Here is a 124,324-nt window from a genome sequence, read left to right on the forward strand (position 1 = left end):
AGAAAAGAAGAAGACGATTTTTTGTATAAGGGTTTTGTAGGGTTAATGGGGATTTATCAAGGCGCCCCCCTTTAGGGTAAAGGGCACCTCCTTAACTCACAAGGGAGGAACTTTTAACACTTACAGGGTGCGCCCTTAACCCTCATTTGGGATGTCTCCCTTAATTTCTAATATTTACCCCCTACCATAATAGCTTCAAGTTATCTTTTTTAAGTTAGCCCCCCAGTGTTACTGTTTTATTATAGATTAACCCTCAAGTTAACGAATTTTATCACAAACCCGGCAACGTTTTTGCAAGTTTACCCCTTACTTCATGTTAGAGTCAAGACTACATGTTTTTTATGCTTAGTTAGTTATGGTTGAAAGTCTTGTTATGCACAACTACATCACATTTATATAATTTCCGTAGATTTGTTAAATTTCCACACTGACCGAAACGTTTCCACGAAACGTTTCCACTTTTGGGCCGACCGAAATTTCCACCGAAACCGAAGTTTCATTCCTTGGTTTTAATCGACAAAAAGCTTATGGTATACAAAATATTTTTGTAGTAGGGCCAAGAAATTTAACAAGAGTCTATCGAAGAAAAAGGCAAAAAGAGTAGCTTATTGATAGGGATGAATGTTCAAACTCGGACTATGATGCACATAATGAAGAACTAGACTTGGATGTTCCTGATCTTAATAATGACAAAGATGAATGACAGATTGACAGGAAATGCTTAACATTTTGTTTCTTTTAATGAATTTTATATACAATTAAATTTTTAGACTAGATATCATATTATCGATTCTCCAGGAAGAAGTTTATGTTTACTTTTAGTATATTTTGAGTCTCAACTATTATATTATAAATTTATAATAACTGAACATTTATATAATACATATATAACTATACTGATGCACATATAGTAAAAAAAATATATATATATACACATATTACATATATATATATATATATATATATATATATATATATATATGTAAAAAGAATTAAATCTTAAGATTTTTTATTTGAATCTACGATACGGTTCATAAAATTGAAAATGGTCAGACCTACGATTTACGATTTGAATTTGAAGCGGCCATAAAAAGGGAGATCGAGAGAGGCTGCATGGAATTTAACTTATAGTATTAGGATCAAGGGCTAACAAACAAATAACCACATTTATGACAAACTAGCAATGATATCAACGCAGGTCGACATCTTCGAGTTCAAAGCTTGATGAGCAAAAAAACTACGCGATAATTTAAAAAATTTAACCATTAAGCTTTCGGGAGAAAGACTCACTTTTCAGAAGGTGCTCCGACAACAATGTGTGTGAGCTTTTCATTGAATGACATATACCGAGAACCACCTCCTTTTCGCACCATACTAACTAATTTACGCATTTCAGCAGCAGGAAACCCAACAAGTATAATTCTGCAATCTGACAAGTACAAACCATCATCTTCAGTTTCGGAGTCCTCAGCAACACGTTTATCGGACTCCATATCTCCAGGCTTCAAATTAGGTGGTTCAGCCCCCTCATCATCTTTAGTCAAGATGGACTCAGATATAGTGGAAGACATGTTCTGTGACAGATTTGTTTCTAAGTCTGAGTAGAAGGAGGCTCGCGTGCCACTCTTATCTTGTGAATCTTTTTCCTTCAGACCATCCTTTAAAATGCCACTTGAACATGCATAAGCCGCCAGAACAGGATATGACTCTTCGTCTAAACAAACTATTAGCCAAAAGATTTCTGTTAGTCAAATAATTAAATGTCAAATCTAGGAGTTCCTCGCGTATGAAAAAGCAACCAAATAACTAATAATTCAAAAAGCTTTTACAAAATCCATGTAAACCAATAATGAACTTAAAGCACATTGAGGGATCCGTTTATCACCTTTTCTGATAATTGATTGATCCAACCATCTTTTAGTCACAATACTGATGTGACCCCATTTCCGAGCAACTTTGTATTTATCGCCCTCAGGAGCGTATGCGATGTTAAGGATGCAATAACTTGTAAATCATCAGATCACCAAGAACACGTACGAAAATCATCTCCCAAACAAGTTGCTCTGTGTACTATGATTCAGAGAAAAGAGAATGAAAAAAAATAAAGAAATAAAAAAAAGGATATGTCTGAAATCAGATGTGTGCACTTCTTTGTCAGATCAGCAGAATATTGGCCACCATACTGCACAATAACCTTTTGCATCTCCTTCCGCAAATCTGAGTCATATTAACCCTTCAGACCCCTTTAGGAAACAGTTCAATTAAAGCAGCAACCGGAATGGCTAATATCTTTGAATACATATAGAAATTATTTGACTTAATATAATCAACCTGCTGGAATTCTTGTAGCGCAAATGGTTAGTCCAGAAAGAGGAAGAACCCTGTATGGCTCCTGGGGAACAAGCCTATGCTCACTCCAACACTGATATAACCAGCTAATGGTGACAATTGGTTTCTTTAGAGTGTTCAAAGCCCACTGTCACAAAAGAGTAAGTGGGTTAATTATGCATGTCATGAAACTGACCAATGCTTGACAACAAGGATTCTAACAGAATGAAGTATATAAAAGCTAAACAATAAATAAAGAGCAACAGCTTCTGACAACAAAGATTCTGCACAATGAAGAGAACAAGAATATGAAAACCAAACTGATAATTAAAAGTAGAGTACTAATTCAGTACACAGTATTTTAGACCAAAATTTGAAGAAAAACAGTATAAAAAAGTTGGATATCAGAAAGACCAAGTTAGTTTCCATTTTAATTAAACCTATCGGGAAATAACAAGACAGAAGATTAAATACTACTAAGTAGTCAGAAACTAAATCGATACAGGGAGGAAGACGAATAATAATCACAATCTAAAATAGATCTAGAGAGAGAAAAACACTCTTACCTTCCAATTTCATTCTTGAAATTTTAAACCAAGCAAACAAAACTAGGTCTTATCATCATCTTCTTCCTCGTCTTTAGTAGCGCAATGTTTCTAATGAAATCTACTACAAAACATATAACTTTAACTCCTTTTATTGAGAGCAGCACATCAACAATTAATTTATGTTAATCTTTTATAAATCAGCACAGAGTTTTTAAGCATATAAATGATAACACTGTAGTTACAGTTCTGATTGCAACACCTTCTTAGCCTCTAGGTAATTTTCTCTCATGAGAAGAGATGTAGCATGATGAAGCGGAAAAACTAAAATTACTCGTACACCCCACAAGCTTCAAATAATTGTGCACCTTGTACTTTGGAGACAAAACATTCTTCGCAACGACAAAGTTGAGATCCATCGATGCCCTAGTTTGAAACACTCCTCCCATTGCAGTGACTAGCTTTTCAATCTTTACCTACAAAATGTTGGGCATAGACTGAATCAACTGTATAAAGAGGTATCAATAAACTCCCACCATATGATATGTTTTGTCCTGTGTGCTCTGCTTAACAACCACGACTTTAATAAAATCACTGGAATATTACAGATAAAATTAGTATTTCCAGTAGAACAGTTTCAAAAAATTAACCTACAAACATTGATCAAGAAGCAGCAGAAGTAATTAATTTAAAGGAAAACAAATGAAAAACTTATTGACTGTAAAAAAAATATTCATTTAACCATCTACTAGGTGAAACAAATAAATTTAATGTAAATCAAATAATCTGTAAGAAGGGAGGAAGTTGAGCACGATCCTTTTCTACATTGGACTTTTATACATTTTAAATAAATCTATGAACACGATAGATTGGTGTACACATTTGGAATGATGGAATCTTTCACTTAATCAAAAGGTAAATTCAGAGTGTCACGAGTTCTCCATCTACATAAAGAAATCACAGTCGTTAATACCTTTTCATCCTTCTCGAAACCTGATGCAAGTACTTTAACCCCATCCATTGCAAGGCAACAAGTGAAACCTCGTTGTTTAGGAAATTCTCGATTTTCTTTTGCACACAATAGAACACATTGAGGACCTGCAGATCATTTATTAAGAAAATGAAATGATTCATTTACAAAATATATCAATATTAGCATATTGAACTATTTCCATGAAGAGTTTACAGAGACGCAACGTCTTTTCTAATGTTAACAATACCCATCCATTGTATTGTGTATTGCACAACACTACAATGATTATTTTACTCACTATATCAATAGTTGTTTCTTGTGTAAGGGTTATTGCAGTTCTACGGTTGTTCCAACACAGTTGACATTGCCTTCGTACAGTAAATATTAGAATTACCCCACCATTATGACTAAAGACAATGGATCCCCCACTAGTCCTTTTCAAAGTTCCAGAGGCCTGAGGCAGGGGGACCCGATCTCTCCCTTGTTGTTCTTATTGGTTGCTGAAGCTTTAAGCCATTGTCTTCGTGAGGCAGAGAGGAGGGAATGGATTCGGGGATTCAAGGTGGAAGAGAATGGGACAGCGGTTAATCACCTTCAATTCGCGGACGATACTCTCTTTTTCATGGGTGACTCTACGAGCCAGGTCGTGAAATTAAAGGACATATTGATCTGGTTTGAAATCGCCTCGGGGTTGAAGGTGAATTATTCTAAGTCAGTAATCATGCCGGCCATTCCTAATGTTCCTATGTCGGCTCAAGTAGGCGTTTTTGGATGTGTGGTAGGGTCCCTTCCCGCTAATTATCTGGGACTGCCTTTAGGTCAGGCTTACAAATGCAAAGGAATATGGGACCCAGTGATAGAAAGAATTAATCGAAGGCTCTCATCATGGAAGGCTAAATTACTTTCGAAAGGCGGTAAGCTCACCCTCATCAAGTCAGTCCTCTCAGCTATGCCCTTATATTATCTATCTTTGTTCAGTATGCCTATCTCTGTGTTGAAAGTGATTGATAGAAAAATGTGCGAATTCCTTTGGCATGATAAGGAGAACACGAAGAGGATTCATTGGGTAGCCTGGGAAACCATTTGCAAGGAATTAGAGAATGGAGGTTTGGGCATCAAAAATTTAAAGGTCATGAATGATGCGCTGCTTTCAAAATGGTTGTGGAGGTTTGCACAGGAGAAAACATCCCTCTGGAGGGCCATTATAGATGAAAAGTATGGCAGCTCCAATGGCGGGTGGAGTCAGGGTAACATTAAGGCTTCTTTTGGCTGCGGTGTTTGGAAAGGCATAGCCGCTCGCGAGAAGGAGTTCAAGAAGATTACCAAGTGGCAGCTGGGCGATGGAAATTCTATTAGATTCTGGGAGGATGCCTGGTGCCTCAATATTTCTCTTAAGGAGAGATACCCATCTATATATTCTATTTCGGTCTCGAAAGGGCAATCAGTCGAAAGCCATTTTAACCGGGCTTTGAGTTCGTGGGAGATTGGGACTAGAAGGAGGCTAAATGATTGGGAAATTTCAGTTTATGCCGATCTTCTGAGGGTTATTGATCAGTTTGTTCCAAGAGTTGGCAAGGAGGATAATAGGGTGTGGGTTAGTGAGGAAGATGAAGTATTCTCAGTCAAGAATTGTTATCTTAGGCTTAGATCTAATCCACCTCCTCAGACGCTCGAGTTCAACTATCGCCTGTTATGGTCGAGTTCTATACCCCCTAGGGTGAGTTTTATGGTTTGGGCGGCTGTTCTGAATAAACTCCCAACGGTGGACAATCTAAAGAAGCGAGGTTGGATATTACCCAACAGATGTGGTCGGTGCAGAGAGAGCGAGGAAACTGTTTCTCACCTGTTGATTCATTGTCCGGAGGCAGTGAAGTTGTGGAACTTCTTTATTGGGTCTATAGGGATCTTATGGGCCTTGCCAGCTTCGGCAGATCAGTTATTAGGCCAATGGAGGAAGATGCCAGTCAAGAAATTAAAAAGAGGTCTATGGGACTTGGTTCCTTTTGCTATCTGGTGGTGTATTTGGAAGGCGAGGAATGAGGGTACTTTTAGGAATTCTATCTCGGCTTTTAAGGTAGCGGAGGAAGATGTGGTGGGAGTCCTTTTTCATTGGAGTAGGTCTCTACCGTGGGCTAGGGGTTACTCATTTTTTGACTTTTTGTCGAACTGGGGGGGCATAATGAGTGACATGTAATTAGTATATCCTCCCTTTTTTTCGTTTTTGTACAGTCTATTATTCTTTTTCCTCAATATTAATTCAAAGTTTTCAAAAAAAAATTATGACTAATGACAGTAACACAATCATTTTTGCTGAATAAAGATAATCAGAAGCTTGGAAACACTAACGGTAAAGTAGATCGCATAGAAGGCGCTCAATTGAATCTTCAAATGCAAAAGGTGAGATAATAAGAAATTACCTACCAAGCAAGTTGCAGCCCTTTTGCTTGAGATCCTCAAATTTTTCCTAACATTTGTAACTAGATTAGGAATAAGAAATGACAGTACTGAAAAAGAAAGGCAATTTCATCTAGCTAGAGAACTTACATGATCAGGGGAGGAGATGACATGGTAATCGTCAGTACCCGACCGAGAAGGATCACAACATAGAAAGACCTCCGCACCGTTCCTTTTCAAAGCATCATGAACAGCGTCATAGATTTCAGGCGGGATGAGGTTTCGAGACAAGAAAACATTTGCCCCCTTAAAAGACTTGGTTACCATTTTTCAGTCTGTAATAACAAATCGTAGTGAGTGACTGAGTGTGACTGTGAGAATGGAAATTGTTTGGACTACTTTTCTGAAACGGGACACTAATTGGTGTAGGAGTGATCTCAACAGTCTAATTCTACAAATATGGTATGTGGCTGAACAACCGATGTTCTTCTTCAAGAAACGACTTCTAGTCCATGAACGGCCCTGATATCTTCTTCATAGCTCATATTCGGGACTTCCATCACACAAAATAATACTTGCACTAGGGCAGAACCATAAATTCACATTCTGGGGATTGGAACTACTACAAGTAATGAACACTAAGCAGCTAAAGTAATCAAAAGAAGGTCAGACCAGAAGAGATAGCACAGTTTATTAACGTTTTTAGTAATTCGTCTTTCCCTAATTTCCTCATCATGCAATGAAGTAGGTTTTACAAATAATTATCAGGATTCAATTGGTACCCAAACTCAGAAGAAAACCTGAATAATCTAAATCCCCAAATATTTACAAAAACCAATTCATTTACTGCTACTATTGAGTCATAGAATAGTTCACTAATCAAGTGAAAATCATTTATTTAAGCAAAAACAGAAAATGATGAAGAATTTGAAATAGTATATACACGGGATTGCCGAACCTTTCTATCTCGATCCCTCCCTCTTCATCCAGCAAGCTCCTGCGAATCTAACGAGGCTTGTGAAACCCTATTTGGATCCTTAACTCTTCCACTTTCAGAAAACTCAACCCAAAACTCCCAAACCAGGAAAACCCCCCTCGGCTCCGACTCTATCTCACTTGGAAATCAAGTGGGAAGTCGATTTTCAAAAGGAAATTGACTTTCGGCTGTTTGGTTAGACCACTTTCAAGGTGAAAGTGCTTTTAAAGGCAATTGGCCAAACAGCTGTTAGCATCCAGAAATATTGTTGACTCAAGTCGATGGTTTTTGACCCGAGGTCTCTATAAGTACCGGTTTTTAATGTGAGTGACGTTCACCTTCGATTACTTCTTCCATCTTCTTTTTCCAACAAAAAAGGAATCCTAATCAATTCTTCTTCCAAAACAAAACCCTAGAAAAGAGTGCAACATTCTCCGGCGGCGGCAACGTCTCCTACACCTACCGGCGACTATTCTTTTATTCGAAACAATCAATCCGGGTGATTTGTTCATCATTAAAGTGTGTTATCTAATTTATAGCTTCTTTATATCATCTTTTGAAAAGAAATTAGGAAGTTAACCATTGAAGAAGAGAGTTCTGAAAATTTAACAACTACATCGATTCCAACTCTTTCACCTATTTCCGGGCAAGGAGAAGTTTCTCATGAGGTATACAACCATTCCCCGACCCTTTTTTATATGTTTCAATACGTGTTGTGTGAGTTTTTGAAAAAACAAAAGTGAAACTTCGGTGACGTGAACGGACTGAACCAGTCCGGTACTTTTTAGTCCTTAACGGATCAGACTATCCGTTTAGAAATGACATGTCACGGACTAGACAGTCCGTGCTCTTGTAGATTGGGACGGACAGACTGATCCGTCCTTATCTGATAAATCACGGACTCTTTCAGTCCGTTCCATCCTGAAGATATTTTTTTCTTTAAGTGATTTTTATGTTTTTTTCACCTTTTGACAGATTCCAGACCTTAATATTGTTCCTATTGAAGAGGAGTACCATGCCGAAGAAGAAAATTGACCTTCAAATGATGGGTGTCAATTTATTAGTATTGATGTTGGTCAGTATTTTGTGACTGAAGATGTTTTTCAAACTAAAGAGGAGTTAATCGGTTGGGCTAAAGAAATTGGGAGAAAACATAAGTTTGTAGTATTGACCTCCAGGTCAGGTAATAGAAGAGGTGGACAGAAACCCCGGTTAGAATTATGTTGCGAAAGAAGTGGAGTATTTCGTTCACATGAGAAGAAGGATTTAGTTCCAAAATCCCATCAACCACCTATAAAGAAAAGGAAATCGAGCACCAAAAAATGTCAATGTCCGTTCAAGCTCAAAAGAATACCGGGGGTTAATGACACGCGGAAAGTGTCAGTTGTGTCTGGAATTCATAACCACGAGTTAGCTGAAAGTCTTCTAGGTCACGCATATGTGAATAGGTTGAAATCCGATGAAAAAGCTGTTGTGAAACATCTATTAAAAATTGGTTCGAAGCCAGCTCAAATTCTTTCTCAAATTCATGAACAATTAAGTTGTTGGTGGAACACCATTACGTCTACCATTTTGGGCACATCCTGATTGTATTCGATTATTACAGAGTTTCCATACCGTGTTATTGTTCGATTGTACGTATAAAACCAACCGATTTAACAAGCCATTGCTTGAGATTGTCGGGGTAACTTCTACGTTGAAATCCTTCACTGCGGCATTTACATTTATGGATGGAGAGACAACTAATCAGTACACATGGGCCCTTAATCGTTTGCGGACGTTGTTTCCTCCCAACTCAATGCCAATAGTGTTTATTATCGATCGTGAACTTGCACTGATTAACGCCATTGGTGAAGTCTTTCCAAATGCTCAAAGGTTGCTATGTACTTTCCACATCGACAAGTGTGTGGTAGCCAAAGTCAAAGGTCATTTCAAACAAGAACAATTCAATGTGTTTATGACAATGTTTCGAGCAATCATGTATGCTGAGATTGAAAGTGGTTATAATGAGGCGGTGGAAACTTTTGTGAAGTTTTGGTCAAACACATATCATAAAGATGTTAGTTATGTTCAAGATACCTGGTTGGGATTGAAAGAGAGATTTGTGACTGCATGGAATAACGAGGTTATTCACATGGGAAATACTACAACAAATCGTGTGGAAGGTGCTCATTCCAAATTGAAGAGATATCTATGTAGCTCCGAATGTAACTATGTTACGTGATGGGAATTTATGCATATCATGACGGAAACCGAGACATGTGAAATTATAACATCTTTTGAGCACAGTCGTATTAAGCTGAAGGAAGGGCATCAAACCAAGTTTTTTAAAGAGCTACGTGGTTATGTCTCGCACGCGGCATTAGAACTTGTGGTAGATGAGATCGACCGTGCAAATGGGATTGATATTAACGTTCAAAATTGCGGATGTGTTCTAAGGTATGTCTATGGTCTCCCTTGTGCTCATGAAATGGTATCTTTGATGAATCAAGATAAGTTATGTCCAAAGGACATCATTCACCCTCAGTGGAGCAAGCTATCCATTAACCCGACTCCGCCGATTCATAATGATCGTGACGCATCACATGAGATGGAGCACCTTTATTTAATGTGGGATAAATCCAGTGATGCTGAGAGGACCGCAATACTTGAGAAGTTGAGGGAAATTTCTTTTCCGGTCATCACAAACTTGTGTGAGCCATTGCAACAAACAAAGACAAAAGGGGCTCCGAAACAAAGAAGAATGAGCAAAAAAGAAAAAGAAGCTGCAAAATCTACTAAGAGGAACCCATCTGCTTTCGAATATGCAAAGTGTGTTGATGAATGTGTTCCCTCCACTCAGACAGTACGTAAAGTTAACAAAGTAACCAAAGCAACCATACCCAATTTTATAAGATACAAAGGACAGATTCCGTCAGTTATGGATCCATTCTTGGATGACATTATAAATGTGCCAGGCGATGGTCATTGTGGGTTTCATGCCGTTGGTAAAGGACTTGGGTTTTCACTAGAAGATGGTTGGAAACAAGTTCGCGAAAATGTCATAAAAGAACTTGAGGTACGTAACACACTCTACAAAGAGATGTCTGGAACAAGAGAATACACTCAAACATTAAGTGCCGCGAACAACTTCAATTTTACATGTCCGAAAGATTGGTTCTACATTCACCCGTACACTAGTATAGTTGTGGCGAGTAGCTTCAATTGCATATTAGTTCATTTGTCTTACGGTTGTTCGACAACTTTCTTACCCTTACTTAGTGGTCCACCTTCTGAGGGTTATAAAATTGCATGCATTACATATAGTGGTGGTCACTTTATGAACGTTAAACTCAAAAAAGATTTTATACTCCCTCCCATTGCACCGCAATGGTCTAGGTATGCATCGCTAGAGGCAACGGGTTGACTTGAACTTGTTAGAGATAGAATCGAGGATGGAAAGAAATTTTATTCTCATGATAATTCGAATGAGCCAAGTAGTAGTGTGATAAATTTAAGTGATGATTAAGGTGTACTGAAATACCGAGTTACAAACTTTTTGATTTAATATTTGAATAAATTTAGATGATTAATTGTCTTCGTTATTTAACTTTTTTTCTTTGGGTTTATGATCGAAGAGAAACAGAAAAACGGGAATTTCATACAGGTCACGGATCCTTGAATCCGTGTTTGTTCACAAAGTTACGGATCCAGAGATCCGTCAATTTCTAACAGGAACCCCTGTTAGAAAGATAACAATGTCACGGATCCAGAGATCCATTACTTTCTAACAGGGGTTACTGTTTTCCAAAGATCCGTCACTTTGTTGCAGAGAATAGATCCATGGATCCGGGACCTGAGAAGGGAAGGCACGGATCCAGAGATCCGGGACCTGAGAAGGAAAGGCACGGATCCGATTGTTATACTGAGAAGGAAAGGCACGGATACCGAACCTAAGTACTGTTCTGGTCTATTGGATCTGTACAAAGCTGGGTTTTGTACAAACGGGTGAGATACTCTCTTGAACCAATTGTTATACTGAGCGCTTGCCTCCCACGGAGCCAAAGATGCCTCCTTCGGTCTATCACTCATGTGTTTAGTAGGTGATCTTCCCAACGCCCCCAATAAGAATCCACATTACTAAAGTTTTTAGAATCTCCATCCTTCGACACCTTTTTTGGTCGAATCGATTCTTTAGGGATGACTTGAACCAACCCAAGTTGCCTTAACACCCTATCAGGGTGATAGGGCTCAGCAATATCGTTAACCGCGATGCAACCAGTGTAAAAAGAGTATTCAGGAAGTGGTATTGCAACACCAGACAATAAGAGACGATATGGGTCCCAAATGACCTACATGATACAGACGTTTAACGAGTGATTCCTATAGCATACATCAGATATTATAGAACACAGGAAAAAATTAATAAATAAAATACATACATCTCTCTCGGTCAGACCATCCAATTGCTCACGAGTGCTTCCTAGAGCACATGCCTTGTTGCCTTTCAAAACGTGTTCCTCCCATCTATACATCCGGGGCACGTTAGATGTAGGATCATATTTTGGGTTGGGAACAGACACCCCAAGGTTGAAGTGTTCATCGATCCACGCCTACAAATGTAATGTTAAATACACATTTATTATTCGCTACTCTAACATAATAAAGAAATAATTGAGAGACAAAAATAAATATGAAATTACCTGAAATAAAGTAAGATAACCAGCCAATTGATTTCCTCCCCTCGAAGGAAAACCAATCTGCCGATAAAGATAGGCAAGCACCGCTGTTCCCCACGAGTAACTCGAAATATCATCTAAGTTCTTCAGATAACGTAGATAGACAATATGAACCTTAGTTGCACTCTTATCAGCAAAAAGAGTACAACCAAAAAGATGCAAAAAGTATGCCCGTGCAACAACATCTTTGACAAGGTCGGCGTCATCCTCTTTCGACCCACTGCATTGCTTCCTCAGCCACTTAAGCTCCACAGACTTAGATTTACCTAAGTGCAGTTTTACACCTTCGTAATCTAATTGTAAATAACGAGAGACTAGTAATGCATCTGGATCTTTTGTATCATCGTCATCGTCATCGTTCACATCTTCATCATCCGTCTTGGACAGAACAACGGATTTACCTTCAATTGGAAGACCACATATGCGATGCACATCCTCTAACGTGATCGTCATCTCCTCGAACGGCATGTGGAAAGTATTTGTGTCCTCGTACCACCGCTCTGTAAATGCCGAGAGTAGAACACGATCTAGCTTGATGTATGAATATTTGGCGATGTGGGCCAATCCCGTGTTCCGGACTCTCTCTCGAACACTTTGACACTCAGTTTCCAGGTCCCACCCATTCGTCTTCTTCAAAACAGTACCCACAACTACGGCAGACGCATGGTTGTGTAACTTCAGCACCGGCCTCTCCTGAAAATAAAAAAGATATTGTTTTAGATTGATGATTAACAAAATTTTATCATAACTACTAAAATTAGAAAACAATATTTGCTTACCGGTTTGTTCCAAATCGTATAAGCAACATGATTCTTGAAACAAGGTAGAAGCGCACGATCTATCCGACCTCCAGAGTACGGGTCTGAAAATGAAGATGACCCCCTACTTCTGTTTCTGCTGTCGAAATAGGAGGCTCTGTTTCGTTCTCATCTCCTTGCGTTCGTCGTTGCTTACGTGATGCCATAATAACTTTTGAATAATACGCGGATACGTGATGTACAAACAATAAATAATCAAAATATGTTTTCCTACTCTAAATTAATGAAGGAAAAATTAGACGTATCGCTACAAAAAAGGTCATTCAAATAATAACTTTTTATAGGCACGTATCGCTACAAAAAAGGTCATTCAAATAATGAAGGAAAAATGATGAGAAAAATAAAGAAAGAAAAATATGGAAGATTAAAAAAAAATAACCCCAGGTCCCGGATCAGGTAATCCGGGCCCTTTCAGTCTGAAACGGATTACCCAGTCCGTCACGGACTAGAAGCTGAGTCCGTTTCTTTGTACTAACCCACAGATTAGCTGATCCGTGACTAGGAAGACACGGACGGACTGGACCAGTCCGTCCGAGTCGTTCCAGCAACTTAGGTATAGATCTAGGGCAGTTTGTTTGGACATCAAACACTCACATAAATGGCTCTAAATATGTTCGAAATGATATAATACAAAAATCTAAACATGTTACAACACACTATTAACATCCCCAATCAATCAAACAACAAATTTATTCAAAAAAATTAAAAAAGTTAGGGTTTTTTTAACCAACCTTGAAGGAGCAATTGTAGCTTGATTTCAACTTTGTCTCCACCAAATGATGCTTGATTCTAAGACTTAGAGAGTCGAATGACTTATTCTCAGCAAAATTTGAGGGAGATTCGTGAGATTATGAGCGATTTGATGAGGATAAAATTCGGTTTTTTAAGAGCTTAGAGAGAGAAAGTTTCAAATTCCCAATTTTGGATGGATTTTGTGAGAGATGGATGGAGGGCTTAGGTTCAATAGATAAAGGACCGGTGCCTACATAGTTGATTGGTGCTAACAGAGAATAGAGCGGTTGGGCCTGGTGCTAACAGAGATGGATGCTAACAGCTGTTTGGCCAGGTGCCTTTAGAAGCACCCAAATCGATTTCTTACGGAAGAAAGGGGGTCAAAATTGACTCAAACATTTTACCATCTTTTAACAAAACTCATTTCTCACTCACCATTCCAACACACGCTATTTCTCCTCTCTTATCCCATAACTTTCTCTCTTTAGACTCTCGCATACTCTTTTATCAAACTGGCTCACCCCCTTGATTTATCTCCATCTCTAAATCGGTTATCTCTCTCTCTAAAATTCAAGAAATTCATTTTTTTTCAAAAAGAGAAATTATCTTTTTGTCCTTTTAGGCCCCATATGTAGTTTGAAAATGGTCTTGAAGGACAATTCTAAAAGCACTCCCATTTCCAATGTCGAAATTGCCTTTAAAATCTTAACTTGCGAAGCTTTGCAAACTGGTTTGCACTGCTTTGCAATCTGGTTTATAAAGCTTTACAATCTGGTTTGCAGAGCTTTGCATTTCCGTTCGCATTGCTTTGCAATTTGGTTTGCCTTGCAATGATTTTGCACGCACTTTATAGAGCTTTGCAAACTGGTTTGCATTACTTTGCAATTTGATTTGTCTTGCAAAGCTTTGCAATCTGGTTTGCAGAGCTTTGCAATCTGGTTTGCACTAGTTTGCAATTTGGTTTGTCTTGCAAAGCTTTGCAATAAGGTCAGTTTCGTCTTTTTCCAATATTAGATAATTTACAAAAATGCCTTAGGGAGTTAAAGCCTATGAAAAGTTGATAAATTCTTCTTAACCAAAACTCAAATTTTTTAGAGAGTTTTGGCCAAATTTCCCAACTTTTATTTTTGTTGAAAACCTTTTTCTTCACAACAAACAGAACGCGAGAGAGAAAGAGATTATAGAGAGATATCATGAGAGAAATGAGTGAGAGAAAGTGAGAAAGAGATAGCAGCATGAGGGAGAGAGATGGAGTGAGAAATAGGTGAAGATTAAAGGTAAGAAATAACGAAGTCAATTTTTGAACCCAGATAAAGGTGCTCCTAAGATAATCATTGGCGTTCCCTTCATGTGTAAGAAAATGTCAAAAACAATAATTTTCTCATGGCGTGTTAAAAAAAAAAAAAACTTTTGATAAGAGAATTTTGGTTTTCTCCCCTAACAAAATAAAATGATTTTCACAACCAAATGTTTTCACACGTGTCAAACGGTCCCTAGCCACTTCTTAGTGTGGGGCCGCAAGTTTTTGCATGTCTATATTTGGTCACGGCCAGGGCCGTGCCTGAGAATTTGAGGGCTCAGTGCCAAATTTCTTTCAGGACCATTGTATAAGTAAATGTAAGAAGATACACGACAAAAAAATAATTACCAATACCAAATGATCTTGATGTAGCTGTTTTTAAACTAGATAAGTCTTCTTTTGTTTTTCTTCTCCTTGTAAAAAAAAGCTACGAATTGTAATAAATTAAATTAAGTAAACAACATTCTTTTATTAATGTCTGTTAATTAATTTATAAATAAAAACTCAAAATAGTTGATAATAGGCATTGATTAATATATTGTGAATTGACTAACTAATTAAATATAAAACTTATCTAAAATTTGATGTTTTTTTTCTTTGGGAGATTTGCTGTTTGGACCCCCTTTCGTATAATTGACTTGCTGTTTGGACTCCCTTTTTCCAGAGTTGCATTTTGGACTCCCTTTTGACGGAATCAACTGAGAATATTCCGTGTCTAAAGTTATTCTTTAAAAAATTCCCTCTTTACTCTTATGTAATCAATATTTCACTTTGGACTCTCTAATTTACTTAACTCATCCCATCTTCTATCTTTAACTTATCATTTTCCTCACAAACCCTAAACTGTTTGGAACATGAAGGAACCCATTTCCCTACTTAAAATAGCAAACGAAAACGAAGGAACTCCAAATCTCGCATTCATAGTTCATAAGTTTCTCCAGTAGAGTAGACAAGACATTAGACGGTTTAAATTGGAAATCAGTGTACTATTTTTGTTATTAATCTAAGTATCTAACTTGAGTTAAAAATGGTAGAGGAACATTTAACCTACCCAGTGTACAGCTTTTTATAACTAAGCAACTAAATAAATCAAATAACCTAAACATGAAATTCACCATTTTATATAGACATGAAATTCACCATTTAGGTTCATCTTTGTTAAGATAATAAATTTCTAATTTGGGAGTTTTGCTGATGTGATGATGATGATGATGATGTGATGATGAAAGAGCATAGGAGTACTCCCAACGAAGAAGAAAGAAGAGGAAGATGAAGCTCTCTCTTTCATTCTACAGGTAAGGAAGAGGATGCTCTGTTTGTTTTTCCAAAATTGATGATGAAGACCCTGGTTCTTATTCTTCCCTATTTCTCAATGAAAAATCACTACCACCACTCTCTTGAACTCTCTGTTTTCCCTCTCAATCTCCTAGAATTATTCTCTGGAAACTAATAATGAAAAGTAAGAATAAGATAGGATGAAGACCTCCCTGTTCTCTATTCTTCTAACTCTTTCTCTAAGACTTTGTTCTATTTCTATTGAGAAGATGAAGAACAAAAGGATGATCATCTGTTTCAGCCCCAAAGAAAAGACGTTTCCAGTGCAGTTGAGCCCCCCCTTCTTCTCCTTGTGCTTATCCTCTGTTTTTTTATAAAGATTGGGAGATGAGAAAAAGTCAGTAGGTGAGAGCTCCTTTCTCTCTCTAAAATTCTTCCTTCAATCTCTCCATTCAATCCTGGTAATCACTTTGTTTTCTTAGACATCTTATCCCCTCTCCCTCTCTCTTCAACGCCCCTTTTAATTTCCCTGTAAACATCTCCAGCTAAAGCCCTTTTCTCTCTCTACTGTTCACCGCCATTAACGCACCCTTTGTGTTCACCTTCTTAAAATGTCTGTTTTCTTTTTGAAAGTAGGGACAGGTGACGGAAATGAAAATAAACAATGGGGCGAATGCTTCTATATATCATATGTTGATGCACAATCTTGAGTTTTTGTTTCATCATCTTGATGCACAATTGATGAAGAAGATGAGCTCGGTAGAAGAAGAAGAAGATGGGGCGAGTTAAATAAATTATGGAGTCGAAAGTCAAATATTGATTATGTAAGGATAAAGAGGGAATTTTTTTAAGAATAACTTTAGACACGGAATATTCTTAGTTGATTCTGTCAAAAGGGAGTCCAAAATGCAACTCTGGAAAAAGGGAGTCCAAACAACAAGTCAATTATACGAAAGGGGGTCCAAACGGCAAATCTCCCTTTTTCTTTTTTACACTAATCTTGTAGTGAAGATTAGAGAAGACTATCGGAAATTGACTGGAAGAAAATCCCTTTTATGGAGTATAACCCTTTTGTACCTTTTCTAATTTAGAGTAAATTCCAAAAAGGGTCCTAAAGACCAACAAAACAGACCCTAAAGATCAACAAAGAAGCATAACCTTTATTGTATAAAGTATATAGAAAAACTAAAAACACTCTCTCCTGGCATGACATTGTTCATCATAGATAACATCTCTTGCATGAACTCAGCAAGTCCCTCTTCTTCTTATTCTTCAAACGGATAGTATAATCCAACATTCTCCTTTGTGCGTGAAAAATATAAGATTGATCCAGGTATTTAATATAAGATTAAGCGAAAAATATAAAAAGTGTTTACTACAAGTTTCAATATCTCCTCCCATGAAATATGTCTCTCCATATATGATTGGTCAAAAATGAAAACATTCTCCTTTGTCCGTTGGATTATAATGGCAATTGCTGTAATAAAATAAGTAGAGAATGACTTGTTGTGTTAAGATGGCAGTTATGTAAATAAATTGATTATAAAGGTTAAATGGACATTGAGTTTAACTGCCCATAATTTAAGGAGAATTTATAGGAAATCTTCTCATACGTTGGAGGAGATCTTGAGATCTAACGGTCTCAAGAGTTCAACCTCATACCCGTGGATGTGAGGTCGAGCTTATTGAATCGGCACTCAATTCCAAATTAGGAAGAACAAATAATTTTAAAGATTTAGAATAAGTGGGAGGTGAATAGAGAATTAAGCTAAAAAAGATGCGGAAATATTGAAAAACACCATAGAGAGAGGGAGAAAAGTTTTAGATGTTTATAGAGAGAAATTACTCAATTAGAATAGTATTTTTATAGAAAGTTGAGAGAGAATGGAAAGTTACTCTACGCATACGTGGTGAGTGGAAAATGGAGAGTAAATTTTGACAATTGTCTAATTGGTTATTTGACTTTTCAAAGCCTACAGCCTACTAAACTTCTCCAGTAATCTGCTCTTGGCAGAAAAGAAAGCAATTACTCTATTAATTAATAGAGAATTATGGGCCCGTGTACTTGGGGGCCCAGTGCGGGCGCCCTGCCCGCACTGCCCCATGCACGGGCCTGGTCACGGCTGGTCGTAGGCATAGACTTTGGTCAACAAGATTTGACCTAGGAGAATCTTCATTTTAGGTCTAAAAATTATTATATTTTGGTTTTTGTCCCTAGTTTTCATCTCCTCATGTTAATCTCTCTCCTTTCTCTTTCTTTGTCCTGCTGATATGTATCTCTTTCTCACTGTCTTTATCTCTCTCTTTCTCACTGTCTTTATCTCTCTCTTTCTCGTATTGTTTTCCTCTCTCTCACTCTCTAACTATTTCTTTCTCACTATTTATTTTATCGATCCTCTCTCACCGTCTCTCTCTGTATCTCTCTGTATCTTTCTCTCAATTTCGGCGAGGGAAATGTTTCTTTCACCGGAATCACACCTCTATGAGGATTTCGTTGTCGACCAACCACGGATATTTCATGGTCGACCAACCACGAAGTCTGAGATAACTAGAGAGAAAGATTTACTATAGAGAGAGTTAGAGTGACTGAAAGAGATAGAAACAGAGACACAGAGAGGGGTCAACTAAGAGAGCGGCAAAAAGAGGAGGAAATAATGAGAGAAATAGACACAATGAGAGAGATGAAGATAGAGAGAGGGGGGGAGAGTGTGTGTGTGTGTGTGGTGGTTGAAAGTTGGGGTGGTGGAAGAGAGGTGAAGATGAAGATTAAGGGGTAAAACACAATCAAGCGAACTTTTGCACTAAAATAAGCTAAAAGTGATTTTTAGCTTATTTTAAGTGCTTTTTGAAAATTGTATGGGCTTGGATGTTGTTTGGCAACACAAAAATAAGTAATTTTTTACTGTTAAGTAGACAAGTTAGAAAGTTAATTTGCACAAAAACTTCTGACTTCATGCAAGTAAAAAATTTGACTTTCTTTTAAAGTTTAAAATATTTTGCTTTTGACTTCAAAGTTAAGTCACTTAAGTTCTTCGTATAACACGAGTATTCTTTGACTAATTTTTTCTCGTCTTCCTTTGTTGCACCACCATACGTCCACCTGCGTCGCACCTCCGCCAACATTGTCGTCGCACCTCCGCCAACATTGTCGTCGCACCTCCCTCAACAACATCGTGACTCCACCACACATCCACTATTACCACTACTGCACCTCCACTCCTCCTCTACCACCACCACCGCACCTATATCACCACACCTCAACCACCACTACTTCGCCTCCTCAACTACCACAATCACCAAACCTCTACCACCACCGTCACCAAGCCTCCACCACTACCACCATCGTCATGTCTCCACCACCATTACCACTATCACCACGTCTACACCACCACCACTACCATACCTCCACCACCACACCTTCACCACCATAACCACCGCAATTCCACTAACACAACACCTCGACCACTACCACTGTACCTCTGCCACCACCATACTTTCATCTTTACCACCACACCTCAACCATCACCACCATACTTCCATCTCCATCACCATCATCACACTTCCACCAGCATCGCACTTCCACCATCATATCTCTGTATTTCCACCAACATCACCATCAAACATCCACCATAGGTCACCACCATTACTGGTGATGCATAAATTGTCCAGATGTTGACTGACGTCAGGGAGTCGAGAATAGACCAGAAGTCCAACGGGTCAACCTAGCTTAAGCCAACAGGACAACTGAACCCGCAACACTCCGCTCCTACGCCTTAAACCGGGAGGTTGACCAGAATCAGCTAACGGAAATCAACCCTGTTTTGCCTACAACACGATCAGATCAGCCCTGGAATCTCTAAAGGAATGAGGAGGGTCCACGTAAGTTAGGCCGATGCCTCGCGCCCTAAACTGGGGAGGCAGAAGTGCACCACAAGCTCACCGACTCAATCCCGAAATCTCCCTAAAAGATCCCAGTCGGTTAAAGATCTTAAGTGTTTAAAGCAAGTTTAGACTTCAAGAGTCTCAAGGAGGAAACATATCCTAGAAGATCTATCACCTCGGCAGAATATCTACGAAAGATCCTTGAACTTGGGAACTTCTATTTATCCTAGATAAGAGATAACTACAAGGGAAACCCTACCCACAAATAGTGGGAAACTTCCCCAAATGGTGGATCACAACCGCCTCATCTATACCGTCTAATCACAGTCATTCTAGGTTAGCTTATAAAAGGACCCCCCATCGTCTTCCACATGACAAGCTTTTCACATCTTTGAATACACTGAGTTCTCATAACTCGCTCCCAAAAGGTTCGGTCAATATTCAATCTTTTACTGCAAAGAGCAACTTGACTATCTTGAGCGTCAGAGCGATTTTCGAACCCTTTGCAGGTTTTCCCCCGGGTTTATAAGGAGTTAGGAGCAAGAGCTAGGAGCAAGGAACAGAAGTTAGGAGCAGGAGCAAGGAACAAGAGCGAGGAACAGGAGCAAGGAGCAGGAGCAGGACGAAGGCATCTATCAACTAAACAAAATATTTGATCATAACGGACGATGTCACGCATCAAGTCCCGGTTTCATGTTGATTTAACAGAAAGTCATTTTCTGGCATCAACAATTACCACCTTGCTGTAACCACCACCACCATATCTCCATCAATACCACCATATCAACACCACCACCGCTAACACCACAATTGTATCTCCATCCCCACCACAAACACTACCCAACCATATCTCAACCACCACCGCCATCACCTCCATCACAATTTCTCCAAAGGTCCAACACCATTATGAAGGAATTGAAGGAGATGTCCTTCGACCAAGGTGACAATGCGAACAATTTGTCGGATAGGACAATTGATGTGAAAGATCATCAAGTCCGATTGATTTAGGGATCGTAGAGTTGTAGCTAGAGACCAACTACGATCGTCGAATTACGAAGTAATTCGCGGCTAACTTCGATCGGATCCTACAACGGGTTACACATAAGAGTGTCAAATTGATCTAGGATATGACTAGTGGGAGTGAGATAAAACAATGGGAATCTCCCATAAACATATCTCATAGGCCTAAAAAGGAATTAGGCAAAGATAGTACGAAAAAGCAAAAAACAGGGTATTTAGGCCTTAGCCGATTCGGGCACTTCTAGGGCTCGGATTGGGCTGAAATTTTGAGGAGAGATTTATGACATATCCAGTAGTATTCATGAAAATTTTCGTGGTGTTTGGACATCTCCTCATTAGGGAATTGAGAAAATATCAATAGTTGCTATTTTCGACTATTTCCCTAAATCTTATTCTAAAGGGTATTTTAGGAAACCTTTGAGGAGGTGTATTCTCATTAGGGTTCTATATAAACACTTTTAGGGCAGAGAATAAGGTGTGGAATTTCTCTCTAAGCTTTCTTACTCTACCATATCAAGTAGAGAGGAGAAAGTGAGCTAATTGCCATTAACTATCTATCTAGTCAAGAAGAAATGAGTTCTTCTTCCAACCAGCATTGGTGTGCTAGCTAAACAACAAGGTGGGAGATCAAGTTGATTGCTCGTGTCCCAAGTAGAGGAGCTACGCTTGAAGCTCTTGGTCTTCTCATAAGCAATTGGAAAGGTTCGAGGGAAAACTAGCGAATAAGGTATTTATCTTTCTAGTTTTACTTAGTATTATTATGGGTTTATGCATGTGATCCTGGGAATACTAGTGTAGACATTAGATGTCTTATTTCCGCTATAAACACTAGTAGAAGGGTGTAAAACCCTACACATTACCACCTATCATTATGGCCACCGCAACCAACATCATCGTCGCTAACACTTTTGCCACAAATAATGATCATGATATCGTATGAGCAAACTTAAAATGAATTATTTCTATGATAAATGAAAAATAGAAAAGTAAATTATGTTGTCAAACTAATTTTTTGACCTTTTTTTATTTGTAAGCAATTATTTTGTCAAATATTCTTTTGATATCTTTTTACTTTATTAAAGTAAAAGTAATTCTAGTAGAAGTGAACGCCTATCTACTTTCGGAAAAGGTATCACTTATTTTAAACTATAAAAGTCTATCTTCTAAAAAAACAGAAGCCACAATTTCGTGGCTTTTTTATAATTGTTTTTAAAAAAGCTAGATCGTGGAAAAAGAATGTCTCTTTCTTTAGCATCAATAAGCATTCACCACTGTCATAAGCACTCCACCACCTGCATCACAACCACTCCACCAACATCATCACCTCCCCGGAACTCCACCACCTTTGTCGCAACTTCACCACAACCACTCCACAACTTCCACCACCACCACCACCAGTTCACCACCTTCACCACAACTTCAACACCACCACTCCTTCACCTCCATCGCAACTCCACCACCTATGGTGCAATTCCACCACCACCACCATCACTTCACCATATCACCACCTCTCTACGCAGGGTCGTGGGTGAGGGGGTGCATTCGGTGCGGTCGCACCGAGCCTCACTTTACGCAGGGCCCCTTTTTACCTAGCTGTTAATGCAAGTATTCAGAAAAAATTATTACCCTAATTGGAAATTGATGAGTCATGAAAATGCCTCATTTGAATCTCTTAATTTGGGTTAGTTAGTCTATTTCGAGCAGTTACTCTGATTAATTGTGTATTTCTCTTTCCCAGGTGTCTTTTAGGGAGTTCAGTGTGAAAAACGGATAAAATCGAGAGAAAGCCGTGTTGGGGGTATTTTTGTCATTTCTTGGTATTGGTTCTCTGGAAATTTTGGCAAACGTTGACACTCGGATGAAACTAGGGTTCAAGACGAACTCGTGGGCGAAAACGGAAGTGAAATTGGAGTCCGGGTGAGTAAACTAGGGCAGGTCAAGTCATGGTCAAAACAAGTTGACTAGAAGGCGACACATGGCGCGCGAGGAAACCAAATCAGACGGCTGTATGTTATTTGGGCTATATTCGGTAATACACGTGTGTATTTTGGGATTTTCCAAGAGTGCACGATCCCTTGCAACCCAGCGTAAGAGCCATCGTACTTCTCTTACAGGTGCATTTATATCCAGCAGCCTACTTCGTTTCAGAGAAATATGGACTGATCTAAAGGATGAGTGGTAACATCATGGACTCTCCCGAGAAGCACCTTATCAGCCCCATTTTCAAACTCACGTTGGTAATCAATTGTTTCCCATATTAATGGGAATTTGTTATGCTATTTCCATTCCTCTCATCTTTATTACCAGTAGGGAGAGAGAAACAAATTATTTGTTTCTCTTAAAAACAGAGGAGATGAGATTTTAGAAATGGAAAGTGTGAGCTGGGATAACCTTCCTTGCTTCTCTTACTTTCTTAGTTTCAAATCAAACAGGAAACTAAAGAGAGAGAGAAAGGGAAAGAATCCTTAAGCGTAATATTTAGAGAAGAGATTTGGAAAGAGAAAGATATGGTTACTTGATTTGAAGATCATGGGATTTCGATTCTTCAACTTGAGATGGAAAGAAACACTGATTTGGGAAGAATCGAAAAGTGTATTTTATTCTAGAGAGAGAGAGGACCGAATCATTCTTCTCTGATTTGTTCTCATCATCTCTGATATATAGAAAACAGGGAAGACAGATTCGGTGGATATTCAGAGAGAAAGAGATACCGACTGGTTTTGATTTTCTTTCTCTCTGATTGACAAAAGATATAGCTGGAGATAAAAAAGAGATAAGAAGGAAAGTGGAAGGATATTTTCGAATTTACAGTGGAGCATTGGCTGGAGAGGGAATCAGACCATCAGGGTATAAAAGCAGAGCTTCGTCAACTGATTGGATATCTCGGTTTGGGGGTCAAGAACATCACCATCTCTAAGCTCAACCTATAGAGAAAATCAGAGAGAGAGAGAGAGAGAGAGAGAGAGAAACACCATTATCATCTACTTTTCTTTGTATTTATTGTTCTTGTTTTAGTGAGAGAAAGTGAGAAACAAAAAAAGTGGCTTGTAGTGAGAGAAAGAGAGAAATCAGAGAGTTTTGAGAAATTTATTTTGGTTTATTATCAATATCAAGATTGGTTTATATTCATTCTCTTTGTTATCTCATTAGTATTAAAACAAAAGTGAATCAATTGTTATTTGTTCATTTGGTGAGAAAAGAAAAAAAAGAAAAGAGAAACAGTAGAAAGAGGAGAATTTAGTTGGAGAAGAAGACCGCGTTTGGTTCGTAGTTGCTACTGGAAAATAATTTTCCATTGACGCTGGAAAATAATTTTCTCCAGAGGAGCGTTTGGCTACCGTGGGAAAATCAGTGAGAAAAGTTCTGTTTTCCTTCCATTTTCTCTTATTCTTCATATTGATTTTAATCTTTGATCATGATTAGCTAAGACTCTTAATCTAGGATTGAGGATGAAACCATATTCGAGCTTTTAGAAACACAAATTATTTGGTTAATTCTTTGAATGTGTTTTAATATTTAAATTGTTTTAATTTGTCAAGTCGATTATCTTTTCACTATCTATGCTTTTAGGTTTGATGTATCGTGCTTAGGTTAAGTCCTTTGACGGTACATACTTATTGATTGATAGATAGTAGTTTAGAAATTCATTTTTTAAATAAGACAATTACAATTTCATGAGTTAAAAACCAATTTTATCGAAAACATCTTCCGGAATTAGGATAGTTCATTATCCGAAGTTCTGAGTTATAAAACGAGAGAGTTAGCCAGTTGATTTCGTGTGTTTAAAAGTGAGTTATTCGGTGGATTCCAAAAACCCTAGGTCATCTCCCCCCATTTGAGTTCCTTGTATCATTATTTATTTTATTATTTTGTTCTTTATTATTTTATCACCAAAATCAAAACCATTTTCAAAACCGTCTTACTTCCAAGTCTTAGAATATGTTTTACTTAGTCTCTGAGGAACGAATCGAACTTACCGGAATTATCACTTGACGCCCGTATACTTGCGGGTGGTGACCTATTTAGGGTAACCTTTCTAGGCCCATCAGAAATCTACAACTAGTAGCTATTGTACTAGCTAACACTTTAATTTGTACCTCTCTCTAATTTTATTTTATCTCATTATTTAATGTTTCGCTCTCTCTAACTTTTGTCCTCTCTCTTTATCTAATGACTGTTTTTGTTTTTGAGAATAGTCTAGTGAGTAGTGACCATTGTACATTCTTTTTCTTTAACTTTTTCTCTCTTTCTAACGTACTTCTCTCTTAATTCTCTCAAAGTAGTTACATCAAATTAACTGTTGTGTACTATTTATACAGATTTCTCTATTGTATAATATCTTCCATATTTGTTTTCTCATTATCTCCTTTTTGGTATCTCATCTCTTACTGAGAAGTGAAGTCAAATCTCATCTCATACCCATATTTTATTGATTTTCTCCTTTCTAAATTTCAATTTCAAGAGTTCAAGTCAAGACAACTTTCTTATTTCTTCAGAATTGACAAATTAGTGAATTACAAGTCTTCCATCACAAAGGTACCCCCTCACTTATTTTTTTATCTTGTATCTTTTTTTTGATGAAAAATTATCTTGTATCTACGATTCTATGTTTTATCGTCTTAAAAGTTACTTTTTCATATGATAATTTTGCAGTAAAATACTTATTTTATATTATTCTTTGTATAACTAAAGTCAATGACACCAAGAAAATACAAGTCCGGGAGTTCGAAGAGACGGGAGAAAATAAAAGAAAACCAATTTATCCAAACACAAAAAGGCGCTCTTGACAAGTTCATTTTTAGAGAACAACCAACTTCAAATGAAGATTTAGTAAATAAAGACGAAAAATTGATTCAAACTCATATACAAGATGAAAATAATATTGATGATCATCAACATGATGAATTTCATTATAGTAGTAATTCTAGTAATAGTTCCGCGAGTGAAGACCTTGATAATGATATTCCCGATGATGTTTTTATGACTTTGAAGAAGAACATTGTGATCCAATTCCGGATAATATATATGATCCTAAAAGTTGGGATACTCTTGAGGGGAAATGGAAATATTTAGTAATTGAAAAAGGTCATATAAGAGATCTATCAATGAAAATTGGGCCCAATGATCGGAATAATTGACTTCTTTATTCTGAATTCTACACTCGGTATTTATCAACCAAGAAAAGCATGATAGAACTTGGCTTGTGTATTCAAACAATGCTGATAAAGTATTTTGTTTTTGTTGGAAACTATTTAAAAGAGGTTTTCGAAAACTCAATTAGCAAATGACGGTACGGAGATTGGCAACATCTTGGTGTGAGACTTACAGAGCATGAGGTTACCACTGAGCATATTGCTAACAATGGCTACATGAATTGAGACGCAGATTAGATTGGAAAAAGTCAGACAATTGATAAAATTGCGCAAAAATGTATTAGAAAGGATAAAGAACGTTGGAGATTATTGTTACAAAGATTAATTTCAATAGTAAAATATCTTTCCAAGTACACTTTGGCTTTCCGTGGAAAAAACACAAGATTGGGCAGGAAACTAATAAAAACTTCGTTGGGCTCGTTGAGATGTTAGCAGAACATGACCCAATTATGGAGGAACACCTCCGTCAGATTCAAAATAATGAGATTCGATGTCATTACTTAAGTAATATAATTCAAAATGAGTTGATACAATTGTTATCAGCTGAAGTCAGAGGTGCAATACTTAAAAATGTTAGAGAAGCTAAATATTTTTCAATTATACTTGATTGTACACCTGATGTGTATAGCCAAGAACATATGACATTGATTTTAAGATGTGTAGATATATCTGCTACTCTTGTGAAAGTGGAAGAATATTTCGTAGAATTTGTTAATGTGAATGACACCACTGGACTTGGATTTTTTCGAACAACTACAAACAACCTTAAAGAATTTAGGTCTTGAGATTGATGACGTGAGAAGACAAGGATATGATAATGGTTCGAATATGAAATGGTGCAAACAAGGAGTACAAAAAAGACTTTTAGATATAAATCCAAGAGCATTTTACACCCCTTGTGGTAGTCATAGTCTTAATTTGACTATTTGTGATATAGCAAACTGTCATGGTAAGGCTAAGGACTTCTTTGGAGTAGTACATCGACTTTATTCTTTATTCGCAAATTCTACAAAGCAGTGCCAGATTTTAAAAGAGAATCTGAAAGGAATTACTCTGAAACCACTATCAACCACGCGTTGAGAAAGTCGTGTTGAAAGTGTCAAAGCGATTATATCACAATCTCTACAACTTAGAGAAGCTTTACTTCAATTATAAGAAAGTGACACCGAGGCAACAACAAGAAGTGAAACACAATCTATAGCAAGACACGAGCTTGGTGATTTCAAGTTTTTATTAGGCATATGTATTTGGTATAGGGTATTGGTGATGGTTAATAAGGTCAGCAAATGTTTGCAATCAAAGGATATTCACATAGATGTTGTTATTACACTTGTAAAAGGTTTAATTACTTCGTTCAAAAAGTATAGAGAAACTAGATTTGAAGAGGCTATGATCGATGCTACGAGAATGGTTGATGAGTTGGATGTTGATCCAGTGTTTCCCGAGAGGCGTGTAATTCGTCGAAGAAGACATTTTAATGAGACCGGTGAGAGATCGTCGCAAATGATTCCGCAATTTGGTAAGGAATATTTCAAAGTTCATTATTTCATTTTATTAGTTTATAAAGTTATTGGTACATTGGAAAGAAAGTTCGAACAATATCAAGAACATGAGAAAATATTTGGTTTTTTGTTGAGACTGGAAAAGTTAAATGGATATGATGTGAAAGTTTCTTGTGAGGATCTTGCAAAGAGTGTAAGAAAAGATGACCATTTTGACGTTGAAGGGGACAAATTATTTGTCGAGTTAAAACTCTTGCAAGATGTTTTCCCAACTGACATTACAAAAGCCGATGAGTATTGAATTTCTTGAAGAAAATGAATTGTTTTCCAGCTGCTAGTATTGATGATAAGATTTTGTTAACTATACCAGTGATTGTTTCATCAACACAAAGAAGCTTCTCAAAATTAAAAAAATCGAAATCATACTTGAGATCGACTATGTTACAAGACAGACTAAATGGGTTAGCTTTGCTCACTATGTGGATTTTTGGACAATATCAATTATGAAGATTTGATATATGATTTTGTTTCACAAAATGCAAGAAGAAAATTTTTTAAGTAAAAATTGTTGCATAGAGTCAAGGGATTACATAATTGAATAGATGATGAAGATACGAAGTTGTTAATTTTCTTTTTCTATCAATTTTTTGCTATGTTTGCTTTGTAGTTTGAATTTATCTAAAATAAGATATTTCGTTTAAATAAAATGTCTAAAAATTTCTTTTCATTTTTTACTTGTGGATTTATTCAATTTATCGATTATAGTACGGAGGCCCCCTACTAAAGTTTCGCATCGGGACCCCAAATTTTCGACCACGCCACTGTCTCCAAGACCATACTATCCCACCTCCACTAATCGACCACTATTCTCGCAACTTTACCAAAGACACCCTCATTTAATTTCACCGCAATCATCATTGCTACAATTATCATAGTTTATTTCATTTTTTTTTTCTATGTGTCATACATAACACATTATGTATAAAAAATGTTTCTTCGACCACCACCGCCTCCACCACCATCATACCTCCACCACTACCACCACCGCCATTACTATCAATAAATTATGAAATTTTAACAATAAATAACACGTTATTTATAAAACAAAACAAGAATCAATAAACAGAAAACATTGTAACTTTGACATCTAGACATACTTTAACTATACTAAATGTGTTTTGTTGTAGAAATATACGTAATTGATACTAAACGTGTATATTGCGAAACAGATAGTAAATTTAAAATCAATCAAAAAAATCTTAGAAAAAACAGAAAAAGAATGTTGGTGATTGGTTTTCAAAAGTGGGTTTTTTCTTACATAAAAGATTATAATGGGTATTATAATTAAATAGAAATGATAGAGATCTGTTTTTTCTATAGAGATGGGTCAATTTGAACTAAATATCCATTATAATTATTATTCTGGGTTAAAATCCTATATTAATATTAGGGTGGACTAAATGTGTGTTTAGGTGTAGATTTTTGGACTAAGAACCCAAAAATTATTAGTTTAAGTTTCATGGAAAGTGGGATACGGTGGTGTATTATTGTGGCCATGAGTTGGGTCAATGACATTAGTGGTAAATAAGTGGATTAAGAAGACTTATTTCATTGGTTATAGTATTACCCTAACAAGAGTGTGAATGCAAGCTGTATTCTTTCCCAATCTAATTCACACATACCAAATCTGATTCTCCCGCTCTTTCATATCCACCGTCAACAGCTCGAGCTCATACCTCACGGTCATCGTTAAAATGTTGCTTATATCCTAGTTCTTATTTCCCTCCAAAATTTCCGCCACTTTAAAAAAAATTATGAATGTATTTCGCTTTTCTCTAAAGCACTTTTTGTCCTTTTTACCATTATTTTTGTTTTTTTTTAGTGTTTTTTCCTAATCTTTTGCCGTTATGTTTTCTGTTTTTATGTTTCTGGAGCATTTTTTTTATACTATCTTGTTATTTTGTTATTTTTTTTGTTTCTCATAGTTTTTTACTAAAGTATTGTAAAAATCAATTTTCAAACAAACTCAAACACCCATTCGAATCAATTGTTTGTTCTTTATTTTTTAAAAATATTTATTGACTTATTTTTATGTTGTTTTGGTTTTTCTCAAAAAAAAAAATGCAAATAGTTGCTTGTAGAAAACAAATAGTTGATTGGGTTCCTACCTATTTGACCCCTAAACACTCTTCTTTATCTATCAAATAATAGTTTATATTAGACAAACTGCTGTTTTCTTAATCATATTTTCCATTTTTGTTGTGTTACATGTTTGTTCCATTGACCCAACTATTTGTCTATCATACTATAGCTTGTCTAAAACAAGCACTAGTTTGTTTCAAATAAAAATTTGTTTGTTCGAGACAAACAATTGTTTGGAAAGCAAATCTGATTTCCAAAACATAAAAAACATTACCATAGATCAAAACATATAAAAAGAGTACATTGAAACTGATAAAAATATATATATATAAAACATCAAAGTAGATCGATCATCATATTGATGAACCAAAACAAACCAGAAACTTGATCATACATTAATCAATCATCAAAATCTGATCGGAAGCAATTTGAAAAACCAAAAAATCCTAAATCAAAGCAAACTAGATCAATAACCACAACCACAGATAAGGAATAAAAAAATAGAGAAAAAGAAGTTATAATATTTTAAACTGATCTATTGTTTTGAACTGATAAAAAATTGTTGTATAAAACTAAAAGCAAATTGAAAAACACAAAACACAAACCAATAGAAGAAACCAGATAAAAAACAAACAAAAAATCGATCTAATGTTTTCAATCAATTTATCCCACGAAATTTAAAAGTTGTGGATAAGCAGCTTTTCACTTATTTTTTAAGTGCTTTTAAAAGCTGTCGTTTGGTTTTCTACAAACAACTATTTGGTTTGGTTTAGGTTAAGATGACGTTAAAGAATAGATGAACTTAGGCCCCTAAGATGACGTTAAGGCCATGTTTGGCGCGCGGGAATGGCGTGGGAATGGAATGTGATTCTCGGGAATCATATTCCAGATCATTGTTTGGCTTGCGGGAATGGTGTGGACCCGGGAATGTGATTCCCTCAAAAAGCGGTAATAGCAAACCCAAGGGGGGAGGTGGATTTGTGATTCCCATTCCCTCGGAATCACATATATTAATATTTATTGACAAATATATCCGTAACAAAATATTGAATTACCAATTTTATTTTTTTCTAGGATCTGGTATTAATAAGTACTATTTATGTTTATGGACAAAATTTTATTTTAGATAAATTTTTATGAAGACATTTATTTCTTATCTTTAATTCTAACCCTTTGATGTATCGTGTTATTATTTCATATCAACGAATTTGAAAAAATAATACTGATATTAATCTATATAACAAAGTTGATGTGTATATTTTATGCAAAAAAAAAAAGTTGATATGTATTTTATGTAGTTTAAGTAAGGGTAAAAGTCTTTCACCAAAAAAAAAAAGTAAGGGTAAAAGTGAACTTGTACAAATATTTACATTCATATTCATCTACGAACCAAACACCTAATTAAGAATATGCCAGGGATCAAATTCTCATTCCTGGTCAAACCAAACATCAAACTACAGTAATCTGATTCTCCTTAATCACATTCCATCCCCGCGCGCCAAGCATGGCCTAAAGGTCTCTAATATGGCCTCTTAGAGCATTTCCAATGCAAAACTAAAAAAAAAAAACTCTAATTGACTTATGTGTTGAGTCTCAATTGAGATTCTCTTTCCTATGTGGCTAACTCAAGTGTCTCTAATTCAAGTCCCTCTCCAATGCAACACTCTAAAAAACTCTAATAGAGACACATGTCACACATACATTTAATAGGAAAAAGTGGTTGAGAAAGAAAGACTTTTTATTGATCCAAAAATTAAATTTGATGACTATGACACTTAAGACTCTCAAAAGAGATCTCAAAAATAGAGTTTATAGTTGAGACATCTTAAAACTTAGGGGGGGATGGGGAGGGGGTAGTGGTTGGGGACATTGGTGGACATGGCCATGTCCACCAATGTTTGTGTTATTGAATAGGGACATTTGAAATGTCCTTAAATGTCTGTGTTATTCGTTTGGGACATTTCAAATGTCCTGAAACGTCCGTGTTATTCTTTTAAGACATTTCAAATGTTCCTCAAAGTCTATGTTATTGATTTGGGACATAATTTTTCCAGACATTTGAAAACATTTTGTCTCACAGACATTTTAGGGAGTTTGTGAAGGATTTGTGGTGACTTTTGGCCCAAAAAAGTAAAAACTCAACTCTCTGGTTCAGTTCGTCTAGGGCAAAATGGGGTCGAGCTTCTCCATTGTTAGGGTTCTTCAGTTCATCTAACAGGTAAGTAACACAAAAATCTTCCTTTTCTTGTTTGAAATCCTCCATATGTTTGATTGTGATGAAAATTTTAGATTTTTTGGCTTAGATTTATGTAGTTGAAGAACAAAAGAATATGGGTTTGAAGTTTTATAGTTCATATTTCTGGTTTTGGTTATGACTCAACAACTAAGAGGTTCACCGCCGATGAAGAAATATGGGATAATTATTTGAAGGTCTGAATATGTTTATTTACTTGAGAATTCACATTCTTTATATTTGGTATCCACACTAATAAAATATTTTTTGGTGATTTTCTAGTCTCATCCAAAGCATATATGGATGAAAGAGGCATGTGATGACTATGAAGATATATGCATCGTGGTTGGAAATAAAAATTGCTAGTGGAAAAGGAGCAATAGGTCTACACTTTGAAGAAAACGATGCAAGAACCTATCAAGATAGTCAAAGTACTCATGGAGGTTCAACACCGGTTGATTGTGAATTTGATGATGATGGTAATCTTTTCATATATGATAATGTTTCTTCATTCCAGGGAGAGCATGAAGCTCCACAAGGACCAACAAGTTCCAATGTTGCATGTGAGGCTACCATTTCAAACGCTCCTACTACACGGACTAGAAAAAGGTCAAGGAAAGATATCGAACAAAGTAGTCTTATGGACAAAGATGTCATTGAAAATTTATCAAGTGGAGTGGTATCGGTTGCAACTAATCTAGAGGCAATACGTGTTCTCATGGAAGAAAGGGTTGAAAGGGTTGAAAGGGTTAGGAAAGAAAAGGAGAAGAAAACTACTTTCTTGGATACTATATTGAAAATATCTGACTTATCTACTGACGATAAGTTTAAGTTAGTACAGTTGCTTGACACTAAAGGGAAACAAGAGATGTTTAAACTCTTAGCACCGGAGGAAAGGAAGAATTGGATTTCTACAAAGCTCCATTAGTAAAAAGTGTGCTTAAATACTTTGGTTTTTTGTCGTAGTGACGTCTTTTGGAATGATCTTGTCACTTGAACTTGTTAACTTGTTATATATGACTTATGTTTGAGTCTTTTGGTTAGAAACATTTACATGATCTTTTTTGTGAAGTAACTTTTATGTGTATTTTTGTAAGTTGTTGAAAGAAATGTAGTCGAGAGGATATTTGGTGTGTTTAAATCTCGATTTACAATATTCAAGTCCGCACCTCCATTTCTGTTTAAGACCCAAACAGAGATAGTGCTAGCATGTGCATGATTGCACAATTTTCTTCGCAAATAATTTCGTACTGATGAATTTCCTCCAGAAGATGAAGAAATCAACCGTATTCAGTTCCCTTGCCAGTTTCAAATGATGGAATTGATACTGGCTTGGTTTATCAATCTCAACAACGACAACGTGAAGTAGCTAATGAATGGCGAGATAGTTTGTGTAATCATATGTGGGCAGATGTTGAACGAGAAAACTAACTTAACGTGTATGAATTATTTTTATTTTGTTTGAACAATGTATTCTTATTTTGTCAAAACTATTTTATCATAACACTAGCTTAACGTGTATGAACTATGTTTATTTTGTTTGAACTATGTTTATTTTGTTTGAACTATGTTTATTTTAAGACTAGTGAGTAATATATGCTTAATTTTTTTTTTTATGAGAATAGGCTATTGCCAAACTTTATTAGCTACTAGAGCAAATATTCATATTGACTAAATCTGTCGCCAATTGACTTACAATGGATTTGGGAGTATCATAAATCTCCACAGTCTGATTTAGATCAACATTAAAGTAATCTTTTGCTAACAAGTGTGCTACCATATTTGCTTCACGAGGACAATATTGGAAGGTACTACTCCAGAGATTACATACTTCACTTTGAATTTCCATAATGATCGCTCTAATTTTCCATGAAGACTCCTCCAAATTTTTTGAACAAGCATGGATCACATTTATCGCATCACCTTCCATTACACATTCATACTCCGGGAGCTCCATTGCCAAAGAGACCGCCAACCTAGCAGCTCTAGCTTCGGCTTCCATAGCTGATGTTGCTCGCCAACTTTGAACCATTGCCATAACAAATACTCCCCCACTGTTTCGACAGACTGCTACCCCTACCGCTCGACCACAAAAAAATGATGCATCAAAGTTAATCTTCAACTTGTCTAGTTGTGGTGGATCCCAAAAGCGATGAACCAATTGAGGAATTGGGCCTGACCTGTTATCTGAGTTGAATTCAGTACCTGAGAACTCTTGCAACATGATTTGTGCCTCTTGAATGATTCGGTAAATGTGTGTTTTAATGTCCTCAAATGTGCATTTATTTCTGGCTTTCCACAAGCACCATGCCACATATATTCTTAAATCAATGATATCACTTTCTTCATCTTCCACCAACCATTTACATACCAGTGATTTGAAATTTTCATCTCCATCTACCCTTAAATGTAAAGGGTAACTCATCCATAACTCCCTCGATACTTTACATTTTCGGAACAAATGATCTATATCTTCCTCTGTTTCTTTGCACATTGCACACACTTTTGAGACTTCTGGGTTAAATTTCAAAGCTCTCGATTTTGTAGGTAGAGCATTATGCAATACTCTCCATACAAATGTTTGGACTCTCGGCATCCAATGGTTTTTATCCCATAATTTCTTCCATGTCAAACCATGTGGTAATTCATTGGTTGATGAGGAACTCGGTGCTGCTCTAGATATTGAAGTATATAATGATTTCGTAGTAAAATTCCCCTTTTCCGTGTGTACCCATATCAATTTATCTTCCATACCCATGTTATTCAAAGGAATCTGAAGTATTGCTTTAGTCGATAGATCATCAAAAATATTATTTATGAGTCTCGCATTCCATTGCCCTTCTGCGTTTAATAGATCCTTCACATAGAAAATGTTCGACATATCCACCTCCTCTGACTTCTTGTTTGGCTTGAATCCCCTTAGGTGTGGTACCCATGGGTCATCCCAAACTCTTGATGAACTTCCATTACCAATCATAAAACAAACTCCTTCTTTTAAATATTGTCGCATCTCCATTAGACCCTTCCAAGTAGGTGTAGTAGCCGATTTTATCTCATAATTCCAGAAAGATTGTGATTTTAGGTATTTTGCTTGTAAAAGTTTTACCCACAATGAATTTGGTTCTGTTAAAAATCTCCAAGTAAGTTTACCTATCATCGATTTATTAACCATACCCATATCACGAATGCCCAATCCTCCATTTTTCTTACTTGCTTGCATTTTTTTCCAATTAACATAGTGCATTTTTGTCTTCTCAATACTATGTCCCCACCAAAAATTTCTTTGATATTTCTCAATACTTTCAACCATTCCCTTTGGCACAATATTTGTAGTAAGGAAATATATCGGAATAGAAGCTAATTCGCTCTTTAGTAATACTGTTCTTCCTGCATGAGATAGTGAACTTCTTTTCCATCCTGATAATTTTTTCTCAATTTTATTGAGAATAAAATCATAAGATGTAATTTTATGCTTCGGCTTTAGTAGATAATTACCCAAATATAAATCATCCTTCTTCATCTCTTTCACACCTAGTAAGTCCAAGATCTTTTTCTTTTTCTCGACATCACAATTAGGGCTAAATTGAATTGAGGACTTTTTGATAATTTATCAATTGTCCCGAACATCTTGCATAAGAATTTAAGATACTTTTCAATTGTTCCACATTGAACTCTGATGCTTTCCCGAAGAAGAACAAATCATCGGCAAACATGAGATGACTCACACTTAGTGCATATCTATTAACCCGAAATCCATCATAAAGACCATTGTTCTTATCTTGACTTACTAATTTAGTAAGCATTTCTGAGCAAAGTATGAATAAATACGGGCTCAAAGGGCATCCTTGTCGAAGACCTCTTTTACTATAAAGATTTCATTTCGGACGCCCATTTAGTAATAGGGAAAAAGAAGCTGTAGAGACACAATTCATTATTAGTAAGTGAGAGTTTTCTATAATCCCATACCTCTTTAGGACTTCGCTCAAAAAATTCCAATCCACCCTATCATACGCTTTCGCCATGTCAACTTTGAGTGCAAATGCTCCTTCTTTAGCTGTAGTGTTAGCAATAGAGTGAAAAATTTCTTGTGCCACAATTATATTATCCGAGATTTGGCGGCCTGGTACAAATGCATTTTGAATCGGAGAAATCAATTTGTCCATAATTGGTCGAAGCCGATTTGTCAAAATCTTTGTTACTATGCGATACAACACATTACATAAGGAGATAGGCCGATAGTCTATTGGAGATTCTGGAGCCTGCTTTTTGGGAATCAATGCTATAAACGTATGATTTTGTTTACCTGGAAGTATTCCCGTTTCAAAAATATTTTTAATCTGGTCAGTAACTTCATCTCCAATAACTGTCCTACATCGTTTATAAAAAATGGTAAAAAATCCATCAGGTCCAGGCGCCTTACAGGATTTCATCCCCTTTATTATTTGCCATATTTCTTCCTTTGTTGGTATAACACTTAGCATCTGATTTTCTATTGTCGAGAGAGGCCGATCTGATAATTCTATAACTTCTGGAAATTCCGTTGTATATTCCGCTCTTGATGCCCTGTAAAATGAGTCAAAAAAGTATTAGTAATTATAGTTGGGTCCGAAGACCAACTATGATCTGCCAGTTTTACCGCATTTATATTATTTTTCCTTCTTCTGTTCAAAACCGATAAATGGAAAAATCCGGTGTTTCTATCATTCTCCTCCACCCAATGTTTTTTCGCTCTCTGTCTCCAAAAGATCTCTTCTTACTTTCTCAACTCCTCCAGTTTATGGGTAGCTTGTTTTTCTAGTTCAATCATCTCCTCTGAAGGAGACTGATTTTGCACTTCCAACAACTCCTCTTCGGCAATCTTAATTCGCTCAAACAGCTGGCCTACCCTTTCCTTGCTCCAAATTGATAATTTACTAGCTAATTGTAACAGTTTATCAATAAAATTACCGCTAGATTGTTCCCAACCTGTTTGCATAATCTCATCAAACTCCTCATGCACAGTCCAGTGTGCCTCGAATCGGAATGGTAAAGTACCTTTTATTCTTGCTTGTACTGTATTTAATATAATCGGAGCATGATCACTATTGAACCTAGGTAGATGTTTGACTAACGCACCCGGAAAGCGAAGTCTCCATTCCGGACTGACTAGTACGCGATCCAATCTTTCTCGAATATGGTGTTCTAGACCTCTTCCATTCACCCAAGTATAAGCCGGACCTGAATACCCAACATCGATCAAATTACAATCTTCAATCATGCTTCTAAATTTTTCGGCACCTCTTTTATTAAAACCTTTTCCACCCCATTTTTCTTCCTCCATTGCTATAGCATTAAAATCTCCCATTACACACCACGGTTCACTCACCTTCGTCCCAAAATCTCGTAGGAAGTCCCAAAATTGATTTCTATCAATTGGGTTTGGAGGTCCATAAACACATACTAAATTCCACTTTCCTGCTTAATATGAACTAGTTTATTGTTGAACTAAATAAATTTTCAATTACCTATCAATATCCACGGACATCCAAATGTCCACGGAATTCTAAATTTTTTTTTTGAAATATTATTAAAAATATGTTATTTTAATATGATAAAACAATAATAATATTATTAAAATAATAAATATCTATGAATGTCCACAAATATTCAGATGTCTACGAAAGAAAAAATATTTTTAAAACATTATTAAAAATATGTTATTTCGTATGGAAAGACAAAAATAGAAGTATTAAAATAAGAAATATCTACCCTTCAAAAAAAAATAAGAAATATCTACTTATTTTTCATCAATGTCTACAGATATCTAGATTTACATGGAACTCCAAAAATATATTTTTGAAAAATTAGTAAAAAATATGATTTCTAACAATAATAATGATAAAATATTCACTACACATTTTGTTTATCTTTGAAATGTCTACAAGACTTTTTTATTATGGATTAAATGTCTTAAAATATCTATAGAATCTATGCTTTGAAATGTTTATATAGACATTTTGTCTATGGACTTTCTTCAAATGTCTTGACATGTCTGAAAATGTCTTGAAATGTCTACGAGACATTAAGTCTATGAGTCTCCTTCTAAATCCCTATTCACTACTCCCTTAATGCTTCCACATCATTTTTTTAAGATCTCAATTAAGTTTTGCACTGGAGATGTTTTTTCTCAAAAAAAAAATCTAAAATCCTAGGTCGCACTTAACATTTTAAGATTGAGTCTTGCATTAGAGATGGTCTTAAGACTCAAGATGCTTTAGGACGGGGCGGCCTAAAAATAGCAATACAACAATTCGAAAGGAGAGTTGAAGTACGAAAACGAAATTGGTTGAAGATTAAGGAGAGAAAGTTAAAGGTTGTTGTTACTCGAAGATGACGAGTACTTCGACTAAAATGTGACATAAAATTGAGAAGCTCAAAAGATTGCTAAACCTAACAGTTTGGATGCGTTAGTTCCTCGTGATTTTCAGGTAAAGTTTTTCTCTGATGAAAGATTTCCAATTAAATTGCTTCCTCCTTCAGTCCTTTCCCTCTGCTATAATTCTTCTCATCAATTATTTTTCAGAAAAAAAAATGATAATGAATGAAACCCGGACTTGTATTCTGTCTGAAGGGTAATCTCAATTGAATACTTTCTGTATTGGGTTTAGAATACTACTGATGAATTCGTTCTAATTAGGGCACTGGGTGGGTTAAAATTTGCTCAATTATGAGGTTTCCTATATAGTCCTACTTGTGACTTTCAAAAATTTGCTTAGAGATACTTGTTTAATTGTCAAGTATTCTCTGGTTTGATTTGGAGACGTTAAACCATCAGTCTAACTTGCTTATATTATTGACTTTCATGATTTTTCAGTTTGCCATTCATGTTAATTTAAGATTCTATAAAACCTGACTATCACTTGTATTTGGTGTTTGATTTGAAGTACGTGCATCCAACTGCTGTTTCATGGGTAAGAAGAAACAAGCCCGTCCTCGTAGGTCGGGTAAGATTTCAAAAAACTTTGATAGTTCCGAGCTAAATTTGGGGAATATTGCTAATTCGGAAACTTCAGAAACAAACAACAATGAAGAGAAAGTTGGCGGTTCAAATACGAAACCCTTTTTTGTCGATATTGATAAGACTTCTTGGACTACAAATGATGATCATCTTGATATTGCTGAAGTTGTTGTCAATGATTCGATGTCGAAACGGGGGTGTTTTACCCACATGTTTACTGAGGAATGCTGTAGAGACCCAAAGTTTTTTATTCGGTTCCGGTTGTCTAACATAGATAAATGTGAAAGTCGTGTTAGATTAGGTCATTTCCCCATTACATCTGCTGAAAATATCTTTCTGGAGATATGTAAGTCGGAGGACACTAATGACACAGAAATTGTAGTCTTCTCAGGAATCTTTGATGGTCCAAATGAAGGCGTCTCCGGTCTTGTTCATTTGGTTAGTCAAAAGATTTTGATGGTCAGGCCAGTTAAGGAACTTAGAGTGTCAGAGGATTTTATCTCTCTTGCGGTAAGGGTAGAGATACTTAAGAATGGCTTTAATGCATGTGAGTCACTTCTGGAGACCATTAGGAAACCGTGGAAAAGGAGTATGCTAAGTGTTATGGCTTGGTTACGACCTGAAGTTACAAAGACGGAGGAAATATATGGAATTGATAAGCCATTCGAGCTCGAAGCTCATATAGAGGCAGGAGGAGTTAGTAATGATTTAAGACAAAATACTGAATTCAATGCTTCTAGTTTCTATGCTGCCATTAAACCATCCAAGTGAGTTACACTGCTAATAGTATTTATCAATATTGAATTTTCAGTCAGTGTGTAATTTTTTGCTTTATGGCTGTGATGACTCATTATTTCCACTACTACTGTTTCATGCTCTCAGGAGAGAGCTATTGTTGGCTGATGAACTCCCTGACTTGCTTCCGGAATTAAGACCTTACCAACGTCGTGCTGTTTATTGGATGGTTCAAAGAGAGAAAGCAGCACCAGAGAATTTGGATTTAAGGAATGAAAGCCAGTTTGCTAGGCCTCTATGTGTACCTGTTCAATTTCTTGAAACACAAACAAGAATGTTCTACAATCCATTCAGGTACTCTTTTAATCAGTCACGGACTCACGGATGCAATCCTAGGTCATTGTAATGGGTGGAGAAAGATGTGGAGAAAAATAATTATCGACTATTTGAATAGTTCTATTTGAAATTCAGTAGTAATGAACAAATGGATATAACAATCTCACCCGGTCCCTTTTGCTAGGGAACACTGCAAACCATGAAATTCTTCTAATAAGAAAAGATAACGAACTCCACCGCTCTATGCAATTTCTGTTCTGAACAACAATGTCTTAACGTAATTCATTTTTATTATTGCAAAAAATTAATCAAGAAGAGATATCATCTTTCCCCGTAATAGTTTGTTAGCTTTTTGATGTTTTCTGTTTCCAATCTCACTGGTTGTGTTTAATTATTAGTGGAAGTATCTCGTTACATCCAGAATCATCCTCACCTTATGTATCTGGTGGGATCCTTGCCGGTAAGCCCGATTCTTTACTATGTCACCTTTAGAACTAATAGAAGTTTACTTTTTGACCTTATTATAAAATGTCCAGTGCTTTACTTTTTGTTGTAAAATAGATAGATCCGATCATCAGAATAGAGTAACATACCCTCTACAGCTCTATTACTCTTTTACTTTCATTCTTTATTACCGTAGGTTATATAAGGATATAGAAGTAAGAAATGGTTTTCGACTTTCATGGAACGGCAGTTTATCTATCGAATCGTACTTCACAGTTTACGGTTACTTATTTTATAACCTTGTCCTCCTTTCTCTGTTATAGCACTTGTGTCCTCTAAATAACAACTTTCAATATCTATCACATGTATCCCGCATACTGCCTCTATTCATAACTAATGAAAGCTTTCAGTTTCTTTTCGTTACTAGTCCTTTTGCCGTTGATAATCATACCATAAAGTATTGAGATATATCCAAGTTTTCTCTTTGTAAGTATGTGTGGTTTAGTCGCGGAGAGCAATAAATCTTAAGTGCTTGTTATCATACTTTTGTGGTATTATAAACATAAAATGCAACTATTAAGATATGCCAGTATCGATTCAACAAAATATTCTTGTTCCTTTAAAAGAAAGATATGCAAGTATTCTTTTTCCTGTAGGTGTGTAATCTATGCCAATGTTTATTGGTGAGATTTCACGTCATACAAAACACTGTAAAACTGAAATGCTTAGATTTCTTGCGGACTTGTTAACTTCTGCTGTTTAACTTCCGTTTCATCTGACACATACTCTTGTAAACAACGTTTTTTTGATACATAAAGTTTCTTGATAAAATATCACGTAGTGTCCACCGGGTGGTGTAGTGGTAGGACATCCCTCTTAAGCCCATGAGGTCTTGGGACCGAGTCTCCGTGGAAGCAGTTTATCACCAAGATTTATCCCATGTAATTTAGGCACTAAATAAAGTAGATGTTGTTGGGCTTTAGGCCTCTATAATTCTTGGTTAAACTTAGGCGATTATCGTGCTTATCACATCTTAATGATGTATCAAGGCCTTGTAACAATTAACGTAGATAGTAGTCGATATCTCGGGAAAAAAAATCATGTAGTCTTCAAAAAAAAAAAGGCTTCCGTTTCATTCGACACCTACTTATTTGCTTAACGTTGTTTTTATTGATTTTAATCACAGACGAGATGGGTCTAGGAAAAACTGTTGAACTGCTTGCTTGTATCCTCGCTCACCAAAACCCAATATTTGAAGGCAGCACAACGTTGGACGATGAAATCCAAGTTGGCACAGTTCGGAGGAGTAGTCTTAAGAGATTACGAGTAGAACGTATTGAGTGTTCATGTGGGGCTGTGAGCGAAAGCCCTGACTATAGAGGATTATGGGTACAGTGTGATATTTGTGATGCTTGGCAACATGCAGATTGTGCTCGTTACTCACCAGAAGGGAAGACTTCAGGTTTTCAAGCAGCTCCCAAGGGAAGACGCCATCTCAAGGTTGCATCTACAAAGACACAGAATCCTTCTAGAAATAAAATCTCTAGCAGTGTAGATGAAATGAATGGAAATTTTATTTGTCATCTGTGCAAGGAGTTGATTCAATCTTCGCAATCTCCTGTTATTACTGGAGCAACTCTTATTGTCTGTCCAACTCCAATAGTACAACAGTGGCATGCAGAAATCACCCGGTATGTTTCTCTTGTTCTTCTGTTTGTATATTATTCACACCGGTTTTGTTATTTAGCAATTTTACGCATCTCTTTTGTGTGTCCGTTGTATGTTATCCTTTTGTATTTGAAGAATGTCAATGTCACTAACTTTTTTATTGAGTACAAGGAATTTTACTGGTGTAAAAGGGCAGTAGTTTGTGGGACAGTAGGAGAGTGAGGTGAGGGTTGTTATGGTTATGGATAAGGTTGGGGCTAGAATTCCCAAGATTATTTGTTTCATCATCAACCTTAGACCTTCGAAATGTTTGGACAAACTGAGACACATCATATATGGGTCTATGGCATAGAATTCCCAAGATCATTTGTTGCGTCATCAACAAGAATTAGCCGAAAACTCGTGCCTTTACCACCTTCCATCTAATCAGCTATAAAACTGTAACTTGGCAATGTTGCTCAGTTGGTGCACAGAGCTTCTGTTTAAGATAAGTCATTGTTTCACAATCAAATGTAAAAGGTATTACTTTTTTTTTTTTAAGAATTGAAAACATAATTAGGGCATCTTTCTTCTCACAGTTTAAGTGTATAGCATGGAGTCCCAAGTCACCGAGTTTGGAAGAGGCACTCATTTCATTCTCTCACACCAACTCTTCAGCTCAGTTTTCGAGAGATGAACAGGATTTTGTAACTTAGTTTTTGGCACCCCGGTGCATAGAGCCATAGACTTGTTGCATAAATCCCTTTTTACCTTTCTTTATCTTTCCCCACCGTTTTGAGTCTTTTGACCAATTGCCTGACAAAAAGTGATTCAGTTATGAATTGGTAGAACTCGTCCGGGAGGAACTGGTAATAGAACCTGACGTTGTTTTGGACAGTACGAAATATACAAAGTTACTAACAAGGAAAAGATTTTCTTTTATCCAAAAATCTTGGAACATGCTGACTGTAGACTAAAGAAGCTGTTGAAGTTGGAAACAGAATGACCTGTCTGCTATTTGTCATTTCGGGGCCCTGTTAGTATTCTTATCGTTCCAAGTGCCTATTTAGCATTTTAGGGTTTTCATTTGTGAGACCGTGTACTCAAAATATGGGATGTTCGTATTAGTTTGCTCAGCTGCTTGTTGTTCCTTCTTCATTGTTGCATACATGTTAGATAATTGTTTCTTTAAGAGGGAAAAAATCGTTTCAAATAGTTGCAACTTGGAATTATTTATCAAATGAAGCTAACATATTGGTGTTTGCTCTTTTATCGTAGTCATATAAAACCAGGCTCTCTCAAAATTTGTGTTTATGAAGGTGTAAGGAATGCTACTCTTTCAGCTACACCTATTATGGATATCAGCGAACTTGTTAATGCTGATATTGTCTTGACAACATATGATGTCCTGAAAGAAGATCTCTCACATGACTCTGATAGGCATGAAGGAGATTGTCATCGCATGAGATTCAAGAAGAGGTTGGTTACATCATGCCATCTTCTTTTGTCATCAAGAGCTGAGTTTCTCTTTTACTATGTGCAATTTGCCCCACTTGTTCAAATATTTTTTCTGATATTTCTATAGATGTCATCAATAATATGAGATATTTTCTCAAAACACAAAATTAGTTATTGCAGTATTAGCATGCAAGCACGTCGCTGTAAACGAGTAACCAGTGTTTACATGTATGTATTCTTAACTAACTAGATGATTGCTCTAAAGAAATGTGGTTGAATTGTCTGAAGTAGTTTAAAATCTGTGCCACCATTTATAAGATTTTACCTATACGTCCTACTTTCCTGAACCTTTCGACGATTAAGTTTGTATGGTAGAGTGACACTATAACCGCAGTACTAGGCGGTAATGTTTCTCAGATTCAAGAAGTGCAGCTAGATGTTTACATAATATATGTAAATGAAAAAACTGGGGTGTTTTAAATGGACCTCGAGGCATCACATGAAAAGTGACATTGATACTTCCTTTTTAGAATCACATATTTCTTTTTCAAAAAATCGCCCTTAAAAATAGGCAATCTCTTTGTAGGTATCCAGTCATACCAACACTCCTCACAAAAATATTTTGGTGGAGAATTTGTTTGGATGAGGCACAAATGGTAGAGAGTAGTGTAGCTGCTGCTACAGAAATGGCATTACGGCTACATGGGAAGTATCATTGGTGTATTACTGGGACTCCTATACAACGTAGGCTTGATGACTTGTATGGACTCTTGAGATTCCTAAACGCTAGTCCCTTTGACGTTCACAAGTGGTGGAGTGCAGTTATAAAGGATCCATATGAGGTACAAAGATTTCTGATATTGTTAATTTCGTCTCTTGGAATCATGTTCTAAGGTGATTCCAACATATTAAGTGCTTTAATATCATGGAATCATGATCTAGATTCACTTGAGCTGCATAGAAGTCACTTGCAGTTTCCGGTTGTATATGTTTCCAATAGAATAACGGAATGTCCAAATAAACATTATGTGTAGACCGTAGTTTGAAGAAAAAAGAGTAATGAAGTTCAGTATTTTAGAGATTATGTCAATGCCTCCCAAAATGTGTTTTAACCATGCGACTCAGTAATATTCCAAGTAGATATAAAAGCAACAAACATATTATAAATATTATTAAGGTCAAAATATTTATAAATACTAAATTACGACTTTGTGTAACTAATTCCTTAATTTTCTCTTTCAACTTCAAATAAGGCGTTTTTTCCCACTACTTTTTTACAAACAATGCTTGCAAATCTTGCAAACTCGGTTTGCGGATGCGAAGCAAATTGAGTTCGCAAATCTCACGAACTCGGTTTGCAAATGCGAACTGGGCTTGCAAATCTTGCAAACTCTGTTTTCAGAATGCAAACTCAATTTACAGTTTTTGCAAGCTCGGTTTGCTGATCTTGCAACTCAGTTTGCAGATCTTGCAAACTCTGTTTGTAGAATGGAAACTCAATTTGCTGAGTGTCTGTTTTCAAATCTCAATGAAAAAGAAATAACAATTGAAAGTTTCTACTTCTTCAAATGTAACAAAGCGTCTTCTTCTTCATGACATGATGTCAGTGGACAATGAAAACAAATCAAAGTCTTCACCATGATTGAACACACCAAGTCTTCGTCCATAATCGATCAAAAGAAACAATAATGAAAACAAATCGAAGTAGAAAGCTCGAAACCTACTAACTTTTCACCCATAATCAAAACAACGAACTATGGAAACTAATTGAAACAAACCAGCTCCTTCATCTATAATCGAACATAAAGAACAATCAAAACTAATTGAAAGAAACCAGCTCCTTCAGGCTTCATCTGTAATCTTTGTCCAAAAACCTAATCGATTGTTTGTTGAGTTGAAGATATAAAGAGAGAGAAGAAGAGGAGAGGAAGATGATGAGTCGGTGATAAAGAGAGAAGAAGATGAGAGGAAGATGATGAGAGAAAAAATGAAAGTGAAGAAGACGGAAGTATTTCTGGTCCTATATTCAAACATGACTGACAATTACATATATTATTATATTATTACACATTTTAGTTACTCCCTCCGTCCTAAATTCTATTTTGGTCCGTCCAAATTAAGAGTCCTATTTTTTGTCATATTAAATCCCTACCTTTTCCAATTGTACCCTTGTATCGGTGTTTCCAGTATGTAATGTATGTATTAGTTAAAATGTAGGATATTTATGTCCCTCTATATTGTTTTTGTCTATACAAGATTTCTAATTTTTTGTATTGGCCATATAAACTATAAGATTTTTGTTTGCACATATATTGGCCACCATGTATATACCCATTTCCTGTGAGCTGCATATCCTGCTAATTACAGGCTAATGGGGGATAGATGCGAGGATAAGGATGTCAATCAAATTGCAAATTTCTGCTATCCCACTGCCACACATTGTCTTAAGTTAGTCCATCTCTTTGTTCAATTTCTTACGATTGACTTCCGTTTCTAAAATTCCGTATTAGAGGAAGGATGCTGGTGCTATGCAATTTGCACACAAGTACTTCAAGCAAATAATGTGGCGTTCATCCAAAGCAGATGTGGCTGATGAATTGCAGCTTCCGCCACAGAAGGAATGTGTCTCCTGGCTTTCCTTTTCCCCGATTGAGTTACATTTTTACCAGAGGCAACACGAGACTTGTGTTACTTATGCTCATGAAGTTATTCAATGCTTTAAAGACAACATCCAAATCAAAATCCAAGGTAACTTTTGATGCTTGTCATAATTATATCAATAAAAAACCATACTTAAACCATTTCCTTGCATTGACTCTTCTTTATTCAGATTCTGAATCATGTAAGCTATCCGAAGATCTATTTCTCACCCATACTGAGGCTTCAAAACTGTTGAACTCTTTATTGAAGCTACGGCAAGCCTGCTGCCATCCTCAAGTGGGCAGTTCTGGGTTGCGTCCTATGCAACAAGCACCTATGACTATGGAAGAAATATTAGAGGTGAGTCGTAGAAGAATTTTTTGTTTTTCTTTTTTAGGTTTTAGGGTTCTAAAACTTCTAATGGATCCTTTATATATAGGTTCTGGTGGGAAAATCTAAGATTGAAGGGGAAGAAGCTTTGAGGAAACTAGTTGTTGCTTTGAATGGGCTGGCTGGAATAGCTGTGATTGAGCAAGACCCATCCAGAGCAGTATCAATGTACAGAGAGGCACTAAGTTTAGCTGAAGAGTACTCTGATGACTTTCGCTTGGACCCTTTGTTGAATCTTCACATTCATCATAACCTAGTTGACTTACTCCCTCTCGGCTCCAATTATTCAAAAGAATGCCACACAATTGGTGGAGAGTTATTTGAGCAGGCCAAAATGATACAATTCGGACTTCATGCAGTTGACGAGTTTGAGCAGTATCCCTTGAAGAGACAAAAAGTAATCAAGGACTGCCCGTCTGATCTAACCACTGATGACGGAAAATCAACTGAGGACCGAAAACAAGTTATGGAAAATGATGCTGAGCCCGGAGTGTCGTCAAAAACCTGTAGTGTGGATTCGTTGAGAATTACCTGCAAAAATATTCAAGAGAAGTACTTGTCTGTTTTCATTTCAAAGTTATCCCTGGCTCAGCAAGAGTTCAGAAATTTACATATGCAGGTATTCAGATGTTTCTTTTAATCGTTTAGATTACATGTTTGCATTACACAATTTAGATATTGCATTTATGTCCATTGTCATTGCCTTTGGGATGGCTTTCACTAAGTAATTCCTAACCCATGCCGTCTGGCAGACTGAGTTTCATTATAATGGTTCAAATGATGCAATTTCTTTGGTTCGTGATTTGGTGATTGATACATATATCTCCTGGAGTCAGGAACTTAAAATTTTCTTAGATTTGCACATATTGCTTTCCCAATTCCAATCAGTTGCACAAATTGGCTAGAATGTTCGTTAGATTACCACTGATTCACTGAAAGAAAACGAAAATGTTGGTAGCCTAGTGGTGGTATCTTATACCTGAGGGCTAGAATAATTTTGATATTGCTCTACTATCTTTTGTGTTCGGTAGTAGGTTCTGACTTCTGCAGAAACTTCCAGCCTATCTCATTGATTTAGTCTTTAGACATGATTAGTAGTTGATTGTGGGCTTTAATGTCTGTAAAGGTATGTAACACATTTAGCAACCAACAAGATCAGCATATATGTTGGTGGCTGGAAGTTCTTCACCAAGTAGAGCAGAGCAAGGACTCCTCAGATGAATTAGTGAGAAGAGTTTGTGAAGCTGTCACTGGAACATTAAGCAGTTCTAAGTCGTCAAGAATTGCTTCAAGGTAATTTTTTATTCTGATATTTTTCTGGGTGATAATTTACCCCTAATGTGTTTGGACTTCGGATAAAAGATATAAACAAAATTTAGGAACGAGGATTTTAAAGTATAAGTGGTAATGTTTGGTTGTATATTTTGTTCCAATCATTTCTTAATTTTTCTTGATCAGATTCATTTTTCCAATTTGCTTTTAATCCAGGTTTCAAAGTGTAAGTGGTCTTAAGTATTTACTTCAAACTGGTATTGATTCAGTAGAAAATTCTAGACAAGCTCTTCTTGGACGGCTTTTGGAGATTAATCAAACAATGGATAACCCTAGGAATGAGGATATTTTACGTATGAGATTCTGTCGAAATTGTCAAAATAATGGTGATGGTCCTATATGTGTGCTTTGTGAATTGGACGAGTTATTTCAGGTTGATACTTACTTTTCAGCCCTCCTCGTCTTAACATTTATTTTGTAAGGGCAGTTTAAATCCTTAATATTTCCATATGTACTTTATCTCGTTGTAGGAATATGAGGCTAGGCTCTTTCGTCTTACAAAAGGTAGTGACGGGGGAATGATTGCATCAGCTGAGGAGGCTGTTGACTTGCAAAAGAAGAAATCCCAACGAAATCGTTTCTATTGGGGTTTATCACAGCCTAAGGATGCTTCACTCTCATCCTCTGTCAGCGAGAAGAATAAGAAACAGAGGGATGTGGGGACAAATGTGGTGGTTAGTTCCTTACTGAATCTAATTTTCTGTAGGGTTGAACTCTAATATTTCCTGCTAATCTGGTCAATTTCTAACCGAGATACTTGCTTAAAAGGCCAATTTGTCTTACCTGGTGAATAAACATTTACGTAATGGCTGGTTTGCCTTCGAATCAACAGATGGCTCTGGACTTGTTTAGCTTCTTTCTGTACCACTGAACTTGACCCTACATAATGATTTCCCTAATGAAGATATAAAACTGTCAGGTTTCCAGATCTCCCTCTGAATTGGAAATTGTCCTCGGGGTCATAAAGAACTATAGCAAAGCACAATTCGGAAGAGATGTAATGTTAGCAGCTAACAAGCATCTAAGTCTGTTTGAGGTACAAACGTTCTGCACTGAGGTTATATTGTTTTTATGCACTATCGCTTTTGAAAATACATATCTGTCTTGGGGTTTGACCTAAACACATGTGAACTCAGTCTATCCAAGCGATTAGATTAAACACAAGTTACACAACTAAGTAAGCAAATCAAATATATATATATATATATAAGACTCCAAATATACTAAAATTTCCAAAATTTGCTACCTAAGATGCAAAAACACTTTATGGTACTTCTTATATTTAAAAACTAACCCAGATAACAAGTAAATAAATAAAATTAAAAGGTAAACAAAGAAAGTCATGTATAAGCAAAGATCTGATGTGGAGAATTCCCTCAAAATATCTTAACTCACATCGTTTCCCCTGCCTTCAAAAAAAAGTTTGTCCTCATAATTTGCCCTTGTATGTACTCGTGAAGGTTGAACTATGGTTTGACTATTTGACCAAATACCTGATGTCTGGAATGTGAACTTACACAAGCTTTGAACATTAGTTCGTACAAAAAAATATCTCCTTGTTTTATTCACCTAGGTTAGTCGTCAGGAAATTGTTGGTTTTTCAAGGTTAACTTCACGAACTATCTGTTGTTTTAAATATCAAGATTCACCGCCTGAGTTGTAAATATCACCTCGGCCTCAACTTTACCTCCGAAGGGAAACAGGAGCACTTCGGATTGACAAAACAAGAAGTTTAGAGGCTGCAAAGTGATTGTAGAAGTAATTGATAGTACAACTTTCTGCTACCACTTCGTAGGACTAGTGCTACCACTTCGCCGGAATACTGAAGGCAGTGAAATGTGAAAAGATAATAAATCTGACTTTAGGGAGGCAAATAAATTCCCCTACACCTAAAGAGAAATTGTAAAGACACTCTATGGGAGAAGATAAATCATGTTATTAATTCCAACAAATGTACTCTCTTGGTTTACTAAAATATGTTTTTTCAATATTCCAACAAATTTTCTTTTTTCCTTGTAGAGAATTAATATGTATTATCCAAGTCACTGTAGGATTTGATGAATAATTTTAATATGGATCTCACTTTTCCCTTTTTCTGGCGAAGGCTATGCGCAAAGAGTATGATCAAGCGAGGTGCTTGGCTAATGCACAAGCTCAAACTCTCCGTGCTCATGATGAGATTAAAATGGCAACTTCACGATTGCGTCTAAGAGAAAGCGAGAATGACACTTCGCTTGATGCTCTAAGTTCAGAAGAATTAGTCGCAACAAATGTTCAATTTTCACATGAAAAGTTCATGTCCTTGTCCTCATTATCGCGCATAAGAGGGCAACATCGTTACTTAAAGGTACAAATATGTTTTTCTTGTATAGTTAGACTATTTATTTCAGGGTTTCCTCCGTGTACTGCAATTATAAATTATTAGTTCCTGTTCAGTCTGGAAATCTAAGATGCCCTGAGGATAACTATAAAAGAATGCCAGTATATGTCGCATACCTGATTTGAGCATAGCCCCAGAAGGAGGTGTAGTTGCCTAGTTAGTTATGCAATTTTCCCCGGGAATGAGCTATACAGCTTTAAGCGAATTTGCTTCTTGTGAATCTACGTATACTGCACTAGTAACATGTATGCCTTTAGTTATAGGGGTTTACTGTGAGCTCTCTATAGTAAGAGAAAAATTCTAGACTTTGTATTGCCGTATTTCTTTCCTTTGAATTGCTAAAGACATTTACTGACCTCCAAACAAATTATGTTCAGGGTATGGTTCTTTCAAGACAAAAGGCACAAGTGGATGTGCCTAATTCTCCTACACACCTAGATGCAGGTGACTCATCATCTGTTTCTCCTTGTACACGAGAACAAAACCAGTGCAGAAGTAAACCTGAGTTTGAGGCTTGCCCAGTTTGTCAAGAAAAGATCACCAGCCAAAAGATGGTTTTCCAGTGCGGGCATGTCACTTGCTGTAAATGTAAGTCCTTTGCGTGCACCTTTCTGCTGATACTCCTATATAAATAATTGTGAAAACTGCAAAATGTATACTGAAAATACTTTTTGGAGCAAAAGCTTGAAGGATCGGTAATAAGAGAAATGACAGAATATCTAAAGAAGCAGAAAAGAAGTTCGGCTATATTTTATAGAGATCAAAACTTCTTCATTGATTATTAACTAGTTTCTTCAGAGTGTTGAGAAGATAGTTAAGACAAGTTGTTCTTAGCTGAACTTCTTCATCGATTATTTTCTAACTAGTTTCTTACAAGGAGATACCCCAGATAAATACAAAGAATGTGTAAATATTATAATACCCTTACATTAACTACATATATAAATACCCTACATAAAAAGTTAAAGAGTGGTGCGGATGAAGAGCCTTAATATCCATCCTATATGTATGCTTATGTGTTTGTGGGGATAAAGGGAACTGGAATTTGAACAAGTAATCTCAGATTTCGAACTGTTGCAAGTTCCATTTACCACACTTACATATTAGTACTTGTGATGAGAGAAATTTGGTACTTAGCTTCGAATATTTTATGATAAATTTCAGTGGTTGCTGCTTTGCAGGTTTAATCGCAATTGTAGAGAGGAGATTGAAATATCTCGGTAGGGCTCGAGATAAATGGGTCATGTGCCCAACTTGTCGACAACATACAGATTTTGAGAATATTGCTTATGCTGATGATAGACAAAGCAAAACCTGTGATTCTGGTACACAATATGCATCCCAAGGGCATGAAATGCTTGAAGTTTCAACTAATGGTCCAGGTGCAGGTAGAAAGGAAATGTGCAGTTCTGGTATAACATGTGCATTCCAAGGGAACGAAGCTTCAATAAATGTTCAAGGTTCATATGGAACAAAGGTGTAAACTTTTACTTCAATTATCTTTTGATTAGAAACTGCTTACTTCCCAAGTATCAGTTTATGTTGCTTCTGTTCTCTTCGAGTAGAACAAATTCAAGTTTTTCCTCGTATTGCACTTGCAAATTTCTCAAGCACCACCCTTTCGCAGTTGCTTCAGGATTAATAGTTTATCTTTGGGATGCATAAATTTAATATTATTCAAAACAAGTGTTGGTGGTTCTCTTTCTGTCACATACTAGATCTTAAACTCTCCACAATGAATATTATTTGTGTGATGAAGATAGAAGCAGTCACAAGGAGAATCCTGTCGATTAAGTCCAGCGACCCAAAAGCAAAAGTTCTGGTCTTCACAAGTTGGAATGACGTCCTTGATGTGTTGGAACATGCTTTCCTTGCTAACAGCATAAGCTATATCCGTATGAAAGGAGGCAGGTAATCAGGTGTATTAAGATCCAACGTTTAGTTCTGAATACATTAATGGCCTGTTTCTGTTTTCTTATTTCTTTTACTAGCTCAACTTAGAACTTCATTCAGAGTGTATCTGAGAAACTTTAACTGCACATTATGGATATGTAATTCAAGAAATAATATTAGTAATCTAATTTGGTGGACTAATCCGGAATAGATGTTAATGGTTACGTCATATGGGTATGTAAACTGCAGGAAATCACATGTTGCAATCGCACAGTTCAAAGGGCGAAAGAGCGGTCCAATAGGAACTGGTGAAATACCCGATCAAGAACCAGAAGAGAAGTTTGTTCAAGTGCTACTGCTTTTAATTCAACATGGAGCTAATGGTCTTAATCTCTTGGAAGCGCAGCATGTTATTCTTCTAGAGCCACTTCTCAATCCTGCAGCAGAAGCACAGGCGATCAACAGGGTCCACCGTATAGGGCAATCCAAAAGGACACTTGTTCATCGTTTTATAGTAAGAGATTTCATAACTTATTTCTTTTTTTGTTTATGCAATTATCACCATATATGAGGCGTCAAAGATGATTCTATTTTTCATTATATTTCGGTGTCTCAATAGTAGTCGGGGCTGAGACCTTTCAATTTTTGTTTGCATGTGCATGCATATATGGTGAGTCGGTGACATGAATTTAGTTTTGACTAAATGTTTCTTGTCTTTTTTAAATCCCCCAACTACTAGGTTAAAGACACTGTTGAGGAAAGCATCTACAAATTGAACAGAGGGAGGATAAGTAGTTCAATTATCAGTGGGAACACGAAGAATCAAGATCAGCCAGTCCTGACACTGAAAGATGTTGAATCTCTCCTATTCTCTTCTGTTGTTTCTCCCTTGCCACTCCAAGAAAACGAGAGCATTGCCAGTGGAATTCCGACTCCAAATTTAATGCATTTGCCTCCTGCCGTTGCTGCTGCTATAGCTGCCGAGAGGAGATCAAAGGAGGCGTCAGCGTGATCATGATTCAAGTGTAGAAGGTGTAAATAATTTGTTTATTTGCAGTGCCGACTATTCAAAGAGTATTGGAACTTTAGATTTATAGCTATCCGAAGTTTATGTTAGAGTTGAAGCTTTTCCTTTTATTTTAAAAGTTGAACGACTAAGAGAATGGATTAATAGTCTCTTAGGAAACATCTAATTATTGGAGCAATACATTAATTTATAAGTTATAATTTGATTTATAATTGCACGAAATATCCAACAAAGATTAATCTGTATAAGTAAACCGAAAAAAGAAAAATCAAACACATGGAACTGTATTGTTGGACATACCACAATTAGAAAATATGTCATGTTGTAAAGCCCATCATTATTCACAACACGTCAACTCGTGTTTTCCCGTAAGTATATGCTGGTAAAAAACAAATATTCACAAATTTATATAAGAGAAATGTAGGCAAAACTCCCTATAAATTTGTCGTTTTAGTGGAAAATGATTAGTCATTTCTTTTAGTCTTCTGCTCTCCAGGTATTCTTTAATTTGCAACAGCTTTCCAACACTACGCGACAGTTTTGCACCTTACGAGAACTTTGAAACACCTTACGGCAGCTTTGTAACTCTTTGCGACACACCTTGCAACATTTTACAACACCTTGCACCATGTAACTTCCGATGTATTTTTTTCATTCTAAAATAACTAGGCAATAAAAACATTAGTGAAGATACATTTTTTATTGAAGAAATGTGAAAACAAACACATACACACATATATGGGCTTCAGAGGTAAAAAGAGATGAACTGGGTCCACAATCCCATCCACCCCACAAAATTCCGACTACAACTACCTACTAAGTAACTCAAAGAAAATTCACTCAAGTAAAAGATAAGTAACCCCAATATCACTATTGTAAAATTAGTTCTTCTCATTACATATTTCTTTAATATTGAACGGACAAAAACAACAGAATCTCCTATCACTCCCTTCCACCCATGTACTCGGTTCTCTCTAGACCTAGTTCTTGTAGGGCTCCAGAAACTCGATTTCGTCTCAACAGCAACACCTTTCTCCTTCACATGTTTAGGAAGCCGTAACTTCTCTAACAGTCTGATCAACTTCGATTTTACACTCCTCCGCCTCACTGCTGATTCTCCGGTCTCCGCTTTCACGTTTAAGAAAAATCTATTGAGCTTAACTATAACCGAAATTCGGGTTTCCAAGGATTTCCAAGATGGAAGAACTTTTGAGGCTCTCAGCTTGAAATTGAAGTTCTTGGTCTCAGCACGAATTGAAATTCTCCATGGCTGATTCTTAACTGTTTCCATTTCTTCTTGTTTGTACACAATGTCCTCCAGATCAGTGAGTGGTGAGAGGATAGAGAGAAGTGAACCCAAATTTTGGAGTAAGAACTAGCCGTTGGAAAAGTCTTACTATTTCCTAGATTTGAACTTGGGTAATGTTATAGGCGACCCTTGTTATTATTGAACATGTCTAGCACATCACAAGTTTTGCCTGTGGGGGCGCCTTTTAAAGTTCACTTGAAATTCACATTAATTTAAGGGAATGTAGGGTAGCCAATTAACATCCAAACAGATTTATTAAGTGAATGAACTTTTTTTCCTCAAGTTCATCATTCTTCCTTCTTCATTCTTCGTTCTTCATTCTTCCTTCTTCATTCTTCATCTTCATCAATGATTTTTCTCTCTGTAAGAGAGAGTTTAACTCCTAGGCATATGGTCGAACACATTGAAGAAGAAGAAGACCAAGGAAACTGATTTAACTACCACAAGTTATATGTGCGCCCACACACTTAAATGAAAGCGCCCACATTATCTCAAAGAGGCAGACAGGAAGTGTGTGCGAATAGTAGTAATGTGTTAGACTAACTAATTGATAAAATTAGTTAGTTAAGTTTCTGTTAAGTTTCTTCTTCTCTCTCTCTAAACCTTCTGATATATAAGAGGGCTTTTGTAATCAAACAATTCAATTGAGTTGAGAAGGAACCGAAAATTACTTTCAAGAAACTCAGTCTTAACATGAAACTCAGTCTTTACATGGTATCAGAGCCATAAAGAAACCCTAAAATTGATTTTCAAGAGAGATTGAAATCAAGAACAACAAAGGGAGCTGATCTTCTGTCATCAAGGAATCAGAGATACAGTCTTCTTCTTCATCATCATCATCAAACAAATTAACTTCAAACATTGAAAGATGAATCCAAATCAAATTCAGGTAACCTATAACCCAAATCTTACAAATTTAATATCTGCTAGATTAGATGGAACAAACTTTCTAGTTTGGAAAGATCAGGTAGAAAATGCCCTGATTGGAAACGACCTAGTGTGCTACATTGATGGCACCCCACAATTAACTGTAGAGGATGGAAGAGATGTGGTAAATCCAGCTTATCTTCAATGGAGGAAAACAGATAGTTTCGTTAAGTCTTGCATAAAAGCAACTATTACCCATTCAATTGCCTTTAATATTTTAGGGTTAAAAACCGCAAGAGAAATATGGTGCTATTTGGAAATGGTTTTTCTTCAAGAATTTGAAGCACAAAAGTCTTCCTTAAGAAATAAACTTCAGAATTTGAAGAAAGGGTCTTCTTCTATGGCTGAATTTTTGAGTAAGATCAAGAATCTGGCTGACTCTCTTGTAGCAGTGAATGACAAAGCCAGTGAACCTGAATTAACTAGGATAGCTCTTCAAGGCCTAGGGAAAGAATACTCCCAATTTGTTATCACCATTCAGAATAGAGATGGTGTGCTTAGCTTTGGGGAACTAAGGAGTAGGTTAATCCACCATGAACAATGGTTGAAGGAGCAAGAAACAAGTGATGATCCAAGTGAATTATATTTTGTTAAGAAGTTTCAAAACAAAAGTAGCATAAGATCATCATCACCTATGAGGTTTTCAAATCAGACTCAGAGTTTTGAAAATGGTCAAAAGCCATCAATTATGTCAAATATGAGGGCTCCTTCTCAGCCAAGAAATGCTTTCTTTGATTTCACCACAGTTCCTTGTGGCATATGTTACAAGTGGGGTCACACAGCTAGACAGTGTAGATTAAGATTGAAAGACTTCTCCTCTGAAGTTTCAAAATCAGCTAGCAGGAATTTTGCTAATCTCCACCTTCAAGAAATAGAAGATGAGGAAGAGGAGGAGGAAGATAACTCAAACCCACAAGAAGAAGAAGAGGAACAAGCCCATTTTGGGGCTGAGCAAGAAATTGAAAATCAAAATGATGAGAAGGCTTATCTATCCTTGAATGCAAAAGATAAGAAGTGGATAGCTGACACAGGAGCAACCAATCATATGACACACACTCAAGAGAATTTGCAATATATTACTCCTTATCAAGGTACTAATGGAGTCATGATTGGAGATGGTAAGTGTCTAAACATTGTTAGCACAGGCCAGGCAAATTTAGCCACTAGCCCAAACACTTTTCATCTTAAGAAAGTACTTCATGTTCCAAAAATACAGAAGAACCTTCTGTCTATTTCAAAATTCACCAAAGAGAACTTCTGTAGTGTAGAATTTCTTCCATGGGGTTTTCTTATTAGAGATTTATGGTCCAAAGATGTCTTAGGAGAAGGACCAATGGTGAATAACCTATATAGCATTGATTTTCAAATGGATCCTTATGTTACACCTAAGGAAGATACTGAAATAGCTTGTTTGGCAAGAGGTACTGCTGAGACTTGGCACAACAGAAGAACCTTCTGTCTATTTCAAAATTCACCAAAGAGAACTTCTATAGTGTAGAATTTCTTCCATGGGGTTTTCTTATTAGAGATTTATGGTCCAAAGATGTCTTAGGAGAAGGACCAATGGTGAATAACCTATATAGAATTGATTTTCAAATGGATCCTTATGTTACACCTAAGGAAGATACTGAAATAGCTTGTTTGGCAAGAGGTACTGCTGAGACTTGGCACAACAGACTAGGGCATGCATCTCAAGAAGTAATCTTGCTCCTAGAAAGGGAAAAGAGAATCAAGATCACATCTAAGAATTTTAAAGATGTTTGCTCATCTTGTCAGTTAGGGAAAAGTCAGATACTTCCTTTTCATGTATCTGATAACACAACATCAGTTCCTCTTCAGCTAGTTCACTGTGACATTTGAGGACCAGCCCCAGTCACTACAAAGACAGGAATAAGATATTACATCCTCTTCCTTGATGATTATAGTAGATTTTTCTGGATAAACCCTATGAAGTTTAGGTCAGAAAGCTTAAAGTGTTTTCAGCACTTTCAGACACAAAATGAAAGGCTTTTTTCATTACTCATAAAGTACTACTTCCAAAGTGATGGAGCACCTGAACTTAGCAAAGGAGAATTTCATACTCATCTCACTAAGTGTGGGATTGTGTTCAGGAGCTCCTGCCCATATACCCCTGAACAAAATGGTAGGGCTGAAAGAAAAAACAGACAAATTACATCTGTGGGAAATACATTGCTATTTCAAGCATCTATGCCAAAGGAGTTCCGGTTTCATGCCTATGCTGCTGCAACTTACATTATAAACAGAACCCCAAGTAAGCTCCTTTCTTATAAAACTCATTATGAATTACTCTTTGATAAAACTCCTGATTATGCTATGATCAAAGTATTTGGTTCACTTTGCTATCCTTATTTGGGAAATACTAAGAGTGATAAGCTAAGTCCCAAATCATCTAAATGTGTATTCATAGGATACAATCCCACACACAAGGGATACAAGTGTCTAGACATTGAGACAGGAAGGGAATATGTCTCAAGACATGTTATTTTTGATGAATTTACATCCCTTATGCCACTGATAAGTCACCAATTAAGTCCAAGCTAGACACAAACTCTACTTCCACCTATCAAATTTTTCAGCTTCCTTCACTCCCATCCAATGTGGACATGTCTGCTCCATCTTATCATTCCACATATTCCCTAGATGATCAAGCTTTTCCATTCTCTTCTCCCACTACATCCTCAGTAGAACATGTCCCTTTTCTTCATTCATCACATAGTCCCACTCAACCTGATCATCCTCAGGAGGAAGTATCCAGTGATTTCAATTCTCATCCTATGCAAACAAGGCTAAAAAGTGGTATTGTTAAACCCAAATCCATCCCTGATCATGTGGCCCATTTCTCTGTCCCTCATGCTCTTGCTTCTGTTCACAAAGGTCCATTACCCTCTTTAGCAGAACCTACAAGCTATAAGAGTGCTATTAAGGATCCAAATTGGAAGAAGGCAATGGAAGATGAATTTCAGGCCTTAATGAGAAATGAAACTTGGTCTCTCATACCCAAAACTTGTAAAATGAATATACTTGGATGTAAGTGGGTATTCAAAGTTAAGTATAATTCAAATGGGACCATTGAGAGACACAAGGCCAGACTTGTGGCTCAAGGGTATTCTCAACAAGAGGGAATTGACTATGTAGAGACTTTCAGCCCAGTAGTCGAGATTCAAACCATTAGAGTGGTTCTTACTGTGGCAATTTCACATCATTGGCCGATCCAGTAGCTTGATGTGTCGAATGCCTTTCTTCATGGGCATCTTACAGAGACTGTCTATATGAAACAGCCACCAGGGTTTGCTGATCCCCAATCTCCTGATTTTGTTTGTCATCCTCATAAGGCTCTTTATGGCCTTAAACAAGCACCAAAGGCTTGGTTTACAAGGTTTTCTACATATCTTCAAAATTGGGGTTTTCTTAGGAGTGCTTCTGACACTTCAATGTTTGTGTTCACCTCTGCTGGTCAAATGATGGTTCTTCTTCTGTATGTAGATGATATCATCCTTACTGGTACCTCAGCCTCTCTCCTAGATCAGTTGTTTGCTGCTTTGGCTGAGGAATTTGCTATGAAAAGGCTTGGAAACATTAATTATTTTTTGGGTATTGAAGTTCAGAGAACTCCCTCCTCATTGCTTCTTACTCAAACTAAATATACTTTTGAGCTATTGGATAAGTCAGGGCTATCTGATTCTAAGCCTAGCCTGGTTCCCATTTCAGCAGGAAAGTGTAGGGAATTATACCCTTATGCTAGTGTTTATTGCGGATAACGGCATCTAATGTCTAACACTAGTATCCCCAAGATCATCATGCAAAACTAGTAATTAACCAATAAGAAGATAGTGGATTACCTTAATCGCTATTTCCCTCGAACTAGTTGTATAGATTAAAGAAGACCAAGAGCTTCAAACGTAGCTCCTCTACTTGGGACACCGAATAGTGTATTTAATCTCCCTCCTTGAAAGCTCGCTAGCACTCCAATGGTGGTTTGATAATAAGAAGACCTTCTTCTTGCTAGACTAGAAGATAGCTTGGGAATTAGCTCACTTTCTCCTCTCTACTTGATGTGGTAGAGTAAGAAAGCTTAGAGAGAAATTCCACACCTTATTCTCTGCCCTAAGAGTGTTTATATAGAACCCTAATAAGAATTCACCTCCTTTTAGGTTTCCTAAAACACCCTTTAGAATAAGATTTAGGGAAATAGTCGAAAATAGCAACTAGTTGATATTTTCTCAATTCCCTAAGGAGATGACGTCCAAACCCAGCCAAAATTGGCATATTTAATGTTCATAACATAAGGAAACGTCCCTCCAAAAATCAGCCCAATCCGAGCCCTAAAAGTGCCCGAATCGGCCTAGGCCCAAAACCCTTATTTCGGGCCTTTTTGCTATCTTTTGCCCAAATTCTATTTAGGCCTGTGAGATATGTTTATGGGACATTCCCAATGTTATATCACACTCCCAATAGTCATATCATCTGATTAAATACCCATTCTTATGTGTAACCCGATGTAGGATCCAATCGAAGTTAGCCGCGAATTACTTCGTAATTCGACGATCGTAGTTGGTTTCTAGCTAAACGCTACGACCCCTAAATCGATCGGACTTGATGATCTTCTTCATCAATTTTCCTAGCCGACATATTGCTCGCATTGCCATCTTGGTCGAAGGACATCTCCTTCAACTCCTTCAGAAAGAGGGTATCCAAGTTTGATGGTGAGTTCATAGACAATCCTATCTTCTACAGGAGCATGGTTGGTGGGTTGAAGTATGCCACCATGACCAGGCCTGATTTGACTTATAGTGTCAACTACCTGTCCCAATTTATGCATGAGCCAAGGACTGCTCACTTGATTCTTCTTAAGAAAGTACCCAGATACTTGAAAGGGACTATTGGAGCAGGTATGACTATTCAATCAGGAGATGTGTCCATTCTCAAGGGTTTTTCTGACTCAAATTGGGCAGGATACCCAGATACTAGAAGATCTACAAGTGGCTATTGTGTTTTTCTGGGCTCTTCTTTGGTGTCATGGTCTTCTAAGAAGCAAGCTACTGTGTCTAGGTCCTCCACTGAAGCTGAGTATCGTGCTCTGTCAATGGCTACCTCTGAGTTGTTATGGTTATCTTACTTGTTGGAAGAACTTGGGGTTTCAATTGCTGCTCCACTTAGTCTGTCATGTGACAACATGGGTGCTAAGTTTTTGGCTTCCAATCCAGTTTTTCGTGCTCGGACCAAGCACATTGAGATAGATTATCATTTCATTCGAGACTTAGTTATGAATTCCACTTTGGACATCAAGTTTGTTTCCTCTGAAGAGAATTTAGCTGATATATTCACCAAGGGTATTCTCTCCTCACAGTTTGATTTCATTAGAAGCAAACTCATGATTCTTTCCACTACCAATCATGAGTTTGAGGGGGGCTGTAAGAGAGAGTTAACTCCTAGGCATATGGTCGAACACATTGAAGAAGAAGAAGACCAAGAAAACTGATTTAACTACCACAAGTTATATGCGCGCCCACACACTTAAATGAAAGCGCCCACATTATCTCAAAGAGGCAGACAGGAAGCGTGTGCGAATAGTAGTAATGTGTTAGACTAACTAATTGATAAAATTAGTTAGTTAAGTTTCTGTTAATGTTAGTTAAGTTTCTGTTAAGTTTCTTCTTCTCTCTCTCTAAACCTTCTGATATATAAGAGGGCTTTTGTAATCAAACAATTCAATTGAGTTGAGAAGGAATCGAAAATTACTTTCAAGAAACTCAGTCTTTACACTCTCTTACTTTTTCTCGATGAGATTTTTCTCTTACTTTGTTATAGAAAATAACAATTTATATTTATATGTTAACAATTTTAATTCTGAAGTTTCATCATTTTTTTCAATCTTCAATCTTCGACATCAAGTTCAACATCAATTCTCTTTTTCTCTTCCGTATGACGTGAAGCACGGCTTAGAAGCATTGGCTTCAATGGCTTATACTAATTGTAAAGAAAAAATGTTATGGAGTAACAAATTTATATATATCATGATATAGTGTGTGTTTCACTTGGCTACAGTAATATAAAGACTTGAGTATTCTTTTCAAACAAAATGAATTTAGTGTTCAACGAACACGAAATATAAATGGAAGTCAAGAGCAATGTTGTCAAAAGCTACGCTTAAGTGCACCTAGGTACTCAAAGCGACATATTCTCGGGGTCGTTTAAGTTTGGGGATGAATTCCCCTTTTTTTCACAATTGGGGACTGGAGCTCCTAGCTGAGATCGCCTAGGAAAAGCGAGAAGCGATGAGGGTGCCTCTACTAAAAAATTAATAGGTGTGGGGATTGGTTCGGGCCAAGCTGGTCAGGCTTATACCACCTAGGCGGGTCGGTCGGGCTTTGAAATTCCTTGTCCATCCGGGTTCTCGGGCTTAACTAGACGGGTTATTTTAGAAGTCCTCATGTCCAAAACCCGTCCAAGTCCTTCAAACCTTTCTGATTTCTCGAGTATTGAGCGGTTGGATATCGAGTGGTCGGGTGTCGGTTTTTCAATTTTTCACTATTCAAGAAAAGGGTACTTCGGGACTATATATATATATATATACCATCAAAGTACATTTAACATATAAGAATTTACTAATCTATTTTGTACATCTTTTCACCGGGTTACCACTATATTTTGTCACTTTGGTGACCGCCACCATACAACCATCACATCTTCGATCCACCATCACAACAGTATATGTAGTAAAATACATTATTATGTATTATATTATACGTATATATGTTATACATACATCAATATATACATACAGATATACGCACAACGTAGGTATTATTGGTAAACGAGCGACATTATTAAGCAGGTTATGTCCGACAAATGTTAAGAGGTCGGATTCAGGTGGGATGTCGGGCAGCACTTTAAAACTCGAGCCCGACCCGTTGATTTCACTGGGTCTTGGGTGAGTTTCGGATACCCGTGGGCTCTAACGGGACTCGGTGTCCATGACGGGCTTCGTGTTCTCGCATTTTTTTTCCCAACCCAAGGCCAACTGTCCAAAGCCCACTCGACTTGACTTGGGATGAAATCAGTTTCTCTGTCTTCCCTTGCCCCTAATCGATCAAAACATTAGAGAGAGGAAGAACCGTCATCTTCTTCCTCTTCCATCTTAATACTTCAAGTTAAATCTTCTTCTTCTTCTTCTTCTTCTTCCAGTTTTCAGTTTTTTCTTCCTTCACTGATCAGTCGAACAGCAATTAGTCAACCTAGCTATACTCTATTTTTCTTCTTCTTATCTTCTTTTTCTCCTTCTTCCTAATTTTTATATTTTTTTTCATTCTACTTTTATCGTTTTACTACATACAAACTAGTGGGCAGTGATTATAAATTATGAATTGTGTATGAGTTGTTTATGAATTGGTGGTTTCCGGTCACTTTTTTTTGTATGAAATATGAATTGGTTCGCATTTTTTGTATGAAATATGAATTGTGTATGAGTTGATTATGAACTTGTTTATGTATTGCATTGCTTGCTTGTATTATGTTGGTTGATTGCGAAAGGTCTGTCGCCTCATACAACATTGGCCAGGAAGCATTTAGGGTGTTAGAGCTCTGAGTTTCCTCTTAGGTTGAAAAAAGAAATTGTGGGTTTCCATGTTTATGCTTAAATACCAAAACAACATGGTGTTTGTTGTAGTATTAGTCGAAATCCACATCTAGTAACTGCAATTCGTTCATAAAATTGCATCCGTTTAACTTATTTTGAGTTTGGTTGTACATTGTTGGCTAACTTCTGTTATCTCCATGGTATTTAGGTGAAGAAGATATTCCCAAACTCTAGTGTTCGAAATCTATAAATGGGGTTGATACCAATATTACCTATGTACGTTGATTTAGGTGAAGAAGATATTTTGTACTGGCAATAGTTCACTAACCCAGCATAACAAATCTAATGGAGAATAAAAGTGGTGAACTACTTCTAATCTCTCAGAACCCTAATGAGAATAAACCTCGAGCACAACCAAAGAGGTTTATCAAGAACCAGATCCCAGACTCCATTGTCAATGATTCTGCACTAAATGCAGCAATTTCTCTCCTCCCAGCCAATTATAACTTTGAGGTTCACAAATGCATTTGGAGAATTCTAAAATCTGATTCCAAGCGTGTTGCTCTACAGTTTCCTGAAGGTCTCCTAATGTATTCACTTGTTCTCTCTGATATATTCAAAACCTTTGGCAAACTTGATGATTGTTTTGTCCTCGGAGATGTCACTTATGGTGCTTGTTGTGTCGATGATTTCTCAGCTACTGCCTTGAATGCAGATCTCCTTATCCACTATGGCCACAGTTGTCTCATCCCCATTGACTCAACCAAGATCCCTTCTCTCTATGTTTTTGTTGAAATCAAGATTGATGTCGATCGTTTGATTGATACTATCAAACTAAACCTGGATTCAGCAACAGGAAAATCAAAAAAGCTTGCTTTGGCTGGTACTATTCAGTTCTCTACAGCAATTCGAGCAGCGAAATCTGAGCTTGAAAGTGCTGGCTTTGATGTTTTAATCCCCCAGTCTAAACCTTTATCAGCTGGTGAAGTTCTTGGCTGCACTTCTCCTACCCTACCTAAAGGGTCTGCTGATGTTGTTATCTTTGTAGCTGATGGAAGGTTCCATCTGGAAGTCTTTATGATTGCGAATCCAAATATTAAGGCTTTTCGGTATGATCCGTACCTTGGGTTTTGTTCTTAGAGGAGTACGATCATGTAGGAATGAAAGATGTGAGGAAGAAGATGATTGTTAAAGCAAGGGAAGCAAGAAGCTGGGGAGTTGTGCTCGGGACATTGGGGCGGCAAGGGAATCCCAAAATTCTCGACCGCTTGCAGGAAAAGATGAGAGAACAAGGTCTTGTTTGGACAGTGATTTTGATGTCAGAAATATCTCCTATTCGGGTTGGGTTATTTGGTGAGTCTATAGATGCTTGGATTCAGATTGCTTGTCCTCGACTTTCAATTGATTGGGGAGAAGCATTTGGAAAGCCGATTTTGACTCCATTTGAAGCTGAAATTGCTCTTGGGTTTATTCCTGGTTGGTGGGAGAAAGAAGAGAAATCATCAGGAAGAGACGGCTTGGGTTGTTGTGAAGAGAACAAATCATGTTGTATGAATAACAGCAAGGTGAAGGAAGTGAGGAAATGTACTAGTAATACGGACTATCCTATGGACTATTATGCTCAGGGTGGAGGAGAATGGAACTGTGCCTACTCGAAAAAGTCTCCTCAACCTCGAAGAAGTATCGGATCTTGTACTAGTAATGGAGTTAAATAATTAGAAATCACCTATCGATTTTCATTTTTCATGGCATAAGTGTATGTGCTGATGTGTGTATTTTATGATTTATTCATGAAATAGTTTCATGCTTCAATTTCCACTTCTCCCCATATATTATTTCGAATAGATTGTTTATGTCGACTTAGTCTCTTGAAATAGGGAAAGCTAACTTGAGTCGAGCTGATGTCCCGTGTTTTCTAACTTGAGTCAATCTTCCTTTTTTTAACCTAAACAATCATTTTTCAAAATCTTGAAGGGCAGGGAGATTTTTTGTACGAACGGGTGGCCTTAAATATACTACAACTAAAGGATAGTTGAAGTGTAAGAAAACGAAATTTGTCGAAGAATAAGCAGAGAAAGTTTAAGGTTTTTACTTGAACATGATGAGTTCTTCGACTAAAATGTGACTTAAAATTGAGGAAATCAAAAGATTACTAATCCTAACAGTTTGGATGTGTTAGTTCCTCGTGATATTCAGGTAAAGTTTTTCTCTTATGAAAGATTTACAATTAAATTGCTTACTCCTTGAGTCCTTGCCCTCTGCTTTAATTCCTCCTATTGATTATTTTGCCTCTTTCAGGGAAAAAATGATAATGACTAAAGCCCAGACTTGTATTCTGTCTGAAGGGTAATTTCAATTGAATACTTTCTGTATTGGGTTTAGAATATTCATGATGGATTCGTTCTAATTAGGGTACTGGTTGGCTTAAAAGTTGCTCATTTAAGAGGGTTCTAATATTGTCCTACTTGTAACTTTCAAAAATTTGCTAATAGATACTTGTTTAATTGTCAAGTATTCTCTGGTTTGGTTTGGAGAAGTTAAACCATCAGTCAACTTGCTCATATTATTGACTTTCATGATTTTTCAGTTTCACATTCATGTTAATTTGAGATTCTATAAAACTTGACTATCACTTGTCTTTGGTGTTTAAAGTACGTGCATCCAGCTGCTGTTTCATGGGTAAGAAGAAACAAGCCCGTCCTCGTAGGTCGGGTGAGATTTCAAATAACTTTGCTAGTTCCGAGCTAAATTTGGGGAATATTGCTAATTCGGAAATTTCAGAAACAAACAACAATGAAGAGAAAGTTGGCGGTTCAAATACGAAACCCGTTTTTGTCGATATTGATAAGACTTATTGGAGTACAAATCATGATCGTCTTGATATTGCTGAAGTTGTTGTCAATGATTCGATGTCGAAACGAGGGGGTTTTACCCACATGTGAAAGTCGTGTTAGATTAGGTCATTTTCCCATTACATCTGCTGAAAATATCTTTCTGGAGATATGTAAGTCGGAGGACACTAAGGACACAGAAATTGTAATCTTCTCAGGAATTTTTGATGGTCCAAATGAAGGCGTCTCCGGTCTTGTTCACTTGGTTAGTCAAAAGATTTTGATGGTCAGGCCAGTTAAGGAAGTTAGAGTGTCAGAGGATTATATCTCTCTTGCGGTGAGGGCAGAAATACTTAAGAATGCCTTTAATGCATGTGAGTCACTTCTGGAGACCCTTAGGAAACCGTGGAAAAGGAGTATGCTAAGTGTTATGGCTTGGTTGCGGCCTGAAGTTACAAAGACGCAGGAAATATATGGAATTGATAAGCCATTCGAGCTCGAAGCTCATATGGAGGCAGGAGGAGTTACTAATGATTTAAGACAAAATACTGAATTCGATGATGCCATTAAACCATCCAAGTGAGTTATACTGCTAGTAGTATTTATCAATATTGAATTTTCAGTCAGTGTGTAATTTTTTGCTTTATGGCTGTTTCATGCTCTCAGGAGAGAGCTATTCTTGGCTGATGAACTCCCTGACTTGCTTCCGGAATTAAGCCCTTACTAACGTCGTGCTGTTTATTGGATGGTTCAAAGAGAGAAAGCAGCATCAGAGAATATGGATTTAAGGAATGAAAGCCATTTTGCTAGGCCTCTATGTGTACCTGTTCAATTTCTTGAAACACAAACAAGAATGTTCTAGAAATTCAAGAGTGATGGACAAATAGATATAACAATCTCACCTGGTCCCTTTTGCTAGAGAACACTGCAAACCATGAAATTCTTCTAACTAAATACCGAACTCCACCGTTCAATGCTATTTCTGTTCTAAACAGCAATGTCTTAACGTAATTATTTTTATTTATTGCAAAAAATTAATCAAGAAGAGATATCATCTTTCCCCGTAATAGTTTGTTAGCTTTTTGATGTTTACTGTTTCCATTTCTCACTAGTTGTGTTTAATTATTAGTGGAAGTATCTCGTTGCATCCAGAATCATCCTCACCTTATGTATCTGGTGGGATTCTTGCCGGTAAGCCCGATTCTTTACTATGTCACTGTTAGAAATGTAAAAGTTTACTTTTTCACCTTATTATAAAATGTCCAGTACTTCACTTTTTGTTGTGAAATAGATAGATCTGATCATCCGAATAGAGTAACATACCCTCTACTTACTCTTTTACTGTCATTCTTTAATCTTTAGTACCATAGGTTATATAAGGATATAAATGTAAGAAATGGTTTTCACTTTCGTGGAACGGCAGTTTATCTATCTAATCGTACTTCACAGTTTACAGTTACTTATTTTATAACCTTGTCCCCCTTTCTCTATGATAACACTTGTGTCCTTTAAATAACAACTTTCTATATCTATCACTTGTATCGTGCATACGGCCTCTATTCATAACGAATGAAAGCTTTCATTTTCTTTTCGTTACTAGTCCTTTTGCTGTTTATTATCATACTATAAAGTATTCTCTTTTTAAGTATGCGTAGTTCAGTCGCAGGGAGCAATAGATTTTAAGTGCTTGTTGTCATACTTTTTTGGTATTTATAATCATAAAATGCAACTATTAAGTTATGCAAGTATTGATTAAACAAAATATTCTTGTTCCTCTAAAAGAAAGATATGCAAGTATTCTTTTTCCGGTAGGTGTGCAATCTTTGCCAATGTTTATTGGTGAGGTTTCGTTTCATATAAAACACTGTAAAACTGAAATGTTTAGATTTCTTGCGCACTTGTTAGCTCTTGTAAATAATGTCCTTTAAAGTATAATATATCCTTCTTCTTCTTCTTCTTCAAAAAAAAAAAACAACTTCTCTTTTCATTCGACACCTTCTTATTTGCTTAACGCTGTTTTTATTGATTTTAATCACAGATGAGATGGGTCTCCTAAAAGCTGTTGAACTGCTTGCTTGTATCCTTGCTCACCAAAACCCAATATTTGAAGGCAGCACAATGTAGAACGTATTGACTGTTTATGTGGGGCTATGAGTGAAAGCCCTGACTAGGATTATTGGTACAGTGTGATATTTGTGATGCTAGGCAATATGCCGATTATGTTGGTTACTCACCAGAAGCGAAAACTTCTAGAAATAAAATCTCTAGCAGTGTAGATGGAATGAATGGAAGTTTTATTTGTCATTACTGGAGCAACTCTTACTGTCTGCCCAACTCCAATATTACTGGAGCAGAAATCACCCGGTATGTTTCTCTTGTCCTTCTGTTTGTCTATTATTCACACTGGTATTGTATTTAGCAATTTTAAGGATCATTTTTGTGTCTGTTGTATATTATCCTTTTGTATTTGAAGAACGTCAATGTCACTAAACGTTTTATCAAGTACATGGAATTTAATTGGCGTAAAACAGGCAGTAGTTTGTGGGACAGGAACAGTAAGACAAGAAGTCGAAGGAGCAGTAAAAATTAGCTCGATTCCAGACTTTCTCAACCTTAGACCTTTGAAATGTTTGGACAAACTGCGAGACATCATATATGGGTCTATGGCATAGAATTCTCAAGATTATTTGTTTCGTCATCAACAAGAATTAGACGAAAACTCGTGTTATTGTACCACCTTCCATCTAATCAGCTATAAAACTGTAACTTGGCAATGTTGCTCAGTTGGTGCACAGAGCTTCTCTTCAAGATAAGTCATTTTTTGACAATTAAATGTGAAAGATATTACTTTTTTTTTTAAGAATTGAAAATATAATCAGGGCATCTTTCTTGTCACAGTTTAAGTGTATAGCATGGAGTCCCAAGTCACGGAGTCCTAATGCAAGGGGAGCTCACTTCATTCTCTCACACCGAGTCTCCAACTCAGTTTTCAAGAGATTAACAGGATTTTGTAACTTAACTTTTGGCTGGCACCCGGTGCATAGAGCCATAGACTTGTCGCATAAATCTCTTTTTACCTTTCTTTATCTTTCCCCACCCGTTTGAGTCTTTTGACCAATTGCCTGACAAAAAAGTAAGTCAATAATGGATTGGTAGAACTCGTCCGGGGAACTGGTAATAGAACCTGACTTTGTTTTTGGACAGTCCGAAATACACAAAGTTAAAAACAAGGAAAAGATTTTCTTTTATCCAAAAATCTTGGAACATGCCGACTGTAGCCTAAAGAAGCTGTTGAAGTAGGAAACAGAATGAGCTGTCTGCTATTTGTCATTTCGGGTTTCTGTTTGGCATTCTTATCATTCCAACTGCCTATATAGCATTTTAGGATTTTCATTTGTGAGACCGTGTACTCAAAATATGAGATGTTCGTATTAGTTGTTTGCTCAGCTGCTTTTCGTAACTACTTCATTGTTGCATGGATGTTCGATAATTGTTTCTTTAAGAGGGAAAAAATCGTTTCAAATAGTTGCAAGTTGGAATTATTTATCAAATGAAGCTAACATATTGGTTGTTGTTCTTTTGTCGTAGTCATATAAAACCAGGTTCTCTCAAAACTTGTGTTTATGAATGTGTAAGGAATGCTACTCTTTCAGCTACACCTATAATGGATATCAGCGAACTTGTTAATGCTGATATTGTCTTGACAACATATGATGTCCTGAAAGAAGATCTCTCACATGACTCTGATAGGCATGACGGAGATTGTCATCGCATGAGATTCAAGAAGAGGTTGGTTATTACATCATGACATCTACTTTTGTCATCAATAATATGAGATATTTTCTCAAAAAATGCAAAATGAGGTATTGTAGTTAGCATGCAATTGCAAACACATCGCTGTAAACGAGTAACCACTGTTAACATGTATGTATTCTTAACTAGACGATTGCTCTAAAGAGCTGTGGTTGAATTGTCTGAAGTAGTTTAAAATCTGTGCCACCAATATTTTACATATACGTCCTATTTTCCTGAACCTTTCAACGATTAAGTTTGTATGGTAGAGTGACATTGTAGCCGCAGTATTCCGTGCAGATAGATGTTTACATAATATATGTAAGGTGCTGTTTGTTTTTTCATTTTTTCAGATCTGAAATCTGAATTGGCGACCAATTCAGATTTCAGATGTTTGTTTTTTTTATTTAGTAAAATCTGAAATTTTGTCTGAATGAGTTAGAGGTCTGAATAGGCTGAATAAAAGCCCATTATTTTCAGACTTTAAAACAAGTCTGAAAGGTAAGCCTAATGTCTGAATTATATTTAATGACATTTTTAACCCTGTGATTTTAAAAAAATCCATCCCACTTTCAAGAATTTCACCAGCACCATCACCGGCTAAAACAACCACCACCACCGGATAAAACCACCACAACCAAAATCAAAACCACCACCACCACCAAAATCAAAACCACCACCACTACCACCATAATCATAACCACCACCACCACCAAAAGAGTAATAACCTTAAACATAAAAACCCATGCAAAACGTTAGGTTAAAAGACTGTATCCATCAAACAAAAAGTTGATCTATCAATGAAAAAACAAATGAACAATCAATATAGAATTGCTAGTCAGATGAAGTTTACATATATACAGTTCAACATGACAAGATAAGAAAGGGGGTTGTCGGTATAATAAGATGGACTATGAAGAAAACCCTAGTTTCCATAATCCAGCCGCCATAACATTTACTTATTTGCAGTAGGAATTATCAGCAAAACCACCCTAGTTTCCATAATCCTACCGGACCGCCACCATCGACCACCACAAACACCCACGACCACCACCAAAGAGCAGGTATTTCGTTAGGTAGAAAGAGATCGGTGACGGCCTTTGGTTAGATAGAGAGAGAGAAATCGGCGTGAGTATTTGGTTCCACAAGAAGAGATCTAGTGAGGATCTTCGATGAGAGAGAGATAGAGAGAAATCCGGCGACTGTGAGGGAGAGAAGTAGGAGACGGAGATCTACTCTCTCTCAAAATCAAAACACAGAAAAAAAAACCCTAAAATTGTAAGGCTTTTTATACTCCTTATTTTACCAAGACTTCGGGACAAAAATAGAATTTTTTTATTTATAAGGGATATAAAAGTCAAAAACCTATTCAGATCTAACAATTCAGATTTAAAAAACAAACATCTGACTCGTATTCAGATTATTGCATATTCAGATTCAGTCATTTCAGTTCAGCAAATTCAGATTCAGAAATTTCAGATTCAGACACAAATGAAAAAACAAACAGCACCTAAATGAAAAAACTGGGGTGTACTGTTTTGGTATACCTCGAGGCATCACATGAAAAGTGACATTGATATTTCCTGTTTAGTCACATATTTCTTTTTCAAAAAATAGCCAGTAGGTACAAATGCTAGTCCCTTTGACGTTCACAAGTGGTGGAGTGCAGTTATAAAGGATCCGTATGAGGTACGGAGATTTCTGATATTGTTAATTTCGTTTCATGGAATCATGTTCTAAGGTGATTCCAACATATTAATTGCTTTAATATCATGGAATCATGATCTAAATTCACTTGAGCTGCACACAAGTTCACTTGCAGTTTCCGTTTGTATGTGTTTCCAACAAAATAACGAAATGTTCAAATAAGCATTATGTATAGACCGAAGTTTGAAGAAAAAAGAGTAATGAAGTTCAGTCTTTTAGAGATTATGTCAGTGTCTCCCAAAAGGGGTTTTAGCTATGTGACTCATTGTAATATTCCAAGTAGATATAAAAGCAGCAAACATTTCATAATTATTATTCGGTCAAAATATTTTTATAAAGACTAAACTATGACTTTATGTAACTATTTTCTTAATTTTCTCTTTAAACTTTAATTACGGCGTTTTTTTCCATTTACTTTTTTTTGTACAAAGAGGCCTTGCAAATCTTGTAAACTCGGTTTGCAGATGCAAAGCAAATTGAGTTTGCAAATCTCACAAACTCGGTTTGCAAATGCGAACCCAACCCGTCCTGAGGACATTGGATGCTAGTCAAGCACTCTTCCAACCTCTTATCTAGGATTGTCTTTAGGGGCAAAATACAAGACTAAGAGTTTGTGGGATCCCATTATAGAAATATTTGACTCTGGTAACACCGAATACAATATTTTGTCTAAGTAAAAGTTCTTATAAAATTGGACTTAATGGTCAAATATTTTGGCAAACTATATTCATGAGTCTTACAAGTAAACGATCGATATCTAGAAATATTACTTGATTAATGGATAAATCTAGAAACAACGTTATAAAAGTTAATGATCCTCTTTATTGGAGTTGAAACATCTATCTCTACCTTGTTTGAAAATGGTATTGAGGGCATTATTGAAGGGGCACTACCTACCCAAAGAACTTGAGAAATATCCCAAATAGGTTATAAAATGTATCTACCCTAATAAGTCTATTTTGACGATAGATAGTGCTCTAGAAAGAAAAACATTTTGCCTGAAAATTTTGTGAGGAAACTACTTTCTAGACCAAGACTGCCAGATTTTCTAATATTTTGTATTCAATTTTCAATTCACAAAATTGACTTGGACTTTCTAAAATCTTGCTTTGTGCTCTGAAGGACGATGATGATGAGTAGAAATATGAGACCCCGCCGGCCATTACCGAGATGGCTTTTCTTCATCAGAACCACTTTTATAAGAAATATGTAATGATGGATTCGAGGGTGCCCTAATCTTAATAGTAGTCTTGTTTTTTAATGAAAGTGTAATTACGAAACATGAATAATTACTAATCACACTACCAAATGGCGAAGGGTGTTATCATGCTCGAAAAGTATCCTATTCTTAAATTAGTTGCGCGCGAAGAGAGACAGTGATCGGTTTATAAGTGTGATCCCCCACTTCTTGAGGTGAACTCTGGATAAGAAAATCTCAAAACGTTTCGCTTGATTGAGGCCTAAGACAACCTAAGAAACTAAAATATTATTGCGGAATTATCAAACGACATGACTCGGTAAGAGTATATGTGTTACAGTATCAGTTAGATTCGAAAGGTACATTATTAATTAATAACTAATACGTTATTTCGTTGACGAGCAACTCAATTACTATATTACTCATATCCGATGTCATTAGAATTAAACTATATTACTCTTAATGATATTGCCTTCTCGAAGAACTATATTATCCTTATTTTATGTCTAAATGGAACACATTCCTCCTAAACTGTTTCACCCGCCGCGCCCGCTATAAACATTAAATAATTCTTGTATAAATTGTGACTACTCTCTCCCAACTATCTTCCTAAACTGGCATCAACACAAACAACTAGTAGCCACCATGAAGGACAATACCTCCTCTTGCTCTCCCAATCATAACAAGTCTACAACCTTGATGATTGAATTTGAGGTTCTTAACATAATACTCTTACCATCCATTCTAGTCGTCATCTTCGTCCTATTACAAGCATTGCTTCACCATTATTACCGTCGTCTAGTAGTAGTTCATCATGAATCCCAGCAGAAGCTCCCTCCTGGACCTTCACCCTGCTGGCCATTGGTTGGCAACCTTCCAGAGCTTTTCCTAAACAAACCTAGGTTCCAATGGGTACTAGGGGTTATGAACAAAATGGATAAAGATATCGCATGTATCCGTCTAGGCAATGTCCACATAGTTCCAGTGAAATGTCCACGGATTGCTCGTGAATTCTTGAAAAAGCACGATGCGGTGTTTGCATCTAGACCTCTCACAATGGCAACTGAGTACTCGAGCCGTGGGTTCTTGTCAGTTGTGGATGCAACATGGGGTGATCAATGGAAGAAAATGAGAAGGGTGGTGGCTACTCATGTTCTGAGCCGAGACAAACTCAATTGGCTTCAAAATAAGAGAATGGAGGAAGCGGATAACCTTGTGCGTCACATATACAACCAGTGCACCGAGAATGGTGGCGGTGGTGCTGTGGTGAATGTAAGATCTGTCGCTTGGCAATATAGCGGTAACGTAATAAGAAAGATGATGTTCAACAAGAGGTACTTTGGTGAAGGGAAAGAGGATGGTGGGCCTGGTGTTGAAGAAGAAAGATATGTCGATGCCATATTCACCATTCTATCTTTACTCAATGCCTTTTGTGTATCAGACTACATGCCTTGTCTTAGATGGTTCGATATAGATGGCCATGAGAAGCTCATGAAAGAAGCAATTGCTATCGTTAATATGTACCATGATCCTATTATTGATCAGAGGATTCTAAAATGGAGAAATAATACTAACAAGCAGCAAGTACCAATAGTGGAGGAGGATCTACTTGATGTTCTCATTTCTCTCAAGAACACCCTCAGCCAGGATGAGGACGTTAATGGTAATTATTTGCTGTCATCTGAGGAGATCAAAGCGCAGATTGCAGTAAGTACATTTCACTTAATTTAAACATACAACTTGAGGAGATCAAGCGAATTAAAGTAGCAACGATAATGGGTCCTTAGGCACGTTTTAATCCTCACAGTTGATTCTATGGATTCTAAGTTAAAATAAGTTTGTATCGTGGGCCACATGATAGGTAAAAAATAATAAGGCCACCGCTTTGGGGAAAGCAGAAATATTTCCGGAGAAGATGGTGGAAAAAAAAATCAAACCAAACACACCTTATAAGTCGCCGACAGAAAGTCGCCGTCCGGATGGTGCCGGCGACTTCATCATCTTCTTTATCTCCCTTCTCTCTCTCTCTCTCTCTCTCTCTCTCTCTCTCTCTCTCTCTCTCTCTCTCTCTCTCTCTCTCTCTCTCTCTCTCTCTCTTCTCTTTCTCTCTCTTCTCTTTCTCTTTCTTCTCTTTCTCTCTCTTTCTTTTCTGTCTCCGGCGAAAGGGAGGAGCCCCTTCGCCGGAGATGAGAGGAGGAGAAAAAAAAATCTTGTCGCCGGAGATGGTGGAAGTCGCCGGAGATGGTAGGTGAAAGGAAGAAGAAGATGAAAAGGATTTGGTTGTTTGGGGAAACAAAAAAATCTATTTTTTTTCGTTTCCACCCAAAACTTCACACCCCGGAATTTTTTTTTTATTTCCCCGTAACACCGGCCAATAATAAATGTTAGCTGACATTTGTACTTTTTTTTGTTTCCCTGAATTTGACTTGTCTAAATTTGATTTTTCTAACTCAAATTGACTCGAAATGAATTCAACTGATTAATTCAGCAAATATTTTGAATCAGACAAAAAACAATTCTGAAATCTAAGGTGCTGTTTGTTTTTTTATTTATGTCTGAATCTGAATTGGCTGAATCTGAATTGGCTGAACTGAATTGGCTGAATCTGAATTGAGCAGATTATTCTCCTAGTTAGATGTTTGTTTTTTGAATCTGAATTATAATGTCTTAATGAACAATTTGACATTTTTACCCTTATTTAAATTTTTGACAAACAAAACCTAATATATGTTTCTCTTACTCTTCTTCCCTGGACTAAAATAAAAAAACCCTAAAATCTTCTTTCTCTCCATCTCTCTGCAACCTCTCTCTCTCTCTCTCTATTAGATTTATGTGTTTCTCTCTAGGGTTTTTTTTATCTTGATCTTCATCCCTGGACTAAAATAAAAAAATCCTAAAATCTTCTTTCTCTCCATCTCTCTGCAACCTCTCTCTCTCTCTACTAGATTTATGTGTTTCTCTCTAGGGTTTTTTTATCTTGATCTTCATCCCTGGACTAAAATAAAAAAACCCTAAAATCTTCTTTCTCTCCATCTCTCTGCAACCTCTCTCTCTCTCTACTAGATTTATGTGTTTCTCTCTAGGGTTTTTTTATCTTGATCTTCATCCCTGGACGAAAATAAATAAAAAAAACCCTAAAATCTTCTTTCTCTCCATCTCTCTGCAACCTCTCTCTCTCTCTCTACTAGATTTATGTGTTTCTCTCTAGGGTTTTTTTATCTTGATCTTCATCCCTGGACGAAAATAAAAAAAAACCCTAAAATCTTCTTTCTCTCCATCTCTCTGCAACCTCTCTCTCTCTCTCTATCTAGATTTATGTGTTTCTCTCTAGGGTTTTTTTTATCTTGAGCAAACGAACAAACCCTTTTTCACAAGTGATTAGAAACAGAATGAAGAAGAGCAGCTATGAATGATTTGGTTTCTGGATCAACTCTGGATCGACTGGATTGTTCTCCATATCTCTAAAAATCAGCGGCAAGGTTCTCTCTGTAAAGATCAGCGAAAGGGTTTTCTCTCAGTCTCGTCTTTCTCGCTGTAAAGATCGACAAAGTAACCCTCGCCAGATCCGGCGAGGGTTCTGTCACTCTCCCAGTCTTTTTTTTTTACCTCTTTGGATCTATCTCAGTTTGTGGTGGTTATTGTATGTGGTGGTGGTGGTGGTGATTGTATGTGGTGACGGTGATGGTGGTGGTGATTGTATGTGGTGGTGGTGGTGGTGGTGGTGATTGTATGTGGTGGTGGTGGTAGTGATTGTATGTGGTGATAATGGTGATTGTATGTGGTGGTGGTGGTAGTGATTGTATGTGGTGATTGTATGTGGCGGTGGTGGTGGTAGTGGTGGTGGTAGCGGTGGTGGTGGTAGCGGTGGTAAAAGATTTGATCGGAAGAATATTTTTAATTGATGGGGGCATAAACGTCACTTAGCACATTTCAGATCTTGAGCCCTTGTTTCAGACACATTTTGAAGTCTGAAAAATGTGGGTTATTTTTCAGACTATTCAGACATTCACACAATTCAGCTCAAATTTCAGATTTTATTAATTAGAAAAAACAAACATCTGAAATCTGAATTAGTCCTAATTCAGATTTCAGATCTGAAAAAATAAAAAAACAAACACAACCTAAATCTAGTTGGATTTCAGATTTGACTTACTAAGAAAACAAAGAATACCTCAGTTAGTGAAGGCCAAAGTTTAGTCGATTGTGTTTATTGTTACTTAAACACCCAATTAAAATTTGACCAAGAAATTTTTTAAGTTCTTAGTATAACCTCACTCGGATGGCCCAAACCTCTTCTTAACCTCACTCGGATGGCCCAAAGCCGGGCATAGACGGGCTTTAATCAGTGGAAATTTCAATGCTGTCAGCTCCATTTACCTAAATCCGAAGGGAAATTTTAAATGCACTCACCATTTTGTTATATGCAATCACACCAGGGCTATTTCTTGTTCCAGTCAATGGAGATGTGAGTGCATATAACAAAAATGTTGAGTGTATCTAATATTTCCCGAATCCCAATAGCCTGAGAGAAGATCTTATGACCCACCTCAGCCCAATACAACAGGACCGCGGGGACCATGCGGCCATGCCCACCGAGTTCCACCTAGGGGCGGATCCATGGGGGTGCGAGGGGGTGCGGCCGCACCCCATGGATCCTCCTGAAAAATAATAATATAGTAAATATTTTTTTTTAATACAGGTATTTATATATTTATCTAATGATATGTGATAATGACAAAAAGATGGACTTGGCATTGTGGTTAGGACGTGAGTTACATTTTAGCTATGAGTGTGAGGTCGTGGGATCCAATCTTTTTGTCATTATCACATATCATTAGATAAATATACGAATACCTATATTAAAAAAAAATATTTGTATATTTTTTCTATAGATATATTTGTATATTTACACCCATTTTTAAGTATTTTATGTTTGAAGAGTACCGAGTTGTTCTGTTGTATGGCATTTTTAAGTTCATCTAGAGGATTTGCCCTTTTCGACAAAAGTATGTTGATGCGTCTTGCTGAATTTTACCCGTCAGATTTCGTTAGTCTTGACACTGCTACTTAGTTATCAGCTTGATAATTACATTAGGTACGAGGAAGAATGATGATTTTCCAAACTGGATGAGATTGGAGCTCTTGCTAGAACATTGGTGGAAACTAAGAGAAATAAAACATATTATTTAGTTTATTTACTTATCACTTTAGCACTAACTTTGCCGGCTGCGACTGTCTCTCTTGCAAGAGCTTTTTTGAAGCTAGCTAAAACACGTTTAAGAAACAAGATGAGTGATCCGTGGTTGAATATTAGTTTAATAGCCTTTATTGAAAATAAATTTTTAGTAAAATTGATAATGAGTCGATTATTAGAACATTTCAAAACATGAACTCTTGTAGAGGTTAATGCGTTTGTAATTGTTGATATATTAATATTTAATGAACACAAGTATTTTGTTAATTGTTTTGTTTGCAAAATAAAAATTTAGGTATATAAATCCGCACCCCCTAAGTAAAAATTCTGAATCCGTCCCTGGTTCCACCCAGGTGGACTCTCCATTGTTTGTCTAAATAAAACAAGAAAAAAAATTATGTCTTGACGTGCACACCGATAATTAATTAAAGAAATAGTTGGAAAGTTAATGTGAATATCATGCAGGACATAATATATGCATCCATAGACAATCCATCAAATGCAGCTGAGTGGGCAGTGGCAGAAATGTTGAATCAACCCCATCTCCTCAAGAGAGCAGTGGATGAGATAGAGAGGGTAGTTGGAAAGGATAATGAACTGGTACTTGTCCAAGAATCCCACCTCCCTCACCTCAATTATATCAAGGCCTGCGCTAAGGAGGCTTTCCGGCTACACCCTATCGCACCTTTCAACGTTCCCCATGTCTCTACCGCTGATTCTGTTGTCGCCGGATATTTCATCCCTAAGGGTAGTCATGTTTTGCTTAGCCGGACCGGACTTGGTCGGAACCCTGATGTCTGGGATGACCCACTTACCTTCAACCCAGACCGACATCTAAAGCCTTGCAGCTTAATTCCTACTAATACTAGTTCCTGTTTTGATCATGTTGAACTTACTGAGCCGGAACTACGATTCATCTCCTTCAGCACAGGAAGACGTGGGTGCATGGGTTCCCAACTTGGTTCTCTCATGACAGTAATGTTACTCGCCAGACTTCTCCAAGCATTCACATGGAGTGTTCCACCTGGTGAGTTGAGCATTGACCTCACCGAGTCGCCTAACGATTTATTTTTGGCTAAGCCGTTGCGTGCTTTCGCTCAACCACGTCTATCTCAGCAACTATATACTAAAATCTAGTACAAGTATTACTTCAAACAATATATGTAGTCCATTATTTGGTATCATGTCCTTTGCTTTCGTCTTCCACTACATTGTATCTGAGTAGGTGGGAATATCTAATATATTATTCAGACCCGAGGAAATGCTTGGTTATTGTGAGTTTTAGTGATTAGTAGAAAGAGTTTGAGTGATTTTCATTAAACCAATTAAAAGAGTACAATCAGTATTTATACTGTTTAGTGAGAGAGAGAGAAAGAGTTAGTTAATCCTAACAAACTCGTCTTACAAAAAGACTAATATACCCTCAGTATATAGGCACCTCATCTTCTCCTCTCTTCTTTATTTAACCACTCATTATTCTTACACTCTGTAAACATCATCTTCTCTAATACTCCCCCTCAATCTGAGCAAGGAATAAGATGCATCAGATTGGATAAAAGTCGAGAGAAGAGAGGATTAGATAGTCCCTTGGTGAAGACATCTGCCAGCTGCTCTGAAGTAGGCACAAAAGAGATTGATAGAACACCCGAGGACACCAATTCTCGAACAAAATGGTAGTCAATTTCAACATGTTTGGTGCGAGAGTGAAACACTGGATTCATGGCCAAGTGATGAGCTCCCATATTATCACAATGTAGTACAAATGGATGATCAATAGGAAACCCCAACTCTTCCATAATATAAGAAATCCACAGCAATTCAGATGTAGCATTAGCCATGGCTTTATATTCTGCTTCTGTGCTCGATCTAGCAACAGTAGGTTGCTTCTTGGAAGACCAAGCAACTAATGTGGAGCCAAGGAATACCCCATAACCAGTTGTCGATCTCCTGGAATCAGGACACCCTGCCCAATCAGAATCACTAAAAGCATGAAGAGAGGTGAGATCACCTGGTACAATAGAAATGCCTGATCCAAGTGTTCCCTTAAGATATCTAAGAATTCTCTTGACTAATTGAAAATGAGAGGTTCTTGGCGCAGACATAAACTGAGCAGCATAGTTGACCCCAAAAGCAATATCAGGTCTGGTCATTGTTAAGTATTGGAGACCACCAACTAGACTTCTATAAGGAAGAGGATCAGAAAGCAATTCACCATCAGTAGCTGAGAGCCTCTTACCAAAAGGAACAGGAGTGGAAAGAGGTTTACTCTCAAGTAACCCAGCTTTTTGAAGTAATTCAAGAGTATACTTGGTCTGTGTTAAGAGCAAAGATGAAGATGAAGAAGTTTGAACCTCAATGCCCAAAAAATAGTGTAAGAGACCAAGGTCCTTCATAGCAAACTCCAATTGAAGCTTTGTAATCAATGTTTGTAGAAGAGTAGAGGAAGACCCTGTCAAAATAATATCATCCACATATAATAACAACACCATGGTGTCTTTGCCAACAGTATACACAAACATTGAATGATCAGTGGAGCTCTTCTGAAAACCATAGTCCAAGAGAAAGCCAGCAAACCTCTGAAACCAGGCCCTTGGTGCCTGTTTCAGGCCATAGAGACTCTTGTGAAGCAAACACACTGAATCTTTGTGAGATGGATCAATAAACCCAGGTGGTTGTCTCATATAAACCACTTCATCAAGATAACCATGAAGGAAGGCATTAGAGACATCTAATTGCCTTATCTCCCAATCATTAGAAACTGCTACAGTAAGCACAGCTCTAATGGTTGTAGACTTAACCACTGGGCTAAAAGTTTCATTATAATCCAACCCATCAATTTGATTAAAACCCTTAGCTACTAACCTGGCTTTATACCTCTCAATGCTGCCATCAGAGTGTAATTTTGTTTTAAAAACCCACTTACACCCTAAAACATTCATAGAAGGAGAGAAAGGAACAAGAGACCAAGTCTGATTTTGGTGGAGTGCATCAATTTCATCTTGCATAGCCTGGCACCATTCTTTGGACTTGGAAGCTTGAGTATAAGATGTAGGGTCAGGTGTGTGATCCAAAAGTGTTATATATGCCTCAGGAAGAGGATGACATATGGTATAATGTGTAACAAAATCAGACAAATGCTTGGGCCTATGAACACCTGCTTTGGCTCTAGTGACCATAGGATGGATAGGTTGCACATTTGGTTCTGCAGAAGAAATAGGAGAATCACCACTTGAGATGTTAGTTTGGTGAACAGGAGGTGAGTGAGAAGCAGACAAAGAGGGATTTGGAGATGATAGAGGAAGCACTACTGGAGAAGGTACAGGAGAAACCCCTTGAGGTATAGGAAGCACTACTTGAGTTGAAATATTCTCATGAGAAGATATATGCTGAGTATCCAAGAAAGGATATGAGTCTTCATCAAATACTACATGTCTCGAAATATGAAGCTTCCCTGTACTCAAGTCCAAGCACTTATAACCCTTATGTAAAGAACTAACACCAAGAAACACACATCTTGTTGACTTTGGGCTCAACTTATCATCTCTTGTGGCTCCCAAATGTGGATAACAGGCTGAGCCAAACACTTTGAGTGTAAAATAATCAGGAACCTTTCCATCAAACAAAACTTCATAAGGAGACTTTCCATCCAGGAGTTTGGTAGGTAACCTATTCAGTATATAAGTAGCATACTCGAAAGCATCAAACCAGAATGTCTTAGGTACAGAAGCCTGAAAGCACATGGTGTTACCCATTTCTGTAACTTGTCTATTCTTCCTCTCAGCTCTTCCATTTTGCTGAGGGGTATAAGGACAAGAAACTCTTAAAAATATACCATTGTCATCCAAAAATTTCTTAAAGTCTCCTTTAGTCAATTCAGGAGCACCATCACATTGGAAGAACTTCACCTTAGTAGATAATAGGTTTTCATAAGCAGCCTTGAATTTCTTGAAACACCCAAGACTATCACTCCTAAGTTTCATAGGATAGATACATAGAAACCTACTATAATCATCCAAGAACAAAATATAATATCTAATACCAGAAGAAGTAGCAAGAGGGGCTGGACCCCAAATGTCACAATGAATAAGGTGAAGAGGAGTAGGTGTTATGCTAGATGAGAGTTCAAATGGAAGACATTTACTCTTACCAATAAGACAAGAGTGACAAGAAGATGGTAACTCTTCATTTGTCATATGAATTAAGTCACTTTTATGAAGAGAATCAAGGACTCCTTTAGAAGTGTGACCCAATCTTCTATGCCAGAGGGTAGGTGAGGCAGTAAGATTGGCTGCTAAAGCTTCTAAGTGTGTACCAGAGATGTTATCAAATTCTATAGGATACAAATCATTAACCATTGGTCCTTGTGTGATGATAAGTTGGGAAAATAAATCTTTAACACTATAGCCCCAAGGATAGAACTCAACTGAGCAATTGTTATCTTTAGTGAATTTAGAGATGGATAGTAAATTCTTTCTAAGATTAGACACAAGTAAAATGTTATTTAGATCAAAATGATGTGAAGAATGCATCACTTCAGAATAACCTGTTTTCTTAATAGGAACAGTCTTTCCATCCCCAACTATGACAGATTCAACACCATGATAAGGTTTAGAGATAGAAATTACCTTCTCATCATGAGTCATATGACTAGATGCTCCTGTGTCTGCTATCCAAGATGAAGACACTTTGTTTGATATTGGAAGAACATCATCTTCAACAAAAGCAACATTACATTCCTCATGAAGAGAAGTATTATCCTCTATAACCTGTTTTCCTTTATCTGAACTATCAATATGGAGACCAGCAAAATTTTGAGGAGAATCTGTCTCTCTAGCATTTGTATAACGAGAAGGAGCATATCTAAATCGACATTTACTTGCTTTGTGACCCCATTTGTGACATATACCACAAGGAATTGATGAAAAATCAAAGTTCTCAGCCTTTTGATTAAATGATTGTGAATTATTTTGTGAATTTTGATTTGTACCTGTCTGGTTTGATCTTGTTGTTTGATAATCTCTCTGTTTTGATTGATTTTGAGTAGTGTGTTGTTGATCTGAAGCAGATCGATTGGTTTGGCTATATCTTTGTTGATTATTTTGCCTTGTATTCTGAGTATACCTCTGGTTTTTAGATGATTCTCGTTTGACATAATAAGCTTGATCATCTGCCTTTTCATGAGATGATAGCCACTGTTCGTGATGAAGAAGACGAGATCTGAGTTCAGGTAGAGTGATTCGAGACACTCGATTATCTATAGTTACTACGAATGAATCAAATTCTCTACCTAAACCACCAAGTATAATACGAATCATTTCTTTATCTGAAATTTTATCATTCACAGCTGCGAGAGCATCAGAAAGAGATTTAATCTTCCTCAAATACTCATTCACAGTTGCTGATCCTTTCCTTTGATTTTGAATTTCTCTTCTAAGTAAATCTTGTTTTGCCTCAAATTCTTCAGCATATATCATATCTAAGTACTTCCAGATCTCATGAGAAGTTTTCAATCCTAACACATCAGATGAAATTGACCTAGAAAATGTGGCTTTTAGACATGATTTAACAAAATTGTCTTGTTTTCGCCAGATCTGATAGTTCGGATTCACCACTTCTCTTCCTTCTTCCATAATCAACATCGATGGAGCTGTGATAGATCCATCTACATATCCTATTAGATCATTACTGATTAGAATCGTCTCAAATTTATCTCTCCAAAGTAAGAAATTAGTCTCATCAAGCTTTTCAGATATGAAATTCGTTATATTCAAAGTTTGATGATGATTTTGAGAAAGCGATGGAGAGGAAGCAGTGTTCGAGCTTGAATCCTCCATTAACGAAAAATTGAAACCCTAGAGCTCTGATACCATGTGAATTTTAGTGATTAGTAGAAAGAGTTTGAGTGATTTTCATTAAACCAATTAAAAGAGTACAATCAGTATTTATACTGTTTAGTGAGAGAGAGAGAAAGAGTTAGTTAATCCTAACAAACTCGTCTTACAAAAAGACTAATATACCCTCAGTATATAGGCACCTCATCTTCTCCTCTCTTCTTTATTTAACCACTCATTATTCTTACACTCTGTAAACATCATCTTCTCTAATAGTTATGTCATTTTCTTTCTTTTTTTTCTTATTGAGGTACTTTTTTTAATTCACTTTATTGTGCATGTGATAAACTTGTTAGTCGTGTTGAAAATAGTTCCGAATCCAAACTACTATTTAGTTAATGATAAGTGAAAACAAAGAGCATTTTCGACAAAATAAAATCGTCAAAAAAAGTCAAAAACTGTCGGAAAATGTCTTCCCCGACAAAATAAAAATAGACAAAAGTAATAGAAGTCCATCAGAAATAGTGATGTAGATAAAGTGTTTCTTACCAATATTTTCCACCAAAATGTTTACTATATTCTTTTAAAAATTCATTATTCTATTTCAGCTGTATGGTCGGCCTTTGCCCAAAGGCTCCACCAATTTTATGGGCCTCTCGTGTGAAGAATTCAGTAGAACATAACATTTTAAAAAAGTGAACATAACATTGGGTAAAACAGGGCCACGTAAACCAACTTTCCAGGGCCTCTCTCTTCATCCTTTAGTAGCCTCTACCTTTTAAAAATGTGGGCCTCCATATAAAATGTTTATTTGTCCCCTTTCCTCCCATACCGGCTCTCTCTCTCTTGTGCAAAGTGTACATCTAAGCTCTCTTTGCAGTTTGGACTTTGTACATCCCTCTCTCTCTCTCTACGTGTGTATGTATATATATAATATATTACATACTTTTCAAACTCGCTTTGTGAGTCTAATAACAAATTCTCATCACAGATCAAACCCTACACTGTTAGGTACAAATCTGACCTTGCTTCGACAAGGTCACAGGTAGGGACGGAACCAGAACTTTTGTTGACGGGGGGCCGAACTATTATAGTCATAAAGTAGTTCGACTGCTCCTGGTAGTAATTTCAATCTTACCTACTTAAAATACACTTTATTGACATTAGTTAAATGATTACTTACAAAAATATACACAATTATGTAATTAACTTGTAACGGAAGAGAAGAGAAAAGAGATAGAGAAAGGGAGAGGCATAGAGAGATATAGATATAGACAAAAAGAGAGAGAGAGAGAGAGAGAGAGAGAGAGAGAGAGAGAGAGAGACTAGTTCTCTAAGAATTTACCTGTTTTCGAGTTATGATTTGAGATACAATCTATTTTGGTTAGTGAGAGTTCAAAATTTGGATGACTCGAATTGATTTCGCTTTACAATCGGAATTGATATAGTTAACATATCGAAAAGAAATTAAAATAAGTTAATAGTTGAAAGTGGAAAACAGAAACTTGTTGGGGAAGTTTTATAAGGCCTCCCCAATTTTGTTAAAAGGTCTCCCCATGAACCATTTTACTTGCTAAATTATCACTGAGGGGAGGCCTTTTAACAAAAATGAGGGGGCCCTATAAAATCTCCCAACTTGTTGTTGGGATAATTAGTTCATTGGGTAAGTTGATTGGTAGTGTGGGTGGTGAATTGAAACGTAAAATGATAGAACTAATAGGAAGTTAAGGCAGTTAGGAACCGGGCATTGACGGTTGTGAGTTGTGGTTTGTGGGCGGTGGAGGTCAATTGGCGTCTTTGATTAGGTCATTGACTGTTAAGAATTTAAGTTGGGCTTTAGATTAAGATTAAGGCTGGTTTAAGTTTGGAATAAAGGGGGCCAATAAAGGGTAGGTTGAAAATTTTAATTGTTTAAGAGTGATAAAGAATGGGAACATTTAAGGGTCAGGGCCACTCCTGGTCCTTACATACCTCCGTCCCTGGTCACAGGTCCAGTCCTGCTCCATCAGGCACAAATCTGACTTTGCTTTGACAAGGTCACAGACTAAGTCTTGCTAATCTGGCACATCCTCATGATAAGCCTTGCTTTGCAGGCTCCAATAAAGATTCAACGATGTAAGCCGTGCGAACTTGCAGGATTAAAATTAGATCCGACCTGTATTTTATGGTCAGGACAGTCTGGATGGATTTGAACCATACCAGTTTTGTAAATTGCTTTGTAAATACCAACGGCCTAGAGCTAAAGAGTGCCTATAAAATGGCCCAAGAACTCACAAGTAGTTAAGATTTTAACAACACCGAGTAATGGTGGTTAGTAGTGGTGGATTTTGGCATGTGGTCCGTCCATGTTCGAAGGGTCTGCGGACGCCCAGTGACCGAGCCAGTCAAAATCTGTCTGCCCTATAGATTTTTAGCAGACAGACGCGGGCAAGGGGGGCTACCTGACTGTCACGGAGTAAAATTCGACTCGACACTGTCGTTTATTACCCGTGCGACACTTATGCTTAAGATCTACCTGGGAAACAATACCTCTTTGGTGTCGGAATCACACAAGAGTTCTAAGCTACTAAAGTACTTAAGAGAACTAGCAAGAGTGCTCTACTAAACTACACTAACACTTGGTGGAAGAAACTCTTTTATTGCCTTAATAACTCTCAAACACATATGTATACAAGCATGCTTCCCAAGTCACTCACACTTGGACTCACTTGCTTGGATCACTTCTTTGATGATTCACAAATGAGGGGTTTAACCCCTATTTATACTACTAGACCCTTACAATGGATGGTTAAGATTAAAACACATGTCTAAGATCTAAGGGCTAGGAAGTGTGAGGGATTTCTATAGAAATCTCTAGAAACTTTCTAGAGTACTCCTTAATGCTCCATATATCTCTGGACAATTCCTCCCTTGGCAGCCCATAAATGCGTCAATCATGGTCCAAGTCCATTTGCTACGCCCAATATGATGTCCTCTTGAGTTCTCTAGCCAATTTTAAAGGCTCTCACGAAGGAAATGGGTTTCACATATGGCCATAGGCCGGCCCATTACTTAGGCAAAATTTATGGGTGTGACACGACGTACCACCCGAGTCCGCCCGTTTAGGATGTCCGCTTACCCGTCCTTAATAACTATGAGCCAATAAATGTTTAGAGTAAGAGGTAGTGTTTGATTAGATTATTCTATGATATGTAACCCTCAAAATCAAAAGAAGCCCAATTTTTTTCTTTCCTTTTATATTCGACTCGCTTCTACGCATGTCTCTTTTGATTCTTAATAGCGAAACCTACGCCTTAAGCATAATCTATGTTTCCTTCTCTTTTAATTTTTCTCTAAGAAGCTTAATTATTTCGCGGAAAGTGTTGAATCATTTACTTGTCTGACTCTCTTGTTGTTATTGTTTACAAAGTTAAAGAACTTGGTGACTTTGTTTTTGTCAAATTATGATGTATACCCGGTGCGGCCGACCTGTGTCATGTATGTCCGATTAGAAAAACGGACACGGGCCGACATTTTTTAGAGAAGAGTCGAAATACATGTCCGATTTGTCTGCTTGCCCGAGTGGAGAAGTTTGGGTTCCGTCTGTTCCGCCCGGACCGGATGGGTAGTCGTCTGTGGACTGCATGTCTGGACCGTTTCCTAACCCTACTTCCATCCAAGCGGACATCACCTTCATCATAAAGTCACAAATACAAATAAAGAAGGATTCTTCATTTTGGTTGTGATAAGATCCAAATGATTTATAGATAAAGGGAGAGGGTCGTCCACTTTTTCATATTTTCCACGTTTATTTCTAGGGAGCGTTCTTCCGTCTGTACGAGCACCCCATATGACCCAAAATTTCTCTTCGCGTCCTGAACGCCCCCTTGACTCTTCTTCTTTCTATTTTTAAAGATCTTGCAAGAAAAACCTAAGGTTTTGGAGCTTCAAGAAACCTTGCTTACGAAGATCTTAATTCTTGGGAAAATAGTAACTCAATCAAGATTAGATCCTCAGCTTCACGAAGATCCAATGTCCTTGCTTGAGAAAATTTGTGTTTGCTTATGGAGGGTGTTGGGTTATGGAGTCACCTAGTGTTCTAAGTGGAATCTCAGACGTCTAATACGTCTAACACTAGTTTCTCAGAATCTCATGAATAAGCTAAAGATGAACTAGTTAGGGTTAGAGATATACCTGAATCGCTCTCCCACAGGTTAAATTGATCGCCTTTATCCCCGAAGACCAAGAGCTTCAATTCGCAGCTCATCTACTTGAGACACCCGAGCATCGACTTGATCTCCTGTTTTTCAAGTTAGCTAGAACTCTAATAAGTAGTTAGACGAAGAATGCTTTCTTTGTTAGACTAGATAGATAGCTGAGGCTTTTTTTTTCTCTCTTTGCTTAAGGAAGCAGAGATAGAAATCTTGTTGAGAAAAATACACACCTATTTCTGTTCTAATGAGGTCTTTATATAGAATACCTGAAGTCAGAATCCCATCACATCAACATTCATTATGATGAATCTTACTTGCTGGTTTGAGGAAAAAAATAATAATGTTTCAACTAAGCATTTTATTTAAATGTTAGGTGATGTGGGTTTTGTCAAATGTCTGTGACAAATGAAGCTTCTTGTAATGCTATTCAAACTTGGTTCCTATTATAGGTGCTTATGATTTTCTTTGACTTTCTAAGTTTGAACTATTAATAAGTTATCTTAAATCGGTGGGCAATCCGAGTTCAAAACAAAAAGGAATATCATTCATTAAGTTACCAACTTCTCAAATAAAATATGTTCTTGACTCTTAATTAAGGGAGCTTTCAACCATGGCTTGTATGCTTATCATATTTGTTTTAGGAGCTTTCTATACATGTATCATATTTGTTGCTTACAACGTTATAATGAAGAGGCAACAAAGTGGGAAAAGAGGGAGGTTTGTGCGGATGTGCAATACTGCAATTAACATTGCTTAGATGACCATATTCTCTCAAAAGTTAGAATTTCTATTCAACACGAGCACTTGTGCTTCTAAGAGATCTAATGTATAATTATAGACGTTCTAAAAAAACATGATTACCGTACCCAGGTTGGAGTAACTTCCATTTGTACATTGGGAACTTAAGGTAGACGGTCTTCAATTGCATCAGTAAGCACATACAGTTATGCAAGAATTGTAAAATATGAATGCGTATCGTGTTTGTTGCTTTCAACCATCATTCCTAACATATAACGTTATAATGAAAAGGGAATAAAAGTTGATACCCTTTGCTAAATACTATGTTAATACTCTTTTATTTGCTTCAATATTAAACATCCTCATGTACGAACCACTAATTGTATGTTCTTTATTTAGTTGTAATGTTGTATGAATCAAATAAATTTAATATTCTTCAGCGCAATCTTTTACAACATCCAACCGATAAATCGGGAAACACGTCAAGTTTTGAGGTATGACTGATTCTTTTCGCATCACGACCACAATAGATAATGAATATATATAAATTTGTGAGAAGTTATTTGTACCTTTCTAACTTGTTAATTCTTTTCGTATGGTTTCCTGAAAGAAAACTAACCATACATCAACTCTATTAGAGTACCCCCTATATCTACTTTGAATTTTGTGATGTGACAATCACTTTAGTGTTATTTTCCCAATTGTTGTACATATATGCACATCAAAGTGAAATAAGAAAGTTTTAGTGCTATGCCTTAATAACATAGATCATAGTTGAACAATCAACCTGTTGCATATATGCACTACATTATGGTTTTGTTTGGAAATCAATAATAACGGACGGGCTGCCGTTCATTGGGATGCACGTTTTGGGAGGTAAATGCAATACTAACTCTTGCTCTCTCCTTGGTGTATGTTGTTTGACGAGGTTAGACTTTTCTTCTGTCTGTATCGAAAAAGAGGGTGTAAGGATTGAAGACCATGGACATAATTTAAATAATTTAGTACCTATCTTCAATATCGAGTTGTAATACCTGTAGGTCATTGTCTTTCTTTTGTAGAGAAAAAATAATTCCTGCACTTATAGGTGCTGGTGCATCAACTGAAGCAGTAACAGACCCAACCTCACAAAATCCTGCTGGTAAAACTGCAGCTAATACCATATTAGAAAAAAGACTAATCAGAGTTTTCTCTCAAGTAAGATTCAGAAATGAACTTTTACTTATCTCAACTAAAATTACAATATTACAAGTCTATTTATAGTCATTTAGTTAGAGAAACTAAGAGAGAGATAGTTTGTTAAACGTCGCGCCGTAAAAGGAGGTTATAAAGGTGGAAACCTAGTGAGGTATGACAAACATGAAGCTGAGCGGGAATACAAGAATTGATTATGTCCTCCTAAGAAAATTAGGATTAGTATCTCAATGCCACTTGAGAAGTAACGATTGAAAATGCATGGTCGTGCTCAAATGGATTAATAGTTAACCATTTATTTTGGTAGTTGTTCTCTGAATTAAGAAAGTCTGAAAAGTATGACATATCAAATGAAATACGAAGAGACATAAGAATCGAGCATTACACATATTTTAAGTACAAGTGGGAGACTGAAGGTATGTCCTTTCGGTCTGAAGGAGATTTCCTTCTGAATGAGTGTCCTTCGACCAAGAGGACGATGCGCTCAATTTCGAATAGAATTGCAATGACTTTATCCAGAAGATCATCTAGTCCGCTTGAATTAGGGGTCGTAATGCTTAGCTCGAAGCCAACTGCGATCGTCGGATCACTTCAGTAATTCGCGGCTAATATCGACCAGATCCTACAACGGGTTACACCAAAGAGTGGTGACTTGATCGGGGATAATTGACTAGAGGGAGCTAAGAAAATAGATGGATTGGATCTAGTTTGATAAAATCAAAGGTTCGGAAAGAGTCCAGACAAAAATAGGAAGAACCGGGCCTGGAAAGGGGCCCATACCAAAAGAAGATGGGTCGGCCATGCTATGTACGACCATATGAAGTGGGCGGCCAGGCCCAACCCACTAAAGAGGCTCTGCCTTGGCCAACCACATTAAGGAGTCCAGATAGGACATAAATCCCATTTGGAGTCCTGCTCAGAAAGGGTTTCTGGGTCTTATCTTTTCTGGAGATCTTATTTGAAGCCAAATTGGAGAAAATCTATATAAGGACTCATGTTAGAACATAAAAGGTGTGGAATTTTCTCAAGAGAAAATCTATCTCTACAAGATCAAGTAGAGAGTAGATTTTAGAGAAAAAAACTCTCATCCCATCTATCTAGTCAAAGAAGAAGAGTTCTTCTTCTCAACCTTCCGTTAATGTCATAGATGACATTACAGAAGAGAGATCGAGTCAACTTTCTTGGGTGTCTCAACTAGAGGAGCTACAAATTAGAGCTATCATCTTCGGCATAAAGACATCAGATTTAGTTCGAGGGAAAGCGATTAAGGTAATATACTATCCAATTCTAGTTCATCTTTAGTTCTTGCATGTGATCCTGGAAACTAATATTAGACGTCTGAGATTCCGTTTAGAAACAGTAGGTGAGAACATAACCCAACAGTGGCGCCACAACCTCTTACATGAGCTATCTTTGGCTAGACGGACTAAATTCGGACTCGTTTAGTTAGATAGATAAGTCTGAATAGATTTTCGGACATCAATTTGATTAGTTTGAATAAGATTTATTCTTAATCAAGTAGATTTTGACTGAGTTTCAATAGGTGACACCATAACCCAAAACTTGATTCATTTGTCATAGTAGAACTGTTACAATCTTATACCCATCTACTTTGCAGTTGTGACATCATTTACCATCTCTGTTATCCTTTTACTATATACAAATAGTTCTTTTTGTACTTTGACCTCTTTTAGGATTTCCCAATTTTATCTTGTTGCTCGGCTGATTTTATTCTTTTTTGAACTACACACATGACATCAATTTTGTTGTTATTTTTTGTGTCAATTCTGGACACCTTCTCTCAGACAATGCTTCATTTGTCGTCAATCGCCATGACACCATCATTTTGATTCCTACTTATCATACATTTTTTTTGAAAATCCGACAATGATTTTCTTGTCGACTTTAAACACAACAACATTGTTTTTGTTGTCACTATTTTTTTTTTATCCAATTTTGACTTTTGCAGTTTTATCAACCACGTTCCTCTTTTCAGAAATATTGTGATTCGTTGTACTTTCATTACAAAATTCTTAAAACTTACCCTTTTAACTAATGTCACCAGACTGTTGATTTCTATTCCTTCTCCTAAATTGAGAATGATCCTTTTTCCCGGTATAAATACTGGTGACACTAGCCCTACGGCTACGACACTTCTCTTCATCTCTTGGAACTATTCTTTCCATCCATCCTACTTCGTGGATTATCGATAGTGGTGCTTCTAACAATGTATGTTTTTCTTTACATCATTTCAGTTCTTATGAACTTGCTCCTCCGTTAGTTTATGTTTAAATCCCCGATGGCTGCAAATTTTTGGTCAAACATATCGGTAAAGTAGTTTTTTCTGACTCTTTACACATCGACAATGTCTACCATATTCCAACCTTCAAATTTAATTTGATTTCTATACGACAGTTATGTAAATCTCTATACTGTCTTGCAACTTTCTCACCTTCTCAATGTGTCTTTACAGGCACCTTGATGACTCGTTTAATTAGACCGATCGATGAGGTTTGCAATCTATACGTTTACGCCAAAAAAATCTTTGGCACATACTCTCCATAAGTCGCTTGACCTATGGCACACAGACGACTGGGGCATCCTGGTTTGGGTCGTCTCAAACACTTATCTCAGCGTTTTGATCTTATTCGCTTCGACTCCACGCATGACTGTACCATTTGTCCTATCACAAAACAATCTAAATTTCCCTTTCATAAAAGTAATTCCTTAAATATTTTTCATTTCCAATTTGTTCATGCTGACATTTGGGGACCCTTTCGTGTTCCATCGCTCACAAATAAGCGATAGTTTTTCACCTTAGTTGATGACTACTCTAGATATACTTTGACATTTCTTATGCAGTCCAAATCTGAAATATTACATTCCTTAATTTGTAATTAGGCTTTCTATTTTTCCCTTCCTTTCTTATGTTAACTTTTCTATTTGTAGGTTCTATAAATTCATGTGTAACGATCAATAAAGAATACCTTTGATTCTCTATTACTTGTGTAATAACTCTTAATTTTACAAATAGTGATTTGATAATATTTATACATGTAAGTTTATGTCAATCTTCCAAATCTTTGGGTTTTAAGGGCTAATAACTCTTTGTTTATGCGGTCACTTGTTTTTGTTATGTTAATGAAAGGGTTCCTCTGACATGTGTTCGAAAACAAATATAAAGTAGTATCTAAAGTTTAAGTTAGGCAATCTGCTGATATAGAATATCATAAACTATAAAAAACATTAGGTCTTCTTTTCTCGTAACTATAAATTTATCTCTCTCACCACCAACACCACAATCTCCCCTTCTCTCAACTTCTAAAATCCGGCCAAGGGCATCCATTCTGCACTTGTATAAAAACTTAGAGAAAAGAAAAAAATATATATTTTGGTCATTGGAGAGGGTTGTTAACCAACGACTCTCTGTCGGCGGTGGTTTAAAGTATGAGAGAGATATGCCTTGGTGATTTGAATAAAATGAACGATTTAGACGAATCAGATATTATCAGTAAGACAAAAATAAAACACCAAAACCCGATTCAGAGTCAACTGTGTCTTCGAGTCAGATATCAAATCAAATGTCAAGAAAAAATGCATTATAGAGCCTGAGTTAGTCTTCGTAATTTTTGAAGAGAGTAAGGGTAATTTCGGTATCACCTGCTATAAATATATATATATTTTTTTCAAATACTTGGAGACGAGAGGGAAAGAAAAGTAAAGTTTTAACTTGACGAAAACATGTCAACTAATTATAGCCTCTAGGGTTTCTCTTTACTCTCCACTTTTTCTTTCAACTCTCAAAGATTTCTAGTGACAGTGGTGAGGGTTTGAAGTTGATCTTAAGACTCAAATTTTAACAAGTAGCCAAGCTGCCTAGTTAGCAACTAGGGGGTTTTCTTTAAACTCTCAAATATTTCTGGTGACAGTGGTGAAGGTTTAAAGTTGATCTTAAGACTCAAATCTTTACAAGTAGTCAAGCTGCTTAGTTAGTAATTAGGGTTTTTTCTTTCAACTCTCAAAGATTTCTGGTGACAGTGGTGAGGGTTTGATGTTGATCTTAAGACTCCAATCTTAACAAGTAGCCAAGTTTCCTAGTCAGCAACTAGGTTATTTTCTTAAATCTTTACATTCTCTCTCTCAGGGATTCCATTGAAATTTCTTGTGAGTTCTCTGTACTTGAGAAGATGATTTGATTTAAGAAACTAGGTTTTTTCTAACAGCTTTGATATATACATTGCCTAGCAAGTAGTTAGTTACCAACTAGGGTTTTTTTTATATTTTCAGTTTTTAGTCTTCAGCTCCCTGGGTACTTTTTTAATTTGCAACACCTTGCTGTTAGAAAAAACAATTTTGCGACACAACTTGCAACACCTTGCGGTAACTTTTCGATAGCTTTGTGACACCTTGCGACAACTTTTCTACAATATTGAATTTTTAACCAAACAAAATACATATATTTGGATTTTTAACAAATAAAATACAAATTTTAGGTTTTTAACTAAAAAGATATAATTTGTCTTTTTAACTTTAAAAAGTTCAAAATTGGGTCTTCGGCCCAATTTCTTTAATTATATATTGCTAAAAGATCAGTTATAGAGATTCATGAGTATTTATAAACTAAATTTAGTGAGAGAAAACTTAACAAACTTTTAACAACTTGAATAACTCATAACCATTTTTTAACAAACTTGTTACTAACATTTTAGCTAGTGGGTCTGGACTAATTTAAATTATAACAACACAAATCTAGAAGCATCATCTTTATATCCGTCATTACTAGATTAACACCTCCTTGGCACCATCTTCATCATTCATGCAAACCTCTTATTCTCACGTATATCTTTAAGATACTTATTAGTTATGATTTATTTATTGTTTGTATTGTATTCCATTATTAAATCAGATTCAGATGAGAGTACAATCATGGAAGATTCGCTTTCTCTCTTATGCAGGACGGCTTGTACTACTTAAGCCTGTCCTAGGCAGTATGCTTATTTTCTGGTCGTAAGTGTTTGTACTTCCGAAGCGAGTGTTTAAAGAAATTAATCAGATATTTAATAGGTTTCTTTGAAAGGGCTTGGAGGAGGGTAGTAATAGACTAGCCGTTAAATGGCTTGAGGTTTGCTTGCCGAAGGAAGAAGGTGGATTGGGATTGCGTGATATTGAAACCATGAATCAGGCAATGAATCTCCGACATGTGTGGGATATCATCAGTGAGAAGAACACTCTTTGGGTTCGTTGGGTGAAGAAATATTTGATCAGGGGAAAAAACTTCTGGACTATGGAGAATCCAACTAGTTGTTCTTGGTGTTGGAGACATATTTTGGGCAGCAGAGATTTGGCTGAAGAGTTAGTCCAGTACCTTATTCATGATGGCCGGAATACCTACTTCTGGAGAGATATTTGGCACCCGTTAGGGTCGCTAGCCGAGTATTTCAAAACGAATCAACGATTTGCATCCCAACTAAGAGAAGATGCCCGAGTGTCCGATTTTCTTATTAATGGCAATTGGGTAGTTCCTGACCGAGTTAGCCGTGCTTTCCGTGAGGTGTTCAATGAACTGTAGAATATAGATATGGGGGGTTTGGAGCATGACCAGGTAGTATGGAAGGTTACATCTTCAGGTGAATATACAGTAAGGGACACTTATAACGCTATTAGGCGAAGAGGTAATCGACAACCGTGGTCCAAATTAGTTTGGTGTATAGAGGGATTTCCCAAGCACTCATTTATCGCCTGGATCGCACTTAAGCGAGGTCTGAAAAAAAAAAGCAAAATTGCGGGGTTGGGGTTTAGAGATGGATGAGCACTGCCCGCTTTGTCATTCTGGAGTGGAGACAGACGAACATCTTATTTTCCAATGTACCTTTTCGATCTTTGTGTGGACAGAACTATTGCTTATGATGGGCATACAATGCAATCACTCAGGTAATTGGGTAGAGGAAATCAATTGGTGTGTAGACACATTCCAGGGTAACTCACTCCTTGGCCGAATGGGAGGACTGGTGTTTACAACATATATTTATTACATATGGAAGGAACGAAATAACAGGGTGTTTAGAGGCGAGGAAAGGTCGAACAGGGAGACCTTAAAGGAAGTGATAAGAGCGGTCAAGATTAAAGTGACATCATGGAAACAGAAAGCAACCCAAACGAGCGAGGCATTGCTAATCATGGATCGTTGGAATCTAGCACTCCCACTTACCATGAAAATTGCAACTACATGTAAATGGAAGGGTCCTGAACTTGGCCAGATTCTCGTAAATACAGATGGCGCTTTTGACTCTTCATATGGAGGGTTTGGTGCTATACTGCGTGATAATAATGGAGATACGATTGTAGCAGCTGCATCCATTACAATGAGAGAGTCAGTAATAACTCATGAAATGCATGGAGTCCGGTTAGGGCTCCAATTGGCTTTGAAATATGGTAGAACTCGGGTCAAGATAGCAACAGATTCTTTGCTTACTGTTTATATCCTCACAAACCCAGAGAAACCACCACCGTGGCAGATCAAGAGATTGGTCCGAGAAATCAAATTATTATGGGAGCAGATTACCAGGAGAGTTCTATTATGCACGTGTATAGGGAAATAAACCAGGCAGCAGATTACCTCTAAAAAATGAAGCCCGCAAATGGAATGATCGAGATAACCCCAGAAGCAATGCCTGAGGAATTAAAGAAACTAGTGAGAGATGACCAGAGGGGTGTATTTAGAATTAGGCATACTTAATTTGCTGATTGATATGTTTCTTTATAAGTTCTTACTATTTTATTCGTCATTTTCTGATTCATTAGTTTTGTAAAGGGTCGGGCCCTTCAACCCGTTGACAATTTCAAATAAAATTTCTTTATTTTAGGTATGACTTCAAATTTAATATAAATGGTAAAGATATGCATGAAGATAATCCTTGCCATACACGTAGGGGGTTGTTGTTTAGGAAGATTGTAGAGAACAAGTTGTTGCGCCAAGAAGTAGTGGAAGATTGAAATGGGTCGGGAATAATAGTTTTTTAATTTACAATGGATAACACGAATTCGAGGAGAATACATACCAAGTATATGAAAAATATTTATTTAACTTGGCGAACTTTTAGAAGGGTGTAAGAATGGGAGTTAACGTTATACACTTTTTGATGACGAAAGCTCTCACCCATCTGAGACACTTATCGAAATATTTGAAGATATCTTTAAAGGAATATATTATTTGCGAACCAAAAGCATAAACCATGGGGATATTGCAAAGGAAAGTATATTTATATTGGTACATAAAGGTGGACAATCACAAGGCATCAAGGCCAAACTTATGGGAGCAAATAGACTTCGAAAGCATGATAATTCTTTTTCTTATTTGTTCTTTTACATTATCATTATTATTTAAAATAATATATTTTATTTATATTTTCTTATTTTTTTATTGCATTGGTATAAGCAATTGGATAAGTAATGTTTCTGGAGGACCAAATCCATCTAAAGAAGCAAGCGACTTTTTTTTTTGATGAAAGAAGAAGCAAGCGACTTAATCGAAAGATTTGGGTATTTTTTTTAATTTAATTGTTTTTAACTCGTCGTTTGTTTACCATCTAATGCTAATTCTTTTCCTTTTTAACTTTTGACCTGATGGGGAAAAAGATAGTATAACTGGTATGACAAAGAAGCAAAACTGAGATTTATTGTTACGTCATCCCTTATTAAATTACAAGCGAAAACAGTGAACTTTATAAAACGGTTTTCTAAACTTTATGACTAGTTCAACACTTGCAAATACAGAACATACTTCTCAAAAAATCTTAATTATCGAACTCTAAAGTATTGCCCTCAAAATGGCGAGGGATGGGGATGGGCTCATATTTTTAGTGATGCTATGAAAAAAGAAAGCGAAGAATCCCAAATGGAAGGATTTCAAACTCCGAAAGCGTTTTATGGCAATCTCAAAGCCCTAATAAGGTTTTACCAAAATATATTTGTTCACTATTTTTAGATTATTGAAAAGTAAAAAAAATGAGTTTTTTTATCTTAATGTTTTTATTTATTTTTATGTTTATTTTTATTATTTAATTAATTTTTTTATTTAACAAAGACTATATTCACACCTATACATGTAACAACTGTACTCGAAGAGATGTACAAACGACACCCTAATTTTGTGCTTGAGATCTATAAGGTCTACCAAATTTTTTATCCTGAAAAGAAGGCCTGTGAGAGTTGTTTGCATAAATCCAGTAAACAATTAAATGATCCTCAATATGTAGGTAACTATTTCGTAACTGAATGGACAAAGGAATGTGTTGAAATTAAAAAAGACTTTTATGTAGTTAATGTATAGACTAATAATGTTAAAGTTTGATTAGTTATCTCAAGATGTATAAAGTTTGAGTTAAGGAATAGTTAACATTTTCTCGCAAAATTTATCGATTTTACAGGGCAATCTTTTACTCTTCAACTCCTTGGGTACCATTTTTTAATTTGCAACACCTTGCGACAGCTTTGCGACACCTTATAATAGTTTTGTGACACCTTACGACAGTTTTGCGACACCTTGCGACAACTTTTAACCAAACAAAGTACATATATTTAAATTTTTAACAAAGAAAATACAAATTTTAAGTTTTTAACTAAAAAAAATATAATTTATCTTTTTAACTTTTAAAGTTTAAAATTGGGTCTTTGGGCCAATTCCCTTAATTATATATTATTAATTAATTATAAGGATTAATAAGTATTTATAAACAAGTTCTAATGAGAGAAAACTCAACAAACTTTTAACAGCTTGATGAACTCATAACCACTTTTGTAACTTTATTACTGTCATATACTTATGAAATAAAAAATGCAACCAAACAAAATAACATACTTTATAATTGACCATAAGCATTTGGAGGTCTTTAGTAACGACAAATATTAAATAACAATATTTAGTTAAAGTAATAATTACAAAATCTTACCGTTCACATAAGGAGAGGATATAAAGGTTGTGCTGGATCGGACATGTCGTTTAAGTAATATTTTAGTTAATAATTGATACTCATGATTAAAGGCCCTACAATTAACTTCAAACTCTTCAAGAGTACATAAAAACTCTTCATACACATAGTATTCGTCGTTCTATTAAGGGACACGATAATATTTTAGGGTTTTTTGAACTTACCCCCTCATCACTAATTGGTAATTGTGTTTACCCCTCTCAATAATGAGTAATTGAGTTTACCCCCTTAGATTTACTATTTTTGACAAAAACACAAAGGTTGTGTTTGGCGTACGTGAAATAAATGTGACTACCAAAAACAATTACCATTCAATAGGGTTCCTTGTAGTTGTTCCACCTTACTTTTATTGTTTGATTCGGTCGGTAATAAGATTAGTAAAGATTGATTTTGGTTGTAATTTGTGATTTTACCATCTCATGCCAAACATGTCCTTAGTAGTTTTGCTAAAAATACAAAATTCAAGGGGGTAAGCTCAATTACTAATTACTAAGGGGGGTAAACTCAATTACTAATTAGTTTTGAGGGGGTAAGTTAAAAAAACCCATATTTTATTACTTAATAAATATTATTGAGTTAATACTTAATTCAATATTGTCATTATAAAATTTTTAATTTTCTAATTTTATCGGTTTGAAAACTGTACTCGAATATTTTTAATACGCAAAGGTTGAGGCGAAAACAATTTCAGTAATAGCAGTTATAAACTTATAAACTTAATTTAATCAATTACGGTTATAACCTTTTCAGTAACGAAAAATATCATTCTTTTAAAATTATAATATCTAAATTTACTTACTTTATAAATTATGCTACTTAAATTATATAAAAAAAATTAAAATTTTTAATATAATATATCATTAGCTTCATAATTTATAAACTAAATCTAATTGATTACGACAATAAGCTTTAATATTGTTATCATGAAACATATTGGTAAGTCCGATATAGATAATTCTGTCGAAAAAAGTCGGTATATTACTCTGCGAAAAAACTTTAATAACTTTAATATAAGATATCATTATTTTCGTAACTTATCAATTAAGTTTAATTAATGACGTCTATAAACTTAAATATTGTTATCACAAAACATATAGATAAGTCCGATATAGATATTTCTGCAAAAAAAAAAAATCAGAATATTACTTTAATCATACAGTAACATTTACAAATTTATTAGTTAATATTCTTAATTTTAAAACTCATTTTTTATAGAGATAAATAGTAATTACATATACCACATGTTGGAAAATTATTTATATATCTTTAAAAAGTTAATTATCGGTCCTGCTACACTGTCACGGATTTAAAACATTCAAATAAATACTATAACTTGACATTTGTTTTCTAATTTTTTATTTGTCATTATCGAAAAGTTTATAATCATCAATTAAGTAAATTTAGTTTGTAGGTTTATAACCGGGAGTACCGAACAAAATATTTGCTTTAATCTTTTCACATAAAAAATAATCGAGTATACAAACCGATCAAATTAGAAAGTTAAAAACTTTTAAATTGTTGTGAAAAATAAAAGAGGGAAGAAGAAAGATAATAAAAATGTAGACAAAAGATATGGAGACAAGTATAACTAGAATTTGTATTCATATGTTTGTAGATGATTTCTCTACTTTGATATATTGGTATATTAGGTACATTGGTACACTAGTTTGGTCCATTGCTACATTAGCTAGAGACCTCTTTATATAGGCCTTTGAAGAGTTACATATCTAATACAAGAGTTACATATAATCAATGGTGCTTGAATACAAATAATGGTGGAGAACTTATGGTGGTGGGAGTTACCAAAGTGTGGTGGTCAGCCACCATAAATCAAAGATTTATAACACTCCCCCTGGATGTCCACCACATCAGATATTGCCTCATTAAAAACTTACTAGGAAAACCCAATGGGACAAAACCATAGTGAAGGAAAAAGAATACAAATTCTTTGTTTATGTACATCTTTGATGAACACATAATCAGCCTCATTAAAACTTTGTTAAGAAAAACCCTATGGGAAAAATTCTTAACGAAGGAAAAAAAGTACTTTGTGAAAATATAGTATATAGTGTCTTCATAAACTTTCTCCCCCTCATGAAGGTTGAGGGCATTGTTCAACTTTTTATCGTCATCTTCCTTTTGGTATATATATACACAAAAATATAATGAGTAGCATTTGACATTTCAAGTTGCATTTATATAATGCCTTAAAGTTCATGTATACTTTAAATTGAAGCTTGTTAAATCCTTCTGGGATATCAATTGAAGTCACTATTTAGTGATTCGTATTTGTGTATCATGTATATCAGTAAGATAACTATAACATCTTGTGAAATTGATGTACTTATCACATTTCGTTGTACAATCCACTTGACACGCATAGGAGGTGTTAAATTCATCATTCGATGACTATTGTTTTAAAATATTGTTGTCTCGCCAAAACCTTGTCAGGAAAATCCGATCGGGCAAAACCTGAACGAAGGAAAAAGACTACAACTGTTAAAAAATTAAAACAATTTTCAAGTACGCATAGTTGCCTCATTAAAACCTTTACAAGGAAAACCCTATGGGAAAAACCTTAGCGAAGGAAAAAGAGTACAACGTGATTGACATTTTATACATGAATGATGGTTGTTTTCTGAAATCACATTACAACATATGTAATGTATTGTCTGTAAATATTAGGTACTTCTGGACCTGAATTTAATTTCATGACAGATGATAGATCGAGACAAATGAGTTGCTTTTAAGGTTGGAGCCTTTTAGTATATCAGAACATATTTATTTTCAAATTTTTCTTTGCTCGAATAATCTTTTTCAATACTCTACTAGTCTACTATCAAACTTTGATAAACTCTTCAGGAGTCACAATAGGATTAATCAATCCTTTATAATTTAACTCTAACATATGTCTACTTCATTACCTTCAGGGCAACTCCTGGTTGGTGCTTCGACTTCATGTCTGAAGACATAAATATTTTGTAAGAAAAATCCAAAAATAATGAACTTTCTCATCAAAATTTTACCAATTACTTAGAGTAACTCGGGATCAACATGCTCCCAGTAGCTAGTATTTTCATAATTACATCGTCTGAAATGATTTATTTGATTTCTCAAATTTTAACATCATACATAGTTTAATAATCTCATGTATGTGCCTAAGTAAAAGGCTAATGTCTCTTTTTACACATATCCTCTTCAAGGAATTTTATTAGGAATATGAATCACATTCATTTCTAATTTTATAGCCTCTTCTGGAGGATTCTTTTATAAAATTATTCCTCCAGAAGTATATGCTACTTTGACTAGCTTTGATCATTTTCCATGAACTTTAACCTTATATGAGCATGTTACGCTTTGAAAAGTATTAAAATTTGCAGGTAGAAAAATCTCTATATTTGGATTCCGAGTGAGAGAAACTTGACCATTTTCAAGTATTTTACGACATTAAATCTAAGACTTTCTTCCCCTAATGTCGATAGATTTGTTTCATTTAAAAATCATACGTCATGTGGGCACATACTTCAAGGTTGTGACAAAGACAGAAAGATAGTCAATTGCTTCAAGCAAATCTTCATTTCTATTTTCATATCATATGATTTCTAGGATCGAAATTGCTATCTTATCACAACTTCAGGTGTGAGCAATTTGTGCAAATATCACAACTTCAGGTGTGATTGATTATATGTGAGATATATCATCTTCATGTGATTTTTTTTTCAATTAAAATAAATCATTACTTTCTCTTTGGGTATTACAACTTCAAGTGTAATATGAAAGCAGATATTAAAGAAATTATAATTTTCAATATTTACAACTCATCACCGTCCATAGACGCGGAAGAAAATGTTATCACCACTTGAATAGATATTTTGAACTCGGTGTAGTATTTTTCTTACCACAAGTTCAGTTACGATCTCTTAAGAATCAGTTGAAAATAATTTCAATCCTGAAATATCAATATTTCTCATTCTTCAGGAATGAGTAAACAAATTTAATTTGTTCTGCAATGATTTACTGTCGTGGTGATGATTAACCAACTCATATTGGTATATTTTCGTCCTTTAGTGATTTGATTTATTATCATCTTATAGAAAATTTATACTTCAAACTCTTCTAGAAATTTTGAGATTTGAAGACATATTTCACACACACCAAACTTTAGGTTTGGTAATCTCATGTACAAATAGATGATTCAATTTCATTGTAACCAAAATCAGATGGTTAAATTTTTCTCTTTGGAAAAATCTTCATTAACAGATCAAAATATGCACTCATGATGTATTCATACAAAAATAAACATTAGTTATGAGACCAATACCATTTTTTTTTTTTTTACGAGAAGAACTAGAATTGCACTACATTCATATTAGTTTGAAATACCAACCATTTTTCATTATCAGCTATGTAACTCTAATATCCTTTTGATATGATTCACTATGCCTCAACAATCACAAAATCAATGGTTAGAGATAAATAAGAATAATAAGCTTAAAAATTCAACAAAGAAATGTGCAAATACCTTTTGATTTACCAATTACAATTGACCAAACTTACCCATGTTTCTCATTTGTTTGTATCTTGATCAATAAGTGGAAAATTTCTTCTTCCCTTTCATCATTGATGATAGAGCAATTCGTGCTGATAACGTGTTGTGAAAAATAAAAGAGGGAAGAAGAAAGATAATAGAAATGTAGACAAAAGATATAGAGACAAGTATAACTAGAATTTGTATTCATATGTTTGTAGATGATTTCTCTACTTTGATATATTGGTATATTAGGTACATTGGTACACTAGTTTGGTCCATTGCTACATTAGCTAGAGACCTCTTTATATAGGCCTTTGAAGAGTTACATATCTAATACAAGAGTTACATATAATCAATGGTGCTTGAATACAAATAATGGTGGAGAACTTATGGTGGTGGGAGTTACCAAAGTGTGGTGGTCAGCCACCATAAATCAAAGATTTATAACATAAATAACAATATTTCATTAAAACACTAACTGAAAAATCTTAAATAATAGAATATTGTCGTATCTCTTAACACAAAGAGATAATAGTAATACTCTAATCACTTTGGCATAAATATCAACATCTAACTTGTCATTACATTTTGTAATGACAATATTACTCATTGACAAGTCATCTTTCCCCGTTTAAGAAATATTAAAAAATTTAAAATACTATTTTATGTTTTCGAATATTTTACTTAATACTTTAAAAGTATGATATTTGTTATTACCGAAAAATTTTAACCGCATTAATAAAAATTTAGGTTATAAGTTACGAAAATAATGATATCTCATATTAAGATTTTAAAAGTTTTGATCAATTTAAGTAATATACTAATAAAGTAAAAAAACTAAGATATTATTATTTTTATTATATGTCGTGTTTTTAGAAATTGATGCGCTATCATAAATCTTTTGAAGTTTTACAATTCCTGAGATTGCGTCAATACTGAAGACGAAGATGTATTGATTTAAAAATGGGTTAATTCCGTTTTGGCCCCCATATTGTGACCAACTCACCGTTTTGGCCCCCAATTGTGTCCGGCAGTTCGTTTTGGCCCCAAAGGGCCAAATTTTTTACCAAATTATCCTCGGGGGCCAAAATGAAATTATTTCTGAAAAAAAAGGATAAAGACACAAAAGCCACATCACCTATTTCTTTCTCCTCCACTCCACCTTATCTCTCCTCCATCACACCACTTCCTCTCCACCTAACCTTTCTTCTCCAGCGAATGGTCCCTGGCCGGAATAAAAATTCCGACCGGTCACCTTTAACATAAAAAAAAATTATTTCTCATCATATTTAGGATATTCAGTATTTAGGATATTCAGTATTTAGGATAAATCGTATTTCTCATCGTGTTTATCTTTTAGGAAAAGTTTTTTCCCCATGAGACTCTTGTATCCCATGTTCAATAAATACTTATGATCTTTATCGACTGAGATCTTTTGATAGAATTCGTGATTAAGTCGACCAAGCATCGGGCACGCTTCTGCCCCCCATATTTCGAGATTGAGGTATCGACCCCACTTAGGCAGACCATCGTTGTATTCTCTTGAATCTTAGAATAGACCTGGTTGTATTTGAGCTAGAGTAAAGTTTAGGCGCATAGGACAATCGTACGGACCCCCTAGATCTGCGGTTGAGGGGCATGACTCTTTCGGATTCGACCTCCCCGTTGACTTGATACCCGTTGACCCGTTGGACTTTTGGTCATTTCTTGACTTATTCACCATAGTCAACTGATGACCATTTTTGGATCTTACGAGTTTCGCCACTCCTTAGTCGAAAGTAGAGAAACTAAAGGGTATAAAAACATTTAGTTTTTCTTTTAATTTCCACAAATAGCTTGCATAAATAATTCACATAGAAATTAAGGTAATTCACAATTTTTTTTCCGAGCTCGGTTAATTTGTGTATTATGAAACGTCTTAGGCAACGCTGCTTTACAGGGCTACTTACATGTCCTTTCACACATGATTAGCTCGAATATCTTTAACTTTTTCTTTTCCATTTGATTTTCTGACGTAAGGTAGCTTGATCTTCTGACCACACATTTTCTTCATGGTTAACTTTTGCTAAGTTGTTCTTCTTCTTTGATAATCTTCTTCAAACTTTTTGACTTCTTCTCGTTCATGGTGACACCTTTGCTCGAAATTGATAATGAGTTGTTATTTTTTTCACTATTCCATTCAAGGAAGTTGTGCTAAATGGGAGATCCGTTCAAAGAAGCGATTTTAACCTTGGGAACCGATTCAGCTTACTTCGCGGTACCGATGAGATTCGGGTGTCGTCTTGAATCTCTTTCCCTTGTTGATTTTTTCGTAAGATCTGGTTGAAAGTAAGGGATGATTCTCAGATCACTCTTTATTCTTCTCTGATTTCAAATTCGGAAGCTGGATAACACAAAACGGACTTGGGGGACTTCTCAATTTTCACTTCTCCAGGTTGGTGTTGTCTTTTTTTTGGGCGGCTCAATCATGTCTCTTCTTTTTCTCCATTCAGATGGGGAACGGAGTTGATTTAGTAAATCAGGGAGGTTTGTCCCTGATTTACTCTCAGCGATCCTTCCAAGAGTTTGCAATTTCTTTTGTAATAGATGTAGATTAGGGCAGAGGATCTGCTATCTTGAGTTATAATTTCTTCTGTAATAGATCTCGATTAGGATATAAAGTCTGCTAATTCGACTTGCAATAAATTCTTTAAACATGAATAAAACATAGTATTCCATTCCCGACTATTACTTTGTTTACTCGTTAGTTCGTCATTGGTTGTTCCCTTTGACCAAACAGACTTTTTTAATTGTCAGCAGTTGGTTTTTTTTTTTTAAGTGCCTTGATCATCGACGCAACTTTGTTTATGCTATTCTGTTTCGATTTCTCACGCGATGTTTCTCAACATGTCTTTCAATTATGAATGGGCATTTATTTTTTGGAACGTGGCTCCTGGTATCTTCAATTATCAACATATGAAAATGAAATAAAAAGAAGGCATAAGAAAGATTTAAATAAAAATAGCTCTAACAAGGTTTATGGGAGTCAACAATGAATTTACAAAGAAAATTGACTAAAGATGAACTAATCTTTTAATAGAGTCAAAATAGAATAATACAGGGCTAATAGGATAGCTAATTAAAAACTATGGCGCATATAGGACTTTACCCACAAAGAAATAAAAGAAAAGTGAGTTGGGGCTTTGTGATGCACCCGAAAAGGTTGCACACCCAAGCGGAGGTATCAAGTAGTAACCGATAAAACCGGAGTCGATCCAAGGATAGTAAGGTACTTCGAATGTCGAAAGGTCTTGTCCGTCGTTTTTAGTATTACTAGCTAACTTAGACAAAAATGGAAAGGACAAAGGTAAATGGGGGGTTTAAAGATTGGTTTATAAGAAATAAAGAAAACAAATAAAACTAACTAAACAATATATGTAAACGGGCGAGAGAGATCCGAGAGAAGAGTTCGGAGGAACAAGAGTCGGGGAACAACAAGTAAGAGAGGTGTCGAAGTCCGAGAATCCGATGTGGTGGATTTACAACTATGTACGGTCCGATCGAATGGATTGATGTAAATCTAGTCTCGATTCCTAAGGTGGACGTTCATAAGCACTACGTATGTCCGGAGATAATACTTAGTCAAACAAACGTCATAAACGATTAAAACCGAATCATCGAAAATGTTGTCTAGTCGCCTGACTATGTGAAGTGCATGACAAGACACATGCAAATTGAATCTAGACTACGATCGATATCGATCACTTTGCCTAATCGATTAACTATGCGAAGTACTTGATAAGACACATGAAAAATGATTGAAACAAGTAATCAAAATAAGAGAACATCAATTTATTATCAAAATATTAAATCATATTAAACATAATCACGAATTCATCATATTTCATCTCATATAATCGACACACTAAAGTTAGCTAAACATGGTGATTGAATAAGAAATGGAAAGAAAATGATGAGAGAATCCCCCTTTTTCGATGTGGTTCGAGGCTAAGATCATCAGAAAATATGAGTCTTTAAGGTGCATCCGATCTCCCCTTAGCAAATTCTGGGTTCCCCATAGTGACCATCATCATCTTCTTCATTTAAAACTCAACCTCCATTAAAGTTAAACCCTAATTTTCTCTCTCTAGCAATCTTCAACCAAAATCAAATCAAACCACATGGGAAGCTAGCCAAGGATGAGGGAAACAAAAGCCCTAAGGTTTTAGACCAAAATAATGACCGGAAAGCTCTTGAAAATCCGGCAAGGATATGTCTAAATCCGACCAAATCAGAGATCCGGCCAAACAAGATCCGGACGAGCCAAGATGCGACTGTCCCTAGGTGTCCCGAGCAAGATGTATGCAGCCCGAGCTCAGAACTCTGCCCGAGCGGCTGTTGCAGCAGCTCCCCGATTGTTGTTCCGGCCGGAGCTTGCACCAGCCCGAGCCAGGAAGTTGCTGCCGGCGTGAAGAAGCTACTGTCTGGTAGCCATCCCGAGAGTGTGCACGCGTCCTTTTGCTGCCGTCCTGTGTTGGTAGATGAAGCAACAGCCCGAGCTGCTCCCATGGAGCTCGGGTTGTTGTTGTCCCACGTCTCGAGCTCGTGTCGGCCAAGACTAGGCCGGCCTTAGTGCTGGCCGGCCGAGCTTGGGCGGCCCCCTTCTTTGTTCTCTCTTTTTTTCTCTCTATCAAGCTTCCAACTCCAAGAACAAGAAACCCTAGAACCCATTTCTCCCTCTCTTGCTTGGTAGCTTGGTAAAGAAGATGGATAGTAGAATAGGATCCCTTTAGACTACTTCAAACCCTTGACTGTGTCCATCCTTAAAGACTCTTGACTTGGACCAAAAGGGTGCCCATAGAATTTCTATTATTCTTTTCATCTTTGGGCTCTTGGGGTTGGGCTTCTTTCTAAAGGAAGGGAGTGCCTTCATTCTAAAGCAAGGGAGTGCCTTTATCTTGTCTCTACATTTAGAACCAAGGGGGGGTGCCTTCATAGAATCCCTGTTTCAAGACCGAACCTCGGCTTCTTTCATCCACAACTTTTTCGTCTGAACTCCGAATCGACTTCCGTTTTCACCGTCGGACTCGTCATTGACTCCACTTGTTGTTTGACTTCTGATTTTGACCAAAATTACCAAAATACTCCTCGAGCTCTTTTCTTCCCTTTTGCCGCATAAGATGAAAATGTGATAATTCGCTCTCTTTATTCCGAATTACACACCAAACCCCAAATAAACTACCTAGCAATAAAAACACATAAACAATTAGAAATAAAATCCGAAAAGAACTAACTCATCAAAGTTAAGTGACCTAAATGTGGCGTTTTCACGCCACATCACTTTGGGGATTCGAACCTCAGACTAATGTTTTTTTAGTTAAACTAGAATTTTCATTCATATGTAGGAATTCAATCCAAAACATTACATGGTTTTGAGATTTTTGAGTCCTGTGAGTAAAACATGAGATTTACAGAAGTAAATTACCACACGGAACTTACAAAAGTAAATTACAACATGAAGGGAAAGGAGTACAACATTACAAAAACTAAACGAAAAGGCCCTAAAGGTCACATAATGAAAAGATCCTAAAGGTCACGAATAAGAAGACCCTAAACGTCGTAATCATTATTATACTAAAATATGTGTAGGATTGATGTACCAAGTAGAGAAATGGAGAGCGCGCGAGTCTGTCATACTGAAGTTGCAGAGCGAAGATAAATTATTCTTTTCTTTTTCTTTTTCTTTTTCTTTTTCTTTTTCTTTCTTCTTCGCGAGAGCATTAAAGAAAATAGGATTAGGGATTAAAGAAGGGTTCTGGGGTTCGCTAAGCTCAAAATTCTTATGTACATCGATGTTTTTCAAATAATTCTTATCTCTTGTAAGCATTTTGTCTAACATTTAAGGAGCGTCATTCAGTAGAAGAGAGGGGGTTGTTGGCTTTGATCTTAGGTGCCTCTAAAAACAAGAGAAAGTCGATGGAAATCCTCATGACTAGAGTCTGGAATTTCTATCGAGGTGCCCTATCGGTAAAAATAGTAGAATGATTGGGGTATAGGTTGTGTCTATAATGTTCAGGGTATGGGTAATGGTTTGGGTGTGGATATTTGTATGGACACGGATCAGTTTGTGAAAAGTTAGGTTGACTTGAATTGAGTGATGGGGAAGTAGTTTGGATAGGTAAATTGTTCGGGCTTGTGTAGGGTGCATGTAGAGTATGAAGGTAAAGAGGAAGTGGAGGTGCCTTTAGTAGACGTGATATTTGATTATTTAAGTTTTATTCTCTTTGAACCTATAATCAGATGATCCCTAATATCTCGAGTTTGATGAGCCACAAACAAACTTAGATCTAATACCATAAACACTACTGTTTTAAATTATATATCGTCATGCATCTATTTTCGTCTATTGCCTATTATCGGCATGTGTCTATTTCTTTCTACTGTCAAGAATAAACTCAAAACATTCAAAAATCAAAATTAATTTTTAACCTTTTGTAGAGAAACAGTTTCAAGAACAGTAGATTAATACATGAATTTCCTTAGCATAAATACAAATATGCAAAGTGATCTTTGATGGTGATATAAGAAAAATAGAAAATTTGATGCAAGAGCTGGAAAAGATAGTAGGTCCAAAATAAGTATCTATGTCTTGTCAGAAGCAATTGTTTTTATGGTAAAACACACCAGATACTAATGCAGAAGCAAAAAACATCACTTTCAGATCAGACATAGAAATCGAATGCTTTCAGAAGTTCAGCACATCCTTTAGATCTTTGAAACTTGTTCTCCTTCTGTATCTATACTATGCTATCCTGCATATTTGAAAAATGCAAAGTAAATTTGAAATTAAAATAAAATTAATGAGGCCATAAAATTACATAATCAACAATGGCTTCTTATCAATCCAAATGAATAACATCAAGCGTCTATGAACAGTCGTAACTGTAGTCATCTAGTCTTGTAGTTAATGCTAATTTTACTTCTGTAAATGTTCACACCAAGTTCAAACTAATAACGTGTCATTCTTTCTTATCAAAAATTTAAACTCGCTGAGATTTGGCAAGAAATAATGATTACTGAATTTGTCGCATTACGTGAAGAAAAAATATAATAAACTAAGAAAATTTATGTAATGACAACTGCAGTCATAATAGTTATCGACAAACTCCGAAGTTAGTAAGAGAGCCTCTCAAAGATGACCTTACCAAGCAATGGTTTAACATGGTGTTATCCTCTTCCCGTACTCCTTTCCTACAGTTCAAATTGATGCAAGACTTTAATTTGTAAACAAGCTGTGTCAAGTTTTTTGTTGAAAGGAACTGTATCAAGTTGGTAGCTGAAGTTTCCAGTAGTCTCTGCTAAGGAATTTCGTCAAATCTAAGAAATCAACAACAAATCAAGTACTATTCATTCTCAACTCTGTATATAATGATCATTCGTGTTAATAACAAGTTGATTGTGCAAATTCAAACCTTTTTACCTAAGGAAAATAGGTGTCCTGTCATTTAACCATATCACATAATATACTAATACATCATTTACCTATGAACCTAACTGACTAATTTATTACGTGCAATGTAAACTAACTCGACGTAAAAAAACATAAATTCATTTTAAATAAACCAAACTAAAATAGTTTAACAACCCTTCGAAATACAAACTGAGCTAATTGGATGTAATACTAATAACTTGATAGAAATATTACCTTTGCACCATGGAGATTGAAGTTTAGGACTATCCGTTGCCACCAAGTCCAGGTTGAAAAACTTATCTTCATGTACTTTCTACACAAATAGAGATGAAAGTCTTAGTTTTACCGTCTTGATATGGTGTTGAACTACCCCAAACAATTCATACCTACATCATAAGAAAATATACCAAGATCCATATCTTGTTATCTACATTGCAAAATTTATGCGAAAATTAAACAACAAAAATTAAAAGCATCATTCAAGGTGCATTGTTACTTGCTATTGAATTTTGTCGGGCAGTGTAAAAGCGAAATTAGTTTAATAATATTTCACGAATCCTATACTTACAATGGAACTTCATAATTATTACGGAACTAGTTATTGCAACAATTGACGTACCTAATCTGGAAAGAGAACATTTTACAGATTTGTCATATGCTATTTCGAGCCCTGAACAATTAAGAATTTAAACAACATTAACAGTCTTGTGTACTCAGATATACTAAAGATCGTCGTGCTCTATGTACTCAAACATACAAAGTGTCTTGTGTGCTCAAAGAGACTCAAAGATATAGATTAGAGAAACTAACTCTGATATTCAATATATATATATAATCAAGAAGCCTTCTGCTGATGTCAAAAAAACGCCAGTCCCGGTTATCAGTCAGAAAATAGAGGTTTGATGTTGATTTGTGATGTGGCGTTTAAATGCCACATTTGGATCACTTAACTTCGATGAGTTAGCTCATTTCAAGTTTTATTTGTAATCATTTATGTGTTTTTCTTGGCAGGTACCTTATTTGAAGTTTGATGTTAGATTCGGAATAAAACGGAGCATTTATCACATTTTCATCTCATGTGAAAGAGACCGGAAGGAAAGAGCACCAGGGGTATTTTGGTCATTTTGTGAAAATCAGAGCTTAAATGGAAAGTAGAGTCAATGGTGAGTCCGACGACGAAAACGGAAGTCGAATCGGAGTTCGGACGGAAAAGTTATGGAACAAAGAAGTCGAGGGACATTTTTGTCTACTTTGGAAATTAGAAATGTAGAAATATATGCTGAAGGCACCCCTTGGTTGCTAATGAGATACAAGGCCCAAAGCCCAAAGGCCAAGATTCTAAGAAAGAATTGGAGAAATCTATAAGCACCCCTCTCTTATGTCTCAAGGGTTTGGATAAAGGAAAAGAAAATCTGAAAAAGAGGGGGCATCTTCTCCATTAGGTTTTTAGGGTTGGTGGTTTTTGAAGGGAGAGAAAAATGGGGGTGAAGGATTCCGGCCAAAGCTCGGCCGGAAAGCTAAACCGGCCAAAGCTTTGGCCGGCACGAGAGGGGACAGCAGGCACGGGAACAACGAAGGAGGCAGCAGCTCGAGTTCGGGTTTCTTAGGTATCAGCTCGGGACAGCCATTGACGGCACGGGACGAAGCTCTAGAAGCTGGGACAGAGAGGACAACTCCGGTCTCCTACACGAGCAGCAGCTTGGGACAAAGAAGAAGGAGGCAGCAGCTCGGGTTCATCACCTACCAGCACGAAAATCAGCTCGGGACCTGACCACAGCAGCTCGGGACGGTGTTGTGCAACTCAACAGCAACATGACACAGCTTGGTTCAAGTTCTCTTGGCCGGAAATTGTTGATCTTTGTCGGACTCGGTTGTAGTGATTCCGGCCATTATTTTGGCCGGAAAGGTTAGGGGTTTTACTTGATTCATCATTGCTTTGCTTCCTTTGAGTTCTATTTGTGCTTTGGTGTTGATTTTATAGAGAGAGAAAGCTTGGTTTAAAGCTTTCATGGTGGATTGTTATTGAAAGGAAGAAGACAACTCTGTTGTTAAGGGGAGGTCAAGTTCGGCTGAGAGGACACCTAATTGTATTCTGTTAAAGGGACTCCTGCATTCTTTTACAGGGAGATCGACAGCACTTCAACATATATATTTCCCGTCGATCTTAGTCTCGCCTCATCGGAATAGGGAGATTCTCACCTTAACTCGTGTCTTTCTTTGTTTTCTTCCCGTTTATTATTTGTATCGCCATGTCTAGATAGCTTTTGTAGTCGGATACTCGTGAAACATGTTTTGATGTGACAAAAGAGTTTCATTGCTTTTAATGATAAAATCTTCCGGGTTTTTAGACCGTTCATGGACTGGAATCTGAGTTAAACCAAGAGTTCGTTGACCAATCCAAGTAAATGGGTGAAGTTAACTAACTTTTCATGCTTATAGATCATTAGTACTAGTCACTATCGATTTTGTGCATCTAAGTATCCCTCTCATTCGATTCTTGCTCGAATCTTCCCGAATCTCCCACCTTTAGTTTAGTTAGCCTTATTTGTTTATTTATTTGAAATCAATCCATAAACCCCACTTATTATCTTTTCGTTTTTCGTCTTAGTTAGTCAGTGACACCTAGACCGGTGGGCTAGACTCTTTCGGTATTCGAATTACCTCCCTATCTTTGAGGATCGATCCCGGTCTTACCGGGTTATTACTTGACTCCCGCATACTTGCGGGTGGAGACCTATTTAGGAAACTTTCTAGGCCCGTCAAGTTTTGGGCGCCGCTGTCGGGGATAGGTTTAGTAGTTTGAATATTGTTTGTTTGTTTTGTTCATTAGTTTAGTGTTATTTGTTAACTTAGACGTTTTTGTTTATTTTCGCAGTTTCTGACTCTTTCTTGTTTTTAGGAACTACTTTAAGAAAAAAAAAAGCCGAAAAAAAAAGTTAGGAGCGAAGGAAAAGACAAGAGTTAAAAAAAAAAGCTAATCGAAAGGAAGAACGAAGCGGGAGGAACATTCGCTAGTATCGTATTCTATTTCTTTCTTTCTTACTTGTGTGTGATTGGTTGAATAGTTCCATTTATAACTTGTGTGTTGTTCCTTGAACATTGTGAGATCATGGCACGTTATTCTAACGGTTGGCCATTATATGTTGATAATGATGACCTTGATCTGAGGAGTTTCATCATACCTGACCTGATATGACCTTAAGAGAATACCAACAGTTGCGTGGAGCTGAGCTTAACCAACATGGTATGACCCTAGGAGAATACCGACGGATGAATGAGGGCAATAGGCCAGTTGAGCCTCATCGACCTGGTATGACCTTAGGGGAATACCAACAGATGAGTAGAAACGAGCCTGACCAATATGGTATGACCTTCGGGGATTATCAACGAATGTCTAGAAACGGTCCGATTAGTGAGTGGAGTAGACCAGAACCTGATCGATCTCGTATGATATTAGGAGAATACCGACATATGTATAGAGATGGTCAGATTAGTGATGGATATAGTCTGACACCAAATATGTATGAGAGCCCATATAGTCCACACTATTCTGAAACTAGTGACTTTAGAGACAGGTATGATCCTAGTATGTACGGTGGGAGTTATGATCAAGAGTCTTCATTTAATTATACTAGTGAGCCTTATTATGAGGAGACTCTCGAGGATAGATCCCAAACAGAGTCTAAGAGTCATTTTACTGAGATGGTGTTGCAATTTGCCACTCAAATGCAGCAGGAGATTGAGTCCATGGCTCAACAGGTAAAAATGCTTAAGTCACAGCCATTCGTCGACGAGGAAGAGGTTTCACCACCCCAAACTCAAGAGGGTACTAGGTACGATGACGAGGATAATACGTCTAACCCTAGTACTAAGTTAAATGTCGATGAATTTACTGATAGTACCCAAGAATCTGAACAGATTGATGACCTTATAGTCTCTTTACCTCGATCCTTATCGTCTCATTATGATAAGACTCTACCAGACTTTGATGCTCAGGATGATGGCTCTATGAGCAAGTTTGAGGATGACACGATTATGAACTATCCGATTTTTGACACTTGTAAGGAGTCAATCTTAGATACAATGCTAGGAAGGCCTGATATTATAACTCACTGCGAGGCTCCAGATGCCTTTGAGGGTATTGATGACTTAGTAGTTAGAGACATGTTGGATAGTTTGTCAGACTATTTACCTAAGGAAATCATGGACCTTGACTTGGTCCCTGAGCCTATTGCCTTACCCTTAGAGTCTAGTTCGACTTTCCACATGATCTCAAACTCGGTTGTTAATCCCTTTTGGGACATTTCAGACGTCTTTCCAAAGACGTCTATGGACATAGTGGATATTCTATCCACTAAGCTTCCAGTTGATTTTTTGCCTTCTACTGATATTTTGACCCTTCACGTGTATGTCAATCCTTTTGATGATTTCTTCGTTGTCGTTCCTTCTATTTATGCCTCCTTAGTGGACTGTGCACCCACTAAGTTTGGGGATGGCTTGTTTTCTTTTATCGTCTCATGTGCACTTCATATTCTTTATCTTTTTGTGAGACGATTATCACCGGCATATAGCTTTCTTTGGGTTGACCCCCAAAATTTCCGTCTCTTATTGTATGATCTTTGACTGGCTGAGATGGGTCTTGATGTTTGTGGGTATCATCTCTGGAAACCCTCCACGAGACAGAACTCGTGCTCTTGTGAAAGCAAGAGAATCAACGGCTAATTGCATAGCTCAATGCAATAGTGTTTACCCGCGTTAGTGGTCATTTTTATGGTCATGATCTTATATGCTTCATTCTCATATCTCTTGTTGATCATAGGAGCATTTCTTACTTGTTTTGCTTCTGAGGCATAGTTTGTTCCAAGTTTGGGGATGGCGACGAGCTCGACATCAACTTGGAACCTGTTCATACACGAGTCTCGGTAGTAGTATCTCTTATCTCCTCCGGCTATGGTAATATCTTTCCATTCTTCTCTTTAAATTAATATGTCTTATCTTTTGGTGAGTATATGGTTGAAACATTGAGGACAATGTTAGTTTTAAGTTTGGGGATGGGGTATGACTTTTAGCCATGACCATGGGGTTTCAAAAGACAAGAGGGTTCAATAATTCGACCAAATTTGAATTTTTTTTTTTTGGGTAGATTTGATATGACTTTAGTGGTATGCTTAAGTATGTTGATGCATGTGTTTCAGTTTTGGTGAATGTTATGCATGTTCTTAGTCTTTTTCATGAATGTCGAGTCCTTTAGCGTTTGTTGTCTGATCATGTGAGTAGCATCCTAAGGAAGAAGAAACATTTCTGAGGGACCTATACTAGTCATTAGCGGAGACTTAAACCAATGTGAGATATCTGAGCCTTTATATTGTTTTCGAGTGTACTCTTCTGCGCTAACTCTGGGTAGAATGAAGAGCTACTCAACCTCGTAACTTTTAAAAGAGCTTAGACGATCTCATGAGCTCAACTTTCTTAGCCACTAGGAGTGACATCATGATAGCGACCTTACTCTTGTAGTCCATGAAACCCGATAATAGTGTCAACTATAGGGAAACGGATACTCCGCCACCTATTCATCATCTTACTCCCGAGAATGAAGGCATGATAGTTATAGAAAGAAGAATGTGAAAGCAAAGTGCGAAAGAAGAAAAAGTTGTTTGTTGAGAATACTAGTGTTAGTATTTGTTTTGTTATAAAAAAAATGAAAAAAAAAAGAAAAAAAAAAGTGAAAAGAAAAAAAGAATCAAGTTTATTTGTATTTTTGTGTGTTGTGAAAAAATAAAGTGTTAAAAGCAAAAACTAAATTTAGAAGTTGTTTGAACGTTCTTTTTATTGAAGGCGTCGACATTCTCGGGATCTCATCACTTCCATCTCATTACTTGTATCCGTTGACCTTTAGGAAACATTGTTAGAGGGTAGATTGGGTGAGACGGGTGAGTGAGCTCCCCACTCCATTTTAGTGGTTATTTCCATTCTTTAGAGATCATTTCGTTCTAAAACATTTTATCCTCATTTGTTTTGTATGTGTTGAGTTTCACTTTATTCCATGCTCACACTTTATAGTGAACCCATTGTTATCCATTTTTTTAGTGGTTTTATGTTTTTGAGTGTATGACCGTGAGGCTATAGTCGAGGCAAAATGTACTAAGATAGGAATCGAGGTTTTGCAACTTTGGACTTAGATGATGCTCATTATGATTGGGCGCTTACATTTTAGGATGAGATTACTAGTGAGGAGACTTTAGCATTTATATGCGTTTATCGATTTTGATTCGCTTGTTTAGCATGCTTGCGTGTGTCATTGGTTGTCATTATCTTATTTACATAGATGTTGAACTCTTTTATGTCTTTGGAATCTTGAATTTTGTGGGTATATTCTCTGGAAACCCTCACGAGACGACACTCGTCCACTAGGGGTAACTTAGGGGTTTAACGGCTTGTTGCATACGCTAAATGCAACCGGGATTCCTCTGAAAGTGAGTTAGGCTTTACTTTATTGTTTTGTTTTGATTTGTTTGCTCGAGGACTAGCAAATTCTAAGTTTGGGGATGTTTGATGTGGCGTTTAAATGCCACATTTGGATCACTTAACTTCGATGAGTTAGCTCATTTCAAGTTTTATTTGTAATCATTTATGTGTTTTTCTTGGCAGGTACCTTATTTGAAGTTTGATGTTAGATTCGGAATAAAACGGGCATTTATCACATTTTCATCTCATGTGAAAGAGACCGGAAGGAAAGAGCACCAGGGGTATTTTGGTCATTTTGTGAAAATCAGAGCTTAAATGGAAAGTAGAGTCAATGGTGAGTCCGACGACGAAAACGGAAGTCGAATCGGAGTTCGGACGGAAAAGTTATGGAACAAAGAAGTCGAGGGACATTTTTGTCTACTTTGGAAATTAGAAATGTAGAAATATATGCTGAAGGCACCCCTTGGTTGCTAATGAGATACAAGGCCCAAAGCCCAAAGGCGGCATTGATTATAGTGAGGTATTTACTCCTGTTACTCGTATGGAAACAATTAGATTGTTGATATCTATAACGGCTCAATATTCATGGAAAATTTATCAACTTGATGTCAAGTCGGCATTCTTGAATGGTATCCTTGAGGAAGAGATATATGTTGAACAGCCTTTAGGGTATGTTAGAAGTGGTAAAGAAGACAAAGTTCATAAGTTGAAGAAGGCCCTTTATGGGTTAAAGCAAGCTCCACGTGCCATGGAATGCAAAAATTGATAAGTATTTTCAAGAAAATGGGTTTGAAAAGTGTCCTCATGAGCACACTTTATATATGAAAGTGAAAGAAGATGGAGATATGTTATTTTTTTGTCTCTATGTTGATGATTTGATATTCACCAGTAATGATTCAAGACTATTTGAAGAGTTCAAGAAGAACATGATTAAGGAATTTGACATGACTGGTATTGGGTTGATGAGTCATTTCCTTGGTACCGAAGTGAAGCAAATGGAAAATTGAATATTTATTTCTCAAGGTGGATAAGCTAAAAAATTCCTTAAAAGATTTAAAATGGAGTCGTGTAATCCGGTAAACACCCGTCTTGAAAGTGGAGTGGAATGGAGAAAATGCACCGGAAGAAGTTATGTGGATCCTATATATTTCAAATGTTTGAATGGAAGTCTACGTTATCTTACATGTACAAGACCAGATATTCTTTAAGGAGTTGGGCTAGTGAGTAGGTACATGGAGACACCAGATGAGTCTCATCTTAATGTTGGAAAGAGGCTCCTTCGATATATTAAAGGTACACTCAATGATGGTTTATTTTTCTCTTGTGCACAGGATTTTAAACTTATTGGTTAGTCCGATAATGTTTGGGGTAGAGACTTAGACAAACGAAAGAGTACATCAGAGTTTGTATTTTTTATGGGTTATACGGCATTTACTTGGTCTTCCAAGAAACAACCCATTGTGACTTTATTTACATGTGAAGCGGAATATGTAGCCGCTAACTCTATGATTTGTCGTGCCATTTGGTTAAGAAATATGTTGAAGCATCTTCAATGCCCTCAAGTTGGTCCAACCGAAGTGTTTCTTGACAACAAATCGGCTATTTCTTTAGCTAAAAATTCCGTTTGTCATGAAAGAAGTAAGCACATCGATACACGCTATCATTTTATTCGTAGAAATGTTAAAGAAGGTGATATTGAAGTGATGTATTCCAAGTCTCAAGATCAAATAGCGGATATATTTACTAAGCCTTTGAAGCATGATGTCTTTGAAAGATTGAAGTGGATGTTAGGTATGAGTAGGGGTGGGAATGTTGCCCTCGAGCCCGAAACCGCCCATGGGTACCCGAGCCCATGACTGACCACGGGCACCCGCTACCCGTTGCGGGTAGATCCCGCCCGGCCCGATGAAATTTGGTGGGCGGGCGCGGGTAAAACCCCTTGCCCGACCTCCCGCCCACACCCGAGTCCGATAGTGCAAGCCCGATTGGTGCTTATGTATACCCGCCCATTTGTGGTCCATTAGGAAGCCTAAAAGAAGAAATCCACTTCAAATCTTCAATAAGGTAACGTATGCCGTTAGATGAGGGGTCTCTAAGATACCGCTCATCCGTTAAATCTAGGGTTAATAAATCCACCATTACCCTGTTATATATACCCCACGTACTCCCTAAACTTCTGCCTTTTCCACTTCTCTTTCTGTTGTTCTGGTACTCTACTAGTGTTTCACTTTCTTCTATTTCTTTCTCTCTCTATCTCATTCCTTTATAAGTTTCTGATTATTTATACAGGATCTATAACTAAGACCAATACAAATATGTAAACAAGATCTATTACTAAGACCAAATACAAGCATATATATAAATATATATACTCCCTCCGTCCCATATTGAATGACCTAATTTCTATTTTGGGTTGTCCCATTTTAGTGTCATGTTTCTAAAAATTAAGAAAAACATTTTTCGCTCTTTCCAACAATACCCATTATTATAAATTTAATGACAACTTTATTTAAAAGTAAATTCATTTTTTTCATTGTAACTTACAAAAGTTAAGGAGGTTACAATTGGAAAAACCATGTTATTTTTTAAAGTCAAGCTCCAATTAATGATGTTCCCTTAAGAAGTTGGGTTTTCAAAATAGGTCATTTTTTTTGGGACTGAGGGAGTATATAACATTAATAATCTACTGAAATATGAAAGAAGAAATGAATTGATTCCCTAAACAAACAAATACAAAAATGATTTAGACTTGGATGAAGAACTATGCCCAATACCCGAGCCGCCCGTTGCCCGACAACCCGACTCCTCTAGCAGGTGTGGGCGGGCTTTGGGCAGAGGAAAATAAAAAATTACCCGCCCGATCTACCCGACTACCCTAATAGCCAAAGAGAAGATCTACCCGACCCGCCCGAGTCCGAATTGTTTTTACCCGTGGGCGCCCATACCCGCCTGATTCCCACCCCTAGGTAGGAGAAGCTATGGAAATTTGATTTAAGGGAGATGTTGTGAAATGGGCTTTAAACCAATTTTGGGTTTGGACCAATATGAATTGTAAGAAAGTTTGGGCTTGAGTTAACTAGTGGTATCAAATAGAAGTAGTAAAAGAAGCCCAAGAAAAGGCTCCAAGAGTTACTAAGAAAAAATAGAAATAATGAGGTTCTTCTTTTGTAGATCTAGAATAATTTAGTGAAAGAAAGAAGAAAATGTGTTCTTGAGAGAAGATTGTTAATAAAGACAAATGGAAGAAATCTACGGGCATGTAGTTAAGACTATTATCTAGTTATGAATGTGTTTCTTTTGTTAATAATAAAAACAACTACTAGTATTTATGTTTGATGAAGATTTGAGATTGAAGGTGAAATTAATTTGAGTATATTGTGTTAGATTGGTTATGTTATAGTTGGTATATCTTCAACATGTACGGTGTCAACAAATCTATAGAAAACAGCGATGAGTCAAACTGTAAGTGATTATAAACTTACGGAGAGGAGAATAGCTAAGAAGCAATTCTTATTTATTAAAGATGATGGATGATGATACAAGCAAAGTATCAACATAAACACACACACCTTGTTACATAGTACTAATTAGCTAGATGGAAGACAAACACTAGAAAGACTCTGACTGCTTAAAGCTTAACTACACATAGCATCCAGCTCCTTATTCCATTTCCCATATATATGTATTGACCTCAAGGTCACATATTAATCCACTACTCCAAAATTAAGCTAATATAGTAGGCATCCTTTCATTCATGTCAAGCCTACACCACCCTGCAACATTTTATACAACAGAAATAAGTTAATTTAGTAGAATTTCTTACTGATCTTATAGATTAAAGATGATCTTAGAGAGAGAGAGAGAGATGAACAGACAACATACTTGGAACAATCGGTAGAGGGGCTGATCTTGTAAGGGATGTTAACACCACATTTACCAGGGAGAGCAGCAGCATTACCCAAATTGATACCAGGGATGCTTCCTGCTGCTGTCTTCAAACACCCACATGCTGCCTTACGGTCAGGTGTGGTTGATGCTGCTGCCAAAAGTCCCTTCACTCCGGCACAGCAACCTGCTGGTACTCCCCCTCCGGACTTGAGAAAACCCACACAAGGCGCTAGTTTGCTTGCCACCAATCCACAAGTCACAGCACCTTCTGCCTCATATGGTACTGTTTCCACCAGTAACATACAAGCCATAACCAATCCTACAATCTTGATTAAATATCCTCCTGATGCCATTGCTAGCTACTCAAACACAAGATTAATTACTAGTATAAATTTCTCTCTCAAAGGAAATGCTACTAAAGACTGATGAGTGATTCTTATGGTTGTGATCTCTAGGGTTTATATAGAGACGGGTGGCACAAGGAACTACGTTGTTTCTTTCTCTCTCTCACTCTTTCTAGATCCTATCTCTCTCTCTCTGTACGAGTGGTGGGATGGGTGGTAGTTGGGCACCATTAAATGATGTTCCGTCTAGGTGCATATCGATATCTAGTATGGAGTAACTTGTTATTATTACACTTCCAAATCAATCAGGAAATTTAGACCTGTAAAAAGAAAGGCAGAATCACACTCCTATTTTACAACAGTTATTAGACATCCTCCTCATAATGCTACTTCCACCCAAAATGTGTAAGTCTGATAAAAGTACTCATATTCAATTTCTGATTTTGATATTAGATGTCAAAATTTACATAGGAACTAATATCTACAAAAACTTAAAATTCTTTACAAGACCCTTTGTGTCTCTCTCCCATAACATGACTTGAATCTCTCCATTTTCCCTCTTAATTAAATTGCCATTACTTGGAAAAGACACATTGCTGTATGAGGCAGATGGAATTTAATAGTAAAAAGCCAAAAAAATGGGTCCAAATAGGAAAAAAACGACTCAAGAATTATTATAAAAAAAAAATTTATCTTTTAATATTTTTTTAAACTGTTGACAGCATATATAATTATGTTGGTAACAAGAAAGTCTTGTTTTTCTCATAATTCTTTTTTACCCTTTTATGTTGACAACATATATAAATATGTTGTTATAAACTGCTGATAACATATGTAATTGTGTTGTTACGAACTATTGACAAAATACGTAATAACATCCTAACTTGTTATAAAATGTTGACAACATATAAATGTCATGACTTGTTATAACATGTTGACAACATATATAATTGCTCTAACTTGTTAAAAAATATTGACAACATATATAGTGCATTAGTCAAAATATTATTTGCCCGTTAATGAGTTTGACAAATACAAAAGATAATATGCGTAACATTTTTATTTTTGCAAAAGACAAACTAAACAATGAATCAGTCTAAATGTTTATGTCGAAAGAAAAACAAAAAAATGTCGAAACCATTTCTTTCTTTACAAGACAAATCGAAAAATTCTTTAGCCAAGTTACTGTCTGTCTCTGTTTGCCAAATGCAAAAGACAAAATGCAAAACATTTTTGCAAACCAAATTTTTAGAAAAAAAAAAATTGTTCTGAAATGTACAAAATTGTTAAGAACAAACTAAGATTTGTTCCGACATTTGCAAAAAATTGTTTTTCACGTTGATTTCGGGGTAAAGTTTTGCTTTTACATAATGATTTTTTTTCAACTACTTTTCAAATTGGGTCTAGTTTCCTATTATTCCCTAAATTTTGGTTTTTAAATTATCCTTCCGAAGTAGATGAGGGTACCCCAAGCAACATACACCATCCTTAGAACCCGCCAAGGAAGAAAAACAAACAAAGGTTCGAATTGATTTAGTCTTATCCATTTATAAATATTTCTCTAAATATATTTGATATTCTTGTAACCCTAATAACAAAATAAATATTCCGTAAAGATATCAATAATGTTTCTATTGTGTTGTATATCTCTGGTTAAAATCGAAATTAAGGTCTCTCTCTGTCTTGTGTTGATTAATACAAAGTCTCGGTTTATTCTAGAACGGAATACTTTCTTTCTCAGACTTACAGAGCGATGGAGGATAAGTGAATACTGACTATAAGTAGTCCTTTTTTCGGTATAACTTAATGGGACGACAAGTGTTTAGCCAACGCGAGAATAAAATCACTTTTCTTAAGACATTTTACACCCTTGTAACATGATCAATAGTTAAGGCATGTGCCTCTTAGATACAACAACTATTCCTTTCAGGCTATGATGGTACTTCCCAATTCTGAAAGCGAACGAACTTTCTAAGGTAATGCGATGTCTTTGATTGGTGTAAATTGATCTTCTAGACACTAAAATATTTATAAATACACTCAGACACTTCTTTCTTCGAATTTTAGACACACTAGAATATTTCTAAAATCATATTCTTATCCCAAGCACACTTGAAATTACTGAATTCGGAAGAGAAGAAGAGAACGAATGGAATGCATTTTGGAGTAGATTTGAATTCTTTCTCTAGGAATCAACTAGGTATATACACCTTTCGGGTTTCTAAAGACACGTCTCTTGAAATGGAGGACTAGTTATGAATTTTATGTTCAAGTTAAAGTCGGTTGCTCTCTAGGCCATTGGGTCCTGCTTAAACTCGAAAGGAATGCATTCATCTGGTCTGCTCCAACTATGCTAGAGAAACCAAGGGGATTGGTCGTCGGATGGAGATCTGGGCTTGTCCCATTTCGTGTCCGACGTGGGCGGAACGCATGTTGTTGGATCCTCACAAATCCAGCAATCCTAGTGGCGTCCAACCATGATCCCAAAGGATCTAGCACGTGTGATTTAGATCTCAGACTTTCGTGCGGGTTGATCGCGAGCCATCCAGATCTAGACGTGATCGCTTTGCCCAAATGCCCCTATATATATATATGTGTCATATAAATTAAGGGCCCCGTAAATTTGGGGGCTAGTCTAAGGGATCAACCGGACTCCATCTCCAATAGGGAATCATAAACGCCCAGAGCACCACTCCATGGGACTCATGGTCGGCTAGAGCCCCATGGGATGGGGCTCTCGGCTAGGAGAAGTCACATAATCATGGGACTCTTCTGCTTGGTTGGACTAAGCATGGCTCAGGCCCTAGGCTGGACCATGTGAGTCAGATTGAACCTGGCTTATTGCCTGGCCCTATGCACCTTTCATCTAGTTCTTTAC

At 36.5% G+C, this 124,324-nt stretch overlaps 7 protein-coding genes, 1 long non-coding RNA gene and 3 pseudogenes across 16 annotated transcripts in view; 6 read left to right on the forward strand and 5 right to left on the reverse strand.

The window, feature by feature from the left end:
- MEI1 (transcription coactivator) overlaps nucleotides 1–7,496 on the reverse strand; it is a 14,476-nt gene extending 6,980 nt beyond the window's left edge. The window contains exons 1-9 of one of the 6 annotated variants that reach the window (XR_015234183.1): nucleotides 7,199–7,425; nucleotides 6,391–6,575; nucleotides 6,268–6,310; nucleotides 3,847–3,971; nucleotides 3,242–3,349; nucleotides 2,332–2,476; nucleotides 2,126–2,217; nucleotides 1,886–1,979; nucleotides 1,291–1,723 (exon numbers count right to left, since the gene is read on the reverse strand). Coding sequence is in view for 4 of the 6 variants with exons in the window: in XM_086659350.1 (XP_086515476.1) it covers nucleotides 1,291–1,723; nucleotides 1,886–1,979; nucleotides 2,126–2,217; nucleotides 2,332–2,476; nucleotides 3,242–3,349; nucleotides 3,847–3,971; nucleotides 6,268–6,310; nucleotides 6,391–6,567 (1,217 nt within the window). In the remaining 2 variants the exon portion in view is untranslated. Of the gene's footprint in view, nucleotides 1–1,290; nucleotides 1,724–1,885; nucleotides 1,980–2,125; nucleotides 2,218–2,331; nucleotides 2,477–3,241; nucleotides 3,350–3,846; nucleotides 3,972–6,263; nucleotides 6,311–6,390; nucleotides 6,576–7,183 lie in introns of all 6 variants that reach the window. The other 5 variants (XR_015234184.1, XM_086659350.1, XM_086659349.1 and 2 more) reach the window with 5 other exon arrangements.
- A 1,962-nt stretch (nucleotides 7,497–9,458) lies between these two features.
- Nucleotides 9,459–10,622, forward strand: LOC147557744 (uncharacterized). The gene is made up of 2 exons (XM_086658928.1): nucleotides 9,459–9,893; nucleotides 10,059–10,622. Exons 1-2 carry the CDS (start codon nucleotides 9,459–9,461, stop codon nucleotides 10,620–10,622), a joined length of 999 nt encoding a protein of 332 aa, XP_086515054.1.
- Nucleotides 10,623–33,633: 23,011 nt separating this feature from the next.
- LOC147557745 (uncharacterized) lies at nucleotides 33,634–37,335 on the reverse strand. Its single transcript, XM_086658929.1, has 3 exons — nucleotides 36,749–37,335; nucleotides 35,958–36,554; nucleotides 33,634–35,569 (listed from the first exon to the last, which is right to left on the reverse strand). Exons 1-3 carry the CDS (start codon nucleotides 37,333–37,335, stop codon nucleotides 33,634–33,636), a joined length of 3,120 nt encoding a protein of 1,039 aa, XP_086515055.1.
- A 769-nt stretch (nucleotides 37,336–38,104) lies between these two features.
- Nucleotides 38,105–53,479, forward strand: LOC147557746 (RING-finger, DEAD-like helicase, PHD and SNF2 domain-containing protein). 2 transcript variants are annotated; one of them, XM_086659353.1, is made up of 20 exons: nucleotides 38,105–38,458; nucleotides 38,915–39,755; nucleotides 39,871–40,077; nucleotides 40,458–40,519; nucleotides 41,690–42,194; nucleotides 43,429–43,629; nucleotides 44,195–44,450; nucleotides 46,119–46,356; nucleotides 46,439–46,608; nucleotides 46,688–47,257; nucleotides 47,765–47,931; nucleotides 48,127–48,343; nucleotides 48,441–48,644; nucleotides 48,890–49,006; nucleotides 50,075–50,317; nucleotides 50,728–50,938; nucleotides 51,532–51,827; nucleotides 52,110–52,261; nucleotides 52,493–52,757; nucleotides 52,983–53,479. In XM_086659353.1, the coding sequence occupies exons 2-20, from the start codon at nucleotides 38,938–38,940 to the stop codon at nucleotides 53,253–53,255; spliced, it is 5,172 nt and encodes a 1,723-aa protein (XP_086515479.1). In that variant the 5' UTR covers nucleotides 38,105–38,458; nucleotides 38,915–38,937; the 3' UTR covers nucleotides 53,256–53,479. The 2 variants fall into 2 exon arrangements, with proteins under 2 accessions (XP_086515479.1, XP_086515480.1); XM_086659354.1 differs by lacking the exon at nucleotides 40,458–40,519 and having other exon boundaries at nucleotides 38,191–38,458.
- A 474-nt stretch (nucleotides 53,480–53,953) lies between these two features.
- LOC147557747 (uncharacterized) lies at nucleotides 53,954–54,561 on the reverse strand. Its single transcript, XM_086664291.1, has one exon. The coding sequence runs from the start codon at nucleotides 54,559–54,561 to the stop codon at nucleotides 54,016–54,018; it is 546 nt and encodes a 181-aa protein (XP_086520417.1). The 3' UTR covers nucleotides 53,954–54,015.
- A 5,704-nt stretch (nucleotides 54,562–60,265) lies between these two features.
- Nucleotides 60,266–61,006, forward strand: LOC147557748 (secreted RxLR effector protein 161 pseudogene; annotated as a pseudogene).
- Nucleotides 61,007–63,316: 2,310 nt separating this feature from the next.
- LOC147557749 (uncharacterized) lies at nucleotides 63,317–64,915 on the forward strand (annotated as a pseudogene). Its single transcript, XR_015234185.1, has one exon. The product of XR_015234185.1 is annotated as an uncharacterized LOC147557749 (transcript).
- On the forward strand, nucleotides 64,915–69,457 carry LOC147557750 (uncharacterized; annotated as a pseudogene). The gene is made up of 3 exons (XR_015234138.1): nucleotides 64,915–66,513; nucleotides 66,601–67,125; nucleotides 67,973–69,457. The product of XR_015234138.1 is annotated as an uncharacterized LOC147557750 (transcript).
- Nucleotides 69,458–73,278: 3,821 nt separating this feature from the next.
- LOC147557751 (tryptophan N-monooxygenase CYP79A68-like) lies at nucleotides 73,279–79,093 on the forward strand. The gene is made up of 2 exons (XM_086664292.1): nucleotides 73,279–74,338; nucleotides 78,291–79,093. Exons 1-2 carry the CDS (start codon nucleotides 73,331–73,333, stop codon nucleotides 78,960–78,962), a joined length of 1,680 nt encoding a protein of 559 aa, XP_086520418.1. The 5' UTR covers nucleotides 73,279–73,330; the 3' UTR covers nucleotides 78,963–79,093.
- A 30,875-nt stretch (nucleotides 79,094–109,968) lies between these two features.
- LOC147557752 (uncharacterized) lies at nucleotides 109,969–111,273 on the reverse strand. The gene is made up of 3 exons (XR_015233887.1): nucleotides 110,984–111,273; nucleotides 110,484–110,655; nucleotides 109,969–110,090 (listed from the first exon to the last, which is right to left on the reverse strand). It is a non-coding gene; the product is annotated as an uncharacterized LOC147557752 (long non-coding RNA).
- A 9,434-nt stretch (nucleotides 111,274–120,707) lies between these two features.
- Nucleotides 120,708–121,516, reverse strand: LOC147557753 (non-specific lipid-transfer protein 1-like). Its single transcript, XM_086659356.1, has 2 exons — nucleotides 121,097–121,516; nucleotides 120,708–120,987 (listed from the first exon to the last, which is right to left on the reverse strand). Exons 1-2 carry the CDS (start codon nucleotides 121,453–121,455, stop codon nucleotides 120,978–120,980), a joined length of 369 nt encoding a protein of 122 aa, XP_086515482.1. The 5' UTR covers nucleotides 121,456–121,516; the 3' UTR covers nucleotides 120,708–120,977.
- Between the last annotated feature and the right edge of the window lie 2,808 nt (nucleotides 121,517–124,324).

Source organism: Eschscholzia californica, unplaced genomic scaffold, assembly GCF_041429995.1.
Source record: "Eschscholzia californica isolate CP2 unplaced genomic scaffold, dmEscCali1.0.p SCAF_2, whole genome shotgun sequence".
In the NCBI taxonomy this organism is placed as follows: Eukaryota; Viridiplantae; Streptophyta; class Magnoliopsida; order Ranunculales; family Papaveraceae; genus Eschscholzia; species Eschscholzia californica.

Excerpts from the sequence above, each read along its gene's own strand:
- LOC147557744 (XM_086658928.1), top strand. The coding sequence starts at position 9,459 with ATGACGGAAACCGAGACATGTGAAATTATAACATCTTTTGAGCACAGT. Across the intron at positions 9,894-10,058 it reads TGAGGGAAATTTCTTTTCCG|ACAGTACGTAAAGTTAACAA; the intron begins GTCATCACAAAC and ends CCCTCCACTCAG.
- LOC147557745 (XM_086658929.1), bottom strand. The coding sequence starts at position 37,335 with ATGGGAGATTTTAATGCTATAGCAATGGAGGAAGAAAAATGGGGTGGA. Across the intron at positions 36,555-36,748 it reads AAACTGGAGGAGTTGAGAAA|GGCATCAAGAGCGGAATATA; the intron begins GTAAGAAGAGAT and ends CTCATTTTACAG. Across the intron at positions 35,570-35,957 it reads TTGAGCGAAGTCCTAAAGAG|CCCTAATTGTGATGTCGAGA; the intron begins GTATGGGATTAT and ends AATTCAATTTAG.
- LOC147557746 (XM_086659353.1), top strand. The coding sequence starts at position 38,938 with ATGGGTAAGAAGAAACAAGCCCGTCCTCGTAGGTCGGGTAAGATTTCA. Across the intron at positions 47,258-47,764 it reads TCAGAAATTTACATATGCAG|GTATGTAACACATTTAGCAA; the intron begins GTATTCAGATGT and ends ATGTCTGTAAAG. Across the intron at positions 51,828-52,109 it reads AAGGTTCATATGGAACAAAG|ATAGAAGCAGTCACAAGGAG; the intron begins GTGTAAACTTTT and ends TGTGTGATGAAG.
- LOC147557747 (XM_086664291.1), bottom strand. The coding sequence starts at position 54,561 with ATGGAAACAGTTAAGAATCAGCCATGGAGAATTTCAATTCGTGCTGAG.
- LOC147557751 (XM_086664292.1), top strand. The coding sequence starts at position 73,331 with ATGATTGAATTTGAGGTTCTTAACATAATACTCTTACCATCCATTCTA. Across the intron at positions 74,339-78,290 it reads AGATCAAAGCGCAGATTGCA|GACATAATATATGCATCCAT; the intron begins GTAAGTACATTT and ends AATATCATGCAG.
- LOC147557753 (XM_086659356.1), bottom strand. The coding sequence starts at position 121,455 with ATGGCATCAGGAGGATATTTAATCAAGATTGTAGGATTGGTTATGGCT.